Below are 144179 nucleotides of genomic sequence, written 5' to 3'. Positions count from 1 at the left end.
AAGGAAACTTTATTGAGTGTGCCCATCAAGATGGTATGGTTAAAACAGAGTGATAGTAGCAAGAAAGATGGTTTGCTAATTACCATAGATGTTCTCTGGTCAACATGTTTCAGCCTTAAGAGGCTTTCGTCAGGACCTATGAATCACTACTGCAACACTTACTTCATGTATTGTGAAAAAAAGAAATACCAATACTTTCGTGAGCTGAGGCTCAGTGTAAGCCAGAGGTAAGGACGGAGAGTGCGTGGCCTCCTTTAGCCTGAGCTGTCGCCAGGTGAGGTGAGGTTCCTGATCCCACAAAGTTGGGAGGGGATACACCACCCACGAAAGTATTGGTATTTCTTTTTTTCACAATACATGAAGTAAGTGTTGCAGTAGTGATTCATAGGTCCTGACGAAAGCCTCTTAAGGCTGAAACATGTTGACCAGAGAACATCTATGGTAATTAGCAAACCATCTTTCTTGCTACTATCACTCTGTTTTAACCATACCATCTTGATGGGCACACTCAATAAAGTTTCCTTGTTGACGTCAAGATAGGCATTTTTAAATCACTTGGATCATTTTCCTTCTTTTCCACATATTTTTATTTCTTTGAGCACTGCAACTAAGTCCTATCAGCCTCATACGCTATCATTTGTTCTGGTTGAGGGTTCAACCATTGGGTCCAAGGTTAGCCTCAATGTTCACTTGAAGAAGTGCCTGTTGGACACCAGATTTTCAAACTTGAAATCCCAAATGACGAGCTTCCACTATTGAGTGGGCTGATGGGTACTTTCTCCACTTTTTGTATCTCTTTATCTATCCTGTCACTCCAGCTCCTCCTGCGGAATACTTTATAGATTCCTTAGAATGTCTGGATTCTGCTAAAGACCTGTGGCATCTTCCGTGTGTTCAGACTGCATCAACAGTACAAACTTCTCAAACTTAACTTCACCCTCACCATGAGCGGCAAGGTCAAAGCACTATATTTAATAAATGCAAGTTACCCCTAAGGTAGGCCTACTGAGCCCAGGAAGCATGGTGCATTATATTAAAGATGTGAACGTATAGGTGCAAGCTTATATGTCCCTATAGTTCTTCTTTCCATTAAAAACTACTATAAGTGTTGAGGGGGTCTTAGGGTAACATGAGCTGGCACCCGGGCACCCTGAAGTTGCCAGCTCAATTATGATCCCACTGAAGTGTCTTGTCTGGTATTAAAGAACTTGTCTCAATACATGAGACCTTTTCCTGAAGTGAAATGTAATGTGACATGCTCCCAGGTGGATACCTTGTGAGGTTGCCCTAGCCTTTCCTGTGCACTGGCTGGCAGCCTGCAGCTGCTACCACCAGGAATCTGACCTCCTGCCAAGAGGTGTGAACAGTCCCAGTAGTGTCAGAAACAAAGGCTTGCCTGGGAAAGAGGTGACCTCTACCTCCTTACAGAATGGCTAGTGAAGTAGCATATGAAGGCGGTAAGCTTCACTGCCTCTGGTATGCAACCATGCTGCCTTCCAAAGGAGAAACGGCCCTCCCTCAGCCCCCCAGGCACATTTGCACTCAAGCAGGTCAGGAATTGCACACCTCCAAATGGGTAGCTACACTCCTAGGGTGGGCTACCTGGTCTGTACAGCCAAATAAGGGTTCTGACATTTTTTAAAGGGGCACAATGGAGGGTTCTGGGTATAAAAGGTGGCACACACCCCTGGAGGTGGACATCTCAGGGGCAGAATAGCCGCTGAGGCTAATAGACCATTGGCTCCTTGCACCCACAGACCTACCACCATTAAATCTAGGATTTAAGGGTCACCATAACCTCAGCTCTGAAACAACTTGCAACAAAGGACAAAGAGAAGACCACAGTCTGCGACTTCAGGACCTCCACGAAGGAAAGGCACGATACTCTGCAACTGTGGCAACCACCCTGCAACTGCATGACTGTAACTCGTCCGAGACCAGAGACTGGGTCCAAAGTGACAAGGAATTCTGTGAGCTCCAAAAGCAACTCCAGAATTCTCTTAGACTTGAGCTTTGAGGCCCTAGTAGCCTGCAGGTGAAAACTCACTCTCACAACCAAAGAATCACTGGCCATCGGGCCCACTGAGGGACTGCCCAAAAGTAAATGAGCTAGTGCATTGTGAGAAATTAATTACTGACCGCCAGCAAGCTTCAGGTGGCTACCATTTTCCCCCAGACTCCAGGATGTCGAATTAACCCAAGGATGATTGTTGGTGGCAGAGTCGGACTGGCCGTAGCGGGCACCGGGATTTCCCCTGCGGGCCGGAGGCCGGTTTCTGTGACTATAGGGTCTGGTTTTGCAGCAGTGCTGCAATATCGGCCCCCTGCAACAAAAGCGGGAGTGGTGCTCCTCCCCTACCCCCCCCCCCCGTGGTCCCAGTGCCAGTCGAGCAGCAATCTGCCAGGGCTGGTTGCTGTTCCCAGTCTAGCCCTGGTTGGTGATCAGACCAGCTACCTTTGTTTGGCGCTGTGCCTTGAGGAAACGCTGCAAAAGGAACAAATGAGGAACAGAATGCTGAACAATCCAAACATTCAACCCCAGTCACAAGCATCTGGGTTTAATCCATCATTCTTTTTCTCACCATGCCACCCCAGTTTGGATACTGCCATATGCAAATCAGTCTTGACCCGGTCCCAGGACGCTTGTTTCCTGTCTAGGGAAGACATGACTTGGCAGTTTGCACAGGACTGTTCCCATGAGGAACAGAGTCAAGAGTGACTTGCATATGGCTGGGTCTGAACTGGGGTCGTGTGGTGAGCAAACAAACAATAGATTAAACCCAGATCTTTGTGATTGGGGGTGAATGTTTGCATTGTTCATCATTCCTTCCATCATTTGTTCCTTTTGAGGAAACTGCAGCACCTTCACCTGGTCACCTCAGTGTCAAGTTTTTGTATCCGTTTCCTCTCCAGCACGTCTAAGTGGTAAAAACCAGCACCCCACGGCTACCACTTCAGCACCAAGGACAACCAGGATAACTCTGCACACTGGCTCCACCTGCCAGGGAAAATTCATCTGACTGTCGTGGCTTGGTCCTGGGGCCGAGAGAGAGGGAAACAACTAGAGAGTCAGGGTTTCTGGGTCGCTCCTGTACCCCTTAGTCAACTTAACATCGTTTGGTACCCGGGCACCCTGAAGTTTTTTACGTTTGACGCGAGCACGTTGTTTGGCCAAGCCCTCACGTGACCGGAACAAGCTGGGTATTTCTTTGGCTTTACGCCGGCGTCCCAGTTGATTTCGGGCCACGGAAGTGCTGCTAAATAGGTAGCCCACAGGGAGTCGCCGGCTAACAAGTAAGCGCATGTTAAAGCTGTTTTAACCCTTAAATTTTGATATAAGGGCAGAGATAATTACTTCTAAACCGTTCTTCCAATGTATGTATATGGAGCATGGCGTGAAGGTTACCCCTGCCGATTGAGCCCATGTAACGGGAAACCTGTTTATTAACAGTGAGTCCCCTTCCTTTTGAAATCTTTGGCTATGTTTTTCCATTTTTACACAACTTCCCCTCGCTGGTTTGTTAGTTTACTATGAGGGCACACACTGTTAGATAATTTCTATATTTTAAATTTGATTTCAACTGTCTGTGTACCTGCAGTCACAGTAGTATGAGACTAGCGCAGAAACTATAGCATTAGCCGATATGCGCTTTTCCAACACTTGGGAGAGTCACAGGTGTTTGGCACTATAATACCCCAATTAATATGGGATGAGGATGTGCCGTCAGAGATAGATCAGCATGTGCTTTGCTATCTTGTCACACTAGGGTTTTTCTTGGTTAGTTTAAACTGGGTGAATAAAGACACTTGGATATATAAGACTAACGTGCGAATATTCTAGCAAGATAACCGCTGTTATTTCATTTAATTTTGTCCTGTGCATTACCATTTTCCTTCCATTTTACAGATAACAGGCCCTAGAGATGTCTGGGTGAGCCCCCACGGGTAATTCCGTGAGTAATACTGTCTTTTCACATATAATTTCTCACGGTAGGGTGCTCCTTAGTGTGCGCATACCACCGGGGGAATAATTATTGAGGTCCTGATGAATGCTGAGCGATCTAGGCTCCATATAGCAGAAACATGTTGACCATTATAATCACTAATTTGTAGGACACGGGGTTTCAATTTACAAACTCTGAATAGTCCTTTTTACCTGTTTTTAACTGATGCCGGTTGGCCCTCTATTAAAGTGAATGCAGGTTACAACAACCAGGCATTTTTAATTCACGACACTATTATCACTGATTTTCACTTTCACAACGAAAAGAACCAGCTCTGCTGTAAATCAGGCGTTGTAGCACACTGGGAGGTCATTCGGTCTCCCCCGTGGGAACCCAATGATGAAGCATGTCACCAACCAGGTTGGTGAGTGAGAGTTCTTTTAAAGAATTTTTTTTTTCTTCTCTTGTTTTCACCCGTTGTATTTAGCCGTGTGGCACTCTTCCTTCTTTTTAGTGACAATTCTATTAGGGGGAATCACGTATAATTGGTTTCTTTATAGTTTTGCACTTTAAGTCACTCTTTTGTTGTTGTTATTAAGTTGACTAAGGGGTACAGGAGTGACCCAGAAACCCTGACTCTCTAGTTGTTTACCTCTGCATACGGCAGCGCACAGCTACGAGAGTTTACTTATCTTAGTGCTACCCTTCGTAGATCATGGAGAATCTAGGCCTTTCATTTTCTAAAAAGAGGAGGTGGACGTCCTGTTGGGCGATACATCTCTATTTGCAGACACACTATTGGCTCAAACAATCTCTCAAACCAGCGAGTGGGAATAATTGGGAGAACTGAAAAAGAGTCGTATTCGTGCCATATTACATGGCACTATGCTAAAAGAGTATTTGAACAATAACACTGCACCCAAAGGACTTTTAGTAACAAATGCCCCAAGAATCTTTCTTGATGACACAGTGTTCAGGAAAGAATGGGCGCAGATTGCCTGGCACTGCACCCGAGATTAGGGTGTGCTGATTATTAAGACGGCTCTTCGCCTTTCCGAGGCTCTATTAATAGAAATCCAAACAACAGAGAGTCATTTTAAAGCTACACTCACTAGATATAAGAAAAGGCTGGACAAACTTAATAAAGAGCAAAACGAATACAAAGAAAATTTGGCTCAATCGAAAGCTCAAAAATTACAGAAAGACTTAAAGCGTAGGTCCTATTCTAAAACCTATCCTTATGCCAGCCCCGATTTTGTACCACCCAGTCATATTGATTACAACTCAGACACATCTGTGGACTCTAACACAAGTGGGTTGAGTTCAGGAAGTACTGGTAAAAGAAACAGGGGAAGAGGCAGAGGCCAACAAAGTTTTCAGGTTTGGCAACCTTATCATCAGCAACAAGGGAATGGACCATTCCAACATAATCCTTTTCAGCCCCCTTTTCCACCGATGATGGGATGGAATCCAGCTTTTGCCCCATACCCACAATATCAGCATAACATGTACCCACAGCCTTTTTTGGGCAGGGGACGTCGGGGAAGGGGGAAGACAAAAGGGGCCCAACCAAGTCCACTGGGAACAATCAGACACAGTGGGGGACAACACGAGGAGCAAAACAGCGGAACAGAGGGCAGGCCAAAGCAACACGAGACCCTAGTGACCAACTTACCATCACTTACACTCAGTCCAGCAGAAAGCTCCGTCTTGGAAAAAGGCTTGGGTTTTATACCAATTCCCCGTTTTGATCGTTTTAAGTTACACTGTGAACTTAATGAGTTTTTTCGGTAACTCAGGTTAAAGAGCTTCTTTGAACATCATGATTCTGACCTCCCTCAAACCAGTTCGAGTGATACAGGTATCAAACCAAAGTTTAATTTCATTCCTCCACCACATATGGTACCCCTGAAATATTAGCTTTTGAGCAAGCTGTCTTTCACGAAGTGGAAGCTCTAAAAGAACCCACTCCGTACAAAAATATGACAGCAACCGAATTTCAAGCTATCCAATCCCTTCAGAACAATAGCAAAATAGTGATTAAGAGTGCGGACAAAGGTGGTGGGATAGTCATTTTAAATGTGGAGGACTACGACCATGAGGGTAAGCGACTACTGAATAACAACAATATCTACGTGCTATTAAGAGAAGATCCATCTACTGCTCTTCGCAATGATATCTGTGAACTAGTGACCACAGCGGAAAGAGATGGTTTAATTACCAAACGTGAGTCAGATTTCCTGATGTCATCAGAAGGAAAGGTGCTGTATTTTTATACGCTACATAAGACTCACAAGAATGTACTTCCGCCCCCGGGACGACCGATAGTCTCAGGCATAGGTTCATTGCTTGAACCATTGTCAAAATACTGTGATTTCCTCTTAAGACCTATTATACAATCAACCAGTACGTATATCAAAGACACCAAGAGTCTTCTAGCCATGCTCAGGACAATCAAGATGCCAGAGGAACCTTGTTTCTGGTGACGTTAGACATCGAGAGTTTATACACCTGTATCCCGCAGGATGATACTATCAAGGTGTTATCTGAGGCCCTTGAGCAATCCTCTTGGGATTTTTCTACCTCTCACTCTTTTGTGGTTGACTGTGCAACCCTGGCACTTAAACGTAATTTTTTTTAATACGAAGGCAACATCTACCTTCAAGCCACAGGAACATCGATGGGCAGTACTTTTGCCCCTTCGGTGGCGGGGTTGTACGGCTACAATTTTGAATGCAAGTTTATATTGGCTGCTAACAACCCTTTCTCATCCAATATAATACTTTGGCAACGTTACATAGATGACGTTTTAATGATTTGGAAGGGGGAGGAGAACATTTTCTTTTCCTTTTTTGACTGGATTAACAATTTTGATCCCCATTTAAAATTTACTCATGACCATGCCACCAATAGTATCATCTTTTTGGATGTAACTGCCCTATAAGCAGGGTCGGAGAACAGATCCAGACAAAGACGTACTATAAGCAGACTGCAAAAAACAATCTGTTGCATTTTTCTAGTTTTCATCCTAGACCTCTAAGGGAGAACCTGCCCTTTGGGCAATACCTCCGCATTAGGAGAAATTGCAGTGAAATGACTGCTTTCAAGGAACAGGCGGCTGATTTGACGAAGAAATTACAACTCAGAGGCTATCCCAGTAAAATCTTAAACAAGAGTTGCAGGAGAGCGAAAAATCAACATAGAGACGCTCTTCTAGAGACCTATCCCAAAGACAATGCTACAGAGGTTCCCCTAACATGTGTAACTACATATAACCCAGTGAGTCGCTGTATTAACAAACACTGGAACATCTTAACAAGTAACAAACATGATTGGTGTAAACCTGTTTTCCTACAAGCGAGCACGGAGTTTGAAGGATTCCTTGGTACACACTCGTCCGAGGAACCTACAGAAACGGAAGGAGCTATGAGCTATGTTTTCTCTCTCTTTCCCTCCTCCTCTCTGGGTTTGTGAGGGTCTTTCAGCGCCGGGACACTCTTCGGAGTAGCCGTGCGCTATAAAAGTACCCCCCTAACATAACATAACAAGGAAGCTACAGTTCTTAATGGATGGGGGCTCCCAGCAGTGACAGGTCATTTTCCCTGTGGGAATTGTAGTGTTTGCCATTTAACTACCATCACCAAGACCTTGAATATTGAACCTGGTAAACAGTGGGAACAGCGAAATCATACCAACTGCAACTCATGTAACGTTGTATACCTAATAATCTGTCCTTGTGGCCTACAATATGTAGGGATGACGAAAAGACGCATAAAATTGAGGATCTGTGAACATCGCAGTAATATACGCTGCCATAGGAATACGACCAAACTAACGAGCCACTTCTTGGAAAAGAAACACACACCTAATGATATGAGATGGACCGTTATTGAGCAACTGGATGGTGGTACAGATAATAGTTTATTTGAAAAGGAACAAAGGTGGATCTACCGCCTTTCGAGTCACCTTACAGGTCTGAATGATGATATTCCGTTGGGGTCTGTAATGAGACGTTAAGCCACCCGCACTTGAATATCCTAGATTCAATGTATCCACCCGAATGAGTATAATACTTCTTTACTGGTGTCTCTGTACAGTACGGGAGGTTTTACCCTTTAACCCCCCTTTTTGACTATTAGCTTTTTTATAATAATACCTCTTTCTGGCATTAAGATAACATTAGGTACAACTGTATTGATTACACTCTGAATACTTACTTTCTCATCCTAAAGGATAAACAAATCGATATGCCCTAGAAGTAGTTCCCGTAGTTTTGGGCCCATGGTACGAACCACAGATCGGGGTTTATATTGCAAAACCCGGTAGCACCTTGCCCACCGCTCATGACCATGTATAACAAAAAAGTTTTCACAAAAGAAAAAAAAACACTCAGGCCGAGGATTGAGCTCATGAAAAAAGCTCCGTTACAATAAGTAAGAGTGCCTTACACCAAACAATCTGGATTATATGACTAGTCCCCAGATGTTGTAACAAAGCGGTTTGTATAGGCTGCTAATATTAATTTGTCGACTTTTGAAATGACAACGAACACGTCCCCTTTAATTGTTACGTTTGACGCGAGGACGTTGTTTGGCGAAGCCCTCACGTGACCGGAACAAGCTGGGTATTTCTTCGGCTTTGCGCCGGCGTCCCAGTTGATTTCAGGCCACGGAAGTGCTGCTAAATAGGTAGCCCACGGGGAGTCGCCGGCTAACAAGTAAGCGCATGTAAAGCTGTTTTACCCCTTAAATCTTTATATAAGGGCAGAGATAATTACTTCTAAACCGTTCTTCCAATTTATGTAGATGGAGCACGGCGTGAAGGTTACCCCTGCCGGTTGAGCCCATGTAACGAGAAACCTGTTTATTAACAGTGAGTCCCCTTCCTTTTGAAATCTTTGGCTATGTTTTTCTATTTTTAAACAACTTCCCCTCGCTGGTTTGTTAGTTTACTACGAGGGCACGCACTGATAGATAATTTCTGGATTTTAAATTGGATTTCAACTATCTGTGTACCTGGAGTCACAGTAGTATGAGACTAGCGCAGAAACTATAGTATTAGCCGATATGCGCTTTTCCAACACTTGGAGAGTCACAGGTTTTTGGCACTAGAATACCCCAATAAATATGGGATGAGGATGTGCCGTCAGAGATAGATCGGCATGTGCTTTGCTATCTTGTCACACTAGGGTGTTTCTTGGTTGGTTTAAATGGGTGCATAAAGACACTTGGATATATAAGACTAACGTGTGAATATTCTAGCAAGATAACCGCGGTTATTTCATTTCATTTTGTCCTGTGCATTACCATTTTCCTTCCTTTTTACAGATAACGGGCCCTAGAGATGTCTGGCTGAGCCCCCACGGGTAATTCCGTGAGTAATACTGTCTTTTCACATATAATTCCTCACAGTAGGGTGCTCCTTAGCGCGCGCATACCACCGGGGGAATAATTATTGAGGTCAGATGAATGCTGAGCGATCTAGGCTCCATATAGCAGAAACATGTTGACCATTATAATCACTAATTTGTAGGACACGGGGTTTCAATTTACAAACTCTGAATAGTCCTTTTCACCTGTTTTTAACTGATGCTGGAATGCAGGTTACAGCCAGGCATTTTTAATTCACGACACTATTATCACTGATTTTCACTTTCACAACGAAAAGAACCAGCTCCGCTGTAAATCAGGCGTTGTAGCACACTGGAGGGACATTCAGTCTCCCCAGTGGGAACCCAATGATGAAGCATATCACCAACCAGGTTGGTGAGTGAGGGTCCTTTAAAGAAAAAATCTTTTCTTTTCTTGTTTTCACCCGTTGTATTTAGCCGTGTGGCACTCTTCCTTCTTTTTAGTGACAATTCTTTTAGGGGAATCACGTATAATTGGTTTCTTTATAGTTTTGCACTTTAAGTCACCCATTTGGTCCTGGGGCCTGCATCACCTTAACCCCCAATGGTGTCACCTTCACAGTGAAACATGGAGCATCTTTGAAATAGTCGCTCCGTATTTCACTTGAATGTGCTGCCCCCAGTGCAGTACGAGTTCATGACTGCCCTGAGAGAAGCAAATTCAACCTAATAAGGAACACTTTCCATTTGAGCACAGTGCACCTTCTTGAAGGTGCCATGTAGCACAAACAGGGAAAGTGTGCCCTATATGTAATAAAGCCCTAGGTGCGCAATTATGTGGTTGAAGATGACATAGATAAATGGTGTTCTGCTTATGAGCCTGAGGGTGCAAAAGATCCCAGAGGAGCAATGGGGAGACACCTTGTGGAAACATATGCCTCCAGTGGGGAGGAACACACTACTCACACTAGAAGTTGAGGACAAAACCTGGTATGATCCCATGAATGCCAATACTCATTGCTAAATTTGGACTGATCTCTGGGAAATACCGCCAGAGATTCAGAGACAGCTATAAACTCCCAATGCAGTCTTGGGTGGATTTCATGGACTACTCCAGTGAGGCACTGAATGTCTGGGTGAGGGGCGGCAAGGTTAATGATTACAATGGGTTGTACAACCTGATTCTCAGCTAGCACATTCTCAATATTTATCTTACAGAGCTGTGCCAGCACCCGCTGGACAGCAAACTGACTGACCCAGGGAAGCTTGCTGAGGAGGTGGACCACTAGGCCAGCATTTGAGCATCCAAAAAGGAATCTAGGAGGACTCATAAAAGTGTGGTCAGTGGTCCTGCCAGAAGAAAGAGGGAGGAAAAAAACTTAAAAATAAGGAGTTCTCTAAAGGACCCCAAAATAATTCCCAAGGAAACAGCAATAGCCAGTCCCAATCTGAGCCAAAGAAGAAAGGGTTATTTGATAAACAAAGAAGTTTGTCCCTCAGTATACTGAGTGTTACAAGTATAGGCACTTGTTCAGTAGCAGCAATAATAATGGTCACATGAGGGCACAGCTCCCCACCCATGGGCCGGCGCTTGGGTTGGCAAGTGTCGCGCTTGGTGCGAAGGTGGTCACGGATAGCTTTTGGGAACAGACAGAGGTTACCCTAGTGTCCCTGTGGGATAAGGGGATGGTGCAAAAAACCCATATGCCTGCATTGGCATTGGGTCAACAGCTATGGGCAATGGGTGGAGGCTCGGAGGGACACAGGACCCAGCATGACTACTGAGAAATGTCAGCTAGTGTCCTCTGAGCACGTCCTCCAGAACACATTCAACTAAATCTTAGTCAATGATAACTGCTAGTGTCATCTGCCGATGACTCCGATTCCCTTGAGGTACTGGGTTTTTAGGAACCGGTAACGAACCGGTAACCCAGCGGTGCCAGGGGATCAACACACCAAAGACCTCGGGTTCTCCTGAGTCAGACCCACAGAAACTTCAGAGTCTTCTAGGTGAAGTCAAAGATTAGTTTATTGGCTGCAACCAAGGTGACAGGGTCCTAGAAGTACAATGCCAGTATATTCAGGAGACTGCACACTTTCACAAAGTTAGGCTTCTCTTCTTATACATAACATTTGCCCTTTGGCGAAACATTCCTTGGGTGCGCGGTATTTCATTTATGGTTACTGATTACAAAAGGAAAGCAGAGTCATGATGACATGTACATATTTCACGTTGTGATGCCCATAACAAATCATCCGGCAAGGCCCAACATTTCATCAGATATCGCTGGACCCCTAATAAAAATGGTCACCTCCCCACCATAAAATAAGTGAGGCAAAGGAAAGAAGAAAGATGTGAGCGAGATATGGCAGGTGTGCGTGCTGAAATGGCTTTATGGCCGGTTGGGCCTAGATACTATCTTGCTTGGTCACTGGGAGGGAACTGACCTAACGAGCTCGGCCTGGGGCAATGGTTCTAACTTGTACTGGGGTCAGGAAGAAGTCGATTAAGGAGTACGTGTCCTTGTGGAATCAAATTCGACTGGATTAAGGCCTATGAAAAGGGCAACATGCAATGAAGGGTTCAGAAGTTAAATGACGATTTCGAGGTGAAATTGTCACTCGAATATACTGAAAATACATGTGCTTGATGTACTCGTCATTTCCGGTCTTTTGATACCAAATTCGTCCTATTTCGACGAAGTTTTTATTCTCGAGTCCGGTACTGTTACGGATCCATATTTTTCAGAACCACAGACCCTCCTTTTGCCCTTACATAGGCAATTAATCTATCCTTATGTTAATCTGAGTCCAGATCTATATTCCTAAAGTCATTGAGGTGTTGCTGCAACATCATTCTAGTGCTGAGTTCGTGTCTTGACACAGGCTTCCTTACACATGATGTAGCACAGAGGCCACATATTGCAGGAGCACACTGTATGCATAGACAGAACAGGAAAAGGATGGCTAAGACCATCCCAATGACCATCAGAATTTTCCATCCCCAGGCAGATATCAGTCCCCAGAGCCATCCCATTAATGACCAATCTCCGTTATCCACATGAATAGATTCGGAAATCTTATGTAGTTTGGAGATGGCCCCGTACACTGTTGGAGCATTATCTGGAATGAAAATGCAACAACTGGACTGGATCAATTTGCATACTCCACCCCGGTCCGCAAGTATTACGTCTAAAGCGACCCGGTTCTGAAGGGTCATCAGTCGATCCGACTGGAGCTCAGCAGTCAGGTTACTAAGGGCACCGGCAGTCTCGATCACAGTGGATTCAACTACCCTTGTCAATTGCCTTATGTTTCTGCTGTTAACCATGGCTCCCCAGAACGGCAGAATACCCATTGCAAAGTCACCAAATTCTTGACCCGCAGTGTCTTCTTTACTCAAAACACCTCGGACTGTCCTTGTCCAATGGTAATCCGCCGCTGCTGTGTAGGTGGGAGGTAACAGGAATGAAACAAAACATGAGCCCGAGAAGTCAGGGGGCAACCATGTATAGGCTCTATCGTGACAGATGAAATAAGTACCCTTTGCGGCTAAAAAGGCGGGGGAAGTCTGAGATCCAAAAACATACGTTTCTGTGCAGACACTCTTCCCTAGCTGAGCTCTGGGATTCCTACCAATACCTTGCAGACACAGGTGACCTTGATGGGGCACGATCCAGATAGGGGACGATCTCTTAGCTTGCTGTTTCTCACTTAGTGTAGTACCATATCCGGTCACATTCCAACCTACATATGCAAGTATCTCATCGTCGGGGGTATCTTCGTAAGAAGTCACTCCCTTGATCATGTCAACTATACCCTTCACTAGGGCGCTAGTCTTGAGGTTGTCTTTTACAGAACGTAGGGGTTGGATTTCTCGTGCATATATGAACATTGTCCTATATGCCCATACTGACCCATTGTGACTAAATGGCAGGACCAAATAGGGGATACCTCTATCCGTGGTGTGGGGCATGAGACCACACACCCAACAGTTGGTTGTGTTCATTACAAGTTGGTGTTGGTGTAATAGCTGAACGAAGGAGTTATTAATGAACTCTAATCTCCTATTTGATTCGTGGTCAGGCAAAGAGTGGAGAGAATGAGAGGAAACAGTAGGGGGAGGTATGGGTGATGTAGTAGGCGTGAATGTCATATGAGAAGAGAATAAAACATAGCTTATCAAAAACACCATTACGCTAAATATCATAAAAATACACATCATTATAAAAATTTTCTTTCTCATTGTTTTCAAAAGTCTCTGCTTAAAGCTCATTTGTCTGGCAGTTCTCTCCACATCAGGAAACTCCATCCTCTCTAAGGTGCTGCCCGCGGCGGTAGGTTGTTTCTGCTAAGGGATGCTTCCGTCAGTCTAGGGTGGCTCCCTTCGACCAACTGGAACCAGCAACCTATTGTTGTCAGCTGCACCCAAAAGTCTTTAGTCAACCGCGACCCTAGCAGCGGAACCCGGATGGCGGTTCAAAAAAAAACAAAAATAAGCAAGTTACCTAGATGGGAGAATCTGCATTTTCAAAATAGCATTTTGGAAGGAAAAAATTCATTATTTTATTAGTCCACAGGTTTTTCTCTCGGATCAAAAATAAATCACTTTTCCTTTAGTCTGTTTTTCTCGGTCGGAAATTATAGCGTCTTTTCCCGGGTGCTGTCTGGTCCGGAAATAGTAGCTCAGGTTCCACAGAGTTCAATTGTTCTGATGGCGGCGTAGTTTCTTGAAAAATGTTCTTACTGTCACAATCACGTTTAGCTTCTTTTATGCGTTCATCAATTGTGCGCTTTGAGTCAGTGCCTCCTGTCCGGACCCATTGGTCATGTGGCAGAGGGAAAGGTATTTTCTTACAATGGATCCCGTGGACCCAATTGGCCTTCCCCTCCACCTTAACAGTTGTCCTTGTAGACAGGAGGACGAGGTGAGGTCCGGTCCATCTGGGCTGGTCGTTTCTTGTTCTCTGGAAATTCTTGACCAGAACCCAGGTGCCAGGGTCAATGGAGTGACCCGGTGTCTCGGAAACCGGAGGCAAGGTGTTGTGGACCTGTTGATATAAAACACGCAATTTAGCCGTCAATTCATACAAATAGTCAAGCAAAATTGGGTGTTGCAGCTCGCTAAACTTCGTGGGCCTAGGCACTCCCCATATGTTGGCTGGCCGACCAAAGATTATCTCATAGGGGCTGAGTTTCATTCGCGAATGCACAGTCATTCTGGTGGATAGGAGTGCTAAGGGTAGAGCGTCGGGCCATTTAAGACCCGTGCTCGCTTGGATTTTGGCCAATTTAAGTTTAAGTGTGCCATTGTAACATTCCACTAATCCAGCTGATTGGGGGTGATTTGCAGCGTGGAACTTCTGACTAATGCCTAGCCCTTCACACACTCGTTTCATCACACAACCCACAAATTCACTTCCGTTGTCCGACCAGACCATTCTAGGCATTCCGAACCTGGGGAAGAACTCTTTCACAAGGGCTTTCGCTGTGGACAAGGCAGTATTGTCCCTTAGGGGATAGGCTTCTACCCATCTTGAGAAGGCGCAAACAACCACGAGCACATATTTTAAGTTGTTGCACCTCTCCATGTGTATGAAATCTAGCTGCAAAACCTCGAACGGATACGTAGGAGGTGCGAAATGACCAGCTGGAGTTGGGGTTCCCCTACCAGGATTGTGCTTCAGACATACCATGCAATTCTTGACAACATTCTCTGCACACTTGGGAATCCCTGAATTCTTCCACACTGGGGCCAACAACTCGCAAATCCCTTTCGCGCTGATATGGGCCATCCCATGAGCCATTGTAACCACTGCAGGCACATACGCATCGGGTAACAACCATCTTTGTTGCTCTGTCGATTCAATCCAACAACCATTTACATCCATTCTCCCTGTACTTTCTTTCCACATGCTTAACTCTTTCTCCGTGGCCTCAGCTTGGATGGACTTCACACTCTCTATTGTGTCTTCACATATTCCAACATCGCCAGTCCATCTTTCTGGGCTCGCAACATACATTCGGCTCATCACATTCTTTGCCGTTTCTTTAGCAGTTTCATCAGCAAATGCATTTCCACGACCAACATCATCGATCACTTTCTTGTGTGCACTACATTTCACAACTGCTACTTTCAGGGGCAACGTCAGTGATTCAAGAAGCTCATTCACCAACTGACCGTGCTGAATCTTAGCTCCATGCGAAGTCAGGAACCCACGTTCTCTCCACAATCGTCCAAAACTGTGAGCCACTCCAAAAGCATACTGACTGTCGGTATAGACAGTCACTTTCATTCCTTTTGATAACACACATGCTCTCGTAAGTGCCACGAGTTCGGCGGCTTGAGCCGAACCATGTGGTATTCGCGCAGTTTCAACGATTGTGTGCAAAGTTGTGACAGCATACGCTGTAGTCACGTTACCGTTTGGGAGTTTAAAGCATGAACCATCCACCCATAATGTACCATCACATTCGGCGAGAGGAGTGTCGGATAGATCAACTCTCCCTTTGGTCTCCTCCTCCGTCCTGAGGAAACAATCGTGCTTTTCTGAAGCATCCGATTCCTCAGCAATTGGTAACAATGTGGCGATGTTCAGGGTGCTGCATCTTTTGATGTGCACATGGCTTGCTAGTAGCGTCAATTCGTAACTGGACAGTCGAGCACTAGTTAAGTGCTGTGTCTTGGTCCTATTTAACAATGTGTCTACTGCATGCGGGACCATCACGATTAGTGTATTATTCATTACTAGGCCTGCAGACTGTCGAATAGAAACAGCTGCTGCTGCTGTGGCCCTTAGACAACTTGGCAAAGCTCGTGCTACCGGATCCAAAGTTGACGAAAAATAGGCGCATGGCCGTTGTCTATCTCCGTGTAACTGAGTCAGCACAGACAATGCACAGCCCTCCTTCTCGTGGACATATAATGTGAAGGGCTTACTGTAGTTGGGGTTACCTAACACAGGGGCCGAACATAATGCTGTGCGTAATTCGAGAAAACTTTTCTGACACTCGTCGGACCAAGGAATGGGATTGGGTGTATTTGTACACGTTAGTGCCAATAAGGGTTTGGCTAATAACGAAAAATTTGGAATCCACTGTCTACAGTACGATGTAATGCCCAAGAAAGCGCGTACTTCTCTCTGAGTTCTTGGCACATTCAATTTAGCTATTGCCTGAATTCTTTCTGGGGTCAGTTTCCTTCCCTCCTTCGATAAGAGATGACCTAAGTAGGTCACTTCTTGTCGGCAATATTGGAGCTTGGAAAGTGACACCTTGTGATGTAGATCACATAGATGACGCAGTAGTGCCAATGTGGCCAGTTTACATATTTTCTCAGTATCCGCGGCTATGAGCAAATCGTCCACATACTGTACGAGAGTGGAACCTTTGGGCAAAACCATTGCGTCAAGCTGACTTTTCAGAGCTTGACTGTATATTGAGGGGCTCTCACAGTAGCCTTGAGGAGCGCGTTTAAAGCGGAAACTGCGACCACCTAAACTAAAGGAAAAAATATCCCTGCTCTCCTCAGCAATCGGGATACTGAAGAAAGCATTCTTCAGGTCAATCACCGAAAACCATGATGCGGAGGCTGGAATCATAGTCAATAATGTTGTAATGTCGGGGACAACTGGGAATTGTGGCACCACTATCTTATTTACTTCCCTAAGATCAATCACGAATCTATACACAGGTGGCTGAGAAGGGTCAGTTCGTTTTAAAACAGGCAGAACAGGACTATTGCAAACATTGCCTCGTGTTTCTTCAATTACGTCTTTCTCAATCAACTCGTAAACAATCGCTAGCAAAGCTTTTTCGCCCTCATTGGATATTCTGTATTGGGGAATTCGTGGCATTTTGACATTCGACTTCAATGTTACAACGTATGGTGGAATTTCTAAAAGACCCACATCATTCGGACCAGTAGCCCAAAGAATATCTGGAAGAAGTGTCAATTCTGTTGGAAGCGTATTTCTCGACAAATACATGGGAGAAACCACTTTCTTACCTAAAGTCAGTTGTACTCCTGAGGGAGAACAGTACAAAGTCGCATACAATCTTTTTAGCAAATCTAATCCTAGCAAATTTTCACCACAACCTGTTGTCAAAATAAGGGGTGCTTCGAATTCACAAGGACCAACAGAAAGAGATAAAGGGTCAGAAATCGGATTTCTAACCGGGGCGCCAGAAAAACCTACGGAAACGTTCATTTCGCCAGACAAAGGTGCGCCAGGGAGTTTGGAGTGCATAATAGAACTCTTTGTAGCACCAGTATCCAACAGAAAAGGTTCTGACACACCCGATGTAATCACCTCAACGTAAGGTCCACTCTGATCTACTGGAACTGAAACAACTCCCTCTCTTCGTCTAAGGCTGTCCTAGCAATCGTTATTCTCCCACTGCTCATTTTCTGTGTAATACTCATCGACGTAGTATTGAGCTGTCCTGTCAGATACGTTATTTTGCTGGTCAAACCTGTTCATAGAGTTTTGTGGTGGAAGGGGACGTGCGTCCTGAGGGGTGTTTCCACGCCCTCTACCTCTGGGCGCTTGCTGACTACCACGACCTCTTACGCCAGAAAATTCATTTGTACGTTGCGGCAGAGCAGGACAGTCATATTTGTAATGACCCTCTTGTTTGCAGTATAAACACTGGTTGGGACCTACGCGGTTTTCATTGTAATCGAATCTCTGCAAGTTTCTCTGCGGTTGCTGAAAAGTGGTCCGGTAGTGATTCGGACCATTATTATTTTTATTACCACCACCACGTGGAGGATATGCTTGCTGTAGCAAAACCTTCGTTTTGAGTTCTCTAGTTTTCTTCTCTACTTTATCTTTCTCATCCTTGTCTCTATTCTCATAGTATTGTGCGGTAGCTAATATCTGGGCTGAAGATGAGACTGCCCAAGAGCTTTCTGAATCTTTCAATTTTCTACACAAGTCTGGAAGCAGATTGTGCACAAATTTATCGACGAACAATCTCTGACCACCTTCTGTAGTCATATCTTGACCGCTGTGGTCAATGAATGTTTCTTCAAATCTGGTGAAGAAATCTGACACAGTTTCTTCTTTCTTTTGCTTGCATGCAGATAACTTATCCCAATTTACACGTATCGCAGGCATTATTGTCTTCATGTAATCTACTATCCTACCAGGTAATTCCGCTATCAGGGGCTCAGGCTTGGCACCACCAACTTGTCGTGCATCTGCAACAGTAATATTAGCCCACGTGTCACCTAATTCCTGGTCATGATCTTCATGACGAATTTTTCCCCATAAAGGCTGTGGAACGACGTTCCCGAATAACATATCGATATCGGCTAAATTCATAATGCATGATCCAGCAGTTTGCGACAATTCTTTATAGTACCCTGCAGGATTTTTACGCGGATCTGGTAGTGTTTGTTTGAGTGCTAAAACTTCTGCTCGCTTCCATGGAACATGTACCCATACTCGGTGAAAGTGGGGCAGGACAGGTGGGACAGCTGTCGCGTCACCCTCTCTCCATTGTGGGGGTACTTCTCTCATAGGGTATTGTCGTGCCTTTTTCCTACTAGATGCACTAGATTCTGATGGTGACCCAGAACTGCTCCCCTTACTTCGATGTGATAATAGCATTTCAACTGCTTCTTCCACATCGGGACCTACAATCATACCCAGACTAAAATGAAACCTTATACGACACATCTCTTGTGGGAGGCAATCCTGATCATTGTCTTCTAAATCTTCGCAAAGAAAAACACACATCTGTTCGAACACATATCTCTGTGTCGCTGTTTCCCATTGATGGAAAACTTCCATGACAGACTGTAAATCATATTTTGCAGTGTCCATGACCCATTTCCGAGCTAAATTATTCAGGGAATCTCTCTCTTGATAATCGGGCAGTTGACTTCGCAACTGTCTTTTTCCTATGTTAGGGGTCGTAGCAGGCGACCCGAAAAGTGGTAAAAGAAGATTAGTAACAGTACTGGCCATTTTCTGCCGAAAGGAAGGTGAAACGGAAGAACAAACAGATGAAAGAACGGGGTGAGGTAAAGCGGATGCAGAGATGACAGAAGAGGTATGAGGAATAATAGATGTGGTACTAGGCAAAATCATAGAAGGGGCATTTGTAGAAAGTACAGTAGGCAAGATCGTAGAAAACACAGGAGCAACAGAATTGGTCGGTGGGCCTAGAGGAGGCTGCACCGAAGAAGTAGGAGCCAGTTGAAGAACAGCTGGTGGGTGCTGTGGAAAAGCCAGAGGCGCAGCTTGTGCAACTAAAGGTTGCGGGGTGCGGTAGAATTCTGCGCATAGGGCGGTGGCGAGGTTAACAATTGCGACATTAATTGGTCTTTTTCACGCTCTTTTACTGTCCCTTGCTGAAGAGACGGCAAAACTGGATAACATTTATCTATTGCCATTTTACGTTGCCTGTGCAATTGTTCATTTATCTGCTCTTCCTCATTATCTTTAAACTGCACGGCAGCTTGTATTACTGAAAGTCCCTCTTCTCTCTTATATTTCTTAGCTAATTTAATCTCTTTTTGTTTGGCTTCTTTGCGCCATATGCGGAAAGAGTCAAACATCGCCGGCCGGGCTTTCTTTTTGAAGAGTTTAACTTCAAGGTTGTCTAAGATTTCAGAGTCAAAGCTACCATATTGGGGCCATTTTAAAACACCGTCTTTCCTAGTGTATTTAATCCATACCTCGTTGTAAACGATGGGGCCTACCCCATGTTTAACGTACAGCTCGTAAGTCGGAGTTCCAACTGGAGGAACCGGACATGAGTCCTCCAATCGGGAGTCCCTATTATTATTACCAAGACAAAACAAATTCCCGAGTCTAAGACTAGGCATCCTTTCTCTCTAGTCTAGTTCCAAAACTTCAAAGGAGTTATCGATTACGATATTGCTCGTGAAAACACGAATCCTTCGGTTATGGTACTTGCAAGAACCAATAAAAACCTTTATGTATCTCTAAGATATCACAAGGTAAGTCCAACTAAGGACTAGGAGACGCTCCACTTATACTTAACTGAAAATTATCGATGGCTTCACCAGAAGACTCGTCTCAGCGTTTCGCTCTACCGAAAATGTCAAGGGTCCAACATCAGTGCGATAGCCAGGGCAGCAGTCCTTGTAGCCGTCGGGAAGCGGGGAACCTCGCAGTAAAGACCTTCGGACCACGTCGACATGCAGGGGTCGATGAGGTGGTGGGCCCTCCTCCGGAATTTTCACACGAAGCTCCTCACGATCTTCAGGCTGATTGGTACCACTGGAATCGCCCCACGTTGGGCGCCAAATGAGGTACTGGGTTTTTAGGAACCGGTAACGAACCGGTAACCCAGCGGTGCCAGGGGATCAACACACCAAAGACCTCGGGTTCTCCTGAGTCAGACCCACAGAAACTTCAGAGTCTTCTAGGTGAAGTCAAAGATTAGTTTATTGGCTGCAACCAAGGTGACAGGGTCCTAGAAGTACAATGCCAGTATATTCAGGAGACTGCACACTTTCACAAAGTTAGGCTTCTCTTCTTATACATAACATTTGCCCTTTGGCGAAACATTCCTTGGGTGCGCGGTATTTCATTTATGGTTACTGATTACAAAAGGAAAGCAGAGTCATGATGACATGTACATATTTCACGTTGTGATGCCCATAACAAATCATCCGGCAAGGCCCAACATTTCATCAGATATCGCTGGACCCCTAATAAAAATGGTCACCTCCCCACCATAAAATAAGTGAGGCAAAGGAAATAAGAAAGATGTGAGCGAGATATGGCAGGTGTGCGTGCTGAAATGGCTTTATGGCCGGTTGGGCCTAGATACTATCTTGCTTGGTCACTGGGAGGGAACTGACCTAACGAGCTCGGCCTGGGGCAATGGTTCTAACTTGTACTGGGGTCAGGAAGAAGTCGATTAAGGAGTACGTGTCCTTGTGGAATCAAATTCGACTGGATTAAGGCCTATGAAAAGGGCAACATGCAATTAAGGGTTCAGAAGGTAAATGACGATTTCGAGGTGAAATTGTCACTCGAATATACTGAAAATACATGTGCTTGATGTACTCGTCATTTCCGGTCTTTTGATACCAAATTCGTCCTATTTCGACGAAGTTTTTATTCTCGAGTCCGGTACTGTTACGGATCCATATTTTTCAGAACCACACCCTTTGAGTGGGTGGAGAGCGTCAGGTGCTCTAAAGGTAGCTGTGAGCCCTGCCATGCATGTTTATAGTCTGTGGGGCAATGATCTAGAGCACACTATCTGGAGAGAGGTAGAGCTCAGGTCCTACTTGGAGATGTTGGGATTGCCTGAATGGGTCTGTGTGGCCACATTGTCCATGACTACCCAGGAAGGGTATCAAAGAAACCTGGAAAAATGGCCCAGGCAGCTGCCAAGAAAAGTATGGGCCCCGGTTTGAAGATGGCATTAGATGCATTATGTAGGTCTTATACCACCTGCTAGGCCAGTATGAAGTGAGGGAAAAATGTTAAGGCTCCCTTGACCCCATTATCTGTCATTGGCACACCCTTCAAGAAGGTGGACATTGAAATTGTTGTTCCCTTGGACAGCTTTAGGCAAATGATTCATCCTGGTATTGGTGGACCTTGCCATCCTCTGAGGTTGGTGACTGTGACTGAAGTGGCCAGGGCCCTGATGGAGATTTGTACCCGGGTGGGGTTCCCCAAAGAAGTAGTGTCTAACAGAGGCACCAACTTCATGTCAGCATACATGAAGTCCATGTGAAATGAGTGTGGAGTAACTTACAAGTCCTCAATATCCGATCACCCCCAAACCATTAGGCTTATGGATGTCCTCCTACCATACCTTTTGTTTGACTACAAGGAGGTGCCACAGATAGAGCAGGGTTTGATGGTGTATCTGGGCCACATGGTGGGCTGAGGCAATGTGTAACATTGAAGCTAACATCTAAAACACAGACTGAAGTGAGGGCCTTCTGGGGCCCCACAGTATACAATAAGAGCTTTGTTGAGGCATATGGCACAGTGTTTCCCCTTTAAAAGGGCTTATTTCTAAGAAGCAGCCCAGAAAGGTGATATGGACAGAGGACTGCCAGAAAGCCTTTGCCATCATCAAAGAGGCCATGGGTAGAGCACCTGTACTCGAGGCTCCTGAATTCTCTAAGGAGTTTATTGTGGAGACAGATGCTTCAGAGCATGGAATAGGGGCTGTCTTAGCAAAGTTAAATGAGGAAGGCCTAGACCAACCAGTAGCTTTCATGAGCAGGATGTTACGTCCCCAAGAACAGAGGTGGAGTGTGATTGAAAGGGAGGCCATTGCTGGGAAATGAAGAAGCTGTGACAATGCCAGTTTGTAACTCACTTCCAGGTAAAAACCCGTCAGCGACTACTCAGTAGTCCCCAAATATTCACAGGAGCAAAATGAAGCCAAGTCCCAATGCCCCTCCCGGGTATCTGCTCAACCCCCTCAGATTTTTACAGGGGGTAAAGAATTCCCAAGGGGGAAGTTAATAAAATAATAAACAGAAGAGTCTGCCTCGTCCCTCCTCTAGGAAGCTCTACGTTCTTGCAGAAGTATTTTTCTTTCCTTAAGTACGAAAGCATTCTGAAGAAGAGAAGTGAATCATAAACATTGAATCCTTTTTCTAACTGACTAACACTCAATACTCCTTGATATTAACCCAATATACAAACCCTTTGAAAGGACGGGCTTAGCTCCTCTTCTACAGTCTTAAGGCTTTTGAGAATGTACTATCTACTGTAATACCCTGCGGGAGAGATAAATATTAACCTCTGGACTGAACCCAAACAGAGTGCCTATGAGCATACTATACAAGATACAGAATGCTTAATAGCTAGAAATACATACTGACTGTTCAATAAGTAAATAATGAGACATGAAATTATATTTCTAATTCACATTTGTTTTCTTTTTCTCTTTCTTAGGGTTCTTGTGTGACTGCAGACCAAGATGTGGAAACAGAAGCGCTTCTCACAAAAACAGCAGCGCTTCTCTGGATAACAGCAGCGCGTCTCATGAAACAGCAGGTAAGAGATTAAGGAGGAAGGGGAAAGGGGAAAAGAAACCTAACACGCTAATTGAGATTTTACATATTCAGACGGAGGTGACTGAAACAACGGGAAATATCTTGAAAGGGAGACACAGACTTATCCAGAGAGCCCGATGGCCAGAAGCTACTCTAAATCTTACGACGTGCAAGAGCAACAAAAACTTGCCCTAAAATTAAAGAACACTTACTCCATGACGGATTCTTGATGAAGTGCGCAGAATGGCGGTTGCGCTCACGCTTTACACTGAGCTCTGCTCACGAGCGCTACCGCTGAGGACTAGACCGCTAACCTGCATAGTGGTGGCATTTTCAGAGCTCTTCGCCTGACCAGGGACCTCCAGAACGGATGTGTTAGTACAAAACTAATTCTTTGAGGAAGGGTCAATGACCTGTTTTCTACGGATCCTGACAAAACCCCAAACTGTTGAGTTGGCTCATTTCCCTACAGGTAATGGACTTTATGGTGGAACACCGTCCTGAGTCACACCACACCAATACTGAGGGTCTATTCAGGTTCTTCATCCTTAGTGATGAGAACTCCTAACAGGTTGGGCAGTTCTCACCACTTTCAGGTGGAGGGATGCATGTTAGACCTATCAGCCTTAGGGTGGTCTTCCCCAACATTTTGCCTTACTCCTCCATATTTTCTGATATAGTTTTTGTTGGACTTTTTGACTCTTAGGACTCTGTGTACCACTACTAGCCATTGTTAAATTGTGTGTGATCTCACTCCTTAAAATATTGTAAAATTGGCTTGTCCCCAATTAGCATAATGGATTTGCTTAGAAGACCCTAGTAAAGTGGTAGTATATGAATCCAGGGCCTGTAAATTAAGTGCTACAAGTGGCCCACAGCTCTTGTTGCGACACCTACTTAAGTAGCCTTACAAACCGGTCTCAGGCTTGCCATTGCAGCCTGTGTGTGAAATTTTAAACTTCCATTTCAACCTGGCAAAACAAATTTTTCCAGAATGAAACATGCCTTTTTAATACATATGTCAACATATCTTTTTAATACATATGTTACCCCTAGGGTAGGCTGTAAACAGCAGAGAGAGCAGGTTGTATTATATTGAAAGAGTTGGGCATGTATCTAAGTTTTAAATGTACTGGTAGTGAAAAAACTCCCAAATTATTTTTTCTCTACTGCAAGGCCTGTTCCGACCATAGGATAAAATTGAAGTCTTTTTTTTTTTACATTTAATATGCTGTAACTTTTCAAATGAGAACAGGTAACTCATTCATGATGGTCTCTTTGGAATTGTAATGAAATATAGTTACTTATGGTGAAGTCAAATTTTTAATTACATTTGTGATAATGCCACTTTTAGAAAGTTAGCATTTTCCTGCCCTTAGCCTTTTTGTGCCTACAGCCTGTCTTGGGACACATGATAGGCTCTAACGAACAGTAATACTTTGTGAATTACGCCCAGGCAGTAACACAATAGAGGGATTAGGTGTGCCTGAATGGTCCATCTGATGGCAGGACGGGGGAAGAACTGTTAGAGCCCCACTTGCAACAGAATAGGGTGTGCTCTGCCTTTACACAAAGGACCTATCACCTCCACATTGTCACTGCAGCAAGCTTTGAGTCAGGGCAAGGGAAGCAAGAATGTTGGGCACTTCAAAGAACCTTTCTATAAACTTCTCCCACCTTCCAAAGGAAGGGCACCAGGCTATAAAAGAAAATAGGACTTTAGACCCATTCTTCAGTTCATTCCTGGACATGCGGAAGGACCCTAAGAGGACTGCCTACTGTTCCCTCTTTGCAAGACTGTTTTACCGTACCTGAAAGGACTGCTTTGCTGCCTGGAGTCTGCCTTGAAATCTCAGCGGCCAGTCCTTCTGTCAAGCCCTGAATCTTCACCTGAACTCAGAACTGCGAGAGTGACTCCAAGGGATTAGGTTGTTTAGTTATTAAATAATTTATTAAAATGTACTCCATTTTCCTAAATAGATGTGGGATTTTTCTTGTGTTGTGCTTTCACTTTTTTAGTGTTTGTGTGTTGCTTAAATATTTTACTACTTGCCTCTAAATTGAGCCTGATGGCTTTTTGTGCCAAGCTACCCAAGGTTAATCACAGGTTAATTTAGTGTCTTTGTGGATCCCCGTACAAGGGATTGTGGCTGTTGCTTAACTAGGGCTCACACCCCAGCCAACCAACAACCCAGTTTCTCACAGGGTCTTTATCTTAATTCCAATGTCACATAGACATCTTCTTTCTGTAGAATGTATTTCTTTCATAGTTTAAGCCTCTCTACCACAGAAGGGTATGGCAAGGTGTTGTATCTCAAGACTTTGTTGTTCATGATATTCCTTTATCGGGATGTCACACTCAAGGATCGCCTGAATCATAACCTCCCTTTCCCCAGTCCCCACCTACTCCTGAGTAGGGCTAATCTATAGACGTTAACCCTCAGACTGTTTACCAATCAACCTTTTGGCTGGCCTGTGTGAAAGTTGCATCTTGAAGACATGTATAGCATGAATACTGTTTGATATGAATGTTATGTTAAGTCATGTTAGAATCCATTCATAGCGCGCACAGCTACTCGGAAGTGTCCCGGCGCGGATGCCACAAGGTAAAAAGAAGGAGAGCCTGATGAATGATTACTTAAATAGCAGAGTTTTCAGCTGTTTTTTAAACAGCCTAAGGCTCTCGGTGCTCCGAAGTCCAAAAGGCAAGGTATTCCAAGCCATGGCCGCTTTAACCAACAGGGAACTGCCGCCCAATCTAGACAGGCGGTACCTAGGTACAACAGCAAGGCATTGGCCAGTAGATTGCAGCTGTCGAGGCGGTACATAGAATGAAAAACGTCTCCTGAGATAGTGGGGCCCTGTCTTATAGAGGGCGCCAATGTAGACCGCGAAGGCTCTGTCTAGCGCTAGATCAACTAGGCAAACCCAACAACGATCTTGCCGTCACGTTCTGCACAATCTGCAACTTTTTAGCTGGTAAGCCGGGAGACCAATGTACAAGGCATTAGCGTAATCTAGCCTTGACAAAATAAGAGCCAGAGTCACCATCTCCTTGGCCATTTGAGGCAGGAACTTCTTTAAACGTTTCAGAGTGCCAAAGCACACACCTGCCAGCTTATTAATCTGGGGGGGAAATTTCAAATCCTCACCAAACCAGACACCCAGGTTTTTCGCCGGGCACCCAGAGGAGCTGGGCATAGGATAACCCCCAGGCAATATGTCCTCCCTAAAATGCGGGGGGAAGGAGCCATACGCGAGTACCTCCGACTTCTCCTCATTGCATTTCAATTGGGCATTTTCTAGCCACTTAAAAACTTCAGCAAGGCAGTTTTTATCAATTGATGGAGAGGAGTCAGTTTTGTTCCACGTGAAGAGGAGCTGGGTACCATCGGCGTACGCTATGATTTTAGCACCCAGCTCCTCTGCCAGGTAGACTAGTGGGGTCATAAATTTTGAACAAAAGAGGGCTCAAAGTAGAGCCCTTAGAGACTCCTGTTTTTACACTTCTAGGCCTAGAAGAGAAAGGAGGCAGCCATACTTGCTGAGATCTGTTAGCTAAAAAGGATTCAATCCACTTCCATACCTGACCCGAGATGCATATGTGAGATAACCATGCCATAAGTTGTTGATGCGGCACGGTGTCGAACGCGGCAGAGAGATCTAAAAGCACTAAATGCACCATTACTTGTTAACATCTGTCTATTGACAAAATCTAAGAGAAAGATTATAAAAAAAATATATATTCAACATGCATGCATGTAGTTTGCGGAGCCATCTTATTTAGGAATATAATTTCTCTGGGAATCATGCATGCCCCAAATAGGATATCAGTGCCCTTAATTTTGCCAAATACAATTTCTTCATTTATACTTTCTTTCCAATATGCATAAACGCGTTCTGCAAATGAATCAATACGCTACGTGGAATAAATAGACCTGCGATTCATGAGGATCTTTTTCAATTTTTCTGGTTCTTCAGAATGATAACCGGAGATGGGTCAGACCGGTCGTCACTATTCATATCTTCACTGGCAATTCTTAGCACTTTTTATGGGCATGGCAGGATTGTGTACAAGTATATATTTCTGTAGTGCTGTGGATCACTGTATATAATAGGTTTTCTGTGTGTCCAATGAGGCATATGAACTCAAATCATTCATTACTACTTTAACATCAGTTATGTCAAATGGATTTCTAAAAGGACCAGGAATTATCCTGTCATCTAGGGAGATTTTTAAAATGTAGGGCATTTAAACCTTTTCTGTCCGACTCATAATTAGATAAGGAAGTCTTTCCTAAGCAACTCCGTACAGCACAGGATAAGCAGTGATCCTCGCAGCATGATAATCCCTTTTTGCCCTGTGAGAAGACAAATGTGTTGCAATTCCTGAACCACTGGATCCAGCACTATTTTATCAGGAATATAGTTTCCAGGTACCTAGAGCAAGACTATAAATATTATTGTAATCCACAGTACAATGGACAGAACTCCAGTCACAATCCAAATCTATCTCCACAGCACAAAAGTGTATCGGATGCGGAACCAACAATGAGCAAGAAACCATTTGTGCTACCAACTGATGGAGAAAGGGATCTTCTTTCAAAACCTTTGTATAGCAACCGTTCTTGCAGCTGTATCATTTCAATTGATGGGGGTTCTATTGGTGGTTCATAATAACCCACAATTGCAGAGGATGGAATTGTTGATACGGTGACATCAGATTCACTTGCATTGCAACATTATAGTCCTCATTTAAACCTATCCTATTCTAGTGATTGGCGAGACAAAGCAGTCTCATCAATCTCTAGAATAGGATTAAAAATTCCAACCTGGTTGTACTTTTCTTGAGGTAGTTCCACAGAATTGGGAAGGATACATCGATTTATTCCAGAGGCACCTTAGTGTCAATGAAGGTCTGGTGAACAGAATCTGCTACATAATTCTTTATAATTTGGTCTATCAACACTTGTTTTCTTTGCACCAGAAAGTGGCAGCAAGATTACTGTCCGAGTGTCTTCTACCCCAAGAACTGGAACTGGTGGTCTGTATGATGGTCCAAACACTTGCTTGTCACAGATCTTTCCGGAATCAGATCTCCCTCTGAGAAGTCACCTGTCGGCAGCTTTAGCAACTTTCTTTGTTGGGGACAGTCAGAGTACTTCATGTTGGACAATTTAGTTCTAATTTCTTGAACAGTCTGCATCTGAATAAATCATGAAAGAAGGTCAGGTGATTTGATTTTTGACCACCTTTTCAGGGAAATCAGGATGAGGCACATACATTGCTACTCCAAAGAGTAATTAGTATGGGGGTGGCCACTTAATACTTCTCTGCAAATTATTAATTGCTCTCTGAACCTCTTACCGGGTCTGTAGTCATGTCAATCCTGTATCCAATGACCCACCAGTCAATGCATGTTTAAGTATACCATTGCCTTTTTCTACAAAGCTGTTCAACCATTGACGAAATGGGTGCAAATAAAGCAGTTGTGCTCCTAGAGCACATATAGCATCCATAAAGCAGTGAATGCAGGACTAGTGTCTGAATGAAAGGTATGAACGGCTATCATTGCTACTATTCACTGCAAGTCTTATGATGGCACAAGCAATGGCTAGTTTTTGTAACCAACCCCAAAGGAATCTAGAGGAGAAATCAACTCCAATCAATAAGTACATATATTGTTTTACACTCAGTAATGGACCAATATGGTAAAGGAAAACTATCCCAAATGGTTTTTCAGAGACACTAAGGGGATAGGTGCTCATCTTTCAACAGTTGAGTGCTTTATTGGTTGACATATATTGCATTGCTGTACACATCCTTCTAAAAGCACAGCCACCAGTATTGTCACTGTAGCATTGATTCAGTAGTGCTGATGCAAGCAGGAGCAGTAACTATCACTTCATGAGTTGCTTGACTAAATCTAATCTAGCTCGCTAAATGAGAATGTGCCTGTCCTGATTTCCAGGTATTAAAAAAACAGGAACGTTATCCTTAGTAGGAGTGTAAGAAAATAGTTGGAGGGAAAACGTCAATGCAGCTTTTCCTCTTTCAGTGTTGCCTGTATTATCATGAACTGCCCGCATCAACCTTAGTTTGAGATCCAGTTACAGCAATTACCACAAAAGGTTTGCAGCATTGTCATTACAGCCAAGTCTGCTATGCGGATCCGTCTAGAATGAAATCCTTCGCCTTTATGGACTATGGTGTATATGGACGAAAGGAAGCATGGACTGTAGAATAGCTACCTTTCCCCAAAGTGGTTTACCTTTTATTGAATTCTACTTTGAATCAGTTTAAGCACCACCACAGTGGATCTAAATTGTACACAGAATGTAAAACATGAAACAATGAGTGTGGAAAACAATCAATCATCCTTCTGAAGGGCAAGTAGTAAGGCATGTATTTCTGCAAGGTGTCCACTGGAGTCAACTAGAACTTAAGTGCGTGGGCTTGTAGCAACTTGAAGTTGCCATCTTCAAAAACTCCCTGCACTGCACAAGTCAAAGAGTATCTGTGTAGTGCCAACCGTACAGTGTGCAGTGCCGTCCATGTGGAACCACTGATGCCGAAACACACTCCCATAGAAATGGTTTTGTTTAGTCATGACTTTTGCAAACGTTTATTGTTTGGGTATATGCTGGGCTCTCAAAAATCAAAAAAAAAAAAAATTTAAATCATTTGAGACTTCAAAAAAAGATTTTTGGGTCTAACAAAAAAAAAAACACCTACCCAATTCCATAGTACTCCCTGGCACTGAAAGGAACTACTTTGTATGTGGATGTTTTTCTTGTGAAAGGGAGCCATTGCCATAACTTGTTGTGATGTAAGCCAATGGCTTAAGTGGGCTCATATATTGCCTTTTAATGCATCAACATCAGACGAGCCCCCACTCTGCACATCTTCAGGAGGACCCTCAAGACATGGCTCTTCTACTGACCAGACGTGAATGACACCAACCACAGACTGATGGATGAAGTCTGGCTGAAAGCTCCATATGTTATACACATAATTGTTGTAAAATAAAAGGGTCTTGGCTAATACAGACTCCAAATTCTGAGGACAGAAGAGTTGCACTACGGGTTTATGTGATTTACTCAAGATCTTCAAACAATTGGTGAAAGCCTACAAAGCACAGCCAACATCAAGTTATTCGCACTTGTCTTCGCGCAGGGACATATTCCTGGCTGTAATGTTTTACGTATGTAAATCTTAAACTGACAAACTCCCTCGCCAAGGTTATTTTATAATAAGGACCGTAAATCGCTGCACACGTGCCTCAAGAAACACCTAATCCATCTAGTAACAGTTGTAGAGTGTGTCCTGGGCAATAGAACACAAACCAGATACAATCACACAATTATATTTACAAATTCTTCTAAGCAAACACAAAGAGATGATGGATGAAGCGCTGAAGCTTTTCAGCCACTCACCCCCAGTCACAGATCTGGGTTAAATCCATCATCGTTCTTTAGCTCACTTTGCCACCCCAGTTCAACCTCTGCCATATGCAAATCAGTCTTGACCCAGTTCCGTATGGGAACAGTCCAACCCGAACTGCCCAGCCATGTCTTCCCTGGACCGGAAACCAACATCTTGGGTAACACCTCCATCAGCCGGGCTAGTTCCTATTCAGGACCCATCAAATGAGTTTACACTCAAACGTGTCAGGATCTACTCGAAACTGAGAACCTCCCTTCTTATGCATTAAACATTTATCCACAACAGAACCTCTGTGGCCAGAAATACTGGAACGGACCCACACCCTTAGAAAATCTCAATTCATTAAGGTATGTGCTTGTAGTGGCACCCCCGACAGTATAGTTTATGTAACATTGTATAAAGGCAATAAAAGTGCGTGTTCCGTTAAAGAATCAAACAAAACAGTGAACTCCTAATTTCATTTTTTATATACAAGTTAAGCATTTCTAAAGTATGAAAACATTTTATTCCAAAAGATTTTGGAAACATATATAAACAGTTTAGCAACGACCAAGAACACTGTTCTACGATGTAGAAGAAACATTGACAGATTCCAGCTCCTGCTGATGGATGCAAGAAGAAAACCCAGTATTTCAGTAAGGGGCTTCAATTTGCTTGGATACAGCTTTCATTAGAACATCATGGCCTCTAATCCATCCTCCATAAATTTCTTATAAATGGACATAAACTTAGCCACAAAGGCTTCAAGGTGATATATAGCTTTGCTGCCAAGCTGTAAACGGTGTTCATAGAAAGCCGCCATCTGAGCAACCTCTCCTTTCAGCTGCCCATCACAGTTATTCATAAGCTCTGATAACAGGCCCTGGAAAAGAAAAATTTATGTTAACAATTCAGCCAACTGAAATACCCCTTTCACTATTCCAATACAAATGGAGAGTCAAAACTGAACATTTGGAGTACTCATTTTAATGTATGATTTCACAATGCTTGAGGATACAAAAGTCCAAACTATGAACCAAGAGACCTGTTCATTATCAGTCACAGTTGCAGGTTTAATACAAAGGCAAGGGTAAAGCAAGTGACATCATGCACTTTTTGACCCTCAACGACTTCACAGGATTGATTCTTTGTCCCACCTTAGCCTTTCGACAGCCAATTTGCTGCTGAGGGCTAGGGGAAGAGCAAGAGGAGGAAACCACCGAAAGGAATGGTAGAGCCCTTCTTACTAGCTGCTCTGGTTGATGCCTTCATGACATGGGAGACCACAGATTGCGCCAGTCTGAACAGTGGCACATCTTTAACTAGGTGTGGTAGGACCTGCCGCGAGCTGTAGCCGCTCCGGTGTGCTAGGACCTGCCGCCAGCTGTAGCCGCTCAGGGCTCCATCGAGCCGGCCTGAAACTTTGCCTTTGGCCCGCTCTGTCGCGAGCAGGTATCACAACATGGTGCTATAATCTTCTAAGTGCTATATTTTATTAATCTTTGAAAATTCATATCTCCGGATCCCTACATGGGATTTTGGCCGTTCTGGTGTCATTTTAAAGATAAAAATATGTCCTATTTTTATAAATTGGTGTTGAATTTTTATTATGTGTTGTGTCTTAATTATTTACTGAAATTGTGTTTTTTTAAATGCTTAACATACCTGTCTTTGAAGTAAAGACGGTCTGCTCGCAGCCACGTTACCAAGGGTTGAGCATAGGAATAATTTTCTAAGACCTATGCTGAGTCCTATCATGAGTTAGTGGCCTTATTGCCAGTGGAAGACCTACATTTGCCCCTACCAATAACGCACTTTCCAACAATCTTTTTTCTGAAAATAGTTAGTAGTGGAGAGAGACTTGTAGAGTACTCTAGACCAAAGAAGCCAGTACAAAGACAGAGAAGCCAAACAAGAGGAACAAGCATTGACTTAAATGACACACAGTAAAGGTGCTATGTGTGCCAATACATAGACAGTTGGCAATCCCAACGCCTTAAATAAGGTTGAAATGGTGGTGGACAGGTGGTTCGCAGACGCCTGGAAGAGACCGATTGGAGCAGTCAGAAGGTGAAACTAGCAAAAACAGGATATTTGTATCATCTCTGCAGCAGGGCACACGGCCAAAGGAGCTATTCTAGCGCTGGAAAAATGTGCTCATTTGTCATGCTCATTGATTGTCTCATTTTATTGCAAAAAACTTCCCAAACAGCATCTTCAGGCAGTCCCCCCCAATGCCAAAACATGAACCTGTTGCTACGACATGCTTGTAAATACTGAGAACATGGACTGCCTGGTCTGGACGTAAAAACACCTCAAACACTGGAGCTTGCCCGAAAACACGAGTTTCGGCTACAGCGAAAACACCAACCAACATCACAACAGAGCCGAAGAACAAAAAAAAAGTGGTTAATGAACGTTCACTATACTAAAACAACGTCATGATACAACAAGGCAAAGCATGAAACAACATAACACATGACATAGCACAGTACAATAAATAACACCACAAGTGATGTCATAATAGAACATAATCCATGTCATAACATAGCGTACCATGAGAAAACACAATATAAATTGTGACATACCGTAATATGATAACATGAGATGAATACGGCAGGACGTGAATAACATAACACAACACAATCTAGAGTATAAAACAACATGAACATAACGTAACATAACAGGAAATGGCATAATGGAACACAAATCAATTGCATAACCAGGTCTGCCCATAACAAGACTCGATAGAGATTTCAAAATGAGTTTCTCAGTCTGCAGCCTACGTGTGTATGTGCGGGTGGTTGGGACTGTATGTAGATATCTCGCCTGCACGCCCTAGAGGCCGAGCACTTTCGGTCGTGTTGGCAGGAGGTTCAGTGTGCTCCATGACAGTGCCTCACCCCTAATTGGGTTCTTATTTCTTGATTTGCAAGCAATGGAGTCAGTGTCTTCCCTCAAGTGGTGTCTGGGGTCCTTGCACCCAGTCTGCTGCTACACATTGAAGAGGGTGGCTGTGGGAAGCCTATAGCACGCTCAGACTCCAATTAATGGTTGAGTGTGTACTAGCTCCTAAAGTACAAGAAAGTACAACAAAGACAGCCTGGGTCGTGGTCCCAGGGTAGAGACAATGTTAGCAGGCAGGTCTTTAGTAGAATCTGGACATTACAGTCTAGACTATTCCCAGTGGGATGGCGGTAGGGCTAGGGCAGTGTCAGCTTCACATGTGATTGATTCAGCCTGTCAGCAGTCATGAGTGCTTCAAATACACTGTAAACCAACGTAGACACTGAAAGGCTTGTTTGACTGAGAATTTTTTTTAGAAAAAGGTTTTTGCTGTGCATGCTGGCTAGGGTGATGGTGACTGCACTGCTACCGGGGGGCTTCTTTCGACCCTTCCCACTGTAGCCAAGGAAAAAGAAGATGGGGACCGGAACAAATATCTCCAGCTAAAAAAAGTGGTACTGCGGCTCGCCAGTCACTTTTGTGGTATTAAAAGCTGTCCCAGAAAGGCCTACTTCTGCAGCCTTGCGACCTCCAGACTGCCCTCCTCCTACACAAAGCAACATGCCGACCAACAGTACAGGCTTTCGGCTGTGTGGATAAAAGCCAGGCATGCGACTGCCATGCTGTAACATGAAGCACGCCGGGCATGAAGCAGGCACCATGCTGATAAAAGGCACGCTGCCTCCTGATGTGGCTGCGATGGTGACACATGAAAGAGGCCCGTGTGATCTTATGAATTCCTTTTCTACCCAAAAAACACATGCAATATTGGTAACTAGTGGAGTGGTATTGTATTTGGTCCCTGCTCTCGGGGAGGGATAAGCACTGAAAGAGGCACAACAAATGCATGCCAAAAACAAATGAGAATAAAGAATAGGGGAGTGACAGCAATCAGCAAGCCTATGGGCGTGCTATAAGCTCACAGAGTGAATACAGAATGTCTCAAAGAGAAAGTGCATGCACTGCCTAAAAAGAGAACTTAAGGGTCATCAAGAAGGCTTTCCTTTTGCTGTAGAGATCAGGAATAGGGAGGCCTGTCAAAACCAGTTCTAAAGGGGGCAGATACTTAAAGAAAAGGCATGCTATTTTAAAGTGAGTATAGTCAATGACAAACTCCTGTAGGTATTCAGTGCCATAGATCGCTCATAGTAAGTAGTAGTGGTACAACATGTCAAAATCTGCAGAAAGTTTAGAAAGTAGAAATTACCTAGTGCCCTCAGAAGTAACAATCATTTGCAATGTAATCGGTCTCCCCTTTGGGACCTTATATGTATTTATCTATGCAGCACATTAGCCTGGCTGCTGAAACATCCATTGTTCTTTAAGATGGAGGGAAAGTAAGCACCAAACTGCGTGACATGCCAGGTATGAGAACACATGGAGAGAAATATTGATTTCAGTGGGAAATGGTATAGTCCAAAGCTCTCTTAATTATATAGAATCAGGGCCTTCGGTGGTCATATCACTAAAAATACAAGATTTGAAAAAAATATTATTGTCTACGGGTGCTCGTGGAAGACAGAAATGTAGAGAATGCTAAAGTGATTCTGGAATTTTACTGACCTCTGCGGGTCTTTTTCTATCAAGAAAGTTAAATAGAGGCAGTTGCCAGAAAAATAAAAAAAAAGAAAGTTCCTCAGCAGAAAGCAATTCTGGTATTTTACTGACCTCAACTGGTCGTTTTTTTATCAGGACAGTTAAATAGAGGCAGTTGAACAGAAAAAAAAGTCCCTAAGCAGAAGCAGACAAGTCCTAGGGCTGATCTCCAGAGCCCACAAATTACATACACATATAAGTATATACTAAAGTATGTACAAGAGGTCTTGAATGCTCGACCTAAAAATGGAGAATTCGGTTATAAAAGTGCTGCATTCTCTATTTCATAATGAGATGCAAGCCGATTGACTGGCATTCCTAATATTTTGGCCAACACAGAAAGGTCGGTGAGGAGTCGAAGATTGGACATTACGAAGATTGGGAGATTTTCTTCTTTCAAATAGGGGTGCTTTCAAATGGTCTATCCCTGGTGGAAATATTGTCGCAGTGGCTCACAGAAGCGGAGGAGAGAATGGGGTGGTGTTTCAATAGCCGGGTAGGGCCACTGTCTCTCAGTTAATCAGCATATTTAAGGTTAGCTTCAAGTACAGAGGTGTCACCAGTTGTAGTATCCTTAAAGGACCTTGAGGGAAATCATTCCTAGCCGCGGAGTAATTATTCGTGACCATCGGTTAATTGGTTGATGACAACGCTCGGTTGTTTGATTTTATCAGTGATTGGTGCCATTTGTGAATGAATAATGAAGGGATATCACAAAACAAAGACACTCTCAATCTATCAAAAAATGGTCTGAGCAGGTAATGGGAAAGATATTTTAAACTGTTAAAAAAAAAAAAATGCATGGAACGCATTTCCCATAATATGGGTATGTCTTATCTACAAAACCCCATTCTGATCTTTTAATAGGCGGATTCAGAACAGGGCTTCTTACAGCCTGTACGGACACTATTAGCTACTGCCTTTGCTGAACTCATTAAGCAATCACTACTAGATATTACCATTGCTATAATCATTCTCTCTCCTTTTTCTGCAATGCAACATGTCTCCTCTTCCCACGAGTGCCTCCCTCTCTCCTACAGCTTCTCAAAGCTCCCACTCACTACTCACTTTGGGGGGGATGGGAAGTCTAGGTTCACCCACAACCTGCTCGCACCACTAAAAACCTTCCTGCTTGACTTTGTGGACTGTTTTAAAGCTCCCTATCTATCCTGGGACCCTTCTGTACCCTCTTTTCTTCACCTAATCACTGCAGTCCAGTCCAGTTTTGAGAAGGCATATCAAAAGTATCAAACAAAAGACCAGGGCCAATTTGACCAACGAAAGCAAGTATATCTATATGCAGGACGTATCTCCCTGTTTTTTTAGGTTGATTACATTTCAAGACAATAGCTTTGTTTATACTAAATTAACTCCAAGTTATTAATTCAACGGACTTGAGCACTAACTTCTTTCAAATCCATCTTGAATTAAATCACATTTCGGGAAGCTCAAACAAGAAGTATGCTCACCCCTTTTTATATCGATCAAAGATGCATGTCCATGACCTAGACGTACTGAGAGGTAGATGGGCAAAACAGTGAAGCAGTGATCAAGGAACTGGCAATACGTGACAGGAAATAAGGGCAAAAAAACCAAGGAGCAAAACTGTGTTACTAGACAGCAGCACTGTGTGTGTGGGGTGGGGGCATTGGTGGTGGTGGAGAGACACACCGCTGAGTTTTTAGGGCAGAGACAGTGTCCTCAGATAAGATCCAGTAAGGCAACTCAATGGCCAAAAGTAACCACTGCACCATTCCTTGAGCAACGCTAGGGTCATCAGTGCGAACCCCAGCAGGTACACTTAAATCGTTCTTCTTACTACAATTGTGCTTGTTTTATCACTTTTATTGAAACAGTAAAACCGGTCATTTTCAGCACTACAGGGTATTTTTTGGCAGACACACATTGTCCAAGTTATTACAAATGTATATCAGGTACCTCTTGGCTCCACTAACTATCTTAATTGTTAACCAGATTACACAAAAGGTCTCCCCTTTACCTTGTATACAGAGAAATTCTAATACTTTTATAGAACTATTGCAAATTACCTTCATTATAATTTCAGGAGGAATGCAGTGAGTAAGAAGTTCATAAAGCCGTCCACGCACTTCAAGAAGCCTTGGAGGAAGAAAGAAATACACAAAAGACTTTATTAAGATCTATGTATCTGTGAAACCAAAATTTCATGAGTAACTACTTAGAGATCTATCACAGACTTGCAAACCAGCCATCCAAACATTTTACAATCAAAGTTATCTTAATCTTTTAAGTGCGAGCATGGACCTCCAATTGATGCCCACACTCCCTCTTCAGTGAGTCTGTCGGCCTTTGGCCAACTTTGAGGAGGGCTTAAAATGAACCTCTGGTATTCGCACTAAAAGGGTTCTTTTAAAGTTTAAGGTTGGGTTGCTGGGGAAGAGTTTTTTTCTCTTCTGAAATAATGATCCACGTGCATGGTGAGCTAAAATAATTTCACTGAAAATGGGGAGAGCGGGGTCAGGCTCATAATTACCTCCAACCACATCCCCACAAGACTGTCTTTCTACTCCCCCTGTGTACTAATGCATCACCATCTGTATGGCAAGAGAGGAAATTGATTATTTTGGGAATTGTTGAACAAGTTACTTACCTTAGTTAGGTATAGATGCCTTACCTTAGAATTACCCCCAGGCGTCTCAGCAGCTGCCGCGACGCCATTCCACCGACATGACACCAACAATGGACGCAGAGCCGATCGCGCCACCTTCCGACGTGCAGAGGTACTGCTGATGAAAAAAACTTTCCGGATCCAGTCTGACGCCTGGGGGTAATTCTAAGGTAAGGAATCTATAACTAACGGGTTTATTTCAGATTTGACATATGGGCCAGCGGAGAGTGACTACATTCCAATATTATATCACTTTCCATGCTGAAAGGCTACACTTTTCAGGTTTGAGTCAGCTGCCATTCAGGGATACCAACCAAACCAATACACTTCTGACAATTAGACACTCTGGGAAGTCCAGGGTGGTGTGCTTAAGGGGAATCCATTATGTGTCCATTATGTTTTATTTTCCAGCATGCCCTGCAAACCTCTAACTGTGCCTTACATTGTACATTTTATTTACATTTCTGTGGCATAAGCTTCCAAATTGGCAGGTAACCATAACATTTCCACCAATCAGCATTCCATCCCACTTGTACTGATAAACACTACCCCACTTGTGTTGTTGAGCCTAGTGGCTTCAACAGGAACAGATAAAACCATGGTCAATAGGAGTTTCCTCGCAAGGAACGTTGAGTGGTAGGAATTTTGTGGATTCCTGCCAATTCTTTAGGTTTTACATCAAAGAAATGCAAGAAAAATGCACAGTTTTAGGCAAAGTTAAAGGTTTGCAGGGCATTGTGGGTAGGAAAACGTTAGTGGGATCCACACACAGCACACCACCCTGGACTCCCCCAGGTGTCAAGTTTTCAGAAATGTCTGGGTTTGGTAGGTTTCTCTGGGGGCCGCCAAGCCTAGCCCAAATATCACAGTTACCCCTACTGGTAAAACAGGAAATCTTTTTTGGTCAGGAAATGTTAATGTCTGCACATTGTGTTTTGGGCCCTTTCCAGTGACAGGAACTAGACCACTCAACACAAGTGAGGTATTGCTTGTATCCGGAGACATTGGGGGTGGAGGGGTAGGGGGACGCACTGGGTAGTAGGAAATATGTTTCTCATGTCAGGTTCCAGGACTTTCCCACACAGTGAGGAAAGCATGTGTTTTTAGCCAATGTTTGAGGTTGCAAGGGCTAATGGGTAAGAAACAGTCATGGAATCCACATGTAGCATATCACCCAGGACTCCCTTTAATGTCTAGTTTTCAGAAATGCCTGGGTCAGCTAGATATTTACCCTGGGTGGGCGTTGAGCCTGGGCCCAGTTACTGCAGTTAACCCAATTACTAAATCAGGTCGTTTTTAGATAGGAAATGTTGATGTTTCAGTGTTGTGTTAGGACCCCTTTTCCTGTTGTGGACACTAGACCCAGCCACAAAAGCAAGGCACCATTTTTATTGGGAGACTTGAGGGAATGCTGGGTGGTAGGAAAAATTGTTTCTCCTTGCAGAATCCAGAATTTTCCATCAACCAAAATATTAGGAAATGTGCGTTTTTAGACAATGATTAGGATTTCAAAGAGCTTTTGGATAAAAATGAAAGGAAAAAAAAAACCACATGGTGAGAGCCACCCTGGACTCCCTTGTGAGATAGTTTTTAGAAATGTGCACGTTTGGTAGATTTTTCTTGGTGCTTGCTGAGGGAAGCCAAAATACCGCAGCCACCAACATTGCAGAAAAGGTTTGGTTTCTGGCTCAATAAATGTTATCTGCCAATGTAGCATTTTGGATTGTAACCGGTCTCTGGCACTACACCCACCCATACAAGAGAGGCGCCACTTTTATTCACAGACTTAGGGGAACCACTGGGTGTTAGGAAATCTAAGGCACCTCACAGATTCCAGAACTTGCAATCACAGAAATGTGAGAAAAATGTGTGCTTTAGGCACAGTTTGCAAGGGTTTCTGAATTTATTTATGTTTAAAATACAAATGGTAGAACTTTTATTATGAATTGGATTTCTCTGTATTTGTGCCTTGAAAATGCCAGTCAATGTGCAAGAAAAAGATATTAGCAGCATAGTGTGGAAAAGTAAATTTTGCCATGTTCTGTGTCCCTACGTGTCCCCCATCTTATGTTATATGTGCATGATTAATATGCATATGTATTCCCCATGTTTGATTAAAGACGCAATTACAGTTGTGTCCATCTCTAGTATGCCAGTTTCCAGTTCTCGTGAAAGCTACGAGTATTAGGCCTATGTAAAGTTACGTTGCCACGTTTCCCAGTGTGCACGTTATTTCATTGTAAAGTCCCCGTTCCTAGGCCTCAAAAGGGCCTGGACATCAGATTCAGCTCCTGTCTCCTGAGCCTCGCTGAGGAGCGATACAGCCCCCACCTGTATTCCTGACCCTTCACTTACTTCCTGCCTCACAGTGCCCGGCTCGGCCTGGCTCTGCCTCTGAGTCTGCCAAGAGTATGTTATGATTCTAGTTATCAGTCCAGCCCTCCTTCTCTGCATTCCTAAGCTACTGAATCGCATCAATAGTTTCCGTCATCGTCTAGCCTTTACGTCTCCATGTAAGAGAAATACTGTATTTATGGTCATTTAATATTCTTTAACACGCACTACATGTAGAATAATGCATGCACCAGTCTTAGAGTCTGTTAGCCTTTACCCCGATAACTTTTGGATTCTATCAACATGTTCTCTAAACATCAGATACTAGATAGTGTTTAGGTACATGTCACCCTGACTCTCCAGACTTCAGTCTCTGCTCCTAGCGCAGAAGTCATAGCCCCCAGCTTCTCCTAGTAACACGTCATTGTCAGTTTGCGCGCACCACTAGGTTAGAGGTCCCGGCTCCTTAGGTAGCCCCCCTCCATGTTTCCGCCCCATTTATGACATATTCTGTTACGTTTACATCACATGTCTATGTACCCGCCTCTTGTTACACCCACTCTCACCCTTATCTTTCGCGACTGCTATTGACCACACCCACTGCTCCGCCTACTGTATTCACTGTAATGCAACTGTTTTAGTATATATGCTTGTGTACTGTTATTAAATGTTAGCGCGCTCATCCCATATCCAGCCCCGGCAGCTGCCGGGCCCTGCCATCCTATTCCCGTGCAGGTTGTCCTGTTCCTGTCCTTTATGCTGTATTAAACCTGCAAACTCCTACTACCTCGAATCTTGACTCTTATTTATTGAGCTATCTGTTATTGCTATGTCCAGTCAAACCTAGATCCGGTATTATTTATTTATATACCACATAATGGCGCCCGAACAGGGACTTGCCCTTTCCCCACGCGCCGGTGAAGCCACGCAAGCCCCCTGACCCTCTGCAGCCGTGACGGAACCATACCGTGCACGTGCAGATATTTCTGCTTCAAGTATCCCTCAGGCCCACGGAGGAGACGGAGGTTGCGGTCCAGCGTCCATACGAGGCGGTGGAGGAACGCGGCGAGTCCCGACCAGAGCCCAAGCCGAGAGTCCAAGGTCCGAGGTATCCGGAGGCCCACCCGTAACAGAAGTCCGAAGTTCGTCCGTCCGGCGTCGAAGCAGTCCCGTCCAGTCCGAGGCCTTTCGTTCTTGCTGCCCGGTGAGTACCGTTGCTGGGGAGTATCTAGACAGGGTCAATCTAATTGTCTCTGGTCCGTGGGGTTTGGTGGTACACAGATCCCAAAACGAAGTGTCCACTCCGGTGGATGCGGGTCCTGACGTGTCTCTTTATGAGACCGGTAAGTTTCGTACTGTTTCAGCAGTGCATCTAGTTTCTGTTCTAGTCAGTTCTGTTCTCGAGAAATTCATGTATTCTGTTCTCCGTATTCCAGGTAGTATTCTGTTCGAACTGTTATTTTAAATGTTCTTCATGTATTTTAATGTCGTGGTATGAGAGCGGTGTAATTATCGTGTTCATTGTGTATTGTATTGTGTCTAGATTACAGTTCAGTCATGCCGTTATTTTCTAGACTACGTCAGTTAAGAACTAGAAAAGGTCTGTTAGAAGAAGCAGTTCCTGTCCCGCCTAGGGACAGTCCAGGTCATTTTATGTATCAGAAGCATGGCATAAGTGCCATATTGTATCTAGATTTATGGGTAGAGTATACCAAACAGTTGGAAGAAAAGTATAGATGGCCCGTATCAGGTACGTGGGATGCCGAGTGCATCATGCGAGTAGAAGAAGCATTATGGAAAAAGAAAGCCAGACAGTCACAGAAAGACGCCATCGAGTTATGGCGCAAAGAATCTCATAAAAGAACCGAAAAAGAAATCAGAAAGTCAGAATTAAGTAGAGAATCCTTAGAACGAGCCCAAGAAAGGGAACTAATCGAGATAGGTGAACGAGTTAAAACCGAACAGTCAGACAGACAGAGGCATGCCCTTATTAAGGGTATGTATCCTCTTCTTGCCGAGGGCTTGCCAAAAGCGACCCCGGAGGCATCCAGTAATTTTCCGCCACCATTAGTTCCGACCAAGCTACGTCACAAACCGACCGCAGCTGATATTTTCATCTCGTCCTACTTGGACGACACAGTCCCAGAATATGCAAATCCTGTTCCGCCAGTCCCTGTAAATCAAGCAATTCCTGTTCCTCCAGACACCGGAGTACCTGCTACGGTACCCCCGGTCCAGCCTGCATTTCAATTTCCCACTCTGCCAGCACGAAGAGTATCAGTCGACGATTCCAGTTTAGGGGCCGCAGGAGGAGGTCCTCCTGGTACCCCGCCACCACACCAACGTAGAACGTTGGCCGAGTTACATGAATGTGCGTTACAGCGTACGCCCAAATATAAGTCCGTTGCAGATATCCGACGAGCTCTTACTGAATGCCGCTATGATCCAGTCGCAGGTGATGATAGTACAGTTATATATTCCATCCGTGTAAGACGGGTGACCGGGTATTTGGACACCCTACCAGATATGAAAGAAGATCTAGACAGAATATATCGTTTCATCCGTACAGGGAATGATCCAGAAAGCATTAGCGAAGCCATGTCTCAAAGGAAAGCTGAAATCCAGCTTATGATATTGAAGTTTCTGATTAATTGTTTAATAAGGGAACAAGATTATCCGACCAAGGATCCGGCCGAAATGAGAATCCTGACAAGGTGGAGTGATAATATAGCCGAGGGTAAGCACAGAACTATCGGTAGTATAGAGAGTATGTACAAGAAAATTCGTAAGGAAATAATAAGGTTACACGACCAACGTAAGGCAGCACAAGTAAGCGAGAAAGAGAATGACTCTTCTACTGAAGAGGTAGACGACGAGAATCCCGCCAGAATAGCGTATGTAGGAAAATCTAGAATTCCAGACCGCCATTTACGCCTAGAACACAAGTCAGTTTTTCATCATCCAGCACCAGAACAAGGTTCTCTGGAACAAGTATTTCAAGCTACCGATCACATTCTGAAATCACGGATCGGTTATAGTGAGTTAAGTACTATGCATGAACAAGAACTAGTCCGATCAGCAGTCCGATGGATTACTGATTCTACCACTTTTCCAGACGAAATAGTGGCACAAATGTTTCTGAAATTGCCCCCAGCCGAGCAACGACTGGTGGGTATGTATATGATTCAGCACCTCATCACATTGTATGAGGGTCAACATTCTGATCCAGGTCCGTTACATGATGTCCTGAACGAGTTACTCCAGTATAGATGGAAAGGTTTAGGTACCGATTTAGTTAGTGTCATTTTAGAACAGCGCCACAAATATAGTATGTTTTTGAACCCGCATTTTGTTCATGTCTCACCTCCAGAAAGTAAACCGTTTTACATAGATAGACAGAATCCGTTACGAGAAGTACACCCAGTTAGGACAACAGATGGTGAAATGCAAAGAGTATTTGTTTACACCCCGATTACAAAGATGGAACTCTTAGAAATGAAGAAATTAATTCCCTGTCATGACAAAGATCCAGCAGGGTTCCACCGAGAATTAAAGGACATGCTCCGTATGGGAGAATACACGTATCCAGATATTATTAAAATGTTAAAGGTCCTGTTGCCCGCAGGGGTATACGAGAAACTCAAGGAAAAAGATTGGGAGGTGGGTGAGAAAAAGATCGATTGGGCAGTTCTAGAAGCTGAAGATAAGATACGAGTACCAGGTACCGGTCTTGGAGAGAAATGTAAAGAATTACCAGAATTGTTAATACAAGTTTTGCCCAGATTATTAGCCACTAAAAAGGAAGACTGGGATGCAATCTCAGCCTGTAAACAGAAACAAGACGAAGACACTAGTGATTTTTATTCTAGATTTGAGAAATGTTTTATTATAAACAGTGGCCTCAAGACGAGTAGCGAGTCATACCCTCATCTTTTTGTTACTAAATTAGTCGAGAATTCTAGTCCACAAGTGAAGAATCGAGTTTTGAAAGTCGAAAGTACATGGCAAGCTGGTACTCCGTCCCAGATGTTACAGATGCTCCAGTACCACCAGAATAGAATCAGAGAAGAGAAAGAACACGAGAGAAAACGTATGAAAGACACGAAAATGAAAGTACTAGTTGCACAATCCGTTCCTCAAGACAGTCAGAAGAGGGGTCCGATTCAAGCGAGTAATCCTGCAGCTCCCGTTAAAGGGACATGTAATTATTGTAAACAGCCAGGTCATTTTATAAACGAGTGTGCAGTTCTGAAACATAATATAGCTACCGGTAAGACTAAAGAAAGACCACGTCCGCCTAGACAAGAACAAGTTTCACAGACTTCTCAGCCACAGAATGCACAACAGACAGTTACAGCACCGCAGCCTATTGCTGCAACACAGCATGTTACACAGCAGATGTACCAGTATGCACAGACAGAGTATCCAGAGTATCAGCCATATTCATGAAACAGCCTAGAGAGGGAGGTAGGCTTGCCTCTCATCGAGATACCTGTAGATCAAGAGGGTCCCTATGTTCATAGTCAAGTACTAGGGAAAGACAGAAAGTTTCTGATTGATACAGGGGCAAGTAGGACGACCATCAGTCATGCCGAAGTTCCAGGGGCTCCGCTCTCAGGCTCTAGAAATGTTTCCCTTGGATTTTCAGGAAAGCCTATTGTAAACGAGATATCTAAGCCAGTTACTCTAGAAGTAGGTCCATTGTCCCGCACTACTGATCTGTTACTTACAAAGTCATGTCCAGAAAATTTGTTAGGTATTAAGACACTGAAAGAATTAGGTGCAGTTATTTGCTGCTCCCCAGAGGGAATACGATTGTTCGTACGTGACTTCAAGGGTCACTATGTATTACGAGATTTTGATCCAAGATTGTCAAATGTCCCGCCGCATCTATGGGCGCAAGGTCCAACTGATGTAGGCTTTATGCAAATCACACCCCATCGTGTGACTCTCAAACCAGGTGTAGTGTTACCACGAATCAGACAGTACAGATTACCACCTGAGGCTGTAGCAGCCTTATCCAAAATTATTGACGAGCTCATGGCTCAAGGAGTAGTTGTAGAAACTGACTCCAATGTATGTAATTCTCCGATCATTCCAGTCATGAAACGTACTGATCCAAATGCACCTCCAGTATATCGATTAGTGATTGACCTACGAGAACTCAATAAATGTATTATTCCCCAGTACCCAGTTGTTCCAGATATTTCTTCCCTATTGACAGCCATTGATTCTGAGGCAATATTTTTCACGGTCATAGACCTCAAGAACGCGTTTTTCAGTGTCCCCATTCATCCAGACAGCCAGTTTCTTTTCGGATTTTGTTTAAATGGAAGGAGCTATATGTTCACACGAGCTCCTCAAGGTTTCACAGAAAGTCCTAGCATTTACAGTCAAGCACTTAAGAGACAACTAGACAATATTCACATGCCAACTGACACTGCCCTGCTCCAGTATGTCGATGATCTACTGATCACAGCCCGTTCTGAACGTGCTTGCGAGCGAGCATCACTTACAGTCTTGTATTTCCTTGCCGAGATGGGGCACAAGGTGTCCCCTTCGAAGCTCCAATTCTGTGTCCAGCAAGTGATCTACCTAGGCCACTTGCTGTCCAAGTGGGGTAGGCAGTTGACACCAGACCGTATCCAGTTAATAGCGAGTCTTCCTCAGCCCAAGACACAGAAGGAGGTACGTGCTTTTATCGGCCTTACTTCTTATTGCAGACAATGGATCCCTCAGTATGCATTTCTAGCTAAACCACTGATACAGTTAACGACACAGGAGGCAGCCGTATCGACTGTCCTCCCTTGGACATCTGAACATACACTTAGTTTCAATGAGTTAAAGAAAGCTTTATGCCAAGCTCCAGTTCTAGCTACACCGAACTACAGTAAGCCTTTTACACTTTTCGTCACAGAACGTGATGGTACAGCATTATCTGTTCTCACACAAGATCAAGCAGGACAATACAAGCCTTGTGCTTATTTTTCGAGCACACTAGATCCTGTAGCCCAGGCTCTGCCTGCGTGCCTCAAGTCAGTTGCAGCCACAGCACTAGCTATCAGACAAAGTGATTCCATAGTATTAGGACACTCCCTGACAGTACAAGTTCCACACTCCGTGGAAGTTCTTTTAAACCGAACACAGACTCAGCACTTGACAATTGCACGTTTAACAGGTTATGAACTGACACTGTTCCAGCCACACATAGAAATTAGACGCTGCAACGTTCTAAATCCTGCTACACTGTTATCGTTAGTTAATTCAAATCCTGCCACACACGACTGTGTGGAAGTAGTCAACATTATGACTAAGCCAAGACAAGATCTGACAGATATTCCACTACCAGATCCCGACCTGACACTTTATGTGGATGGTTCATGTACGAGAACAAGTACAGGAGAACTAGTAGCCGCGTATGCAGTGACTACTGACACTGAAGTTATTGAGACCCACCGTATTGACACCCTGTCTGCTCAAGCAGCAGAGCTAGTTGCTCTGACACAAGCCTGCATACACGCTAAGAACCTGAAAGTTAATGTTTACACAGATTCACGCTACGCATTTGGAGTTGTACACGACTTCGGAGTGCTCTGGCAGGAGAGAGGTTTCATGACTTCTCATGGAACCAAGATTCAGCATGGTCTCCTTATTCAAGCTCTGTTAGATGCCATACATTTACCGACATCTATTGCTATCATGAAGTGCAAAGCACATACGAAAGTTACTGACATTATTTCCCAAGGTAATGATCTAGCAGATCGCACAGCCAAGCTTACAGCACAGACTCTAGACACTCCAGTTAATCCGACACAGACACGTATTCCAGATCCGACTACATGTATGACAGTTAAGGACCCTACTCAAGATGTCACAGATATCCAGTTACATGCTACTCCCGATGAAATTAAGAAATGGTCCGAACAAGGAGGGGTCCAGACAGATCAGGGATGGGTAACGAAGGGTAGAGCCACATGGTTTCTCCCCGACTCTATGGTTCAAGTCATTATCAATACCGCACATAGTCCAGCACATTTAGGAGAAAAAGCTATGTTAGGCAGTATCCAGAACATTTGGTTCAACAAGCATTTACGAGCTGCAGCCAAGCAGAAAGTCCGTACCTGTATGATATGTTGCCAGTTCAATCCAGGTAAAAGTGTCCCGGTGGAACAAGGTGGATTCCAGCCCCCTGACCACCCTTTTGAAGTCCTCCAAATGGATTATATTCAGATGGAGCGATGTCGAGGTTTCAAGTATGTCCTTGTAGTAGTATGCGCTTTGTCCAGGTGGACAGAGGCATATCCAGTCCCAGATTACACAGCCGCGACCACTGCCAAGCAGTTGGTTCGTGAGTTCTTCCCCCGTTATGGACTCCCTAGAGTCGTATATTCTGATAACGGCCAGCCATTCTCATCTGAGTTGATGAAACACGTTTCCCTGTTGTTAGGGTACCAGTGGAAGTTCCATTGTGTACGCCATCCAGAAGCAGCAGGTCTCGTAGAGAGACATAACCAGACTCTGAAAATCCGCATTGCCAAAGTATGTAAAGAGAAAGGTGTAGACTGGCTAGTAGCTCTGCCAGTCGCTTTATTTTATATGCGCATGGTCGCACATTCCAGATCAGGTCTGTCCCCGTACGAGGTCGTATTCGGCCGCCCCCCTAATATGTGGGGTACACCTAGACCCCGAAGTATTACCGATGTTTCAAGTAATATGCTGACAGATTACCTAGCTTCCTTGATGTCTGCCCTACACTCTTGTCGTTCACAGGTTGCCGCCGCATTTCCAGACAATACCGAGGTGGTACCGCATGAAATCGTTCCCGGAAGTTTGGTTCTTGTGAGGAACTTTGATCGTTCAAGTCCGCTGGAGCCTCGCTGGAAGGAGCCAAAACAGGTCCTCCTGGCCACCCGTACTGCCGTCAAGCTGGAAGGCAGGAAGGGCTGGGTCCATTTGTCTCATGTGAAGAAGTTTTACGGACTAAAGCCTGTTTCTAAGAACATTTCCGAGGATTCAAAAGACTGCCAAAGTACTATTCTTAAGGACTGTCCCGCAAAAGACAATGATACAGATCCCTCCCTGTTAGAGAAAACTCCGCAACAGGAGTATAAGCTAAAATTAAGGTCTAGTAAAATAAGTCAGCCAGTTTGATTGTCTAAGTCCTCCCCTAGGTGAAACGGTTAGACCGGTTTCTGACATGTATAAAATAGACCCCCATAGTGAGAGAGTTAGTCAAAACTCAATCCGATGTATCGTTTTTCTAAGTTTCATATTGTTTTTCAGCCTTATGACTACCTGCACAGGTTATGCATTTTATTTGTGTTTTCCAGTTTCTCATGTAAATAAGTCTTCTATTGTTACAGTAGAGCACACGTTTAGTGATCTGCCTCCTCATGAACTATCTTATCGTCTTGCTATGCGTAATAATTCATTTATCCGCATGTTACATTATTCACACCAGACCAGCAATGCTACTAATTGTTGGGTGTGTGGTCGACTCCCCCCTTTCCAGACACCGAAGGGAGTTCTGCCACTCTTTCCTTATCCATTTTCACATAATGGTTCGTGTGGAGCATGGTCCACGTTAACGTCATCCTCAACAGATATGTCTTTTCTTAACAATACATGTTTTCCAGACAAGCAAGGTCTTCCCCACAGAACAGGGTTAGATCTAGAAAATGAAGTTTATAATTTGGGTAATTATTCTTCGAATTTCATGGTCCTGAATGTTCAGTCTGATACTACTCCAGATTTACCTGCTATGTCAGTACTACCAGTTAAAGGCGAATTATGTATCCGAAAGAATGGTTCCGTACATGTAGGCCATAGTGATTGTACTACTATTGTCAAGTATAGTGACAGTAGGAAGTCTATTTTCAAAGCTTCACGTCATTCTTATTTTGTTTGTGGTCAGACCGCATATGTTCGTCTGCCCCTCGATTGGGAGGGAACCTGTTACATTGCCTTCCTACTGCCACCAGTTTTTCTAGCCCCACCTGACTACCATAGGAATTCCCACCTAGTACATACCAGACACAAGAGAAATCTCCCGATTGTCGATTATACTGAAACTGCTCTAGAACAATACATAGATATCAATAAAGGTGTCTTCCCTTATTTAGGTACTGTTGTGAATAGTAAACTGATACGTAGATTAACTAGAACCCTTGAAGCAGTAGTGATTGAGACTACCTCTGCTCTAAGTAACTTAACCGAAGAGCAATCCTTTATGAGAATTGTCGTGCTCCAGAATCGTCTCGTCCTTGACGTCATACTGGCCGATAGGGGCGGGGCATGTAGAGTCATCGGATCTAGTTGCTGCATTTTCATTCCAAATAACGCGCCGTCTGTTTATTCAGCTATAACCAGACTCCATAAAATTGCCCATATGTTACACCAAGATCCAGGCACCTGGACATGGTCCGGTTGGTTCTGGAATATAATTTCCGCCTGGGGATGGAAAGTCTTGTCTTTTCTAGGTATTGCAGTAGCGATCATATTCAGTTGCTGCCTCTGTATACAATGTGGCCCTGCGATTTGTGGCATTTGTGCTACCTCTTGTATTCCTAGTCCCAAGTCCCGTTCTAAATCCCGTTCCAAGAAAATTCGAGACGAGCAAATGATACTGTATGAAATGATAGATGGTATCATGAATATTGATGTTTCCTGATGGAAACGTAGTGACAAGGAGGGAATGTGGAAAAGTAAATTTTGCCATGTTCTGTGTCCCTACGTGTCCCCCATCTTATGTTATATGTGCATGATTAATATGCATATGTATTCCCTATGTTTGATTAAAGACGCAATTACAGTTGTGTCCATCTCTAGTATGCCAGTTTCCAGTTCTCGTGAAAGCTACGAGTATTAGGCCTATGTAAAGTTACGTTGCCACGTTTCCCAGTGTGCACGTTATTTCATTGTAAAGTCCCCGTTCCTAGGCCTCAAAAGGGCCTGGACACCAGATTCAGCTCCTGTCTCCTGAGCCTCGCTGAGGAGCGATACAGCCCCCACCTGTATTCCTGACCCTTCACTTACTTCCTGCCTCACAGTGCCCGGCTCGGCCTGGCTCTGCCTCTGAGTCTGCCAAGAGTATGTTATGATTCTAGTTATCAGTCCAGCCCTCCTTCTCTGCATTCCTAAGCTACTGAATCGCATCAATAGTTTCCGTCATCGTCTAGCCTTTACGTCTCCATGTAAGAGAAATACTGTATTTATGGTCATTTAATATTCTTTAACACGCACTACATGTAGAATAATGCATGCACCAGTCTTAGAGTCTGTTAGCCTTTACCCCGATAACTTTTGGATTCTATCAACATGTTCTCTAAACATCAGATACTAGATAATGTTTAGGTACATGTCGCCCTGACTCTCCAGACTTCAGTCTCTGCTCCTAGCGCAGAAGTCATAGCCCCCAGCTTCTCCTAGTAACACGTCATTGTCAGTTTGCGCGCACCACTAGGTTAGAGGTCCCGGCTCCTTAGGTAGCCCCCTCCATGTTTCCGCCCCATTTATGACATATTCTGTTACGTTTACATCACATGTCTATGTACCCGCCTCTTGTTACACCCACTCTCACCCTTATCTTTCGCGACTGCTATTGACCACACCCACTGCTCCGCCTACTGTATTCACTGTAATGCAACTGTTTTAGTATATATGCTTGTGTACTGTTATTAAATGTTAGCTCGCTCATCCCATATCCAGCCCCGGCAGCTGCCGGGCCCTGCCATCCTATTCCCGTGCAGGTTGTCCTGTTCCTGTCCTTTATGCTGTATTAAACCTGCAAACTCCTACTACCTCGAATCTTGACTCTTATTTATTGAGCTATCTGTTATTGCTATGTCCAGTCAAACCTAGATCCGGTATTATTTATTTATATACCACAATAGTCTCTGAACCACATACTACCAGGGGTTACCCATAACTAATTCAGATTTACAAAAATAAAAACACTGCTCCTAACCTCAGTATCTGGTGGAAATTTCAGAACTACATAGGTTTCCTTCATAACTATTTTTTACTCTTTATATTTTACCACATGTACTGCTCTATACTCGGTACACAATGAAAAACCACTGTAAGGTGAATGTGCAGCTCAGTTGGTGCCTCTGGTTACCTCAGATTTTTGGCTATAAACCCTATATACCCCAGGGACCAGAAGGATCTAGCAGATGCAATAGTATATTGCTTTTGTAAATCATCCATAGAAACAATAAGTTAGAGATAAAAGGCTGTCACAAAAGGCCGTTTTTTTGCTCTACTTATTTTCAATATTGTTTTTATTTCAACAGTTATTTTCTTTGATAAAGCAATGAGGTATCGACAGAAATTACCTCTTCATAAAACAGAATGTTGTCAATTTTTCAGAAATGTATAGCTTTCCACAATCGCCTATGGACTTCACAAACTAGAAGTATGTTGAAAGCACAGAAGTTAGGAAAAATGGGCTACCTCTTAGAAAAATGCTGAAATTGTAGTAAAAAAATGTTTTTAAAATTCAGCTCCGCTTGTTCCTGAAAGCTGGGAAGATAGTGATTTTAGCACAGCAAACCCTAAGTTGAAACCATTTTTGAGATAAAAATCCACTTTCTTGTGTAACACTTTTTTCACAATAGCCCCATCAGAACATCAAAATGAATATCAACTATCTAGCAGTAGACTTGTCTGCAGTCATTTGCACCCCTTATGTATGTGAAGTTCTTTGGTAAACTGCACCTACCAAACACTTTCTAAAACCTAGAAGCAGCTTGAAGAGAATGGAAAAATATATATCTTATTTTGAAGGCTGACTAAGACCTGCTCGACAGAGTCAGAAACTGCCCAACATTTACAGTTTCGAAAGGTGGATTTAACAGACAAAAAGCAATATGTCTTATAGCAGAGTAGGTTACAGTCACTGGTTACTATTTATTATAATTATTTGTGCTATCATGTTCATGTGCAAATTCCTTCACAGGGTCAAACATATGCACACTGCCTATTGCTTAATCTGCTGCATTTATAGATCAGTAATAATTACACTAACGCTTAGGGATGCAAGACCCTCCAACCTACAAGTTATATGTAGGTGTATGTAAGTATGTTTTCTAAACTAAGAAAAACAAGCAGTTTTTGTAACTGTACACATGTACACCTTCTCAATTACCAGGAGAATAACCTTAATAAAAGGGACAAAGCAGATCAATTCTGCAAAAATGTGATCTTAGTGTAGACTGGAACTTAGCGTCAATTAAGGCACAGCTGACTGAAGATCTTGTTGGAAGAGGATCTGCTCCTCCCACGGACCAGTGGATTGAAGTAGGATTCAGATCTGTGTCTTGGTCATTCAGAGCAAGTAACAGAGTTCAACATGATCTACTTGCTGAAACAACAAAACAAGAATAGGATACCTAAATACGAATGAGGTAAAGTTGACCTGATGACTAAACTTTACTCAGTGGTGTGACAGAAAAATCATTAGCAAGTTGGAACCTGAACTACCTTTGAACAAGAAAACTGAGGTTTGAAAATAGTATCCATCACTAACTGTAGACTCAAGGAGCTTGAAAAAGAGTGGGGCCTGAAGGAATTTAGTCAAAGAGTTGAGGATAAATGAAGCCCTGATTGTGTAACTGTTGCCAGTGTAGATAGAAATTGTTTTATAGAGCATAAAACTTCCATTGGTAATGACATTCATCCAAATATCAACTTTCATATCCCTATTCAGGAAAAATTGAAGCAAGCATCCACAAGTTCACCAGGCAGAACCAATCCCTTCTTTCATCCACCACTACCACTTGATATGTGATGACATTTACTCAGGTGGTAAAAGAAAATCTACTCCAGTTTTAAGTTGCTAGTTTGTACTAATGCTGGTGTGTCCTCTTTCGAGTAAAAGGTGTTTGGCTGTCAGTTTTTCTAGCTCATCCAAGAAGAATTCAGAGGGCATGTGATACCAGGGCTTTGGGAATAGCTGTAGGTAAGAACAGTTGTATGATGCCTGGAACACAGAAGTCCTGAACTATTGGGTGCAGTGATGGTACAATATGGATACTCTCCGAAACTGTAGCTTATCAACTGTAGACACAATGTACATGATATGCTGTCCATTTTGCAGGTACGCAGACTTCCAGGCTGGAGGTAAGTGCCAATTTGTTTTTAAATGTAGATTTTGTCTAAAATGGAGCCGTTGACCAATCTGCCTATTTTGTCATCGCAGACTTGAATATTTAAGGAAAATGACAGTCAAAAGGCACAAACCAGGAATATAAAAAATATATATTTTAGTTTACTTTAAACCACACAACTCATTCCCATAATTACAATACCTAAAGTGTTACTGAACCCCGTGACCGTAATCATCAAGAAAGTTAAAGTACAACTATATCATAACTCAAATCAAAGGTAATAAACAATACAATTCGGTAACAATTTGACATAACATGTTTTTTTGTTTGTTTTTTAAACTCTTTATTGTTGACCATATCGAAGCATAATGATATATCAGGGCAATTACACATCAGTCAATTTTTCTTTTGTTGAGCATTAATAAGCCACAGTTTACAACTCAAAGTAAATAATTATCGTCTCATCCGGACTACAAACAAGAAGGCAATGAGGTGTATGAAGTGCTACCCTCTGTCATCGCCAGTTTGTTCCACTGACGATATGTTATACATACAGCGCCTCATGTCTGCCCAACATTATTCCTCTAAACAATAAACTCCCCTTCATAACAAACCCTCCTTCCAGCTAACCCACCCACTCACTCCTGGTCGCTGCAGATTCCGCTAGTTGATCTACTGAAGTGACAAGATAATAGACATCAAGCCGTGAATCTAGTATACTGCGTACAGGTACATCACTGTGCAGAGAGGGGGGGGTGGGGGGGAAGCAGCCACCCAGTCTTCTGTTTTCCTTCTGATCCAGCTCCTACGTTCCAGGTGTCCGATGGCCACTATCTACCATTCCCTATAGATCTACCACCATTGCGTCCCATTCCAGCGCTAAAGGATGTTTCCTATGACCCCTCTCTTCCTCTCTCCTCAAAGCTGCCCCCTCTGTCCTGTTCCATTGTATCAGATCCGATTGCCACATAGCTGGAGAAGGGGGCCTCTGGGATTTCCACCTCCCAGTAATAAATCGAATCGCCAGGATCATGGCCAGGTCCAAGAATTTTAATTTCACTTTCAGCACCCTAGACCTCCTCCGCATCCCCACCAAACAATATAAGATTTCCATCGGGACAGGTACTTGAGTAATAGTATGTAGTGTCTGACAGAGGTCAGCCCAATAACTCTGTAATCGCGGGCAGGACCACAGCATATGTACAAAGTCAGCATCTTCTCCCTGGCAGCGAGGGCAACAATGTGAGGCATCGGGGAACATACGGTGGAGCCTCCTGGGCATTAGGTAGGCTCTATGGAGCACCATTGTCTGAATATACCGGAACTTAGCATTACATGACACCCTTTTCGGGTGTTCCAATATATGCTGCCAATTTTTATCTGTGCGTTCTAACCCGGCATCCTGGGCCCACATCTCTTTAAGTGCAATAATCAGGATTGCGGCGTGGGTTCTGAGTCCCGTGTATAGCCAGTGCACAAGGTGTCCACCCTCCCCCATGTAGTACATTAGATAAACCAGTTTGTGTTGCGTAGGTTTTACCCTCAGAGGCGCCCATGCGTTTTTAATATAGTACGTGACCGAGGCATGTAATCGGTACAATCTTGGGGGTGTTCCCGTGATCTGTATGAAGGAGTCGTGGTCTAACAACGCCTCATCTCCAAAAAAGGTGCCAACCTCTTCTACCCCGTGGTCCTTCCAAGCCTGTAACACGGTCCTGGTAAGAGTACCCTGCGGTGTGGGGATACCTAACAGTGGGATGTTGTTCGCATAAGGTGGTATCGTGGATGTGTAGGACAACGCTTTCTTCCAGCACGTTAACGCTGTGTGTAAGAGAGGAGAGCAGTCCGGAGGGATCTGAGCCTTCGGCAATAACAGGGAGTGGAGCACCCCACGATCCAGTTGTTCTTTCGTGAGAGCAATCTCTTGCAGGTTTTTCCCCACAAGCCAATATGACAACCACTGTAATTGGCTGGCATAATAATACCCTCTGAATTCTGGTACTCCAAGTCCTCCTGATCTGATACCCAACTGAAGTTTACGCAAACTAATTCGCCTTCGCCCAGTGCCCCATATAAGGGAAATCAATAACGTATTAAGAGCGGCAAAAATGTGTTGAGGAAGAGTAACTGGCATATTCACGAAAAAATATAACATGCGGGGAGCATCACCATTTTAGAAATGGCCACCCTACCCATGACTGACAGTGGCAATGAGTTCCAAAAACTTACACTGCCCCGAAGTAGAGTAATGGCACGTTTAATGTTCCCATCAATTTGATCAGCAGGTTTCCTGTAAATTTGTATACCTAAATATTTAAAGGACACAGGGGCCACCGGGATCCGATATGTCCCAAAAGGAATATGGGGGGTGATACATCATCCCTGAAGACTAACCCAACTGATTTCAGTGGGTTGATTGCTAGGCCCGACACTGTTTTGAATTGCTGAAAGAGACCGTGAATCGCCGAGTGATCTGCCTCTAGGTCTCGGAGGTACAGAATGATATCATCTGCGTAGATGGATATCAGATGCTGCGTCCCATCTACCGGTATACCCATCTGACCAAATGCGCCACGTAGCGCCAGAGCTAGAGGTTCTAGCGCGAGTACAAATAGAAGCGGGGACAAGGGGCAACCCTGTCTGGTGCCCCTGTGGACAGTATATCCTCCGGACACATACCTGCCCTAGCTGTGGGGTTAGTGTACAATAAGCATATCCAACGGATACGTTTATCCGGAAATCCGAATCGGTTCAGAGCCTCAAACATAAAAACCATGATAGGGAGTCAAACGCTTGATTCAAGTCCAGCGCTATACAGCCCGCTCTCGGCATGTCCAGAACCGGGGCCGACATCAGGGCATGCAGTTTGCGAATGTTCAAGAAGGTACTGCGGCCTGGGAGAAATCCACATTGGTCTGGGTGTATGAGTGTAGGGAGATATGATTGTATCCGTAGGGCCAGTACTTTACTAAGGATCTTGTATTCCGTCGATAATAGAGACAGAGGTCTATAATTACTCAGATCTAGAGTTTCCTTATCGGGCTTGGGGATGGAAACAACCAGGGCCTGCATGGTAGACTGCGGTAGGCGACCTTCTTTGAGCGCCTCCTTGAATATTGATTAGATTACTGGGACAAGAATATCCGAGTAAGTAGCGTAAAATTCTACCGGCAACCAGTCCATGCCGGGGGCCTTATTACGATTAAGGCACTTGAGCGCGGCACGTATCTCGTGCTGTGTAACAGGACCCTCTAACGACTTTTGTATGTCCTCCGATAGTACCGGGAAGGGAAGATCCCGCAGGAAGTCTGCACTTTGCATTGAGTCCTCCAATCCTGTGTGCGAATAGAGGCCGCTCAGATGAGCGTAAAAGGCGCTATTTATCTCCGCCTGGGTAGACACCAAGGTACCCGACGGGTCACGCATTTGCATTATAGTCGGCAGATCTAGCCTGTCTCGGACCAACCTGGCCAAGAGTGTGCCAGACTTATCAGCTTCCGTATGTTGTCTACGTAAGTATGCCTTATAATCAATCGTCCTTAAGGTTTCTAAAAGCTCCGCCTGGTCAATGTACCCCACCTGCAGGTCACCTCTCTTATCCGGGTCATTACTAGCCTCCTGCTCCAAGGTCTTCAACCTATCCTCCACCTCAGAGTTTTTTTATAAACTTCTTGCCTTGCCCCAACTAATCGCCCTATAGCCGCCCCCCTAATCACGACCTTCATGGCATCCCAGACCACCAGGTTCGAGGAGGTGGAATCCCAATTAAGTCTAAAATAGTCAGTGAGAGCATCAGACAAGGATGCCCGAAAGGGAGGGTACTCTAATAAAGAAGGGTTAAGTTTCCAGGTGGGAACTGGCGTCGGTACCCTGTCCCAAAGGAGTAAAACAGTTAAAGGTCTGTGGTCAGAGAACGTTTTTGCTAAATATTCAGATTTCTCCATGTTAGGGATTATCGACCTGGAGCATAGGAATCGGTCAATTCTAGTGTGTAAGTTATGAAGATGGGAGTAGAACAAATATTCCCTGTGGGTGGGATAGAACTCTCGCCATGCGTCCATTAATCCCCATCCCGCAGCCCAGGTATTAAAAATATGGGCTAATTTGGCAACTCCAGCGGCCTGTAGAGGAGGATGAGATCTGTCCAAATCCACATTTAAGACTGCATTCCAGTCACCGCCCAGCACCCAGGGTATTTCCGCCCAGTCTGATAGTGCCAAACCCAATTTAGTTAAAAACTGATCCTGGTCATAGTTTGGTGCGTATATACTTCCCAGGACTATCTGTCTCCCGTCCAATGTGCCTTTGACTAAGATATACCTGCCCTGGTCATCTACCTTTCTCTCCACCTCTTCAAAAGGTACCCCGTGACGTACCCATATAGTAGCTCCCCTGGAGAAGGCAGAATATGACGTAGAATAGACCATGCCTCTCCATTTCTTTCTCAGTTTCTGCGACTCATTGACAGTCAGATGGGATTCCTGTAGGAATGCAATCTGTATGCGGTGTCGGAGGAGGAACAAATGTAGTCTGACACTTTTGGATTGCCCCCAAACCTCGCACGTTCAAAGTGAGAAATTGATATGTCCCTGTAGCCATGTGCGTCTCTTATCTCTAGTAAAGTGAGCAATAGGCCAGATGTCGTATCCACTGCATGTAGCGTCCAGGAGTCCCTATACCCAAATACCATAAAAAGTTTAAAAAAAACAACCAAACTCGGCACAGCATCGAAACACTGCTGGGCCCAACAAGAAGTGAACAAACAAAACAGTCCAGATCATGCTGCCTATGCCAATGGGGGGGTGGCCGACCTTCAACACCATCGTGTCATTGTTCATGGCTAGCTCAGATTGCTCAACGGCAGGTCATCCCGGGGTACCAGGATGTATGACAGCCCGCAACATGTGGGAGGGGACGAGGGGAGGGAATAGGGGGGGGAAGCAAGAAGGGGGAAGAAAGTGGGGGGAATACAGGATATGTAAGCAGCTATATTGGGTGTGGGCCTCCCCTTGCATCAACCTCCCCCCACGTCCCAGAGGAGGCAGGCTCCGAGTGCACCGGACCCCCAACACCACAATACGAACACATCCAAAATAACTGAGCAATATATCTAGGGAAGCACCGGAAGGGGGCAAATTATGGCGGCCAGTACCAATTACAAAGAAAAAAAGGATACCACTTGAATCATCTGCATGAGTCCGTGTCCCACTGGTCCAACAGTGTTCTCAGTTGTCTAGAAGATCAGCTATTCTGGGTGTAATCGTGGTGAAAAGGACAGCACTGTGATCAGAATCAGAATGAAGCGTACTGTCCTCCGAGTCCGTCTCAGTCTTGTCTGCCGCCTCCCGAAAGGTCCCAGCTGTCGTCAGTGCTCCCAGTTGGTCCTTTTTCTGCTGCCTCCGCGATGGACCCGAGCGGCCACTTCTCCCACCAGGTTCAAGGGACCTCTCCAGATCTTGATCCGGTTCAACCACCACGGACGGTCCCGACCGTTCCTGCGTTGATTTCAGGCCATCCGCTATGTCCATTACTTCCAACCATTCTTCTGCGTCCGAGGGGCTTTCAAAGAAGTGCGTCTTCTGATCGTGAATAACCTTCAGCCTGGCCGGGAAGGGGAGGGCATACCGCAGCCCGGCCTTCTGTAGTCTTCTCTTCACCTGCTGGCACGACGAGCGCTGCTTCTGAACCATATTGGCTGGCACGACGAGCGCTGCTTCTGAACCATGTTGGTGTAATCGGGGTAGAGGGAGATTCTGTGGTTTTCAAACTGTATGAGCGACTTCTCCCGAGCCTTCTGTAACAAGACATCACGGTCCCTGTAGTTGAGGACCTTCACAATCAGAGGCCGGGGAGGTCGGCCCGTCGGGATCCGATGCGCCCGCTCAACACAAATGTACGGAGAGAGGCCCTCTTGATGTCACGTGGTCACGGAACCATTGCTCCATATAGTCTGCCGCTCGAGTCCCTTCACATTGTTCCGGTAGGCCAATCACGCGTATGTTGTTGCGTCGGTTTCTTCCTTCTGCATCTTCCACACGATCGATCAATGAGGTGACCTGCTGTTGGAGATGTTGTATGGAGGAAGAGTGGTCCGCCACCGTCAGTGCGAGGTCTGCAAGAACCAGGCTCTGGTCTTTAACCTTGTCCGCTAATTTGCCATGGTCTGCTTTCAAGAGGGACAAGTTAGTAGTCAGGGTCCCCAGCTGTTGCTCCATCGCCGCTCTAGAGTCACGTATTTCTTTCAAAATTAGGTCCAATTTGTCTGGAGGAGTGCTCCCATCACCCCCAGGTCCCGCAGCTCCAGGCATGGGCCGCTCTCTTCAACCCCGGAACCATCACGCGTCAACTCAGGGTCTCCTGTGCCCCCCAGCCCCTTAGGTCCCTTCCGGACCATAACGCCAACAGTAGAGGCAGAACGCCCTCTATATAGGTAATCCCCTGGATAGTGTCCACCAGGGTCCGACGTATCCAACCAGCTCCCCGAGGCCGTAGGGGTCAGCAGTAGTGCAATAGTGGGTTATGCAGGTCAGGGGGAGCTGAACAACAGCAATGGAAGCAAGTTTCAGGGTCACAGCTCCCAAGGTCATCTGCAGGCGAAAGGAGTGTCGCCACTAGCGGAGTGCCCTCGCAATCAACCGCCGCACTGTCCTCAAGGGGCCTCCATTAGTCCGGTGCTGAGAAGAAGGCCTTTCAAGAGTCAGCCAACCGGACCGCAAGACTCCTAGCAGACTCACAGTATCCAGGGTGGGGGGGTCCACCAACCCCAAGTACATGCCTTCAAGACCACAGCCGCAGGGTATATGCGCTCTTCCCATCATGGCACCATCGGCGTCTCATAGCAGGGCAACCTCCGGGTCAATCCGTCATCTCCAGCCCCCGCCAGCCAGCGGTCAGCCCCGGGCTCCAACCGATGTCCCAGGGGCCAGGAACTATGTCCGCGGGTCACAGTCCGTCTCAATCTGCTCTCATGTGGGGCGAGAGCAACCTCTATGGCCTTCGCTGCAGCCAGTACCCGGGGGGGCGCGTGTGTTGCACGCCGAAGGCCAAACTAGTTCACCCCTACCTCCACCACCTCGAGCCCTCGCTTTCCAGGTAGCACGACAGTCGTGGGGGACAGCCGTCTTGTTCAGCAACGCGGCGATGGAATCAGGGCAGCCACGGGATCCATCCCGGCCGGACCGCAGATCAAACCGGTACCCTCTCCGCACCTTCTCGGGTCCCGTATCAGCAGTAGTACCAGGGCGCTGCAGGAGGTCTGAAGCACCGGGCGGCCTCTCCAGCCGTTCAGCCCGGCTAGGTCGTCTTTTCCGGGCACTTCTGCCCGGGCGGGCAGTCGCTGCCCGCACTTCCGCCTGCACGCGAACTCCTGGCTCGCACTCTCAGGAGGCCCTGGCAGGTCCGGCCACAAGAGGAGCCTAGTACAGGGTGCCGCCGCCCAGGGCAGACCGTCGGGTCGTCACCCAGGCCTCCGTGTCCTCTCACCCACTCGCAGGCACGTCCAGGCTCCCACAGAAGCCCCATGTCAGGATTAAAGCCCCGGGTGCCGCCGGAGCACTATCGGCAGCCGACTGCCTTCATGGCCGGCTAGCCACGCCCCCCGACATAACATGTTAATGCTGACAATTTTTCTACATGTACTTGAAATCACAGCTTAATGTATCTGTCATACATCTTGTAGCATAGGGCTTTTAATCACAGAGCCATTTTAAGAATCCAAATAAGGTACTTTCAACTCAAAGTATAGGTGAGTAGCTCTCATACAAAATAAATATTCCCACCCAACGATGTCACCAGCAACAATTCATGGTTTTTCATTCAAGTCACCAACTTGTCATGCAGGAAATATCAATAAAGAAAAACCAAGAGAGTGAAACATATATTACTAACTGCACCTACCTTTGTGGAGACTGTTGGCTTACTATAGCATTAGCAGTTTCTCTCAGATATACTTCCCAGTCTGTTTCTGGGATGTCTTGATCAGATGAAAATGGATACCTACGTAGGATGAGATGTATATTAAAATACAAGCAGGCCACAGTCAACACTATCAGAACTTGGGATGTAGATTAAAATACAAGCAGGCCACAGTCAACTATCAGAACTGCCTTATTTCTGCACTTACTGTTGCACTCTGCAGGCTTCACACATCAGTAATGCTTTTCGAAGGTTTCTGCCAGATTTTTCAGCAAGGCGACGAGCAAGATCTTGAGGCAGAACCAGACCCTCTTTTTTACATACACTGGACAAAACCTGGCATATCTGTAAGAAAAGGGCCAATACAAACCTCAAATATATATAGCCCGAAATCTATCACACATGAACACTTAAATATAGACAGTCATGGAAGTCTTAGCTTTTCAACATAGGAAATGCAGACACTTTACTTACTTCCATGTGTTAATACATAGAACGGAACTATGGAATGCAGCGTTTTGGCCGAGAAGAACAAGTTACTTACCTTCGGTAACGATATATCTGTAAGAAACAGTAGTTAGTATTAGATTCCTTACCTTAGAATATCCCCAGGCGTCAGTCTGGATCCGGAAACTTTTGCGTAGCAGTACCCCTGCGCGTCGGTAGGCGTCGTCTGCAGGCGTCCCCTGCGGCTCCGCGTCGTCGGCGTCGTGCGCCGTGATGACGTCGCTGGAGTATATAGACGCCGCCTCCGCGCGCTGACGTCAGTTCTTTGCACACAGCTTTTCCGCGCCAGAACACGCAGAGCCATGTGAGAACCAACACTGGTGCCATTTGAAACTAGGGCCCTGAAAGGGATGTCCCTAACCCTAGGTATCAGTTCGCAGAACGGGGAGGATGGGCGGGGCGGTAAGGAATCTAATACTAACTACTGTTTCTTACAGATATATCGTTACCGAAGGTAAGTAACTTGTTCATCTGAAAGAAACAGGTTAGTATTAGATTCCTTACCTTAGAATAGATACCCCAGCAATACCAACCCCGGTGGTGGGTCTGCGAACCAATACAACCTACACCAGAAAGTCCTGGAGGACCGAACGGCCAAAGAAGCCATCCCTCCGGACTTGACTGTCCAGGCAGTAGTGCCTCGCAAAGGTGTGCAGCGAGGCCCACGTGGCCGCCTGGCAAATGTCCTGCAAAGGGACTCCCCGGCCCAGGGCAGTAGTAGCCGCCGTGGCCCGAGTGGAATGGGCCCTCAGCCCAACAGGAGGCTCCTTCCGAGCCAAAGAGTAGCATGCTTTGATGCACAGGACGACCCACCGAGAGATGGTCCGTTTCTGTACCGCCCTTCCCTTCTTCTCACCCACGTAGCCAACAAACAGTTGGTCATCCACCCGGAACTGGCGTGTGCGATCCATATAGAATGAAAGCGCACGTTTTGGGTCCAGACGATGGAGCCGCTCTTCATCCTTTGAAGGATGCGGAGGCGGGAAGAAGGAGGGCAAGGTGATGGACTGCCCAATGTGAAAAGCAGAGACTACCTTGGGCAGGAAAGAAGGTCTGGTCCGAAGAACCACCTTATCAGGATGAACAGACAAGAAAGGAGGTTGAACAGAAAGAGCCTGGAGCTCACTCACTCTCCTGGCAGAGGTGATGGCTACCAGGAAGGCCGTCTTTAAGGTGAGAAGACGGAGAGGACAGGAATGAAGGGGCTCAAAGGGAGCGCACATCAGGAAAGTCAAAACCAGGTTCAAGTCCCACTGAGGCATCACGAACGGAGCTGGAGGATACATGTGCGTGATGCCCTTTAAGAATCTTAACACAATAGGGGACTTGAACAAAGATGGCTGATCAGGTAGCCTCAAGAAGGCGGAAAGGGCAGAAAGATAGCCCTTGATAGTGCCCAGAGCAGAGCCCTGCTGGGCAAGGGAAAGGAGGAAGAGGAGAACCTCAGATAGAGGGGCAGAAAGGGGATCCACAGCCTTTGCTGTGCACCATGCCACAAATCTGTTCCACCGGCAGGCGTATACCGACTTTGTGGAGGGACGCCTGGCTGCCAGAATGACATCACAGACTTCAGGAGGCAAGTCAAATGGCCTCAACTGTCGCCGCTCAATCTCCACGCATGGAGGTGGAGACTGGACAGGTTCGGGTGGAGGACCGTCCCCTGCTGCTGCGACAGAAGGTCCTCCTGAAGGGGCAGGCGGATCGAGGGACCGACTGTCATGCTGAGTAGCTCGGGATACCAGTACCTTCGAGCCCAGTCCGGAGCCACAAGGATAACATGGGCCCGGTCGCGCCTGATCTTCTTCAGCACTCTGGGCAGAAGTGGTATAGGCGGAAAGGCGTACAACAGACCGCAACTCCACTCGCGCCGAAAGGCGTCGCCGAGCGAGTGCCGTCTTGGAAACTCCAACGCGCAGAACTGATGACATTGCGCGTTCTCTTCTGTGGCGAATAGATCTAACCAAGGCTCTCCCCATTGCTGAAAGAGGCCTCTCGCCACATCCGAGTTCAGACGCCATTCGTGATCCACCGAGCACCGACGGCTGAGTTCGTCCGCCCTGGCGTTCAGAGAACCTGCCAGGTGTTGAACCGTCAGAGTCACGCCCTGACGTTCCAGCCATTGCCAGAGGCGCAGAGCCTCTTGGCAAAGGGTCCACGACCCCACACCGCCCTGTTTGTTGCAGTACCACATGGCGGTGGTGTTGTCCGTGAACACCTGCACTACACTCCCGTTGACAAAGGGGAGGAATGCCTTCAGTGCCAGGCGAATCGCCCGCAGCTCCAACATGTTGATATGGAGCCGGGACTCCGCCGGAGACCAGAGGCCTCTGATCTCCGCCTCTCCCAAGTGGCCACCCCAGCCTTGGAGGGACGCGTCCGTCACAACCACGTGCTCCGGCTGGGGAAGGGAGAGGGATCTGCCCCTGACCCAATCGCGGTCTGTAAGCCACCACTGCAACTGTCTCGCAGTGCCCTCCGAGATCAGGACATGGTCGGATAGGTTGCCCTGATGCTGGGCCCACTGAAACTTCAGGTCCCACTGCAGAGCCCGCATCCGCCATCTGGCGTGATGCACCAGAAGGATGCAGGAGGCCATCAGCCCCAGAAGCCGCAGCGTCAACCTGACCGAAACCCGGGATAACGGCTGAAAGATGGGAATCAGAGCCTGAATATCCCGGACCCGCCGTTCCGGGGGATAAACCCGAAACTGCGCCGAGTCGAGAACCGCTCCGATGAAAAGGAGCTTTTGAGAGGGACACAGGTGTGATTTCGGCACATTGATGGAAAACCCCAACTCGTGCAGGAGGTCTGCCGTCATCTGAAGGTGGTGGACGACTGTCTGGGGCGAGCCCGCCTTCAACAGCCAGTCGTCGAGGTAGGGGAAGACTGAAACCCCTAACCGGCGCAGATGAGCTGCGACCACCGCCATCACTTTCGTGAACACCCGTGGGGCGCTGGTAAGGCCGAATGGGAGCACGATAAACTGAAAATGCTCGTGGCCTACCGTGAACCGCAGGTAACGCCGGTGGGCCGGCAGGACGGGGATGTGAAAGTACGCATCCTGCAAGTCCAACGCTACCATCCAGTCTTGTGGGTCTAGAGCAGCCAAGACCTGAGCCAAAGTCAACATCTTGAACTTCTCCTTCCGGAGGAAGCCGTTGACGTTCCGTAGATCCAAGATAGGACGCAGGCCTCCCTTGTCCTTCTTGGGTACCAGAAAGTAGTGGGAGTAGCAACCACACCCTACTTCTGGCCCAGGAACGCGCTCGATGGCCCCCTTGGCCAAGAGGGCCGTAACTTCCTCCTGCAGAAGAGTCAAGTGGTCCCCCGACACACGGTGGTTCTGCGGTGGCATGGCTGGAGGAGTGGACTCGAAGGGGAGGGCATAGCCCCTTCGGACAAGCTGCAGCACCCACCTGTCCGATGTTATCGCGCGCCAGCGGGAGTGGTGATGGCGAACCCCGCCACCCACTGGCGTCACGTGAGCCCGAAAGCTCGGACTAGGAAGGCTTGGATGCCGCAGCGGAGGGAGGCGTGGACTGACCACGACGCTGGCCTCTACCGCCACCACGGCGGAAACCACGGGCGCCACCGCGCTGGGGAGCGCTCTGCGCCGCGTGGCTGGCAGCACGTGTGGGACCTCCTCTCCCTTGGCCACGAAAGGGCCGAAACGAACCCGTCTGCTGGCGCTGGGTCTGGGTCGAGAGACCCAAGGACTTGGCCGTGACCCTGGAGTCCTTGAAGCGCTCCAGCGCGTGGTCCGCTTTGTCACCAAATAGGCGACTGCCATCAAATGGCATGTCCATAAGCGTATTTTGGACGTCTGGTGAGAAGTTGGCAGATCTCAGCCAGGCATGGCGACGAATCGCCACCGTAGTGGACATGGCCCGTCCCAGTGAGTCCGTGGTGTCCAGACCACAACGGATCGAGTACCGCGCCGCATCCCGGCCTTCAACAAAGGCCCGGGTGAGCTTGTCCCGCACTTCCTGGGGGCATTGCGGCAAACACTCCTCGACCGTATCCCACAGGGAGTGGGTGTAGCGGCCCAAGAGGCACGCGGTGTTACAAGACCGCAGCCCAGCACTCAAAGAGGAAAACACTTTCTTTCCGAATTGGTCGTACCTCTTTGATTCCCGGTCGGGCGGAGCCGACGGAAATGCGGACTGCGAAGTGGAGGCCTGGATCACCAGACTCTCCGGGGAGGGATGGGTGGACAGGAAGGCAGGGTCGTCCGCGCAGGGACGGTGACGCCTGGCAACGTTCCGGTCAACCGGCGCACCAGAGGCGGGCCTGGACCAGGTGCCCAGAAGGACATCCGTCAGGGCCTCATTAAACGGCAGCAGAGGCTCCTGGGGGCATGACTGCGGTTTAAAAACTTCCGTCAGGATATTCGGTTTGACCTTCGCAACGGGGAGCTCAAGGTGTAAGGCCTTGGCAGCCCTCATCAGGACCACCGAATAGGCAGCACCCGCCTCGGACGCCACAGGGGACGGAGAGACAAACCCAGGGTTGGGCGACTCGTCCAGGCCACTGGCATCACCCAGATCACCTACCCAGTCCACATCGTACTGGCAGGCACGGGATAGAGGGTCCTCAGACCCCTCCCAACCCTCTCCATACTCCTCCTCGTCATACCCATATTCTGGGTCGACGATATAGACATCGGGGTCAACAGGCCCCATCGGCGTCGGGTCCGGCGTCGGCCGACGCCGGTCCGGCTCCGAGTCCGGAGTCGGGGAGGAAAGGGGGGTGGCGCCGCGCGGCGTCGGTGCCGGGGACCCGACGCCGGCCGGAGCCGACGGCGGAGTCGCTGCACCACGCGGGGGCGGTACCATGGGCTGGCCCACAGGAACCGACGCCGGAGAGGCCGGGAGACCAGCCGGCGACGAACCAGAGGGAACCAGCGGCGCCGGGGCCGGAGCCACCGGCGGCGCCGGGGCAGGAGCACCCGAACCGCTCGGGCCCCCAGACGGGACCGACGGGCCCGCAGGCGCCGAAGGCCCCGCCGGAGAAGACCTCGCCCTCATAGCAATGAGGAAGGCCTCGATCTCCTCACGCGACGCGCCTTCCCCAGGGACCGACAGGTGTGGGGCAGACGGCGTCGGCGACCCATGCGGGACCGCGGGGGTGGGGTCACCCGAGCCCCCGGCCGCAGCACGCGGGCGTCGGGGGGAGTCGGGGGTGCGATGGCGACGCCCCGACTTCTTGTGCTTACCTGACGAGCCGGAGGAATGGTGGCGACTCCCGGAGCGCCCATGGCGGCTCCGCGACCGCTCCCTCGACCGCTCCCTCGACCTCCGACCGGACCGGGACCGCTCTCGACGCGGGGCCGACAACCGGAGTTCGAGAAGCTTGCGGGACCGCTCCCGCCTAGCTTTTCCAGTCAAGGCCCGACAGTCGACGCAGGACTCCACGTCGTGGTCCGCGCCCAGACACCGGAGGCAGAGTCGATGGTGGTCGGTGACCGACATCATGCGGTCGCACTCGTCACAACTCTTGAAACCGGGCATCCTACCGGCACCGTAAGGATCAATCAGTTAACAAAAAACTTGGTCAAAAGACCGGAGTACTGCTCTTCGGATCTGCGCTAACTGGCGCGGAAAAAAGAAGAACTGACGTCAGCGCGCGGAGGCGGCGTCTATATACTCCAGCGACGTCATCACGGCGCACGACGCCGACGACGCGGAGCCGCAGGGGACGCCTGCAGACGACGCCTACCGACGCGCAGGGGTACTGCTACGCAAAAGTTTCCGGATCCAGACTGACGCCTGGGGATATTCTAAGGTAAGGAATCTAATACTAACCTGTTTCTTTCAGATGTATCGTACATGGATCTAAGCTGTATCATTACATACTCTGTGCCATCTTTCGTCCATTCCTGTCCTTTATTCTGCTCAACTCAGTTATTGATTGCTATATCCACCGCCTCTTTGAAAATACATTTTATAAATTGGGTTCATGAGCGTGGCTTCACCGGAGACCGAAATGGCCGCTCGGCAGTAGCGCTCTCCCAGCTGATGTGGCATAGCGGCCTTTCCCCATGTCTCCTGGCAGCCTGAAATACATGCACAGGCTGGAATCATGCAGCCGAACGACCTGGGCGGCGGTTGTGGCGGTCTAGTGCCCCATAGGCTGCATAGAGGGCGGAATCGGCAACTTCATCTGCCGAAGGACCGAGGCGCAAGATTGCGGCGAGGGGACGGCCGTAGAACCAGCGTCTGCGGTGATGTGTGTAAGGGGCGCGGAGGACTGATCTCGGCGGTGTGGTAAGTCGTGGGCCGCCCCATGTTAGATACGGAGCTCCGCTGGGTTTGGTGTGCCCCCCGTTGTGCGGGGGGTCCGTTTGGCTTCCAGCGGGGCGGGTGTGGGACGCACACAAAACCATGCTGATCTGCACGTGTAGGGAAAGGGCCTGCTTGCGCTCCCTGATGTGGGCCTCTGTCAAATGCGTTGCCCCCTCGCTGTAGGGGACGCATCCTGCACTTTGGGCTGGTTCCAGGGTGGCCCTCGCTGCCCGTCTCCTCCCCTGCTCTACTGGCTGGATGCACACTACTACTGCCCCTCCCCGTCTGAGTTCTTCTGGGGGAGGGCGAATACATATGTCCTAAGTGGTCTTCGCTCCCGCTGTTGAATCGTGGCCGCTCCAGCTGCACCCTCATGCGAATGGGCCTCTGCATCTGACCGCCAGCACAACACTAACCGCAGGCGGCCTGGACGGGTCACACAGTTGAGCATCCCCGCAGTTTCAGGCAGGCCTCCCTGGCCGCAACCAGTTTCGTTGACACCCGGCTTCTGTGGATACCACGGCCTCAGGCGTAGTGCCGGAAAGTCCACTCCCTCCACGTGCTTTCCAGCGCTGTTGCGGCATGGGCCGCAAGAACCCCAAACAGCGTCTACTTCCATGGAAATACACTGAGTCAAGGCGACACTCAGGAACATGGGCCTGAAGTATGGCATGCTCTGCCCAGCAAAATTACGAGTGGAGGTCAACGGCCGTGCCCGTGGTTTTGAAAATCCTACAGCAGTAAAATAATTCTGCCACACTTATAAAGTTAACTCCAAGCACTCCTCGGACAAGGACAAGCTTTCACCCCCGCACAGCGGTTCGGACACCAGTATGAAACTATTTTCAGGTTCTGGACATGGTTGATGGCCCGGATCTGTTTTACTTCATGGAAAGGCTGTACATATAAGATTCTGCCGTTAACATTGTGAAATGGTTCACATACTTCTTTATATTACTTGCGTCACTTAACCATGGGAGAGTAATCGCCCCCTGTTTGGTCTTCACCCACTGATATTTGTTGCGGGGGCAAAATGTACCCAAGATGCCTGTTTTTCATTATGCGGATGTTATTATTGGTACTAGGTGGTAGTTTATTACACTTGGAATTGCCTCTCCGGATGGGCGGGAAGGCTGGGTGAGGGGTGGTGGGAGGGCTTTGGTTCTTGTTGCTTTGCATTGTAACAAAAGTTGACATGTACATAGATATATTTAGCAGATATGCACGATTCCTGTTCACTGACTCGAGCCACCTGACAGTTACATGGCACAGATAGGTTTTAATTCCGGCCCTTCGAGCGTCACCTTTGCCACGTGGAAAGTGCGGGGCTTGAATAACACGAGTAAGCGGAGGTAGGTAGTTCATTATTTGCTCAGACACGGGGTTGATATAGCTTTCTTACAGGAGACTCATCTTCTCACCAGCGATCCTTCCCGTTTGGCCGCGACTTGGGGCACGAATAGGTACTTTGCGAATTACAGCAATTATGCCAGAGGCGCGGCCATCCTAGTACACAAGCGCATCCCCTTTAAATGCCACTCTGTAACATACGATGAAGGGGACAGGTTTGTGATTCTCGTGGGTATACTTATGGGTCACAGGGTAGCACTGATATGTATTTATGGCCCAAATGCAGACTCTCCTTTTATTATTCATTACACTCTAAACTAATGCATTTGGGCCCCATGCCACTGGTACTAGGGGGAAGACTTCAACATTACCCTCAACCGGACAGCACCTCGACCACCGAGACCCCAAGCCTCGAGCACGTAGAGCCTTATAGGCCTTGTGCGAACAGTTTTCACTGCTAGACCTGGGCCGCTCACGGGATCCTGGTAACACCACCTACAAGCATTACGCCAGCCCACACAACACATGGACAAGGATTGATTACTGGCTCACGACCCTGGAGATATCCCATTGGTTCCAAGGAATTTGTACTCTCCCCTGGACCTACTCTGATCACTCCCCAGTTGTATTATCATTGAGGGTCCCCCGCCCCAGGGGTTTTGAGAGACAATGGCGTTTTCCCAATCGCGCATTAGAGGACGAGCGGTTTAGATATGAAATCCAGGAGGCAATTGAGGAAGATTTAATTTTAAACACAGGGTCAGTGGATTCTGACGCAGTGCTTTGGGAGGGCTTTAAGGCGTACATGAGAGGTGTGTGCATTTCCAAGAGCGCGGGAGTGCTGCGGGATTTGCGTGGAACCCTTGCCCGCTTGGAAGCAGAACTTGGCACGCTGAACGCCGGGCAGGTGCAGTCATTGGTACCAGACGCTGACAGCAAGCGTGCAGCTTTACTCAGAGTACAGCGACACAGCTGAGAGGGAAATCCTCTTCATGGGGAAATACCATAATGCTAAGGTATACGGGGAAGGAGACCGCCCTGGGAGGGTGTTAGCCCAGATGATCAGGCCCCCTACACAAAAACGTATGTCACAGAGCTCCAAACAGCGACGGGGCAGCAACTCACTGATCCTCTTGACATCCAGGGTGAATTCTGGTCTTATTTTAAAACTTTATATACCACGAGACTAGGTCATGACCGGACAGCCCAGGAGTCGTATTTATCGGAAATTGCGCTGGTATATTTAGAGCGCTTTATGCAGGACTTTTTGGCGATCCCAATATCTGAAGACAGTATAGATGAAGCCATCACTGCTCTCAACTCTTCCACAGCCCCTGGCCTAGACGGATTCACGGGCGAATTCTACAAGGCCTACAAAGACCTTCTGATCCCCCGGTTGCTAGGGGTATATGACGAAGCACTGGAAAGACCGGTTTTGCCTCCCACTCTCCGTGAAGCAGTTATTATTTTGCTTCCCATGCCCGGAAAAGACCCCCGATCGTGCTGCTCCTACAGACCTTTGTCCCTTTTAAACCTCGACTATAACATACTTGCTAAGGCTCTCACTTGTCGTCTCTCCTTACTGATGGAATCTATAATCTCCCCAGCGCAGACCGGTTTTGTGCCGCATCGCTCCACGGCCCTCAATCTTCATACGTTGTTTAACACCCTGCCCAGGATAGACCCGGAAATCCCAGCCGCAACGATATTACTGGAAAGCCTTTGACTCGTTAGAGTGGCCCTTTTTCCTGTCCATAATGCAATGTATGGAGATGCCTGCAGGTTTCATTGCCACGACGGCCCTACTGTTTACCCAACCAACTGCCAGGTTACACGGCACGCTGTCAGCCCCTTTTGCCTTATCACGCGGCATGAGGCAGGGCTGTCCCTTGTCCCCCTTGCTCTTTATTTCGGAAATGGACTCCTTGGTTGGGCATTTTCAGGAGAAGCATCTGCATAGAGGATTACAATTTTCCACTGGGCCACTGTTAGTTTCACTATATGCAGATGATGCAATATTATATGTTCGAGAACCCGACTAAATCTGGATCCCCTATTTGTGAAATACTCCGATTCGGTACTTTTTCCGGACTGGGTATAAACTGGCATAAGGTCGGTGATTTTCCCCCTCACAGCTAGCACCTCGAAATGGGACAAGGAATTTCCATTGGAGAGGGGGTCAGACTCAGTGCGTTAAAAAATAAATAAATAAAAAAATTAATTGGGTCCATGAACAGCCACTACTAAACTCAAAATGTGAAATGTACCCCAAGATGAAGTTTTTCACAGAGAAATGCTGAGGAAGGTTTAGATGCCTATTTTGTCTAATCTCAAGTGTTATGCTGCCAAATTCAAAGAGGTCAGTTTCGGGTGGAATAGTTGGCCCCGACTCCTAGTCAACAGGTTCAGTTTACATGGCAAACTCTTGTGCTGTCTGACAGACATCTGTAAAAGTTATGGATACAACCACCATCTTGGTCTGTTCAGAGCAATGAGAATCACAGATGGTCGACAATTCTCAAACTTCAGGAGGACTGAAGGAAGCAGCGGAATCTGTGGAAAGATGTAAAGGAATGTCTTGATTACTGCATCATAAAGGGCATTGGTGAATGAGCCTGGTCATCTGGATGAAAAGGCTTGGCATTTTTTGCTTTGCGATACTGCAAAGAAGGAAGGCTAGCAACCTCACTCTAGCAAGATTTATTAAAGAACCTCTATGTTTAGTACTTTGAGATTTCTTTCATAGAATCAGCTTAGGAAATCTGCTTCTTCTTCCATGCTTCCTTGCACATGTACTGCTTGTATTAATAGATATCTGGCTAGGACCCACGCCTCGATCTCATGCCCTCTTTATTTGTTCGGGTAGTGCATGTTTGTTGTCCTTTTGAATGAGAACATTCACTTTCAGAGACGACAGGAAGACCTTGAGAGTTAGATAGACGGCTTTTAGCTCTAGGAAAATGTTGTAAACACTCCCTCTGACTGAGAAGCCTCTGTCACAACCATTTGAGTAGATGGATCCTATTGGGATGGGATCTTGTGAATCAGATTTGATCACTTGCACCACCATGAGAAGGGATTATCTTGCTGAAATCGAGATTTGGAGTTTGTTCTCCTGGAAGAGGTGATTTTATAGGCACTGCTGGAGAGGTCTCATTTGCATTCTTACATTCCAAACAATGGAAATGCAGGAAGCGGTTGATTCCAGTAGGGGGGAGTCGACGTGCTGTTGGACTGTCAGTCTTTAAAAAGAGATGGATATTGTTTGTGTGCTAATTGCTGCTCAAGATAGGACAGACAGAACTTGATGACAGGGCTATCTAAGGCCCTTCTGCTGATGGGGCAAGCTGCGGGTTTGAAGGCTCTTATGACAATAGCAACAGTCCCTATGTTTATACTGGGACTTTTCTTTCTTCACGGTCAACCACTTTGTCCATTTATGCTTTGTCATCATTCTATCGCTTCTTCGATGGCGAATGTACAGAAAGGATCGATGGTGATGTGGTTGCTTTAACATTGAGAGATGCTGTTGGATGCTTTGGAGTTGAAGACTTAGTAAAATGCTGACAGTGGTGGTCTTGTTGTAGAGGTTAATCCCTTAGATGGTGAACATGTTGGGGGCAATGAGCGCTATGGCAACACAATGGTCTTCGACAGCAATTGGATCCGTTGACAATGAGAATGACTGGGAAAAAAGTGTGAAAAGTCACGGTCACAATCTTCTCCTGTAGATCTGTCTATGTGATAGTCCTTTGGAGATTCTTTCACCTTTCCAATGGTTCCCTGCAGAGCTTCTCAGGTTTCCCAGCTTGCCTCAAAGCCTAATTTGTTCTCTGTCCTTCAAGGTAATTTTAGACATTTTTACAAAATTCACCCTCTTTCACTGAATAAAAAAAAGTGCAGACGCAAACTTGGTGTGGGCCAGAGGCAGCTTTTTGCCTCCCACATGAGGGGCATTTAAAGAGGGATGACATTCTAAAATGTACACACTGCAGAAACAAAATACATTTTTTTTAGATTTTAGCTAGATGCACACAATTTTTTTAAAAGTTGAATAAAAGCATAAAATGCTGGTTTCTTATAGTAAATTTTCAAAGAAATAGGACTTAAAACACCCAGTGTGTTTTAAGGATCCCGGTCGCAGGAGCCAGAATAAAAGTATCATATCTATGAGGCAACTGCCAGTACAAGGCCTCATGGACAGTGGTGGAAGTTTGTGGACTTTTAGAGGTAAAGGGGGCCTTTATAATGGAAGCATATCATTCTGCGCTTTTCCTTATTACAAAGAAATTGTAGCAGCAAGCTGTAACATAGGTGCTACAATGTAGTTTTGAGAAAGGATTTTTTAGTATTAAAAAAAGTTAATAATTCAGAAACTGTTCTATGAAAAGCATTTAGAGGGTGTTGGTCATGTTAGACTATTCAATCTTTCTACTGATAAATATATATTTTCTTGGGTCTCCACAGGCAGCGGGAAATTATTCTAACACATGACGATCAATGAAGATCCTATGATGCAGAACTCATATCACTGCTGTGTTTGGACCCTTTAAAAATCATTAACCTTACATTGTATTGCTCCTGGGAATTTTGGTGCACGATTTTATGGTAGACTGCATTGAAGCCAAGTTTGGGAACACCCAGGCTACTTCCATAGATCAGAATTCAACTTTTTAATCAATCAGCAAAGTAACATCCAGACATATATTTTGAAAATCTGCTAACTTGCATCTCTTTCCAGCAAAGTCTTTCGAAATTTCACTTAAAAAACAAGGACTAGTATAAAACCAGGAAGACAGGTATGGCACACATAACTCAATAATATTATAACTTTAGAAGGACGTTCACTCACCAGAACTCTCCGTAATCACCGAGTTAGTTTTCACACTAGTTTATGAAAATGGTTTGCAGACTTTACAGTCTTTTATATTTCTGCATTGGGTAGCACAGGGGCGTATCCTTTGTACATTTACATCTTGGTCCCCTTCCCAGGCATGCATGTGTTGAAAGAATCTGTTGCTTTGGAGTCCGAATTGAATGACCTATCTTATCTGCGCAAGAAACCATCCATCAGTTCCTCAGTTTCTACACTGGGCCAGGACACTGTTTTTCATTATTTATCACAGCTACCAGACCCAGGTTTGCGAAAAGAAATATTAAGGGTCAGGGTGGGTTGCAATCCAATTTATGCATCCCACCTATAAGGGACCAGAGTCCAGGATAATAGTGGTCTCTGCCCCTACCCCATGAAAGTTAAATGTTCCCTACTGCATATATTAATGGACTGTGTCTTATCTTGTAAATCAAATTACGTTTTTAAGACCTGTCTTTTAAATATGATGTTGTCCATAGGAGGAAAGCTGTGAAGCTGTTGACATAAATGCGTTACTTAGATGTGGCTGATGAAATTGCTCAGTTTTTACGGTCTGTTAAACAGAGTTTTAATGATGAACTCTAGTGAGTTGGGCGTTTTTAACGATTTTGTCATTTGTGTTTTGGAATGTTGTATAGATAATTGTCTGAATAAAACTTGCTTTGATTCCTAACTTCCTAGGATTCCTTCCTTTGTACATTTATGAACTTTGTGAACTGTGCATCGCTTTCCGGCGACACAGGATAAATAAATAGCAACTATGTTTTTAAATAATAAATAAGATACGTCGAACCAGATGTGTCACTCGAGTGAAAGGAACAATCTTTTAAGGGTGTATGAACAATGTTCACTGTCTTTATGCAGTCACTTAGAGTACTCCATCCATGCTGTACTCTGTGGTGGGTAGAAGCAACATGTTAATGACGACTCAAAAAAGCAAAAGCCCACTTGCCAAAAGTCTATGTATGTAGATTTTGTATGATTTTGTATGATAGTTGTGGAAAAACTAGTCTAACAAGAAAGCTAAAGTCATCTGAAAGGCCAGACCTAAATGTCCACAAACACAAACGGATTCACATGTAGATGGTAAAATCGGATTTGTGTGCATTCAATAGCAGATTGGCAAATGCCCTACATCATATAGCTGCAAACTAAGTTTCCTAAACCTCTACTGCAGTACCATTGCTATTTAGGCTTCATAACAAATAAAGAGACGCTAGATGCCACCCCTTTTAACTGCATCATTATTAAGAGTTAGACTGCTTACACAAGAGAAAGCACAGGAACAGAGGCACAATTAACCTATAAACTGTTAAGAGCTTAAAGTGCTAGATGCTAATAACAACAACAGCACATGCATGAACAGAACAATATCAGGTGCACATAAAGGATTCAAAACGAACAGAGAAGCTCAGTTTGAGACTGAAAATGCGTGCATCTGAACTAGAGAGCAGATGTGCCAGAAATTCAGATGCACAAGTTTGTACATTGGTTTAACTTGGAAAAAAGAAAACGTTATGCAGAAGCACCCAATATAATCCACTGTATATAATGAGATAACCCTTGTTCATCTGAATATTATCAAACCTACATCTTCTATGCTGGGAGCAGGTACTCGCACGGCTAAACATCTGCTTCGGATAGGTGGAATGACCTTGGAAGTGGAATTGCAGCATAGGATCAATCTACAAGTGGACATGTACTTCTCCATAGTTCTTCTTAACGCATGCTGAGCATCCTTGGAAAGTTTGTCAACTTCTGTTAACAGCACCACTGAAACAGAAAAGTCAATGAAACAGCAAATATGAGGAATGATATACAAGAGATACAGAGTTAAGCTAAGGAGGGCCCCAATAGACGATTATACCCAACCTTTGAAATCTCTTTGTGTGCTTGTCTCAAGTTGCTGTGATTGTGCGACTGTCTTCAGCAGCTCCTGAATTACAACACGATCACTGTTTCCGGCATCACTGGACAAAATCAAAAACAATTTTTTTTTTAAAGATGAGCATAAAAAGTAACTCCTTTGCCATCCTTTGAACAAGTGTACTCTACTGTACGACTAAACAAATGCAATGTTTCTTGCACCCCACAACAAACAAGCACAAGGTTTTAGGCCACGCCCTCTCGGAGTGCAATGCAGGTGCTGCACTGTGAGCTGGGCTAGACTGAAATTGCACAGTTTATTTCAAGCATCCCAGATATCACTTTTTTTTCTTCTCACCAGCTTTCTAAGGTAAGGACAAAGGTAAGGTCACTCAAACAAAGCACTTCCCTGCATGCAATTTCCAGCCACTTTTCACTCTGGCGAATGTGTTTTGGGAGCTTCGAGTCTGGTTTGGTAGTCTATTTCTAGTCCAGTTTGGGACTGCTCCCACCCGCCTGATCAGACTGTACCTAGGAGCACTGGCTAATCAGGTACAGTGAGCCATCAGCCTCCCATTGTACACGTTGATAGTTCATGGTCTGCAAAATAGGTGGGCTTAGCTCACTTAATTCTCTGCCACAACCTGTGCCTTCTGTCAGAAGTAGCACAAATCTGCTATTAAGCTACTTTTCTAATTACTTTTTTTGGGCAAGAAAACGGTCCACCACAACATATGCATTGTTATATAGCAGTAATCCTGCTATGATCACAGCAATATGAGCAGGGAGAAAAAAGGAATTGTAAACGATCCCACAACGTTCATTTACTAGGCCGAGCAAAACTTAGTTTTGACAAGACTGTATGGTAATACCCATCAGTATCAATTACCTACGTGGATATCTTACACTAACATTCTCTTATATAAGGGTACTCTGCAAACAAACGCAAAATATAATCTGAGTAGTTAAAAAGTCTAGACAGTGTGATGGTGACCAGGAACTCTATTTTTGCAACTTTTCCTTGTCACAATGTTCAAATAAAATTTTATATTTAAGTGCTGGAGCTTACGTTTGCTTAAAGAAGAGCTGCATGCATTAGAATTAGAGATTATTGTACATTTAGAAACTGTATGATAAGTCTCTGTTTTGCAGCCCGCTGAATGAGAACATTTAGTATCCAGTACTCTCATTCACATTTGAACTGAAAACGGAGTCTAAATGCTGTAGTTAAGAAAATACTGGCAAAATGAAGGGAATTAACAGTTGTTCATGTTTATATTTTCAATGGTCTTATAAACATTAGTCCAGCAATGATAAAAACACTAATTAGAAATAGCTCATCCTCACCAAACACACAATCGCACGTGCGCTCTGCCCCTTTTTACTTTCCTACAGGACATGAAATTGAGTGGATGAAAAACAAAGCTAAATAAACAGCAGTAAAATCCATCTTAAAATCGGCACATTTTCAATAAACACTGGTCATTTAAAAAAAGATTTTAATAAAGTTTTTTCAGGGATGCAGCATCATTCAGCTCATGTAAGTTTGCCATATCCTTACCAATATTGCCTCATGCATACTTTGTGGGATGCCTATATTTCAAACTGTACACAGGTTCTCCAGATATTATTGTGTTAATTCTAAAAGTGGTATTTTCAAACACAGAATGTAAAAAATCACCCTCACTAAAAGATGCTGTTTAACATTCTGAGTTCAGGCATACTAAACTTTGTTTTTCTACCTTGTTCCCAGGGCCAGTTATGTTTATAAGATGTTATAAACAAACTCCCCATTCTGTCCTATGGGAACAGGTAGCCTTACAAAAGTGAAAAAACGAAATTGGCAGAATTTCACTATCAAGACATGCCACACACATCAGGGCAAGTCCTACCTTTCACATACAATGCACCCTGCCCACAGGGGTACCCTGTGCCTACCTTAGGGGTGACTAATATGTAGAAAAGGGAAGGTTTAGGGACTGGCAAGTGTGTGCACTTGCCAAGTCGACATGGCAGTCCCAGACTGCACACAGGCTCTGCAATGGCAGGCCAGAGTTACATTTTACAGTCTGCCTCTGTCTGCGGCACAATCAGTGCTGCAGTCCACTAGCAGCATCCGATTTAAAGGCTCTAGGCACACACAGTGCACTATACTAGGGTCTGACAATTAAATCAAATATGCCAATCATGGAATCACTAATCCATAACAACAATTTACAAAGGAAGCACTTGCACTTTGGCACTGAACAGCAGTGACAAAGTGCCCAAAGCATCTAGACCAGCAAAATGAAGTGCATAACATCAAAAACACAGGAGGCAAAGGCAAACAATGCATGGGAGACCACGACAATGGTGCTAGGTCTAACAAGTGTCCCCTCCAGCTGAAATGTGGGAAGAACTACCCACCCTCTTGGGAGTTCTCTTCACTAAGGCAGAAAAATCTGGACAGACCATCAGCATTGGCGTGTTCTGTACCAGGGCGGTGTTCTACCATAAAGTCCATCCCCTGTGGGGAAATGGCCACCTCAACAGCTCTGGATTCTCACCACTCATTTGCATCAACCATCTGAGGAGCCTGTGGTCTGTCTGCACCTGGAAGTGAGTCCCAAACAAGTATGGCCTCAGCTTATTCAACGCCCAGACAACATCAAATGCCTCACGCTCAATCACACTCCACCTCTGTTCCAGTGGAAGTAACCTCCTACTAATGAAGGCTACAGGTTGGTCTAGGCCCTCTTTAGTCAGCTGTGTAATGTAATGTAAGCGGATTTGTAGAGCGCGTGGTTACCCGGAGGCGTCCCAGCGCTGAAAGAGCCAAGGTTTCTGAAGGGAAAATACTAAGTTAAGGGCCCTGAGGGAAGAGGAAGGTTTTGAAAAGCTTCTGGAACCGCAAATGACACGCTTCCGCTCGCAGCTTCAGCGGGAGCGAGTTACACAGACTCGCTGCATTAACGGAGAATCGACGACCTCCTGTTCGTACCCTCTTCACTCTCGGAATTCTGGCCAGACATTCATGATCAGAGCGAATGGACCTGTTGGCCTTATAAGGCGAGACTAAACTCTTCAAAATAGAAGGTCCCTTGGCTTGTAGAGATTTGTGAGCAATGCACAAGGATTTAAACTTTATCCTCTCACGGATAGGCAGCCAATGAAGCAATCTAAGGGCCGGTTTCGCGGAGGACCTTGCCGAAGTACCTGTAAGCAGCCTAGCTGCGGAGTTTTGAATCTGTTGTAATTTATTGATTGTAGCTTCTGGGGCGCCTAAATAAAGGGCATTGCTGTAGTCCAGCCTTGACAGGATCAACCCTTGAATTAGCAGCTTCCTTGAGACAGGAGGGAGAAGGGGGAGAACCTTTCGAGCTGAACGAAGTAAGCCAAAACAGATGCCGGCCGTTTTTTTGGCTTGAGTTTTAAAAGAAAGATCCTGTTCAAGCCATATCCCTAAGCTTTTGATTTCATTTTTTGGGAGGGGGAAGAGCTCCCATTTAGGTAGGCCAGATGGCATGGGGTAGCGATGTCAACTTATGCCCCAGCAGCATGAGCTCGGTTTTGGAGCCATTTAATTTAAGTGAGGACTCGCTCATCCAGGCATGTATTTTTGACAGACAGGAGTAAAGGTTTTCAGAACACTGGTCCAATTGGGTGAGCGATACGACAAGTTGAGTGTTGTCCGCGTAGCTAACAGTTTTAATCCCAAATGGGGCAACCACATCCTCCAGAGGGGACATGTACACATTGAACAACGTAGGGCTCAATGAGGAGCCCTGCGGTACGCCACACTGGAGAGGGATTAAATTGGACCGTGCATTGCCTTCGCAAACTTGGAAAGTCCGATTGTTTAGGAAGGACGTTAGCCAGGCCAGGCAGTGCCTGAGACTCCCATGTTAGATAAGCGCTGAATTAGGACACAGTGATTAACCGTATCAAAGGCTGCACTTAGATCCAGGAGGATCACCACCACTGATCCTCCCGAATCCAAGATGCACCTCGCCTCTTCGATGACTGATATAAGGGCAGTGTCTGTTCCCTGGCCCGGGCGGAAGCCTGTTTGAGAGCTACGTAGTAGCTCATTGGATTCCAGAAACAGGGACAGTTGTTGATTGACCATTTTTTCTGCAATCTTGCTGATACCCGGTAACAATGAGATAGGCCTAAAATTGGCCAACTCCAAGGGGTCCAGCTGTGGCTTTCTCAATAGGGCTTTAACAATGGCCCCCTTCCAACTTGGAGGAACAATGCCTTGACAGAGAGAAGCATTAATTAAGTCGGTAGCAAGGGGGGAAATGGTGGGAGCAATGCGTTTGAGGATATACATAGGTGCAGAGTCACTGGGAGAGCCACTTTTCATGGCTGCCAGGACCTTTTGAAATTCTTCCACCGAGACTGGGTCGAAGGAATCTAGCTGAGGGCCAAGCGCAGGACGCCTGCTGCATAGATCTAATGTGCAGTCAGGCTGTGGCAGGGATTTTAGAATATTTTGAATTTTAGAGTCAAAATAGTACGCACGCTCATTACATTTGGCCCCTGAAGTGTCTGGGGCTAAGGGAGAGTCAGGAACCTTCAGTAGTTTTTTTACAATCTGAAATGTTTCTCTAGAGGAGTTGGAAGAGATTCTAATTCTTTCTTCAAAGAATGCAGCCATGGCTTTCTTGAGAGAGACTTTATAGTCCCTAATCGCTGCGCGATAGGCTTCTTTATTATGATTGGCCCAGTCTTTCCTCCAGGCACGCTCGAGTTTCTTGCATCCTTTCCTTAGAACTCTAAGTTCAGGGGTGTACCAAGGAGATTTGCAGGCTCTGCCCTTTTTTTCCAATTCTTTTTTTCGGCAGAACTAGGTCTAGTGACCGGTCAAGCCAGTTCTTAAAATTTTTGTCGGCTACCACGGGGTCAGGGTTGTGTAAAGGAATAGATTGTTCAAGTTTATGGGTCCAGTTTTCAAGAGGGAGCTTAAACCAAGCCCTTTCCAGCGTGCGCGGGACAGGGGTTCAAGGCATGTCCGTCCCAACTTGCCAGGAGAAAGGGACCAAGAAATGGTCGGACCAGGGAAGGGGTAGTGGGGAGCTAGACTTAAGTGACAGAATGTTGGAGAAGATGGGGTCCAAGAGATGTCCTTTATTATGGGTGGCATCTGTATTAATGTGTCCCAGGTCGTATAATTTAAGATCGAGCTGGAGATCAGCTGCTGCTTTGTCATGGAGGTCGTTAAGATGTAAGTTTAGGTCTCCTAATACGATAAAGTTGGACGCAGTGGAGGCAAAGACAGTCACTGTTTCCATCAATGAGCTTACAAAGTGCCCAGGGCAACCTGGGGACGATACACCAGCAAGCCTGATATGGAAGTGGTGGGGGAAATTTGTACGGCAAAGTGGGAGCTCTCACAGTTAGTGATGCCACTATCCACCATCCTGCAGGTGAGATGGTCTCTGTACAGTATGGCTAACCCATCCCCTCTACCAATGGGCCTGTTCCGAGATTGGATAAGGAACCCGGGGGGGGGAGCGCACTTACAATGTCTGCTTCCGAATTCAGGGATAACCAAGTTTCCGTCAGGAACAAAATATCAAGTTTATGGTCCTGGATCATAAGGTTAATCTCCAAGCAATGTTTAGGCAAAGACCTACAATTCAGTAGGGCCATGCGCAAGTAGGTCGTGATTGGTAGATCATGTTTCTTTCCCTGTCGACCCAGGCTACAAGAACTACAGTGAGTGTATGTATCATCTGGCCTATGCAGGTAATGACATTTAGGGTTTTTTGTTGATCTAAGTTGAAGAAGAACCTTACGCGAGTAGGTGATAAGGTGGTTAGATGACACGGGCAGGGATTCTGGCCCTGGGCCCGGTAGGGCGCGGACGGGTGCAGACGGGCTTGCCTCTGGCGCGCCTCCGGCGCGCCCGCTGCTCGGACGGGAGGAGTTGGTCATTAAGTAGTGCTGGGTAAGTTACGCCCGAAGCACTAGCCCGCCAACCTGAGCCTCCTCCCAAGATGGCGCCCGTCCAAACTGCGCCGGTGGATCAAATTCCGCAACCAGTACGAGCCCCAAATCGGCCCCTGGAAGAAGGGTGAACTCCTGAATAAGTCAAAAAGGGTAAGTAGGGAGTGAGTAGGAATATTAAAATGAACAAAAAGATTGCCCAGAATGGAGCGTGCAATTAAAACACAAAGCGTAACACAGTATTACAATAGTAAAAATGTATATCAAGGTGTCCTAGCTCCCGGCTTTTCGCCTCAGGAGCCTCTAGCTCAGAGCTCTAGCTGTGAGAGCACAGCCCCCACACCATGCTCTGAAGCATCTGTCTAAACAATGAATTCCCTTGAGAAGTTGGGCGCCGTGCCCATGACGGATTTCAGGGCATCAAAAGCTTTCTGGCAGGTGTCAGTCCAGTTCACTTTCTTGGGCTGCTTCCTGGAAGTCAGTTCTGTCAAGGGGGCAACAATGGTACCATAGCCCTTAACAAATCTCCTGTAATACCCTGCGAGTCCAAAAAAGGCTCTTACCGCTGTCTGGGTCTTGGGGGGGTCCTCAGCCAGAGTGGTATAAATCTTGGGTTGGAGGGGTGCCACCTGGTCGCTCCCTACCTGTTGTCCCAAGTACACCACAGAACCCTGCCCGATCTGGCACTTACTCGCCTTGATCGTGAGGCCTGCCCTCTGCAGAGCCTTCAATACTTCCCAGAGGTGTTGCAGATGTTCCTCCCAAGTGACACTGAACACTGCGATGTCACCCTGGTAGGCGGCACTGAAATCTTCCAGTCCAGCCAACACCTGGTTGACCGACCTCTGAAAGGTGGCAGGGGCATTCTTCCACCCAAAGGGCATCACCCAGAATTGGTAGTGCCCCTCTGGCATCAAGATTGCGGACCTCTCCTTTGCCCCATCAGTTAAGGCAATCTGCCAGTACCCAGACATTCAGTCAAACGTGATGAGGTACTGGCCAGCTCCCAACCGATCGATGAGCTCATCAGCTCTGGGGTTGGGCTGCACATCAGTCCTGGTTACCGAATTGAACCCTCGGTAGTCCACACAGAACCGGAGTTCTGGTGTGGCACCGGGTGCGGCAGCCTTTGGGACCAACACCACTGGGCTCCACCACCTCAAATGGCCCGGTCCACATATCCTGGAGCGCACAAGGCTCCACTGGGGCCATGACTCATACTTTTTATCCAGGCTGAAACTATCAGAGTGGCATTCTGATCATACCACCATTTCATCTCCTCCTGGCTGGCTTCCAGATTCGCCTGAGTGAGTTCTATGAAGCGCTTAGTCTGGTTTTTGAAGGCCAGCATGTAGCTATATGCATCTTGGGGAGGTTTACTGGGAGCTTTCTACCAGTCTTCTTTCACCAGACTCAGAGGTCCTCTTACAGGATGGCCGTACAGAAGCTCAAAGGGACTGAACCCTAAGGACTTCTGGGGCACCACTCTGTAAGCGAACAAAAGGCATGGTAAGAGGACGTCCCACTTACGCCTCATGGGTTTACCAAGACGCATAATCATGCCCTTCAGGGTCCAGTTGAACCTCTCAACCAGCCCATTACCTTGGGGGTGGAAAGGAGTGGTGAACTTGCATGTAACACAGCACTCCTGGCACAGGTACTTCATACACTTTGATATGAAGTTGGTACAAAGATCGGACACCACCTCCCCATCAACGCACGACCCACCACGGGGGCCGTCACAGTCCGGAGAGGAATGGCTACAGGGTGGCATGGTCCGCCAAGACCAGGATGAACCTGTTGCCCATGGCGGTCTTGGGCTCCAGATGCCCCAAAATGTCAATGCCCACCCTCTGAAAGGGGGTGCTGACCACAGGGAAAGGTTGTAGAGGAGCCTTACACTTCCTCCTACTCTTACCACTTGCCTGGCAAGACCTATATCGAGTGTCAGAACTCTTACGCATTTGAGGCCAGTAAAAGTGAGTCACAAGCCTTTCAAAGGTCTTGTCTTGCTCCAAATGGCCTGCCAAAAGGTACATCATGAGCCAGACACAGTAGGAAGGCTCTGAAGCGCTGGAGTACCACCAGCACACGGGCTGACTCAGGCTCAGAAGCCTTAGGCTCGCTATACAGGAAACCATTCTCCCACTATATTCAATGTGATCCAGACTGATCACCTGCTGCCTGGTTTGCAGCCTGTTGCCGCAAACCAACAAGAGAAGGGCACTTCTGCTGCACCTGAAAGAATCCCTCCCTGGTGGGGCCTTCTTCCTGCTGCCAATGGGTCAGCTGAGGCAGGTCCTCCAGTTCAGCCACTTGTTCCCCTGTAGGCTCCAGGGAATCCCCCTCAAGGTTTGCCACCTCCTGGACCGTGGGAACTTCGGAGGCCAGTTTCCTGTGCCCCCTGCCTCTTCTCTTCTCTTTCTGGCAGGCACTTGGGCCTATCTTTCAGGCTCCAGGTCCTCTTCAATGCCCATACCGGCGGCCATTGACCGAGTGGTCACACGCCCACTCCGGCAGACTCAACATCTCTAAATGAGACCTCTGCTCCACTTACGCCCAAGGGGAGCTCTCCAAATCATTGCCTAGCAGACAGTCAACCCGAGACCCCTCCCCCCCCACTCAAAGGTAACCTGTGCCACTTTGCAGAGGCACTCCTAATTGTCCGTGGCAACTACTGGGTAGAATGCTTTGGGAGCCACCTGCTCTTCAGACACCAGCCGACAACTGACAGCTGTCACACTGGCTCCGGTGTCTCTCAGAGAATCCACACTATGGCCATTGATGGTCACCTGCTGCCTGTACTTTTTAATGTTATCAGGTAGATGAGCTCTTGTGACCAGCTCACTATCTCCTAAAGAGACCCGGGATGTTTCTGCAGGACCCCTTGGTAGCTTGGCACGAGCATACAAGCTTATCTCAGAGGCAGTGTGTAAAGCATTTATGGACACATACAGTAATACAGTGAAAACACTACAAATGGCAACCACACCATTTTAGAAAAATTCGGCCCATCTACTGCCTAGTGAACACTTAACATCTTTTGCCAGATAGGTTTCTTGTAGCATCGCAATTGCGATCTGATGCCTGTCTAGATATGCAAATATTTGTCTTATCTTCCAAGGGTTGTTCAGCCCCCGAATATTCCATGTTAATATGCGCAGTAGTGACTGGTCTATTTTATCTACCATTTTGGGGCATGTATCGGACTAAAATTGTGTTTTTCATGTACTCAGCATTACCTATATCCTGTGATGTGTGCTGTAGCCTGGAAGTATAGTACGTGGTGCATCTGGCATTTACATTAGAAATTCTACATTGTGTGTCTGTAACTGGGAAAACAAACAAAATCCTTCTCCCCCCCACCCACTTTAGCATCCCATTTATGCCAAAGACATATCCCTGTAAACAGAAAAAGAAACATTGCAACTTTGTCGGGGAACACCCACTGGGCGGCCGATAAGCACACGCATGAACATCCGCATAGCGGATACGGCCAGAACATGTTAGGATAGTCGGCTACCTTATTAAAGGTAACAGTAATTCAAATGCTAAGCCATCCGGCTCGTCATGTCATATGTACTTTAGACATCTGATAAGTAACATAAACATGTATAGGCATTTTATATGCTTACACGTTGCAACTTGTATGACCTTGAATATACATATCCCCAGCCGGTCTCACTTCTTTGGCAATTTTCTACCATACGCTTTGCCACTTTTCTCTATAGAAATAACCAGTTTGCAACTCTTTACTTAGTCTGTACTTGTAGGCTCAAATAGCGTCCCAGTGTTGTACACAGGGTTATTTGTACAGTACACAGTGCTATGATCATCTAAAAGCCTTGCCTGCCACAGGCTCTCATTAGAGTACAATAGGGCGCCATCTAAGCCATCTTGTGTTTACTCGGTTAGATTGCTATTGGGCATTTTGTCCATATCCGGGAGCGTAGGTAGGCTGCCATTTGAGGTCAGGCACTTTGCCGTACTTATCTTCCAGCCGGATACATTCTATACCGAACAGTACATGATTTACATCAACTTTTTGTCCAAGTTATCACAGTCTTACCGTACAATATATGTCTTATACCCAGCTAGCCACTGCCTCCATCATCCTGCGAAGAAAAAGACGCTGGTTTCTAAGTTTTACGTTTGGTGGAGGTATGTTTTAGGAAGTCTTGGACAGCTTTTGGCGAAGGCAATATTGTTGTCCGTCCTTCCTTCCTTCATGTGTGAAGCGTAGTCTTGCGGGGTAGAGCATGGCATATGGGATTCCCAAGCTTTTTTAAAAAAAATGTTTTTAACAGCTGCAAACTCCCTACGTGCTGTTTGCACTGACTGTGTAAAGTCTGGGTAGAAGGAAACATCTGAGTTTTGATACATGACCTGTTTTTCGCACGCAAGGTGCAAGTACGGTGTCGCTGTCTCTATAATTCAGGACACGAGCTATAATAGGTCTTTGTGGGGTTCAAGGAAAAGGTGTGCGCGCTCAAGAATTAGTACTGAGGAGAAATTCTCCGCTCCAAAGCAGTCTTTCAGCATGGTCTCTATATACGTTTCCAATCTCCCAGTATTGGCACTTTCTGGTATACCCATTACGCGTATATTATTTTGGCGTGATCTCACCTCAAAGTCTTAATTTTTATTTTTAATGACCTCCAGCAATTTCTCCATTGTGGCATATTGTGTGGCTGTGTTTCTGGACTCATCTTCAACTGCTGAAATTCTCAATTCCGCTGCATCAAGGAGCTCGCCTTGTTTGTCCAATTTCGCTGCCATATGGTCCACTCGCAGCGTGAGGGAATTAAGTTTCCCGTTGATTGCTTGCAATCTTTGTTGGATTGCGTTTAGAGTAGCTTCCATGTTGGATTCCCTGGCGCACTAGGAATCTATCTCGGTATCAGAATGTGCTTGTAATTACATCACCTTGCGTTATGTGATCCAGTTGATCCGCCGCAGTATGTCGAGTGTGCGCTGCTATGCCATGGTGTGGCACAGGTTCATGTGAAGTATGGCATTTATATGTCGCAGATGGCTTCAATCAATGGTCCATGTGCTCTGGGGCCCGGATGGGACGGAGAACGCAGCTACGTGTTGTCCCTTTGAGTTACTTGTTATATGTCGCAGCGCCGCATCGTTGATCTCCGATCGATCGCTTGGTGCGTGTTCCATAGGTATGCGGGACACGTGCATGGGCCATATCTGTGTGACAGGAGGATACCCAGCGCTGTAGGGTTTCGCGGCGTCTCAAAGTTTTGACTGCACTAAGCCGCCATTTTGCTTTGCTGAAGCAGGTGGCGTTTTGTAAGCCGCTAGTTTTTAAGTGCTCCAGATGCGCATACACTGAAAACTGTGGGCAGCGATTGGCGCTGCGTCACGCTATATTGCTTGTGTGCGCTCACCCTCCAGTCCGAAGCGGGTCAGCGAAATGAACAGATTTGGACGTTATCGTTACTCATCTTATCTAGAGATTCATATACACTACTCCCCCTTGGGTGTTTACAGTTGTGATTGGGGAGGCTGGAGTAGTGGTTGTGCTATGCCTCTCCCCCCTTCTTTTGTATGAGAAAGTGTGTGAACGTGCCAAGTCAACATGGCAGTCCCAGACTGCACACAGGCTCTGCAATGGCAGACCAGAGTTACATTTTACAGGCTGCATCTGTGGGCGGCACAATCAGTGCTGCAGCCCACTAGCAGCATTTGATTTACAGGCCCTGGGCACACACAGTGCACTATACTAGGGTCTGACAAGTAAATCAGATATGCCAATCATGGAATCACTAATCCATAACAACAATTTACAAAGGAAGCACTTGCACTTTGGCACTGAACAGCAGAGGCAAAGCATCCAGACCAGCAAAACAGAGTCGAACACAAAGCAAAAACACAGGTGGCAAAGATCGATTTTTTTCCCCCTTTTTAAATTCTTGGTGACATAGATTAGAGAATGGGTGGCACACAAATGTCACATTAAACCTTGGCTTGTTATCGGTTCGAGGGTCCAAGAGGACCTTGTGTAGATTCAGAGCAGGCATGTGGCTCGAGCTTTCAGCAAAGTATACAAAAAGAGAAGGATGAGATACTTGAATTAATCTCAGCCAGTGCCAATTAATGGAGCCTCCCTCCAATCCATTATTATTTTGCACATCCCGACACCTCAGTTTAAATGCAAATCCCCTCTACCTGCTAGGACATTTTAACCTTGTTTAAAGCAAACATCCTCTATAAATGATTAGCCTCAACGCATACATTAGGGACCAAAATTGTTCTGAATCGTTTCTCAATTAAGGTTGCTTACCTTGGGTTGGGGGCGCACACGCGGAATGGCTGCCTAGAAGTGTGGCTCCCGTTCCCTGGGACATTAATCCTACAGTTATCCTGTGCCACTGAAGAGAAATGACTCACTGACCCTGCCCATTCGATGCAGGAGGAACCCTTCCACAATCAATCCGAGCCTTAGACCCCTGGCGGCTCCGGTTCCAGAGATATCAACCTCGTTGCACTGACCGGCGGAGCCCTCGGAGCTCTCGAGGTGCGGAGATCGGCCGCGGACCGGCACTCGAGGCCGGTGCTAGCCACGAGGCGGTGGGCCCCTCCTCCTCATCTGATTGCGGCGCATGACCCACTTAACCGCTGGCCCGGCATTGTGCTGCACTACGCATCTGTCCCCTGTGCCTGGGTTTCCACTACGGCCGTTCGCCTGATTCAGCCTGCCTGCTTTGATGAGGTGAGCGCGGCTGCAAGCTCTGCGACCCGACACTGCTGCCGTTGTGGGACGGCGGGCGCCTGCCCGAGATATCGGCATTCTCTCAGCGGTCGGCTGAGGAGTGTCGGCACCTACGGCCGCTACCTACCGGAAACTGCTGCCCTGCCAGGGGACGGGTGGGACTGCTTATGCTGCATTCGCCGCCCTGATGCCTACCGCGCCTCTTTAGGGGTGCACATATCCTGCCTACGCGCCTGGCGTCTCCATTGGCATTGGTGTCTTTTGGCGGGCGAGGAGACAGTGGAGACGGCGCTAGGCGCAGTTCTTGACCAGGCGTGACGCTGCGGACCTGATGCCAGGATCTATTGCCTCATGGTCCACATCCTTGCATTGTAGAGGGGACGGAGCCCTCCACGGACTATTTTGCATTGTTGCCACCGGTATCCACAGCCGTGTATCGCCTGGTGGGAAGGATAACCTGGGCATGCATCCATTTATTGCGCACTGACTAGGTGGAATAAGTGCCGGATTCCGAGGGGTACTGACCGCTGCTGGTGGTGGTACCTTGTGAATAGCCCTGCTCACTGTGTTGACCACTGGCTGACAGATTGGACTTCTAGCAGTGGTTCTCTGCCCTAACTTGCGATCTGCCCACCGATAGGAGACACTGGGAGCGGTGTAGGCGAGGTGAACGCGGCGTTGCGCCTTGCTCGGAGGCGCATACCCTAACCTCGGCGAGCCTGGCGACAGAGAGGCAGGGGAAGCGAGGGCAGAATGGTGCGCCCGAGAATCCCCAGACGAAGATCAACTTCGACAGCGCAAAAAGAGGGACGAGGACGAGCCCTGCCGAGCCGGGGCCCAGTGTCGTGGCGCCAACCTCTACTGCATCTCCTTCTAAGGACCTAGACTTTCATCATTTGTTTCAGGAAATGAGGCAGGGATTTGCCACGGTAGTGGAGAAGGTGGACAGGGTGACCTCCAGGATGGACGCCCTGGTACATAAGGTAGATCAGCATGAGGAGCGGATCACGACAACGGATTTCCGATAACGACGACACCACCGCATCCCATACTTCACAGCTTGCCCGCATGGATAATCTTTTGCGAATCATAGCAGCCAAGAACGAGGACTTGGAAGCCCGTAGTCGACGCAATAACATACGCGTCACGGGAATTCCGGAGTCCACAGACACTGGCAGGATGGAATTATACGTGGAGAAGCTCCTCAAGGGATCGATGGGAGAAGACGCATTCTCACCCCAATTTATCGTCCAGAGGGCGCATAGATCACTTGCCCCTGTCCCCAAACCCGGCATGCCGCCTAGGCCGATTATCGCTCGCTTACTGAACTATCGTGACCGCGACGTGGCATTGAGAGCGGCACGGACTCAGCAAAACCTACATTACAATGGAGTTGCATTTTCCGTCTACCCTGACTTCACTCCTATGGTACAGGAGGAGAGGCGCAAATTCGTCGCGGTCAAAAAGAAATTGCGGGAAGCCCAACTGGAATACGCCTTGCTCTACCCTGCAAGGCTACGGGTGACACACCAGGGAAAACATCGTTTTTTTACGAATCCACAAAAGGCAGAAGACTACTTGAAATCGCTCCGCAAGACACAGAGAACTGGCCGGGAGGCCGAAGCCGACCCTGAGGATGACCCGCCCTCAGCTGATGACGGACATTGACCGGCTACAGCCCATATGATCGGACCTGCTGTAATATTGCATTAAAGGGCTCTGTCCTTGGTGCGCGATCCCGGACTGCTCGGACACTATACTACAGGATGTGACGTCCTTTCCTCTTCAGTGGTAACGTATTCCAGGGACCACGATCCCTGCCCTGGCCTCCACCGAGGGTGGTATAGTTCTGGAGGCTGACGGAGGGAGAAGTGGCTGTGCGCCCTTGATGTTGTTTCCCTCACGGGTATACCCCATTCTTGAAATTGAGTTGTTGAAGTTGTGGGGGGAGGGGTAGAAGGGGGATGCGCGGCTGCTGGCATGATTGGGATGCAGTAGTGGGTGGGGGGCTCAGTTCTTTTGGGGAGGGAAGTTTACTACGTGGGATGAACAGTAGAGAGTCAGTAAGTCATGATAATACGTATCACTTGAACAGGGAATGTATTACTGCGTTCGTAGGGGTGAGTTTCACAAATGTGCTGTGTCGTAACCTATGGCTGATATAGGAACTGATACGCAATTAAACTGTATGTCGTGGAATATTAGGGGGCTTAATAATGCTAAAAAATTTCGAAATGTAATTGCCTATCTAGATCGCCACCATGTTCACATTGCTATGTTACAGGAAACCCACTTATCTCCGCATACACGAGTTATCTTTGCTGGTAAATGGGCTAGTACCAGAGTTTTTTCATCTTACTCTACATATGCAAGAGGTGTTGCTATCCTCATTAGACGTTCTGTACCATTCCATATGGGCGGCGAATTAATGGATAAGGAGGGACGCTTCGCCCTGTTGTGGGGGTGATTGGGTTGTGACACGGTCACCTTGGTTAATTGCTATGCACCTAATATTGACATGCCCTCTTTTTTCAGTACGCTCTGGGGTAAAATTGTGGACGTAGGGTCCCGACACATTATTTGGGGAGGGGACTTTAACTTGGCTCTGCAGCCGTACCTTGATAGAGCAGATGGGGCAGCGCATTACAAGCCCAGATCCAGGGAAACGCTTGGGGATGTGATCCTAGAGGGCGGTTTGGTGGACGTATGGAGATGTTTAAACTCCTCCCGTAGGGAGGGAACGCACTTCACCTCACAGACAGGCACATGGGCACGGCTGGACTACTTCTTTATGACCAGGGAGACATCAACAGGGGTGGAGAGGGTGCAGCACTTGCCAAGGACATATTCCGACCACAGCCCTGTCCTTCTACATATGCGCATCCCGGGCTGGGACACCCCCAGGCCACGAAGGAGGTTGCAGCCCACAGCCCTACTAGACACCCTTTTCTGTACTGAACTTGGAGAGGAAATTGCTGCTTTCTTCCCTAGAAACAAGGGGACTGTTGATTCGGTTGAATACATCTGGGAGGCATTCAAAGTAACAATCAGGGGATACTGCATTTCCAATAGTTTTGAAGTCCTGCGCGACATTCAACGCACTAGTCACACACTTAAAGGTGAGCTGAGGGCCTTGGAAGCCCGCATGGTGGTGGAGGGTAGTGCTACCATCCACGCGGAGTTTAGGGATAAGCTGACAAAGTACGACGAGGAAGCCAACAGGGAAGCAAAATTTAGGGGGAAACACTGGCATGCTAGGAGGTACTGTGAAGGGGGTAGACCTGGTAGGGCACTAGCGGCGATGACGCGCACCCCGCATGACCACAACACGATTTTAGAACTCACGGGTGACCAGGGACACACGGTCAGAAACTCAGACGAGCTACTCACTGCCTTTGTTTCTCATTATCATACGCTTTATACCGCCGCTACGACCACTGACGTGCCATATGGTGATTTTTTAAACGACGTGGCTCTCTGCTGGCTCAGTGACGGCGAAAGAGCCTTCCTGGCTGCCCCTTTTGAAATAGACGAAATCCGTGACGCCATCATGTCTCTCAGTCACAGGAAGGCACCCGGGCTGGATGGGATTCCGGCCGAATTTTATAAAACATACATCGACATCATGGCCCCTGTTCTTCGTGAGGTATTCGAGGAATCACTCGCTGACGGTGTCCTCCCCTGCTCCATGCGTGAGGTCGTTATCACCTCACTTCTGAAACCTGGTAAAAATCCTTGCTCCTGCGATTCCTATCGCCCACTTTCCCTTCTGAATTGCGATGTTAAAATACTTGCGAAGGTGTTGGCAACTAGATTATCCCTCTTAATGACCAGAATTGTTTTACCTGACCAGTCTGGTTTCGTTTCGGGTCGTTCCACCTCTCATAATTTGCGCACTCTTTTCTCCCTACTACGCACAGTGCACCCTGATCTTCCCGTAGCTTCGGTTTTCCTCGATGCCACCAAGGCATTTGACTCGGTCGAATGGCCGTACCGGTTTACTGTCCTGGCACGCATGGGATTTCCCAAGCTGTTCATTGCCTGGGTCCAACTGCTCTATACCCATCCGACAGCAAGGGTCCTCATCAACAGCCGCCGCTCACACTCCATTGCCATCACCAGAAGTACCCGTCAGGGGTGCCCATTGTCCCCACTTTTATTCGCGATTGCGGTCGAGCCACTTGCCTGTAGACTCCGGCAGCTACATCGTAAAGGGGCGATACGCTGCTTTCAGCGCCAGATTGATGTGTCCCTCTATGCTGATGACATGACACTTTTTGTTAAACACCCGGCCTTGCACCTCAATCCCTTACTAAGAGAATTTGTTTTATTTGGCAGGATGTCTGGTGTGCACATAAATTGGGCCAAGTCGCAGTTCTATCCACTTACGGATGCTGTTGTCGACTTCCCCCTCGATTACCCTCTTGAGTGGTGTAGATCGGACCTACGTTACCTCGGGATACAGGTTTCGCGCGACAAAGATGAAACACTGCGCTCCAACTATGGCGTGGCGATCACGAAACTCACCGCATCGGTTGACCGCTGGATCGCCCTGCCGCTCTCCATGGCGGGTAGAGCGTCCCTTATCAAAATTGTAGTCCTACCACGGTTTCTTTACCTCTTCCTTAACGTCCCATACTATCCAGGTGCCTACTTCTTCAAAACGTTAAAATCGGAGCTGTGTCGACTGTTCTGGGGGGGTAAGAGCCCGAGGCTGAAATGGTCCACATTGCTACAGCCATATGACAGGGGAGGTTTCGATGTCCCCGACTTCGAGGCTTATTACCTATGCGCGCAGGGGCATTATGCTTATCACTGGATGGTTCCTACTCCCTTCATGCCACAATTGGCAGTTGAGGACTGGATTGTTCATCCCCTCCCACTTAATGGGCTCCTCCACTGTCCGGAAACGTCAATCACGACTCCACTTACCTCCGTATCATGCACATTAGACGCCTGGCGCCGTATTGCTAGGAGACTATCTTGTCGGCTGCTTTACTCTTCTCGGTTACCATGGTCCAATCACCCTAACCTTGCGCTTCTGCAGGAACGTGGCTTCCAGTTGCTCTGCGTGCGCGTCACCTGTTGGGGGAACCTGTTTACGGGTGGACAGTTCAAAACCGCAGATTTGTTCTTCGCCTCCCATGCCCGTACTCCACTAGATGTATTTTACTATCTGCGCCTACGCCAGGGAATGAAAGAAATCCTGCCTGATTTCCCCAGTGAACCGGAAAACACATGCCCTCTACATTTCATGTTATGCTCCCAGGATGGCTCACACCTGGTGTCTGGCCTATATCCTCATCTTCGGACGGCTGGTCCAGCGCCCGAAGCTGGGGCTCGCCTGCACTGGGACACTGACCTTGCGATCGTGCTCAGCGACGAGCAGTGGCGGTACTGCTGCACCCTCACAGCCCACATATCGGGCAGCAGTAGACTTAAGATAATACACTACAAGTTCCTACAACGATTGTACTACACCCCGGTTAAGAAGCTCAGGTTCCGACTGACTGATGATGATGACAGATGTGAGCGCTGTCGCGCGGACATGCGGGGTTTCTACATCTTGCTTGGGAGTGTCCCCCTGTTCACCTTTACTGGCAACAAGTGCGCGACGCCCTTGTGTCTATGACAGGTGAGACCATACTCCTCGATCCGTTACTTATGCTCCTTGGGCACACACCGCACATCCCTAAAACCTGCAGGAAATTCTTGGATATTGCACTGCTCCTGACAAAGCGGCGAGTAGCGTGTCGCTGGGGCAGGGGCAGAGCCCCTAAATTCAAGGAATGGTTAGCAGACATGACTTATAGCCAAGAGCAGCACATGACCTTCACTGAGCTACTGCCTATCAAGAGTCAGCCTAAAGACATTTGGGGACCTTTGGTCAGCTACCTGCTAGCACAGACAGATGAGGAAGGTAACCCGGAGGGGGGCGATGCAAGGGCTCCCACTGGCATCTAAGGGGCTGCGCGACCTCGCCCCGCCACCGCACGCACCACTTACACCATTCTTACCAGGCTTATCAGCTCCATGCCCTAATCAATGTCCCACCGGATAGCATAGTCCGCCGGTGCCCTCTGCCAGACTACGTTATACTCAGAGGTACTCCTGTTGTGTCCTCCCATCATATAGGTCCCTGGAGATTACTCCATGATGAACATGTTTTTCCCTTTGACACTGTTCCCTATCACGGTACACTGTGCTCACCCTAACCACAGAAAGTTTCTATTAATTTTGATAGAGAATTGCAGTATACTGTCACTGTCATTATTTGCCTGTGTGACTTTAATGCCTCAATGATCCACTCCCATGTATGTTTGTTTCTCCATGTTTACTGTGTTGAAAAGCCAATAAACAGATTTACAAAAAAATAAAAAATAAAAAAAAGAAGGTTGCTTACCTTGGGTTAACTTCTAAATGATAATTGCTTGCAATGGTGCTAATTTCAATTTTCTTTTTGGAGGGGGTCTGTTAATGTGAAAAAAGAACGGTTAAAACGTGTGATTATTATAAAGTTGTATTTTTTTGTTTGTTCATTTGTTTGGTCTACTGCTCTTGGCCAACTAGTAGTTTCTTTGTAATACTTTAACAGAAAGAAAAAAATCTGAACGTAAAAAACACACACACACACACCTAGGATTACAAAGCATCGGCAACAGTAAAAACTAATATTAAGAAATGTGTAAAAAAACACTGTGCAAACAAAACGCACATGCACATGAAAGGTAGACATGGGTAATGCAAAAGTAATACAACGCATTCAGGGCCGTAACAGCCCCCCCCCCACAGACCCCGTGGTGGTGTGAAGTGTCCCACACCATTCACCTCAAAGGGGGCACCCTTGGGCTGGTCTGCTGCAAACAGAAAACTCAAAAGCAGCATGGTAAATAGGGATTGGGTAATGGGGCCTATTCACTATACCTTGTAGGGGGAGGGGGGGCTGAGGTTTTGTTACGCAACTGAACACATTGTTAAAACTTTAATTGTGCTAATGAATAGTGTGAACCTAAGCGGTAAAAGTATTACTAAAACTATCGAATTGAACAGCTACCATTGTAAACTCCTAAAACAACAGCATTAGAGTAACGTGATTAACATTAACTAGACTGATACTGATTAAAAACCTTAGCTCATGACGGGAGACCACGGGTGTGGAATTACTATCGGCCACGCTCTGGACAGATTGATTTTTTTATCAGACAACACGTTTTAAACTCTATTTTGTCTGATCGACGAGCAGAGATTCTATCAACCTTCCTGTTCAGGACTATTAATTATTTTAACTTCAAGGCTAAAATCCATGTAATAATTGTTTTCATCTGTAATTAAAATAATCTTAGTAAACAGCACTGTGGTGACTGTGCTCACAGCCAATGAGAAACGTGGTAGTATCCGTCACTTCAATCGTGGGTTTGGTTGTGAAATATCAGTATCGCTATTTTTTTTGCCAAGCAGTCTGCCATATTTTGTTTTAAAACGTTGCTTCTCATTAGTACAAAATGCCTTGGGATCGGTTCGGGTAGCTGGTTGGCAATGTAGGGTGAGTGCACAACCCATTTGATCTTTTTTCCCCAGGAAGACTGATCACCCGGGGCACACAACAGCATTGAAAAGGTGCCTGGCCAAGTCGCAGAGTGACCATAGAGTGGACAGCCTCTTCAATTTTTCCATCAGCCGGTGAAAGCAAAGTATGTCTTCTGTGGCCACCACGGAGAAATCGCAGCCGGTGTGAAACTGCTGCCCCTAGGATGGGTGTGCAAGTCTGGATATCTCCATGAGATTTGGGATGAGGCTATTTAAGAGGACTCAAAGCTGCTGCTTACCACTTTTCCTCCCGCCTGGCTGCAGTGAAAACCACCCACCTGCCCAGCTCTGGGAGCACAAAGTTAATTGCATACTGTTTCTGCTTTTCAGTGTCAAAAGCGGAGTTACATCGTGATACTAACGCATGAAGTATAATACGCCCCAAAATACATAGAGATTGTAGAGAGCCATCCGGGCTCTCTAATACTTTGTTGCTAAACAGCATGCATCCCTACACCTCTCGGGCGGGCTCGTCTCGAAGGTATAAATAAAGGGCCGGCGACCGCTCGGGGTCTTCCGGCCACGAGAGCTAACTGAACGTCTTGTGTGTAATTTATTGTGCAGCTGCGACCTAGAGTGCCTACGTCCGCCGCGCTACATTGGCGACAAGGCCGGTCACATCCCACGTGTGCCCGCCTACCTGCTGCTCTTAAGCTGGGAGCGCGCAGTGCCCACCCGCGTCTGTCCTGCACCTCAGCTATCGCGTGGAGTCTGCATAGCCCACCTGCATCGCCCCTGGAGGACAGACATCTGCTGCCTGGAGCCCGCGGTGCCCCGCGACCTCTGCCACCGCCGCGACAGCCTGCGGTGAGTCTGTCCCGGCCTGCGCCCGCCCTCGCGTCTCCCTGCCCAAAGGGAGCGCGTTCAGCTGGCGGCGCTTGAGTCGACTTACAGCGGCTTGGGTGAGTGTTGCTGCGCGAGTGCTCTGCTGGCCTCGCTGTGGTCGTGGCGCGCTGCCTGCCCCCGCGAAGAGCTGCCTGGGAGTGAGCCCGCCCGCACCTTCCCCCATTGAGCACCTGCAGCAGAGTAAGCCTCCGGGTGGCCCCTGCCTGCCTGCCCGCCCGCCTCATCTCATCTCATCAGGGCCCTGGCCTGGGCTGCCCCTTCTGCTGCCTGCCTCCCATGCCCCAGCCCCTCGACCTGTATGTGAAGCCTGGGTGAGGAGCGCCACAGGGTGGAAAAAAAAGCGGTGAAGGAGGGAGACAAACAAGCATTGGCAGGGAGACAAACAAGCATTGGCAGCTGCAAGCAAGACAAGAGGGACAGAGTGTGCAGTTTTCTCCACTGCCCTGGGACAGCAACCTGAATCCGCAGGGTCACGCCACTGGGACTCATTCTGTGGGGGTGAAGAAACGTACCACCGGGCATCTGAGCCAGGGCAGCTCACTTCCAGCATGCTTACGCTCATCAGACCACATGGAGCTACATCAAGAGCTACAGCGCCCCCACCTGCATGCGCACAGAGTCACTGCACAGCCGGCAACGCGCATGCACGTGCTGAAGCGCATACCCCAGGGCCGCACGTCAGCACGCAAGCCACGCCCTCGTGCACCACCATCACCCGGCGGCAATGAGCAATACTTCGGCAACAGGTGCTGCTGCCCAGGAAGATGGAGGGCACAATCCCGTTGTTGGTGCCAGTCCACCACCACCGGTGCATATCCACACTGCAGTTGCACCGCTACCCCCCTTCAGTGAAGCCTCGGACCCCGCAACGGCTGCGCCAAGATGGAAGGCCTGGGTCGGACAGCTCAACCACTACTTCAAATGGACCCGCTAAACCGATGAGACTGTTAAACGGTCACTCCTCATCTACTATGGGGGTGCGGAGATCTATGACCTGTACGAGACGCTCCCAAACACAGGAAATGAAGAGGACTACGAGGCGGCGGTCGCCGCGCTCAACAGACAGTTTGACCCACAGCTCAACCACGATTTTGAAAAGTTCAAGTTCAAAAGGGCGTGGCAGACCGATGCCGAATGAGTCAGCATGTTCTACGCCGGCTTGCTGGCTGGCACGTGCCCCTTTACAGATCAGTGGAATTAAATCCGGGATCAGATCATCCTAGGCTGCCGCTCCAAGCTCCTGCGGAAGCCGACCCTCCGGCAACCTGGAATCTCGCTGGACGAGATCCTGGTTCTGGCCCGCTCCCACGAACTGTCAGACGCCAGGGCTGAAGAAATGGAAGCCACCCTACATACACCGGTCGTCGCCTCACATGCGCCCAAAGACCCGCCAATCAAGGAGGAAAAGGTGGATGCAATCGGGAGATGCCCCACGATGTCTCACCAGACACCAAGATCGCCACCAGGTGTATCATGTGGATACTGTGGCGAGGATCACTCCGCGACAGTCGTCTGCGGGGCAAAATGAAAAACGTGCTCTCGCTGCGGAAGGCAAACCACTGTGCCAGAGTGTGCCGCAATGGGCGGTTACGACCGACAGCGTCAAGGCCCAGAAGCATGGCCCAGCGTGTTCGCCAGGTCTCCCTTGAAGTCCCACCGATCGTGCCGAATGACCAACCGCAAGAACTACACCTTATGTATGAGGACGAGGCGACGAAGAAGTGTTTGTGGTGTCATACGTCAGCCAGACGGGGACTCGTCGAGGGCCACCTCCCATGTGCTCCATGTCCATCGAGGGCACTGACGTGCAGGCCCTCATCGACACTGGGGCATCTGTCAATGTGATGGACTCCGACCATTATGACCGCCTATCACCGCGACCTCCTCACACCGTCCACCGCCCAGATCTATACCTATGGGGGGACGGACCCGTTTCCTCTCCGTGGCATCATCCAGACCACCGACGCAAGCGGAAGCTACTCCACTGAGGTGAGGTTCCACATCACAGAGGGTAAAAAGGGAACTTTACTCAGCTGCCACACAGCCGAAGACCTGGGCCTTGTCTTTATCGCCAACCAGGTCCACGAATCCCATGCGGAAGCGATGCTGAAAGGAGTTTCCGGCTCTCTTCAAAGGACTGGGGAAGCTAAAAGGCAAAAGGTTCAAGCTTCACATTGACCCTTCCATACGGCCTGTGGCCCTCAGGCACCTTTGAGTGCCCTTCAACTTACGTCCGCAAGTGGAGGAGGAGCTTAGAAAGCTTGAAGAACTAGGGGTAATCAAGAAGGTCTCTGGTCCTACCCCGTGGGTGTCCCCGCTGGTAGTGGCACCCAAACCCAAGCATCGGGGAGCAATTTGACTGTGTCGACATGAGACTGCCAAATACCGCCCTAAAGAGAGAACGACACATCACCCCCACAATGGATGATATTGTGACGGACCTAAACGGAGCAAAGTAGTTTTCCAAACTAGACCTAAACGCCTGATACCACCAGTTGGAAATGGAGCCCGAGAGCCGGTATATTACCACCTTCTTGACGCATGTTGGCTTACGCAGATACAAGAGGCTCAGCTTTGGAGTATCGTCAGCAGCCAAGGTCTTCCAAAATGCCATCTGGGAAGCACTGTCGGGGCTGCAAAGCGTGATCAACCTCAGCGATGATATCCTTGTATATTCCAACACGCTCGAGGACCTCCGAGCCACTCGGAGAAGGTTGGTGGACTGTGGGCTAACTCTGCACAAAGCCAAATGCTCGTTCTATCAAGAGAGCGTCTACTTCTTCGGATACACGTTCCCCCGGGAAGGACTCCTGGTGGATCCGAAGAAGGCCGTAGCTATCCGGATGGCCAGCACGCCTAGAAACCCCACTGAGGTGAGGAGCTTCCTCGGCATGGCCACATAACTGTGGACGCTTCATCCCCAATCTCGCATCCATGTCTGAGCAACTGCGCGTCCTTACGAGTCACGACCACAAATGGGAGTGGACGCTGGCGGCCAACAAAGTGTTCCAGGACATCAAAGCGGGCCTGCTGGACAAGACCGGAATGGCCTACTTCCACCCAAGATGCAGAACGGAACTGGTCGTTGATGCCAGCTCTGTGGGCCTAGGGGCAGTCCTTCAGGAACATGGCCCGGAAGTATGGAAGTCAGTTGCCTACGCCAGCAAAGCCCTCATCGACACGGAGACCAGATACGCCCAAATCGAGAGCGAGGCATTGGCTATCAAATGGGCATGCCAGCACTTCCACCTTTATCTGTGCAGCCAAGAATTCAGCGTGGTGACCGACCACAAGCCGCTACTCCCGCTGTTTGCTGGCTCATCCCTGCTAGCGCCCCCGAGGATCGAACGATGGGTGGTGCAGGTGCAAGGCTACAACTTCAAGGTGGTTTTCCGCCCAGGGGCGCGTAACCCTGCCGACTATCTGTCTCACCACCCGGAATCCCTGACGACATCCAAGCCTTTGGCAGATGCCTGCAGCACGGAGGCGTTTGCCCACATGGTGTCGCAAGGGGCGTGTCGCAAGGCCATGACACTTGAGGAAATCGGCCGAGCCACTCAAGAAGACCCCACTTTCTCCAGAGTTCGAGGAGCATTGGAGAACAACGGTTGGGCCCACTTCAAGGACGGTGCTCGCGTCCTCCGGCTGGAGGTCAGTCACGCCCGCCAACAACTGTGGCAAGGTCAGAGCGAACTCCGTGTGGGGAGAAGAAGGAGTTGTCCTGAGGGGATACCTGATAGGGGTCCCGGAAAGTCTTCAGAAGAGCATCCTCGCGTTGGCCCACATTGGTCACCAAGGAATGGCAAAGACCAAAGCCAGGTTGCGGGACAAGGTCTGGTTCCCGGCAATGGACTCAATGGTAGGGGAGATGGTATGGCAGTGCCATGCCCATCACCGGAAGGGACCCAGCACCGGCGATCACGGAATAACCGAGCAAGGCTCCCTGGACACATCTCAGCGTGGACTTTGGGAGCTTCCAGATGGACATCACATGTTGGTCATGGTTGACTCATTGCCGAAGTTTCCCATTGTTGAAATGGTGGCATCAACAGCTTTCCCACACGTGAAGAGTCTTGGACCGAGCCTTTGCAATTATGGGACTGCCAGAAGAGATCAAGTGCGACAATGGACCCCCCTTCCAGGGGTGGGAGTTCCAGGAGTATCTTGAAAGTCTAGCGGTGCGACACAGGAAGAGCACCCCGCTATGGCCACAATCGAACAGGGCAGTAGAAAGACTGATGGGGACAATCAACCGCGCATTGAAGTGGATAATGGGGAAGATCCAGAATCAGCCCTCGACCAATTCCTCGGTGCGCACCGTCAGACTCTTTATAGCACCACCAATTGTGCTCAGGCTCATCTCCTGTTCAAGCGAGCCCCATGTGACAGTATCCCGTCAGTACCCGACGTGGGTGCCGTGGTGCGAGATGATGCGGCCGCCCAGACGAGGAGGGAAACAGCGAATAGGAAGGCCAGTGAGGCCCAAAGAGCCCAAGAACCTCAGCTCAGAGTGGGAGACAAGGTGGTGATCAAAGACCGGGTGGAAGTTCCAGACACCCTACGAGCCAGAAGAATGGGTCGTTGTAAGTGTCCAAGGGACCATGGTCACTGCTCAAAAAGGGACAACAGTCCATTATAAGGAATGTGTCCAGCTTCAAGAAGACAACTGGAGCTGAGGTGGACCCCAAGGCGTCTGGCTACCAGGACTCATTTCTGTATGTTCTCTCCCCCTGCCTCGCCTAGCATGAGGAACACCCCGTCTGAGACACCCCGGCAAGTCAGCCATGGCTGTGTTGATAATATCCGTCTGACGGGCCAGGATAATGCCTCCGGGTCTGCCAGGGGTGTCCCGCAAAGTGCATCGGATGAGAAGTATCGGTGCCGAGTCAGCGACTCAGGGACTGTGTATACATCCCCATTAACTGGGAGAACTTCATGGTCCTGAGCTAAAAGAAAGGAGGGATGTAGAGAGCCATTCGGGCGGCTCTCTAATACTTTGTTGCCAAACAGCATGCATCCCTACACCGCTCGAGGCGGGCCCGTCCCGAGAGTATAATTAAAGGGCCAGCGACCGCTCAGTGTCTTCCGGCCACGAGAGCTAACTGAACGTCTTGTGTGTAATTTATTGCGCAGCTGCGACCTGGAGTGCCTAGGCCCCGCCACCCTACCGAGATGAGGCCATAATCTTTATGCCCTGAGAAGAAAGAGACAGTGAACCCTTTATCCGTTAATGACAGTTGGTATCCTGAAAACAGGGGGCTTGCTTTTAATCACTGTATGTCTCATGGGTACAGCAACTCCAGATTTACTAAGGCGCCACAGCCCCACTTGAGAACAGTAAACATTGAATGTCAAAGTATAGATTGTATTCCTGGTAGCTCTAGCTTGGCATTAAGGATGGTGTGTCAACGATTAGATTTTACCAGTGCTGAACACGATGTTTGCTCGTAAAATAACACTATCTGTGCCATTAACGTTAATAAACTTGCAACAGTTTCTCCCAACTATACACTGTGTGGTCTACTTTTGGGCTGCATGAAGAATCATCAATGACTGGGTTGCAATAATGGATGATGCTTGTGTGGAAACGCTGAATACAAGGACATTATGCAGCACAGTCAAGCCTTCTCACAGTCAGAGAAACAAACACATTGGTTATTTGAATATTCCCTCTGCGCCAGCACCAGGCAGTTCTTTACAGCAAACTGTTGGAGTTTGCAGGGCTTCTGAAAGGCATGACGCGCTTTGGGAAAGGCGCAAGACAGGATTTATTTGAAGGAAAAAAAAAGGAATCACTTCAAGACAATAACGAAAGTAGCTGAGGCTGTACAAAAAAATTAGTTCATGTAATGCAGAATACATTTCTGACTGTTCTCAGGAGGAAAAGAATTAACAGTGTCCTACCTCAAATTGCTATTAGCTAGCCAAGTCTGCCAATGAAACCTCAGATGTCTGCCTTGCGATTCCTTTTAGCGTGCAGTGCGGGATTGCACTACAGCCCCTCCAAACCACTTGTCTTGCTGTTTACTGTAAAGACGCCCCCTCCCTCCCCCTCTGTCTCCCTCCTCCCTCTGTCTATCTCGCTCCCTCCCTCTATGCAAGAAGGAATGACTAACAAAAGGGTACCTGACATGCAACTGTACATGCGAGGTCACTTCCAGATCGGCATGTGGAGTCACAACTACAAGTGAAGTGCATCTCTTACAGTTCCATTTAAAGGACTGTGCCAATTCATGTTGCATCTAAGTGGGCGCAAACAAAAACTTGTTCATGGTTTCCAACTGCTAATTGGGCACAGCATATAACTCTCCATTAATACATCGTCTTTGATGGTGAGTATTGTGTAAATGGTATGACCACAACATCTGTATGCCCTTCCCATTTAATCAGGATAACAATTTATTTACAAATCCTGCACCTAGATCTTCATCCAACTTTTCAGCAACTTCCTTGGGCCACTTTTCACAAAACCATGTTATTCTTGGAAAACAAAGTGAAGTACAGTACTAGGTTTTGTTGATCAAGTCGTAGACCAAAGCACAATACCTTTTGTTCCCTCTCAGTGTAGTGCCAACAACAGAGCAGCTGTTATTTTTTGTGCATTAACATGTTGGCCAATACCACCTCTGTTACAACCGGGGGTCTCTAGTTGGCAGAGGTAAGTACCTTAGGCCAAGTAGGGACCCTGGCTTCTAGTCAGGGTGAAGGAATAACCCTCTGAGATAACCCCTGCTCACCCTCTAGGTAGCATGGCGCGAGCAGTCTAGGCTAAACAGAGGCAATGTGGATAACATTTGCACTTAACACAAAAACAATCCCCAATCCACCACAAACAGACCACACAGGTAAGTATTTTTATAAAAATATATAACTTTATCTAGTTTCAGCAGGTAAATAAAGCAGTTGCACTATAATCGCTTTTTCACTAATAGGTTGCACTTAATCTTAATGTTGGTACTTGTGAATAGGAAGTTCTTAAAAACAACCAGTCTCAAGTCTCTTGTGAATCAGTACTGAAAATGAGTAATATTGACTGTTCTTACAAATGTACTCTTAATCTTAATGGTTTGCGCTGAATTTGTTAGGAAGTTCTTATGAAAAAAAAAAAAGGCAGTCTCAAGTCTCTAGAACCTGTTGGTACGGGTAGTTGCCGTCAAAATGACTCTGGTCGCTTTGGCGCTAATGCCTTTCACTGCTCCTTTCCGGCTGCCTTACCCGCTCTGATCAGCGAGTTTCCGGTCTCCCCCGCGCTTCTTGCCACCTTCCCCGTGCTTCCCACTAGGCCCTCACAACAGTCGGGGCTCCCCGGTGAAGAACTCACCACACGCGGGGCAGGCGGCAGACACACGAGGTCCCGGGGGCTGGCAGGGAGACTTCCTCGGCAGCGGCGTCGCTTCTCGATGGGCCCAGGCGCTGGACCAATCTGTGCGCGGCCCTCGGGACGAGCCTCCTGAGTGACGTAGACCTCCTCGCAGGGGTGGCCACTCACAGCGCGGCTCCACCGGCGAGCCCCCCTAGGATGACGCGACTCCATCCTCTTCTCCTCCAATGTTAGCGCGAGCCTGATGATGACGCTGCCGCTGGGGAGCCAATCCCAGCGCGGCGTTCGGTGAGGGGGCTCGACACTCAGGAGCCAATCAGGGCTCTGCTCCTTCGGTTCTCGCCTTCGGCGGCCCCGGCCAGGCGCTGAGGTTATCGGGGATAAGTCCGGCCACGGGCATAGGCGATACACAGGCGGCAAGCAGACTTCACGCGGTCAGGAGCGGGCAGAGTGTTTGTGACGCCCCCCACTCTTACTGGGCGGGGGATAGCTCACGGAGGGGGGCACAACCAACCTCCGATCCTCTGCCGCAACGTGCCGATGAGCACGCCGACCTCCCTCCTTGGCCACAGTTACAAGTCACGCCTTCAGCAGAGTTACAGCACGGTCTTCTCCTCGCCCCCTGAATCTGTGCCGATGAGCAGGGCGATCGCTCCACACAGCTGCCAATTAGGACACACGTGTTGGGGCCGATCACCACCCGATCTTGCCGCAGTTTTTGGCAAAGCTTCAGGAACCTTTAGCCCTGGGTTCCTAGCAGGAGACCAGCTCTTCTCAGGCCCTTGGAGATTCTAGTGCAGACACAGCACACAGCAAAGTCTTGGCAGTTTCAAGCAGGTAGGGCCACAGCACACAGCAAAGTCCCTTTCTCCTCCTCAGTTTTCAGTTGCACAGCAGAACAGGTCAGCCCTTAGAGCACACAGCAAGGCAATCTTCCTTTAGTTCTCCAGCCGTCCTTCCCAGCAGAGGTTCCTTCTTGCTTGTAGGATCTTAGAATCTACTCTTCTGTAGTCAGGGGTCCTTTCCTTCTACCCCTCAATGGCTTTGAAGTCCTTTGAAGTCTTTGTGCAAGGAGGCCCTGGGTCCAGTCTAAACCAGTTCTGGGGGTTGCGGAGCACTGAGGTGTCTCTGGTTTTCTTCTTCCTGTCAGCTTCAGGGTCAGAGGTGTCAGTTGACCGGCAGGAGGGAGCTAGCATGGGGGAGGCAGGCCGGCACAGCCCAGCACTTATCAGGCGTTTCTTCCTCCCACCTCCCAGGCAGGCAGATGTGCCCTTTCATCCCCGGGCTGGCTCCGACCCTCTCCTCTGGGGGCTCTGCAACCCCCCTGTCACATCCAGACCAGGCAGGCATTCCACAAACCTAGGCACACAGAAAGGTTTAGACAAGAGAACAGCCACTTTCTAAAAGTGCTATTCTCCAACACAGGATTTAAAAACACCCTTCACTAAAAGATGTGTCATTAAATTCTGAGTTCATGGATATCTTTCACTTATGTCCCATCTTGTTCCTATGGGAAGATAGGCTGGTATCACATGGGCCCAGCCTCCTCCATGTTACTCTATGGAGCAAGATAGCCTTACAGCAGTGAGCACATAAAATGGCTGCAGCCCACTACCAGAGCATGTGACCTGCACTAGTACATGCTCTACCTTATCCATACACTGCACCCTGCCCAGGGGGGTACCTTGAGCCTTCCATAGGGGTGGCTGATGTGCACAGACAGGGAAGGGTTAGGCCCAGCCAGTGGAGACACTGGCCAGGGGGACAGGGTAGTCCACTGACTGCGCACAGGCCCTGCGCTGGCAGGCCTGAGTCACCTTTTTAGGGCTACTCATGTGGGTGGCGCAATCTGGGCTGCAGGCCCACTGGTAGCATCTGTCATCACCAGCCCTGGCACACACAGTGCACTTTACTAGGGACTTCGTGGTGATACAAATGTGCCAATCAGGTATATTCAATTAAGAAGGCAATTTACAGAGGGAGCACTTACACTCTGACACTGATCAGCAGTGGCAGAGTGTCCAAAGCATCTAAATCAGCAAAAACGAAATCCAGCACAGCATCAAAACACATGAGTCAGAGGCAAAAAGATGGGGGAAGAACCACGCCAAAGGTGTCAGGTCTAACACGTGTCCCCTCCAGCTGAAAGTGGGGAGAACTACCCAACCTCTTGGGAGTCCTCATCACTAAGGCGGAAGAATCTGGACAGACCGTCAGCATTGGCGTGTTCTGTACCAGGGCGGTGCTCCACCGTATAATCCATCCCCTGTAGGGAAATGGACCACCTCAACAATTTCGGATTCTCACCCCTCATCTGCATTAACCATCTGAGGGGCCTTTGGTCGGTCTGAACACGGAAGTGAGTCCCAAACAGGTAGCGTCTCAGCTTCTTCAGAGCCCAGACCACAGCGAAAGCTTCTCTTTCAATGGCACTCCATTTCTGTTCCCTGGGGATTAGCCTCCGGCTAATGAAAGCCACTGGTTGATCTCCTCCCTCCTCATTGATCTGGGAGAGTACTGCTCCCACGCCTTGCTCTGAAGCGTCAGTTTGCACAATGAACTCACTGGAAAAGTCAGGTGCCTTAAGCACCGGTGCTGTGCACATGGCAGCTTTGAGGGTGTCAAAAGCAGTTTGACAGGCCGCAGTCCAATTCACTTTCCTGGGCTGATTTCTAGATGTCAGCTCTGTCAAAGGGGCCACAATGGTGCCATAACCTTTGACAAACCGTTTGTAATACCCGGTGAGACCTAGAAAGGCTCTCACCTCAGTCTGAGTCTTGGGAGGCTCCCAAGCCAGAATGGTATCAATCTTTGCCTGTAGGGGCGCCACCTGGCCGCTCCCCACCTGGTGTCCCAAGTACACCACAGATCCCTGCCCTATCTGGCATTTACTGGCCTTGATAGTGAGGCCTGCCTTCTGCAGAGCCTTCAACACTTCAGTGAGGTGTTGCAGGTGTTCCTCCCAAGTGGAGCTGAACACAGCAATGTCATCCAGGTAGGCTGCGCTGAATTGCTCCAGCCCCGCCAGTACCTGGTTGACCAATCTCTGAAATGTGGCGGGGGCATTTTTCAACCCGAAGGGCATGACACGGAACTGGAAGTGCCCCTCTGGTGTTGAAAATGCTGACCTCTCCTTTGCCCCGTCAGTTAGGGCAATCTGACAGTACCCTGAAGTCAAATCAAAAGTACTCAGGTACTGGGCAGCTCCCAACCGATCCACCAGCTCATCAGCTCGGGGGATGGGGTGCGCGTCAGTCTTGGTGACCGCATTGAGCCCACGGTAGTCCACGCAGAACCGAAGTTCTGGGGTGCCACCGGGGGTAGCAGCTTTCTTAGGCACTAAGACCACTGGGCTAGCCCAGGGGCTGCTGGAGGGCTCAATAACCCCTAGCGTCAGCATCCTGGAAACTTCTTCCTTGATGCTGGCTCTGACCTTGTCAGTCACCCTGTAAAACTTCTGTTTCACAGGCAGACTGTCTCCAGTGCCCACATCGTGGACGCACCACTTGGTGACACCTGGGGTCAGGGAGAACAGGGGGGCGAACTGACCCAAGACTTGGCGACAGTCCTCCTGCTGTTCTGGAGTCAGGGTGGGGGAGAGGACCACACCATCCACTGACCCATCTTGCTCCTGGACTGCCAGGAGGTCAGGGAGAGGATCACTATCCTCCTCCCCTCCAGCATCTGTAGCCATAAGCATAGTCACTTCAGTCCTCTCAAAGTGGGGTTTGAGGCGGTTCACATGTAGCACTCTCAGGGGCTGCCTGGGAGTCTTCAGGTTAACCAAATAGGTAACCTCGCTCTTGCGCTCCACCACCTCATATGGCCCAGACCACTTATCACGGAGCACACAAGGCTCCACTGGCGCCATCACCCACACTTTCTGACCAGGGTGGAACTCAACCAGAGAAGTGTTCTGGTCATACCATCTCTTCATTTCCTCCTGGCTAGCCTCCAGGTTCTCTTGAGCGAGCTTCCTGAAGCGCTTGGTCTGGTTGCGAATGGCCAGCACATAGCTGAACACATCCTGAGGGGTTTTCCCACGGGATTTCTCCCACCCCTCCTTCACCAGAGTAAGAGGCCCTCTGACAGGGTGGCCATACAGCAACTCAAAGGGACTGAACCCTAAGGATTTCTGAGGCACCTCCCTGTAGGCAAACAATAGGCATGGTAACAAGACGTCCCATTTCCGCCTCATGGGCTCTTCCAGGCCCATAATCATGCCCTTCAATGTGCGGTTGAATCTCTCAACCAGCCCGTTTCCTTGAGGGTGGTAAGAAGTGGTGAATTTGTATGTCACCCCACACTCACTCCACAGGGACTTCATATACCTAGAAATGAAGTTTGTCCCTCTGTCTGAGACGACCTCCCGGGGAAATCCCACACGGGAAAAGATCCCCATCAGGGCACGGCCCACCACTGGGGCGGTGACTGTCCGGAGCGGGATGGCTTCCGGGTACCGAGTGGCATGGTCCACCAAGACCAGGATAAACCTGTTGCCTAGGGCTGTCTTGGGATCCAGGGGCCCCACGATGTCAATGCCCACCCGCTCAAAAGGGGTGCTCACCACGGGAAAGGGTTGGAGGGGGGCCACACGCTTCCCTCCGCTCTTGCCACTGGCCTGACAAGTCTGGCAAGATTTACAAAAGGCAGAGACGTGCGTCTTCATCTGGGGCCAGTAGAAATGGGTGACAAGCCTGTGATAGGTCTTGTCTTGCCCCAGATGTCCTGCGAGAGGCACGTCATGAGCCAGACCCAGTAGGAAGTTCCTGAAGCGCTCCGGTACTACCAGCACATGGGCTGCACCGGGCTCAGCGAACTTAGGCTCACTATAAAGTAAGTCATCCTCCCAGTAGATCAAATGCTCCTTGGACCCCAGGCCTGCGGCCTGGTCTGCAGCCTGCTGCCGCACACCAATGAGAGAAGGGCACTCCTTCTGAGCCTGGCAGAATTCCTCCCTGGAGGGACCACCCTCTTGCTGCCACTGGGACAGCTCAGGCAATTCCCCTAGTTCGGCCACCTGCTCCCCTGTAGGTTCCAGGGCATCCCCTTCCGGGTCTGCTTCCTCCTGGACCGTGGGAACAGTGGGGGCCGGTTCCCCGCGCCCTCTACCCCGTCTTCTCTTGGCAGGTGCCTGGGCCATTGTTCCAGGCTCCAGTTCTGCTAGACCGCCCTTTCTGGCTGTCATTGCCCGGGTGGACACACAGATCCACGCAGGCAAACCCAACATCACCAAGTGAGTCCGGTGCTCCACCTCTTTCCATGGGGAGCTCTCCAGGTCATTACCTAATAGACAATCTACAGGCAAGGCATCACTTACAACAATTTCCAAAATACCGGAGACTCCTCCCCATTCAAATGGAACCTTTGCCAACTTGCAGTAGCGCACTGAACTGTCAGATGACACCACAGGCCGGAGTACCTTGGGAACAATTTGCTCTTCAGTCACCCACCGACACCTGACAGATGTCACGCTGGCCCCTGTGTCTCTCAGAGCCTCCACCTCCTGTCCATTGATGGTCACCTTCTGCCCGTATTTCTTAGTGTTTTGGGGCAGCAAGGTTTCCTGGGCCATCTCTTGGTCTCCTAGAGAGACAAGGGTCATCAATGCTAACCCCTTCTCCCCACTAGAAATCAAATCCCCTCCCAAAGCTACACTGGCCAACGCCGGAGCTGGAGCACCAGTGGGTGCTGATTTCTTCTTTGGACATTTGGGGGCAATGTGCCCCACCTCCCTACATGAATAGCAAGTAAGTGGGGCCCTTCTGTCCTGCGTGCCCTTAGGGGGCCAGGACTTCGTAGGCTGGGGGGGTTGAGACACCTTCTCCTGGGAACCATTTTGGGGCCCTTTAGAAGACTCCTTGTGATTACCCATGTCCCCCCCACTCTTCTGCTGGGGACCCTGTCCACCTTTGGCTGGGGTACTTACCACCCCCTTGTGGACCCTGGTGCTAGTCCAGCGGTCCGCCTCTTTAGCAAGCTCACTGGGATCAGTTAACTTGCTATCCAAAAGATGCTGGCGCAGCTCTGGGACACATAAACTACTTAAGTGCTCCCTACTAATCAAGTGACACAACCCTACATAATCAGTAACTTTGCTGCCCTTCATCCAACCTTCCAGTGCACGCGTGTACATACTCACACACTCCACCCAAGTACTTGAATCAAGCTTCTTGAAGTTCCTAAACTTCTGGCGGTACTGTTCAGCAGTGAGCCCATACCTGAGGCACAAAGCCTCCTTCATGGCGGAGTAGGATAAAGCCTCCTCTGCTTCTAAGGGTGCCAAAACATCCCTCCCAGAGGCCTCAAAATGCTTCCACAATCCTGCCCCCCAATTCTTCTCAGGCACTTCATTCATCTTTAAGGCAAGTTCATACGCTCTGAACCACGCATAAATATCCTCACCCTCTGATAATTCTGTACCAGATCCTTTGGTATGTATACCTTACCCGCCTGTACTGGTTGTGCGCTGCCACCATTAGAACTGGACACCCTCTCTTTAAATTTGATGTCCAACTCCTTCATGCTCCTCTCATGAGCCAATTGGAGTTTCCTCTCCTCCAAAGCGAGAGCGGTTCTTCTCTCATCCGCCTCTGCTTGCGCTTTGAGCTTAAAAAGCTCAATCTCATGGGCCCTAGCTCTCTGATTCTCCTCTATTTCCTCTGGAGAAATAACCCTACCGGAGTGGTTGCTGCCGGGCCCAGACGCTGGCTTCGCCACTGGCAATTCACTGGACAAAAAAAAACATTCTCCTGTGTGCCTCCCTCTCCAGTAGTAACTTCTGGAACACCATGTTTGGCCTCCCACCAGGCCCTCAGAGCTGTCCGTAGCTCTTCCTTGTTTGCGCCGCCCCTTACTGGGCATTCAAGCTGTTTGCAGACTTTTCTCAGTTGCTCCTTGCTATAGGTTAACAACTCCTGGATTTCAAATTCCACTTCCACTTCTCCATTCACGCTTGGCGCTTTCCGAGACATGCTTCCTAACCTTTTCACCTAAAAAGGTTCCACCAAAAAAGAAAAAATCTTGCACAACCTGTTCTGCTAAACTAGACTAGTGATGTACAAGAAATCACTGCAGGTCAAGTGCAATTATTAGTTCAAAATCCGCACCGCTGTCCAACAATGTTAGAACCGGGGGTCTCTAGTTGGCAGAGGTAAGTACCTTAGGCCAAGTAGGGACCCTTGCTTCTAGTCAGGGTGAAGGAATAACCCTCTGAGATTACCCCTGCTCACCCTCTAGGTAGCATGGCGCGAGCAGTCTAGGCTAAACAGAGGCAATGTGGATAACATTTGCACTTAACACAACAACAATCCCCAATCCACCACAAACTGAGACCACACAGGTAAGTATTTTTATAAAAATATATAACTTTATCTAGTTTCAGCAGGTAAATAAAGCAGTTGCACTATAATCGATTTTTCACTAATAGGTTGCACTTAATCTTAATGTTGGTACTTGTGAATAGGAAGTTCTTAAAAACAACCAGTCTCAAGTCTCTTGTGAATCAGTACTGAAAATGAGTAATACGGACTGTTCTTACAAATGTGCTCTTAATCTTAATGGTTTGCGCTGAATTTGTTAGGAAGTTCTTATGAAAAAAAAGGCACTCAAGTCTCTAGAACCCGTTGGTACGGGTAGTTGCCGTCAAAATGACTCTCTGGTCGCTTTGGCGCTAATGCCTTTCACTGCTCCTTTCCGGCTGCCTTACCCGCTCTGATCAGCGAGTTTCCGGTCTCCCCCGCGCTCTCCGCGCTTCTTGCCACCTTCCTCGTGCTTCCCACTAGGCCCTCACAACAGTCGGGGCTCCCCGGTGAAGAACTCACCACACGCGGGGCAGGCGGCAGACACACGAGGTCCCGGGGGCTGGCAGGGAGACTTCCTCGGCAGCTGCGCCGCTTCTCGATGGGCCCAGGCGCTGGACCAATCTGTGCGCGGCCCTCGGGACGAGCCTCCTGAGTGACGTAGACCTCCTCGCAGGGGTGGCCACTCACAGCGCGGCTCCACCGGCGAGCCCCCCTAGGATGACGCGACTCCGTCCTCTTCTCCTCCAATGTTAGCGCGAGCCTGATGACACTGCCGCTGGGGAGCCAATCCCAGCGCGGCGTTCGGTGAGGGGGCTCGACACTCAGGAGACAATCAGGGCTCTGCTCCGTCGGTTCTCGCCTTCGGCGGCCCCGGCCAGGCGCTGAGGTTATCGGGGATAAGTCCGGCCACGGGCATAGGCAATACACAGGCGGCAAGCAGACTTCACGCGGTCAGGAGCGGGCAGAGTGTTTGTGACGCCCCCCACTCTTACTGGGCGGGGGGATAGCTCACGGCGGGGGGCACAACCAACCTCCGATCCTCTGCCGCAACGTGCCGATGAGCACGCCGACCTCCCTCCTTGGCCACAGTTACAAGTCACGCCTTCAGCAGAGTTACAGCACGGTCTTCTCCTCGCCCCCTGAATCTGTGCCGATGAGCACAGCGATCGCTCCACACAGCTGGCAATTAGGACACACGTGTTGGGGCCGATCACCACCCGATCTTGCCGCAGTTTTTGGCAAAGCTTCAGGAACCTTTAGCCCTGGGTTCCTAGCAGGAGGCCAGCTCTTCTCAGGCCTTTGGAGATTCTAGTGCAGACACAGCACACAGCAAAGTCTTGGCAGTTTCAAGCAGGTAGGGCCACAGCACACAGCAAAGTCCCTTTCTCCTCCTCAGCTTTCAGTTGCACAGCAGAACAGGTTAGCCCCTAGAGCACACAGCAAAGCAATCTTCCTTTAGTTCTCCAGCCGTCCTTCCCAGCAGAGGTTCCTTCTTGCTTGTAGGATCTTAGAATCTACTCTTCTGTAGTCAGGGGTCCTTTCCTTATACCCCTCAATGTCTTTGAAGTCCTTTGAAGTCTTTGTGCAAGGAGGCCCTGGGTCCAGTCTAAACCAGTTCTGGGGGTTGCGGAGCACTGAGGTGTCTCTGGTTTTCTTCTTCCTGTCAGCTTCAGGGTCAGAGGTGTCAGTTGACCGGCAGGAGGAAGCTAGCATGGGGGAGGCAGGCCGGCACAGCCCAGCACTTATCAGGCGTTTCTTCCTCCCACCTCCCAGGCAGGTAGATGTGCCCTTTCATCCCCGGGCTGGCTCCGACCCTCTCCTCTGGGGGCTCTGCAACCCCCCTGTCACATCCAGACCAGGCAGGCATTCCACAAACCCAGGCACACAGAAAGGTTTAGACAAGAGAACAGCCACTTTCTAAAAGTGCTATTCTCCAACACAGGATTTAAAAACACCCTTCACTAAAAGATGTGTCATTAAATTCTGAGTTCAGGGATATCTTTCATTTATGTCCCATCTTGTTCCTATGGGAAGATAGGCTGGTATCACATGGGCCCAGCCTCCTCCATGTTACTCTATGGAGCAAGATAGCCTTACAGCAGTGAGCACATAAAATGGCTGCAGCCCACTACCAGAGCATGTGACCTGCACTAGTACATGCTCTACCTTATCCATACACTGCACCCTGCCCAGGGGGGTACCTTGAGCCTTCCATAGGGGTGGCTGATGTGCACAGACAGGGAAGGGTTAGGCCCAGCCAGTGGAGACACTGGCCAGGGGGACAGGGCAGTCCACTGACTGCGCACAGGCCCTGCGCTGGCAGGCCTGAGTCACCTTTTTAGGGCTACTCATGTGGGTGGCGCAATCTGCGCTGCAGGCCCACTGGTAGCATCTGTCATCACCAGCCCTGGCACACACAGTGCACTTTACTAGGGACTTCGTGGTGATACAAATGTGCCAATCAGGTATATTCAATTAAGATGGCAATTTACAGAGGGAGCACTTACACTCTGACACTGATCAGCAGTGGCAGAGTGTCCAAAGCATCTAAATCAGCAAAAACGAAATCCAGCACAGCATCAAAACACATGAGTCAGAGGCAAAAAGATGGGGGAAGAACCACGCCAAAGGTGTCAGGTCTAACAACCTCATACAACAGTTAGAAAAATACGTTTTAGGGAATGGTCTTTCCAGGGCATTAGTCGGTGGCTGGGTTGCAAGTGTTTCTCTCTCAGGCTACATAGTCACTTCGCGAGATACTTGCACCGCTGACAAGTGCAGCACAACTTACAATGTGCAAATAGTGTAGCAAGCAGCCTATGGAGAATGAGCAGATGGCAAAGGGGTAGAACAGTTGCCATGAAAATAAAAGGTAGTAACGAGCCAGCGTGCTGGCGAGTAAATGGAAATGGATCTCTGGTGGGGTGTAGAAGTCAAATGGAGGCTATGGTGACAGGGAGGAGGTGAAGTGGAATGGAGCCTGTGTAAAGAGAGTAGAGGAAAAAGGATCATCCCATCCTTAGAGTGATGCATCCATCACCAAATTCTGTTCAGGGAAGGAAGAGGGGCCTGCTGCTGACCAAATTGCGGGCAGTTAACCACAACTGCAGATCTTTTGCAGATCCCTCCCAGATTTGCATGTCAGCAAGATTCCCATGATGCTGCTCCCACTGAACTTCCATGTCCCACTGCAGAGCCTGAATATGCTAAAGGGCATGTGTCAGTAGCAGGATGCAAGAGGCCATGAGACCCAGCAGCCGTAGAGTCAGCCTCACCGAAATTCAGGATAGAGCTGAACCATCTGTGACATAGCCTCAACATCCTGGACTTGCGTTTGGGGAGGAGAAGCTCGAAACTGCAGTGTCCAAAACAGTGCAGATGAAAGGGAGCGCGCGCAAGCCAGTCGCGGGTGACTTCAGCTCATTGATAGTGAACCCTAGCGAATGCACAAGGTCTGCAGTAGTCTGGAGGTGGGTCCCAACCACCTTGGACGAGCCTGCCGTCAACAGCCAGTCATCGAGACAGGGGAAGCCTGGCACCCCTGATCTTCGCAAATGAGCTGCAACCACCATCATCACCTTGGTTAACACCGGAGGGTGCGCTGGCAAGGCCAAAAGGGAGCACGGCGAACTGCAGGCAACGTCTGTGGGCAGGCAGGAAGGAAATGTGGAAATATGCATCCAGCAAGTCCAATGCCACCATTCAGTCTCCTGGGTCCAGGCCAGACAGGACTTGAAACAAGCGTGTGCATTTTAAACTTCTTGAGTAAGAAATTGAGAGGGTGCCGGTCGAGGATAGATCAAAAGTCTCCGTCCTTCTTGGGCACCAGAAAGTAGCAGAAATAGCAACTACTACCTACTTGTGGCACCTACACCCTCTCAATGGTTCCCTTGGCCAGAGCTCTGGCTGCCCAACCCACTGGGTCTGGGGGTACAGTGCCCACGCAGATGCTTTGAAGCGTGTGCACCGCAGTGGCTGGGAGTGTATAGAATGCAGCTGGAAGCCATAGTCCTGCTGTTCTTAAAGAACTCGAGAACTGAAATAGTCTGGTCTCCAAAGGGACAGGAGCCATCAACGGGAATGTCCATAAGCGATGCTTGGACATCCCCTGAAAAGCCAGTCGTTCTCAGCCGGACGGTATCTAGTCCACATCGGATTGTGAACTTAGCTCCTTCTCCCCAGTCAGCAACAGCCTGGGACAGTATGGCCTGGGCCCCCTCCGGGACAATGGAAAGCACATGCGCAACCGAATCCCATAGATCATGGGTGTAACAACCCAAAAGGTATGTGGTGTCGACGGACCGCAATGCCAGGCTGGTGGAAGAAAACTTCTTCCCCAAGGTATCTAGCCTCTTCGATTCCCTATCCGGTGGGGTAGTTGGGAATGTATAATAATTTACATGGAAGTTAGAGGATTGGACCATCAAACACTCCGGGGTAAGGTGTTGTACGAAGAAATTGGGGTCCTCTGGGGCAGGGCAGAAGCTAGGGATGACATACCGTACACGGGACATGCTGGGATTCTTGATATATCAGCAGCACTCTGCTTGGCGTTTGAAGAATAAGGAATCAATTGGAGGATACTTCGATTGAAATTTCGAAGGATTTCGCAAAACTAGCAACCACAACATTTATCAGAACCCCTGTGTGGGTCAGAAGCATCACCGCACTTACAGAACTACTTTCAGGATTTCACGGCCTTGAGAAAGTAGCGGGATCACACCCTGTTACGACGAAACGCGTTGGCTGTTGCTGGCTGTTGCTGAAAAAGATCTGAATAAAACGTGAAAAAAGAAAATCTATAAGGAATATTGTTTATTGTATCAATCTACTTGGATATACGTGTATTACTAGCAGGGAAACCTTGTTGTACTGAAAAAATTTGTTCTTAGGAGCATAAATTGAAGCTATGGGCAATAGTCCTGTTCACAGGAGCACCTGTGCAGGGCTTGGACCAGGTCCCAAGCAGGACGTCTGTAAGGACTTCATTAAATGGGGGCAACAATTATGAGGGGGTGGGGTGGGACACTCACCGCTGAAGCACCTCTGTCAAGACGCTAGTCTTGTCTGCCATAGAAGGTAGGCCAAGGTCCAGGACCTCAGCAGCCCATCTCACCACCACTGTAAAGGACGCTCTCTTCTCCATAGCCATGGAAGAGGGAGAAAGCCTGCCAATTTCTGAAGAAGTGTCCCGTCCCCTGGCTTCTGCCCAAGTCCTCAACCCTGTCCATGTTTGGGTCGACAAGCTGGTATTCTTTAGGATCCATCCACCTCTCCCAACCCTCTAGGAGTTCCAGCCTATAGTAATAAGATTCAGGGTCTGGCATGGAAGGCATGGCTCCAATCGGTGCTGGCGTTGGATAACGCCCTTCTGGCTCCATGCCGGAGTCAAGGATCAGAATGGGGAAGGCACAGTTGGAGGGGCCGGAAGCATCGGGACCAGTGCCAGGGAAGGTCGAGGTGGTACGACCCGCGCTGGTCTTTATGTATCCCTGGATTTTAAAAGGGCTCAACTGGCACAAGGGGGTGGAACTGTCAGCATGCGATGCCGGAAAGCGTGCTGGCGGTAAAAGGCCGCTCAAATTTGAGTCACATGGCCTCATAAAACTCATGAATTTTAGTGGAGGTCGCTCGGTCTCCTGAAAACTAGGGGAGGGCCAAAACCAGCCCAGGCGCTGGCTCATCCACAGAGACAGGCCTCGAATGTTAATAGGATATGAGATGAAGTCAAAGACTTCTTCTACCTCTTACTCTTCTTGATGTGGAAATTACCCTAGTGACCAAACGAATGAGTAAGATGAAAATCTTGGGTTCTGTGACCAATCGTGGGACCTTCCTCTTGACCGGGATTACGACAGTCACAGAGCCACACGTCAAGCTGCCAGGTGCTCGAGGTACTGCTCTCAAGGACTTTGAATTCATAGCGCACCAGTCACCACAGGTCTTCATGTATTGGTCATGCCCTTGTCCTCCTAAAACACGAGGTACCAATGTCAAAAAAGGTGCAGGTTTAATGCTGATCAGTGACCGGCGCCACAGGGCTTGAAGCCGGCCTTCCGAGAGGACATCCTTGCCAAATCAGAAGATACTCTCACAAGAGTTAGACTAAAGTAAAAAAAATAAAAATAAAAAAAAAGGCTAGTCAAAAACTGACTAGGGGGTAGCTATATCAAGATCTGTGCTGACTGGCTCAAAAAGAAGAGAACTAAGGTCAGCGGGCTGGCCTAGCACCTATATAGGCACTGCGCACGTCACTCCCACACAGAGCCAATTGACATCACCTACCTGTGTGCAGGAGGTACTGCGCACAAAAAAATGCCCTGATCCAGTCTGACGCCTGGGGAAAATATTAAGGTAAGGAATCTGTGGCTAGAAGTCTCCATCAGATGTATGTATTTCACTTAATTTTATACTTACCTGCATGGTTAAGGCATGCGTGATAAAAGCATGTGTTGTAATATCATATAGCCGTTCTTGAGGAAGTTGCAGTATCTAAGTGGCAAAGTAAAACGTTTCAGACTGAATGGCGCCTTGTAACAGAAGGAAGAAACATCACATCAAGCAACACTTAACAACACCTTGTAGGATTGCTGGACATCATGGCTGTAGAATGAATTGGTAAAAGTCTAGAAAGACCTGCAGTTAGTGTACCGTATCAACTGTTCATAGTCATTAAAAAGGAGCAATGTGGGTAGAACATAATGAAAATACTGAAGGTGGGGTAGGAAAATGTGAATGACAATTTAACAGACCAGCGGATGAAGAGCGGATGAAGCCATTTGACCAAAGTCGCTCTAAGTACGTAGCTTATGAATGTAAAGCAAAACTGCAATAAATAGCTGAAGTAGTCAATAAGGCCAGACCAAAAATTCTACTTGTTCATTTGACGAGATACTACAGACATCGACTTGCTCTATAAAACAGTCTACTGGTCCAACTTGGAGTCATGCATTTATGTAAGATATTACGATAATGTTCTAAATGAAAATATTTAGGATTTCTGATAACGGGCTCAGGTTATGCCGGGCTTGTAGTATGTAGCAAGATTCAGAGTAGGCCATGGAGATCTGTCTTGCCGTTATTTTATGAGGAAGGGTCTTGAAAATTCCTCTGGCTGATGCAACACATTTACTCGGAGTCAGTCAGTTGATGATTTTTGTACAAGTATATTGTAAATAAACTAGACTAAATGTGTAATCAAGGACAGTAGTCCCAGTCATAGCTTTTTTTTTCCTCTGGACTACATTTTGTAATCTTGAACAACCCCCTTTATCTCACAGTGCACAGGTTCACTGGTCATAACTGTGAGAATTTACTAAGCATTACTTCAATAAATGAACAGTTAACTTTTACAAAAAGTCAAATTCTGCCAAGTTATGAATCGTTCAAATACGGACACGTAGGAAATTAGATTATTTGGGGTGTGGAACTACCCGCATCAAGGAATAATCATGACTCCTGTTTGGGTGAACCCTTAAAGTCACTAAATGAACACAGGCTCAACCCCTGGTAGTTTTGGTGCAGAGTAGACCTGGTTAACTTAGGTTAATGTGTAAAGTATTTATGCAGTACCTAAATAGTAATAAAGTTGAAACAAAGTAAAAATCCATAACAATTACTGGAGTAAACGTTAACAAAATAACACCAAAATGACAAAAATCCAAAAAAGGGGAATTGCAGATATGAATTAAAAAAGTTTTAAGTAGGAATAGGGCCAAGAAGCACAAAGTGCCAATGATAGTTAATTGCCAAGCTAGACCAGGACCGGGGCACAACTGAAGGTTGACTGATGGAGCATGGGTCGGATACACCAACCAGGTTTGTCCCGGTACAAGATTTTACCTTTAAGTCCTAATCCACCACAGGAATACACCACTAAAATATTCCAGGACCTATGGGTTGGTACTTATAATCTCACAGGGTGTCCTGCAAAGGCCAACTGCATGGTCCAGTAACCACTGGTCAGTTAGGCAGTCGCAGGAAAGTCCTCCTTTAGCTTGCTGTATCCCTGTAGCTTGAACAGGACATCAGTCCTATGAACTTTTGAGTCCATCTCTTTGTCCGGAGTACATGAGGGAGCACACCCAGTCCTTCAGGGCTCTTCTCAGGTCACAGACTGTGTATCCAGTGCTCTTCTGTTCTTCCTCAGGTCTAGGAGTTTTCTGAAGTGGGTGCCTGGAGATGCCACATTTATGCCAGGCATGAGCTACTGAGTGTAAATGACTCCCAATCAGTGGGGTTAAAGTTCCCATTGCCAACCCTACCAACTTTGGGCATTTTAAACATGTTGAAAATTCTTTTCCACACTAAAGCGCGGCTCCAGGATGCAATGGTGCTTCATTCCAGAGCCAGGTTTTGATTCCCTGTAAGAACTTGGCAAGCAAAGGTGTCTGTCGGAGAGGGAGGGTATTCCATGCCTTGGCAGCGAGGAAGGAGAAGGAGCGTCCTCCTGTTCTGGTCTTCTTGGTGTGGGGTTCTGTTGCAAGAGAGAGCTGGGCTGAGCGGAGGGATCTTTGGGGTGATTGGAATGAGGCGGTAGTTCATGTAGGCTGGTCCGGTGTTGGTGGGCGTGAGAGAGGAGCTTGAAGGCGATTCTCTTCTCAACGGGGAGCCAGTGTAGTGCCTGTAGGTGTTGGCTGATGCGACAGTGGCGCGGTAGGTCGAAGACTAGTCTGGCGGCGGCGTTCTGGAGTGTGCAGGTGATGTTCTTGTTGATCCCGGCATAAAGTGTGTTGCCGTCGTCCATTCTGCTGCTGATGAGGGAGTGGGTGACTGTTTTCCTCTTTTTTAAGGGGAATCCATTTGAAGGTCTTTCGGAGGAGGTGGAGGGAGTGGTAGCAAGAAGAAGTTCCAGTGTTGATATGGCGGTGCATTTTGAGTTCGGAGTCCCTGATAATTCTGAGGTTGCGCGGATGGTACTTGGGGAAAGGTGGGTTCCAGAGGGCAGGGTGCCACCAGGAATCGGGGTGTGGGCCCATGAGCATTATTAGGCCAGCTATTAAAATTGCTCTAAAGATAATATGCAACAGGTGCCAGTGTTGGACCTCACAGTCACAGGTTCGAAATGGGTTATCTGTGCATTTCATACTTCAGCGGTCAATAAAATGAGTATCCGTAGTTGTACAATAAGCATCTGTTAACCAGCACCAAGATGTCTTGAGTGTTGAAGGAGTACAAATAGGTGTTACGTTAAAATCATCTTTACAAAAACAATGCCTCATTCCCACAGATATTCTAAACATAAAAAAGACTGACAAATATAAAAGGTGTGCTCACAGCAGATGCAGGAATATTGCACTGTTGAATTGATAATTATGGCACAGACACCGGGAACAAATATGCACTGATAAAGGCACAGAATGAGGAAAAACCATGCAGAAATTAGTCAGTAAACACTAATACCTGAAGTTATTTCCCATTGTTCAAGGGCAAACTTGTAATGGTGCAGTAAACTGCGGCGTAAAAAATATGGGACGCTGCAGTACTGGAAATCCATGTGTTAAATCACCAAATGTAGAGTTCAGCGAAACTCAGAGTTTTGTTCACACAACATAAATAATTTACATTATAAAAAGGGAGTTCATTATATTCTGTGTTCACCTAAATTCGTAAACAAGTCATGACGAAATAAACCAAACTGTACATTCAAATATACTATGCAGCAGGGGGTTAAGTTAAATACATTTTAACTGTTAACACTATGTTTTATCGCACACTAATGCACACAGAAAAAGGCAGTATAAGCAGCGTATTTTTAACTATAGACCTCCAGAAGTGAATGCTGTTCCCTATAATGCTTAAGGATGGCAGGGAGCTTAAATGTATTCAAAATAAACGACTAAATTACAGATAAATACATAAACAGGAAAAGGTGTGTAACTTTAGGCAATCAACTATTTCCTTGGCCGCTGAATTCCTTCTTTCAAACGAATGCTTTTTGTTAAAACAATATGACTGATGTAAATTGACAGGTCCAATTCAAAAATAAGGGCAATCATGATCAGTTTATTTTTTTCCAAAGGTTACATCTAAGCAGAGAAAATATAACAAGTGCATATGATTTAAAGAAATTAAAGCCAGATTCATGAAGCAAAAATCGGCTCGCAAAGGGCCAGAATCGCAGAATCTGGCCCTTTGCAAGCGCTTTTTTTGCATTTGGGATTCCTGAAAACTATACAGCATACAAACAAATTGTGGGAATTGGGTTTCAGCAACTATTTATCATTTGCACATCACCAGGTAAAGTATTCTCATTTGTTTTGATACTATTAAAAACTTTGATTCCATCTCACTTCAGGATTACATAAAGTGTTTTCCTAACTACTGAAATATATTTTTAAATATTTTACAGTTCTTTTGCAAGCTGTTTAAATATTGTGTGCCCAGTACAATTTTCAGACAGTTCCCCTTGCAAAATCCTCTAACTTTGCAGTCACAGAAAGAAAAGTAAACACCAGTCTCCAGCATAAAATAAGCAGCAATGTGTTAAAAGACATAAGCTGACATTTGACTGTTGTCTTTAAACGCAGAGCAAATGTGACAAGAAAAAAAACAATAATTACAGGCATCATTATTTATTGCTCATCACTTTCTAAAAGAACAGAACACATGTTTTTGTCAGCTGGAGCTTTCTCGCAGGGCCGGCAGGCCCTTAAAATAGCATGCCCTGAAACAATCTGACTCGCTATAGCGAGTAGGTTTCTCGAGGCCTGAACAGTATTCCCAAATCCATTACCTTCGGCACATTTAACAAATGCATAGGTTTCCTTCAGACGCATTTGTTTCATTAGATTTTACCATATGAGTTGATACACGGTTGGTACACAATGAAAAACTATTATAAGCAGTAATTCAGTTGATGGCTCTAGGAACTGACTATTTTTCTACAACCAACAAACACGATGTATCCCTGCAATCAGAAGAGTCTTTTGGACGTAAGGGTATATTACTCTGCAGATCGGCGCTCTGGCAATAAAAAAAAAAATACAAATGAAAATATTGCCACATATCAATTGTTTCCTACTTATTTTTATTAGTTTTTTCCCCCAACAATTAGAATCTTTAAGAAAATCATGAGCACAGAAATGACCCACAACTGAATCCAGAATTTGGTCTCCTTTTCTGATGTGCATAGCTTTCCAAGTTCACTCATGGGTTTCACAACCGTTTTCATCATAAACTCCAAGATTTAAGAAGCCTCAGCACTTAAGGGGTTAATGATAGAACCGGCCAGGGGACTATAATAAAACATTATGGGACCTCAGTCTCAAGCTTTAACTATTTAAAGAGACTATACTCAGGGCACTTCTTTAATGCTGATTTTTTTTTTTTAACTGTATATCACAATCTTTTGAAGGCATTTTATTTTTTGAGATACATTTATTTATATTGTAATAAGAAGGGAAATAAAAAGAGAAGAGAATACCAGACGTGCCGAAGTCTTGAACATGTATAGAGCTGGTAGATTCTTAAGTAAAGAAGAATGTCGTGCTGCATGAAGGCGCATGAAGACTCACAAAATACTGATTAGCTATTTACTTTGTGTCTACATAAGCAAATAAATAACCAATGTGGTACTAAAGTGTTTCAAATGATGGTTATGCAATAATACTCTGGTTAAAAAGGTGAAGGCGAACCAGGTTCTTATTAGCAGTCTCTAAGCCGGACCAAATCATCATTTTTACAACCGACTGAAATAGAATTGCTTATTATCAACACAAGTTGGACTGTGAACCATGGGCGTAGGAAGTGTGGGGGACGTGGGGGATATATCATCCCCAGATTTTGGAGTGGGGGGGGGACAAGACTGGGGGGACAAGGGGACAAAAGAATTTCCCCTCTCCCTTCTGTTATGAGCAGGGCCATTAGCGAGCAAAAGCGCTACCTAATGGCCCTGCACTTGACCTGCCTGGAGTCAAAGAGGCCGCCCGCCCTCTGCCCTTTGTTATGCTGCAGGAAGGCTCTGCATTCTGGGAAGGGAAGAGACGGAAAAAAACTCGGTCTCTTTTCCTTCATGCCCAGAGAAGGCAAGGACAGTGTCCACTTCTAGTGATCTGCCTCTGGCAGCTGCCCTCCTCCCCTCTCTCTCCCTCGCTTTATTCCTCAATCATTCATTTCAATCTTTATTTCGATCGATTAAGATCATAAAAGAAATACAAACAGATTTTCAATGACAGTGCAGATGAAATACAATAAACATCATTAAAAAGCATTCCAAAAGCAGATTTTAAAATCATTTACCATATGTTACAATTTAAAATCATCAGTGCAATTCTTTTATCCCGCATCTACCTCATCTTTAAAAGGCGGGAGCGGATGTGCCACATCGCAGTTAAAAATTTTGCTACAGAAAAGACAGTCATAGGTGAAAGATCCGTCTTTAAAATTCTATATGCAGGAAGGTATCGGGTGAAGCCTAGATTTTTAAGAAGGGGGAGAAGCCAGTATTTCCTCGATCTTTGGTAAGCCTCACAAAAAATATAATATGCAATTCATCTTCCAAATTATGTGAGCATGACGGGCACTGTTCGCCAAAAGGAGACTGGGCCCAGTGGTTTGTGAATGCCCTAATAGGAAGTGTACCATAACGCCATTGCAGAAATAATTTTCTAGAGAGGACGGGAGCAATGCTATCTAGCACACATTCAAGTTGGTATAAGTCTTTGGATTTGATAAACAAATCTGTCAAAGACCCCTCCCGTATGTTCCCCTTTGTAACTGATAGCTTCAGTTCGAAAAAATCCCTCGTAAGGTGTTTGCGTGGGATCCTACTACATGCATTACCTGGATCTAGCCAGAATTCAGGTCTGCCCAATGTCTCACATGTTTGTTTAATGAACCTGAGCCATGGGATTGGTCTTGATTTAGATAGACCAAGAATCTCCTGAAGCTCGTTCCTATAGTTCATAAGTTCCGGTGTGCACCAGATGATTATTGGTCTTAATCCCAGCTCCTCCGAGATGGGTCCAAGACCCAAATCAAGTCTCAGCGGAAGAAGCGGGGTGCTTACAGGTAATGCAGCCAACTGTCTAATGAATTTATTTTCAGTGGTTTGGAGATTTTGGACGGTAGTATGACCCCACAATTCCCCTCTGTATAGCACTGTCCCTCTGGTCTGCATTTTATAAATTTCGAGGGCGGCACCAAGTGGTTTATAGGTCGACCCGCTTGCCATCCTACAGATGCCACCCGTTAGCTGGGCCAATTTCATGTTAGCCTTGTTCCGATGCACATCCCACGTCAAGTCCTGATTAATGGTTACACCCAGATATTCGAAGGTGAATACCCGCTCTAATCTTATTCCTCAATCTCTTTCTGTCTCTGTCTCGCTCCTCCTTAAGGGCTGATTTCAAGAGACAGCTCTTGTACTCTCTCTTGCCTCTCCTTTTCTTTATTTGTTCCCCTGTGAAATGGATCCAAAAAAGGTGGAACACTTTGGCTGGAAAGGTTCTCATTTTCTGACCGTTTTCTATTCAAAATAAAAACCTCAGGACGTAGAGAAATATAATTAAATACCTAAATAAAGCAATACAGAGTGGTCAGCAGACCGGCCAGATTGTTATTTACACCCACACACATTAGCACCACTTTAAAGAGTTTGCCAATGAAAGCGCTACTTTATTTGAACAACATTGCCTTCCCAGGGTGGGGAAGTGCACCTTTCCTAAAGGGACTGCAATACCTGGTTGATGGGTGGAGTGGAAACGTTCAAAATGATTGTTTTCAACTGTTAATTATTTTAGCTTGTAAAATGCGGATGTGTTAGGGGATGTGGTCTTTATTAAACAAAACTGCTTAGATTTTGAAACGATATTAGCAATGGACATTGAAACGGGTCCCTTCCTGGTCCTGTAGCCATGTCCTGAACTTTTCAGGCAAAATTTTACTGATTTCTGAATAATAAGTTTAAAACCGTTAAGGTAACCATGGTGTTACTGATTACAGTTTACATGCTTTGCTTATTCTTGCATTCCCTATGAGTGTTTGCTTTTTCCAGGGTGTTATTTTATTTCAGGTAGCATTTTACTGTTGTCTAGTGCATAATTTGAATTTAGTCACAGGACAATTTAGTTGTAGCTGAAGGCAGTGCAAGTTTCTCTCAGGGGGGCATTATGGTGTTCAGTGTGGGAGAGAATGTGGCACTCTGGCTAGAGCTGCTGAATCTGGAACTGGGGAACCTGGTTCAACCTATGACCAGTCCACCAGACCACACTCCTGACACAGCTCAATCCAAAGCTACACCTTAGAAGGCCTGATAGACCTGAGAAGCCCTGGTGTCTTAGCACCCGCAGGTGGACCCTAACGGTGGCAAATGTGAGTTAACCTTGAAGGCCTGTCCACCACAATCCATACTGAGGTTCAACTAAAGTCTTGTGAGCAGGCATACGAAGAAGCACACCCTAGAGCGACAGTGACTGTCACTGAGGTCACAAGACCCTTGAGGCCAGTCCACCTCACCCATTGGTACCTCCATTGGCCTTTTCCAGCAGTAGTTGTACAACTTAACCGGGGTTGAGAATGTAGGATTTGCATGCACACCAAACTTAAGGGGTGATTATAATGGTGGTGAGGCTGCCACGTCGGTGGCGGTCCCACCGCCATCGGTGACTGCATCACCGCCCACCATATTCCCTGGTGGTCAGAAAGACCAACCGCCACACACCCGACGGGCTCCTTCAGCCCGCCAGTGCAGCAGAGGGGCTCGTGGTTCCTACAATGCTGGTGGTGCCTACCAGGCACTGCATTAGGGATTACGCTGTCTCTTACCTGCCAGCCTATCCATGGTGGTTCACCCGCCATGGAAAAGCTGTTGGAAAGGGACATTGGGGACCCGTAGCAGGCCCCTTTCCCCCCAGACATAGGACATGGGGGGCATTTGTGATGCCCCCCTACATATCACTGCACCATGTGGCAGGCACCACTTTGTGCCTGCCACGTAGTGCAGTGATATATGTAACATGTCCCTCTTTTACATTGTGGCAGATGATGCAGCCAGCAGCATCTGCTGCAATGTAAAAGATAGGCACTGCAAACGCCGTAGTGGCAGTCGCACTGTAATGTCTATCGTGGGGCCGCCACCTTGAAGGCCAGCGGTTCCATTCCCCATTTCGATGGCGGAAAGACTGAAGTCCGTCTGCCATCGTAATCAGCCCCTAAGTTTGCAAACTTCTTGGTCTCTGCTTCATGCACAAACACTTAACATGTGCAGCCGGCTTTCGGGCCACTGGAGTTATGCAGCAATGGAGGCCAAAATTATGTCGCAGTGTTGACTAAATTATGCAACAATAAAAAGGCTGCAGCGTAATGTGGTACATTTTAATGATACTTAACTATTTTGACATATTTATACATACTAACAGCCTCTGCAAAGTGTTTGCCTCATTAGTACCTGTGTAACATACAAATGCAGCAGTGGGAAAGGTGACCAGTCAACCTTTGCAAAGGGCCATACACTTCATAGCAACATAGGTCACATTTCTTTTTAGTAATTTTTGATCCGTTTGAGCTACAAAATTGTTTTGGGTGAAATCGTTAGATTATGCAGCAGATGATGTATTATGTGGCAAATATGATACAGCCATAGTTAGGTGGAAAACATTTTTCCACTTAACTTAATTTTGCCCCAACATTGTAGTTGATTAATTTTTAAGTTCCCCAGCAGTCCTGCAACACAGGGCTGATTTTAAACTGACCTCAGGCTTCAGCAGTGCACACATGTAAGCGCAGAAAGGGCTGCTTGCCTCGAAACTGCCATGCTTAAAGGTAGTTCTAATCCCCCTGCCCTATTATGTACGAGGGCCTTATAGGAGAGATCATGCCAATCATAGGGGTACCCTAACACATAGTGCACCCTAGTGTATGTAGGTGTTCTCACTGTATTTCTAAGTGTCTCTTTCAGAATAGCACTGGCCCTGGGCCTGTTTAGGCAGAGGCCAGGGTCAGTCAGAGTCGGGTACCACCAGTGCCAGTCAGCAAAAGGTTGGGGAGTGCAGAGAGAAAAACATCTCTGCTCATGCACTGTATAGGTTCCGAAGGGCAAGAAGTGTTCGAACATCTTCCAGATTTAACTGATAGTGAGGCAGCTTCGCTTAATGAGTATGAGAGATGTATAAAAAAGCTTGATCTACATTTTCTTCCAAAGTTAAGTACTGTTCTTGAACGATACCACTCCGGGAGGAGAATGCAGAGAGAAGATGAGTCCATCCAATAATACATAGCTAGGCTACGAAAATTAGCATCAACTTGCAACTTTGGTGCCAGCTTGGAAGAACGTTTGAGGGATCAGTTCATGTTGGGCTGTGCACAGGACAAAACCAGAGATGCTCTATGGCAAAAAGACAATCCTACTCTACCAGAAGTTATAACAATAGCAAAGAGCCATGAGCACTCGAAAGCTTGTGTTGATGTTATAAAAAAAAAAAAAAAACCTTTCTCAGTTGACACGAAAGAAGCTTCTGAGGTAAAGGTGGTCGTGGATAGTCAGAAGACAAAACTGTTAAACTAAAACTCAAAAGTAGCTTTTCGCAGAAAACTATATCTCAAAAAGGTTTTCAGGGAAAGTGTTTTATGTGTGGAGATTCTGGCCATTTAACCAATTTCAAAGACTGCCCTGGATGGAAAACTATTTGTAAAAAAAAAAAAAAAAAAAAAAAAAAAAAAAAAAAAAAAAGGGGTCATGCGTCGAAATACTGTAAATCAGGGAAAGGTCAAAAGAAAGTTAGTGAAGTAGATTTCTTGATAGAAGATGATGATCAAGAAGAGATTGTGGTTTCACAAATTTTAGGAGGGTCTTCAGATGGTCCTTATGAAGTTGTACTAGTCAATGCTTTTTGATTCTGGAGCAAAAATAACTAATACCGAAAACTTTTTATGACAAAAGTCTATTGGGAAAAGTGTCTCTTGTGAAACCTGATTTTAGACCCAAATGGCATGGTGGTGTTGCAATAGATTTACTAGGTTATTTTTGGGGAACCATTGATTTCAAAGGAAGAATCATTCCTGGGAAAATGTATGTTTCCATGAAGGGTGATTCACTGATTAGTTGGTTTCACCAGAGAGACCTTCATATCTATCTTGATCTGAATGTAAAACCATCTGTTTGTCTGAAAGAATTACCTCCTGTGAGTGTAGTTGATGTTTCCAGTCAATATTGGATCAAATCCTTTCCCACTGTTTTTAGAAGTGAGTTACCCTGTCTAAACAAATATGTACATCGTATTTTAATGAAGAAAGGTGTTCAACCGAAAGTTGAAAAAAGTACGAAAGGAGCCTCTTCTAGTGAAGGACAGTATGAAATGTGAGTTGGACAAACTTTTAGAGCAGGGTATAATTCAAGAAGTTGAAGCAACAGAGTGGGTTTCTCCTGTGGTGATGGCTCGAAAGGCCAATGGAGAGGCTCTGCTATGTGTTGACTTGAAGGAACTCAATAGGGCAGTGATTGTAGATCACTATCCTTTGCCAAATATTGCTGAAATGTTGTGCTCTCTCGTAGGAGCAAAATACTTTTTTTCGTTAGACCTAACCTCGGCTTTTCACCAGGTTAAACTTAACTCTTCTTCACAAGATCTGACTACCTTTGTAACTCCCTTTGGGACTTTCAAATACTTAAGAATGCCTTTCTGACTAGTCTCCACAGCCTCTGTCTTTCAGAGAGTCATGGAGGGCATATTGGGAGGTCTCGAAGGAGCTAAGGTGTATCAGGATGACGTACTTGTTGGGGCAGATCAGAGTCAACATGATATGAGGTTGAGGTCTGTGCTAAGTTTACTACAAGAAGCTGGTTTAACTATTCATGCTGAAAAATGTAAACTTAATGTTCCGGAAATAGAATACCTTGGTCACATTGTCTCAGCGGAAAGCATAAGACCAAAATCTGCCTTAACTGACTCCATTCTTAATTTGCGTTCACCATCAACTAAAGAGGAGTTATTGAAATTTTTAGGGATGGCTGAATTTTACCACAAATTTATTCAGAATTTTGCTGGAAAAACTGAATCCTTGAGGTGTCTTTTGAAGAAAGGTTGTGAATTTGTCTGGTCACAGAGCTGTGAGGAAGAATTTGTTGGCATATAAAGGGATCCTAGTAATGCCCCGTCTCTTAGTAGTTTTGATCCCACAAAAACTTCGTACCTCATGACTGATGCAAGTTCAACTGGTCTAGGAGCTGTCTAGTTGCAAAAAGTTGATGGGGAAGAAAGAACAGTTTTGTTTATCTTGAGCCCTTTAAGGGGTGCTGAATGTCATTATTCCGTTATTGAGAAAGAGGCTCTTGGTGCGTTTTGGGCCATTCATAAGTTGAGAAAAATCTTGTGGGGCAAGGGATTTAAAGTTTTGTCTGATTATAAACCTCTGAAAGAAGTTTTTACTAAGAAAGGCATTGACTTTGTCTCTCATCGGATTCGCAAGTGGGTAGTAGCACTTCAGGAATTTATGTTGGACGTGTCCTACTTACCTGGTGCAAACAATGTAATCGCGGATTGTCTTTCAAGACTTGGTTCTGCTAACAGGGATGATGATGATGATGTAGAATGGTTTGGTGGTGAGTGTTTTGAAGAAGAAGTTAATGTAGGTTTGATTACTGAAGGAATAGTATCTGAGAGTGAGTGGAAGCAATGTATTCTGGATGATGACGTTTTACGGAAGGTTATCACCATGGTGAAAAATGGTTGGTGTGAAAAGAAAGATTGATGTGAAGACTTAAAACGTTTTTGGAATGTGAAAGAAGAATTGTCTTTGGTGGATGATCATCTTTTACGAGGGAGCAAGCTTGTTCCTCCTACTTTACTGAAATATAAGCTTGTCAGTAATGCTCATGCTTCTCATATGGGCATTGCCAAAACAAAAGAAATAATTAGAGAAGCATATCGGTGGCCAGCCATGGATGTTTTTGTTGAAAGGATTGTTTGGAATGTATGAATTGTGACACAAATGCAGAACTCAACCCATGGTTGTTAGGGACCAAGCGGTCAGTCCTTGGTCAGACATCTCAATCGATATCTTGGGACCGGTGAAGTTTAGTTCTCAGGATAAATATGTAATTGTCTGCATGGATCTTTTTTATCGCTGGCCAACGATAAAAGTGGTGAACTCGGCTGAGGCAAATGTTGTAATTGAATTTTTAGACGAGATTTTTGAGAGTGAGGGTTTTCCACGAACGCTTTTGTCAGATAAGGGAGTACAATTTACTTCAAAAAAGATGCAAGAATTTTCATCTTTGAGAGGAATTAAACGCAAAAAAGTCCTCTTTATACCACCCACAATGCAATGGAATTGTAGAAAGGTTTATTAAGGTTCTAAAAGAGTCCATACACTAAGCAAGATCTTGTGGTGAAGATGGGGAGGTGGCAATAAAAAAAAAGTCATGGAATATAGGTTCACTCATTCATCCACAGGTGTAGCTCCTTTCCGCTTATTTAAAGGAAGGATTGCTAATACTGAAGCTGTCCCGTTATGGGTGTGTGACAAGAGATCTTTGGTCTGTGATAATGTGGGAAGTACGGATGGTTGGAGAGAAAAGGAAAAAAAATAATGGATAAACGCAAAGTTCGGTATGATGAGAGGAAAGCTGTGAAGAGTACGATTGTTAGTCTTGCAGATTGGGTCAAAATCAAGTCTCCTAGGAAAACTGGTGGTGTCTCCAAGTTTAGTAAACCTTTTCAAGTGATCAAATTATTTAAAAATGCTATAAAAACAAGTGATCACAAGATTTGGAACCTAAGCAGGGTCGCGAAGTTACATCCTGCCACATCTTTCAATAGAACTGTGGTACCTCCTACAAATGATGTTAACCCAGAGTCTGATACAAATGAAAGAAGATCCAGACCTCTTCGTCTGAAGCGTGTTCCTCTGAGGTTACAAGATTGTCTCACTTGATTGCCTTTTATCATCATCTATTGTTTTCCTTTAATTAACATATATTTTTGTTTATAGGTTTTTGTTTAATAAAAGGGGGGAGGTGATGTGGTGTTCCTGTCCTCTCTGCTCCTATGTGCAGCAGCATGTTACTCGGCAGCAAGTTCTGGAATGTAAGGCGTCATCAAAGGATGTTGCCTAGCTATGGTTTGAATGTCGACAGCTGCCCTGTGAACGCTGCTGGATGGGGTCTCAACTAATGTCCTTGCTTGAATAATCCATTACTGAACATTTCCTCGTGTCAACAACGCTTTATTGGAGAGCACATACCTCTACAGGATGCAATACCGACTTCCATAAAAATAATTATGCCTCTTACTGTGATTGACTGATGCTCTATCCTCAGCTTTTCCACTCCGGCTCCATAGAGTTCACGTAATAAACACATTATTCTGGTTTTCTTTCCAGCACCAGACGGTCCATACACCAGAAGATGGGGGAAGTCTCCACATTGCACCTGCAAAGAGAACAATATTCATAAGAAAAACTATCCTCACAAAAGTAGCCTTTTATTTCTACTGTTCATGCAAAACCCGTTCCTGAACGTAAAGAACCGGTAAGGGTAACAAGTTGCAAATTAATAAATACTGAGCAAGATAGCAAAAGGGTTAAATCATAAGGTATATCCTCACTATTAAAGACTATTACTTTCTTGGGAGAATCAGACTAATTCCCTGCTCACCAGGGTGGCTAGTTTCACAAAGAACTGTAAACGTGTTTTAGCGGTTAGCACATACTGGTATTCCGGACAATGTATCAAAGGATGAGTGCTGTATCATCCAGTTAAAAGTCTCTCAAACTCAGCACAATACATGCAATAAGAATAACCAATATGTTTATATTAATACGCTACGTTCATAGCAGTATATCTACTGTCAACAGAGCCAGGCACATGAAACAGTTTAAAATTATTACATTTTTGAATGTTGTAGAAATATACGTCCTAAGTGGATTTTATAGGACAGCAAAGACAGGAAAATGGCTCGATAGTTAATATAATACTTAATTCTTTTAGACACGACTCTGTGCATCTCATACCCTGACCACCCCCCTAACTTTTGCATGCAGGATGTTACTATACAGAAGCACGTAAAAGAACCGGAGATATATTACAGCCCATCCCCATGCAGCACTTTCCATCTGGCCACAGAAAAACTCTAGCCCGTCAGTAGCAGAACACCAGCAGCACCAACACCAAACAATGCTGCACATCTCTTTCACTTTAGGGAGTTTCTTTGCATTTCTGGTACTTGTAGCCTGATTTCCTAAGGGGCTAAGCAGGACTATAATAAGCATAACAATGCAAAGAAAAAAATCTAACCAACATCTCACTCATGCTGGCACATTTGAGAGGTTTGCAAAGTGCCCCAAGTGCCGCGTAAGCGTAACTCCCTTCTTCTCACCAGGCTCTTGAGCTGCGCTGCTTGTTCCTTGTGATAGTGAAGCTTCGCCAAAGAACTTGGTCGATATTTATCCACCCAGAGGCTCATTTCGGCGATAACAGTCAGTAATTTAAGATGTTTAAAGGAGCGTGCGCGGGAAACGAAAGCTTTTCCGCTGTCACTGGTGTATAGTCACGTGATGAAAAGCGACTTCGCGGCAACCCAGTTCAAGCTGTACGGATGCTGTTGTAGGACAAAACATATGCTTGATTCACGCGAATTTACAGAACCCGCTTGCTAGCTTTGATTCTGCGACCGGATCCGGATGTGTACGTGCCACTGGCCTGTGACGCCACGCGTAGTTCTCGCTTCCGCCTGTCGGTCGTACAGGCATGCCTGGCTTACTTGTTTGTCCCTAATCACTCTCTACCTAAAACGGTGAGAAATAACTCCAACAAAGAAAACAGAGCCGGTTGTTCATCCTTTTTAGGTGTTGTGTAATATTTAGACCCCGGTCCCGAATCAGTGTACACCCTCTGCGCTTCGCCAGTTTTTGGAAAATAAACTCCACCCTGGTAGGAATAGAAACGAGTTGCAGAACTCTTCTTTAGTTTGCATTATTGGATGCACCATTCTACGGGACACTTAGCTCAACTCTGTCTATACATATTTGACACTTTTCTATAAGGCAGTTTGAGACGATAAAATCCGAGGGTTGGGGTGACACGGAGAGCCTTCGGGGCAGCCGAGCACGAGGTCTGGGGTAAAATATAATAAAGACTTCAAAATGAAAAACGAAAATTATATTCGTAATTTCTCATTGTCACAAGTTATACATACGTGTATATCACTGAATTGACAGACCATTTTTAGGTCTCGGCAACGAGAACTATTGTCGCCTAGTAAGCTAGCAAGGGACTACAGAGAGGTGGACGAGCCGACCAGGGTCTGTGGACGCGCACACACAAAGGCAGTCAGGCAGGCAGGCACACACCAGACACAGACAGACACACGCACGCACACACACACACACACACACGCACACACACACCCTCCCTCTCTGCCCACTCCCTCTCTGCCGCCCCCCTCTACCCCCACTCACCGGGCTCTTTCCCTCCGCAGCGGGTCAGTCAGGGCAGCAGGCAGACTCGGAATCTTCTCCGGCGATCTTCAGCTGATGTGCACGCTCACGCTGCGTCTCCTGCGCGCCCACCACGCTGTTTCGCGCCCGTTGATGCTCAGCTTGTGATTACTACTCCTTCTAACCCGGATTCCAAATTACTATTTCTTGGTTCTCTAACTCCACTCTGTTGATTCATAACAAACTGATATTCAGCACATTTCACAGTCTCGCTTTTGCTTCTCATAAATACAAGAAGATTATTTTAAGCAATGTCTACCCTTCTTTTGGTTCTGTGCCTATTATGCTTCGGACTATAGAGTTTTAGAAAGTGTGGTGGAAGAGTCCATGATATCAGTGGTGTGCAGAGTGAGTGTGCAGAGTAGTGAGTGTGCAGAGTAGTGAGTGTGCAGAGTAGTGAGTGTGCAGAGTAGTGAGTGTGCAGAGTAGTGAGTGTGCAGAGTAGTGAGTGCAGAGTAGTGAGTGCGCAGAGTAGTGAGTGCGCAGAGTAGTGAGTGCGCAGAGTAGTGAGTGCGCAGAGTAGTGAGTGCGCAGAGTAGTGAGTGCGCAGAGTAGTGAGTGCAGAGTAGTGAGTGCAGAGTAGTGAGTGCAGAGTAGTGAGTGCAGAGTAGTGAGTAGTGAGTGCAGATTAGTGAGTAGTGAGTGCAGATTAGTGAGTAGTGAGTGCAGATTAGTGAGTAGTGAGTAGTGAGTGCAGATTAGTGAGTAGTGAGTGCAGAGTAGTGAGTAGTGAGTGCAGAGTAGTGAGTAGTGAGTGCAGATTAGTGAGTAGTGAGTAGTGAGTGCAGATTAGTGAGTAGTGAGTGCAGAGTAGTGAGTAGTGAGTGCAGAGTAGTGAGTAGTGAGTGCAGAGTAGTGAGTGCAGAGTAGTGAGTAGTGAGTGCAGAGTAGTGAGTGCAGAGTAGTGAGTAGTGAGTGCAGAGTAGTGAGTGCAGAGTAGTGAGTGCAGAGTAGTGAGTGCAGAGTAGTGAGTGCAGAGTAGTGAATGCAGAGTAGTGAATGCAGAGTAGTGAGTGCAGAGTAGTGAGTAGTGAGTGCAGAGTAGTGAGTAGTGAGTGCAGAGTAGTGAGTGCAGAGTAGTGAGTGCAGAGTAGTGAGTGCAGAGTAGTGAGTGCAGAGTAGTGAATGCAGAGTAGTGAATGCAGAGTAGTGAGTGCAGAGTAGTGAGTAGTGAGTGCAGAGTAGTGAGTGCAGAGTAGTGAGTAGTGAGTGCAGAGTAGTGAGTGCAGAGTAGTGAGTGCAGAGTAGTGAGTGCAGAGTAGTGAGTGCAGAGTAGTGAGTGCAGAGTAGTGAGTGCAGAGTAGTGAGTGCAGGTGAGTGCAGTGCAGGTGAGTGCAGTGCAGTGCAGTGCAGGTGAGTGCAGTGCAGGTGAGTGCAGTGCAGGTGAGTGCAGTGCAGGTGAGTGCAGTGCAGTGCAGTGCAGGTGAGTGCAGTGCAGTGCAGTGCAGGTGAGTGCAGTGCAGGTGAGTGCAGTGCAGGTGAGTGCAGTGCAGGTGAGTGCAGTGCAGTGCAGTGCAGGTGAGTGCAGTGCAGTGCAGGTGAGTGCAGTGCAGTGCAGGTGAGTGCAGTGCAGTGCAGGTGAGTGCAGTGCAGTGCAGGTGAGTGCAGTGCAGTGCAGGTGAGTGCAGTGCAGGTGAGTGCAGTGCAGGTGAGTGCAGTGCAGTGCAGGTGAGTGCAGTGCAGTGCAGGTGAGTGCAGTGCAGTGCAGGTGAGTGCAGTGCAGTGCAGGTCAGAGCAGTGCAGGTGAGTGCAGTGAAGTGCAGGTGAGTGCAGTGCAGTGCAGGTGAGTGCAGTGCAGGTGAGTGCAGTGCAGGTGAGTGCAGGTGAGTGCAGTGCAGGTGTGTGCAGTGCAGGTGAGTGCAGTGCAGGTGAGTGCAGTGCAGTGCAGGTGAGTGTAGTGCAGGTGAGTGCAGTGCAGTGCAGGTGAGTGCAGTGCAGTGCAGGTGAGTGCAGTGCAGGTGAGTGCAGTGCAGGTGAGTGCAGTGCAGGTGAGTGCAGTGCAGGTGTGTGCAGTGCAATGCAGGTGAGTGCAGTGCAGGTGAGTGCAGTGCAGTGCAGGTGAGTGTAGTGCAGGTGAGTGCAGTGCAGGTGAGTGCAGTGCAGGTGAGTGCAGTGCAGGTGAGTGCAGTGCAGTGCAGGTGAGTGCAGTGCAGTGCAGGTGAGTGCAGTGCAGGTGAGTGCAGTGCAGGTGAGTGCAGTGCAGTGCAGGTGAGTGCAGTGCAGGTGAGTGCAGTGCAGGTGAGTGCAGTGCAGGTGAGTGCAGTGCAGGTGAGTGCAGTGCAGGTGAGTGCAGTGCAGTGCAGGTGAGTGCAGTGCAGGTGAGTGCAGTGCAGTGCAGGTGAGTGCAGTGCAGGTGAGTGCAGTGCAGGTGAGTGCAGTGCAGGTGAGAGCAGTGCAGTGCAGGTGAGTGCATTGCAGGTGAGTGCAGTGCAGTGCAGGTGAGTGCAGTGCAGGCGAGTGCAGTGCAGTGCAGGTGAGTGCAGTGCAGGCGAGTGCAGTGCGTGCAGTGCAGGTGAGTGCAGTGCAGGCGAGTGCAGGTGAGTGCAGTGCAGGTGAGTGCAGTGCAGGTGAGTGCAGTGCAGGTGAGTGCAGTGCAGGTGAGTGCAGTACAGTGCAGGTGAGTGCAGTACAGTGCAGGTGAGTGCAGTGCAGGTGAGTGCAGTGCAGGTGAGTGCAGTGCAGGTGAGTGCAGTGCAGGTGAGTGCAGGTGAGTGCAGTGCAGGTGGGTGCAGTGCAGTGCAGGTGCAGTGCAGTGCAGTGCAGGTGAGTGCAGTGCAGGGGAGTGCAGTGCAGGTGAGTGCAGTGCAGGTGAGTGCAGTGCAGGTGAGTGCAGTGCAGGTGAGTGCAGTGCAGGTGAGTGCAGTGCAGGTGAGTGCAGGTGAGTGCAGTTGAGTGCAGTGCAGTGCTGGTGAGTGCAGTGCAGTGCTGGTGAGTGCAGTTGAGTGCAGTGCAGGTGAGTGCAGTTGAGTGCAGAGTGGTGTGTATTGACAATGTAAATGACAATGCCATTTATTTATGATTTAAAGAAAAAAAATTGTCATGAGCAATGCCAATAGCTCTACCTTTAATGATGCCGAGACCATTGCATTGTAAATGCTTGTTTTGTGTTGAGATTAGTTATTAGCATTTCATACAATACAGTACAATACATCATTTTCTAAAACAATCGCAGTAGCTAAACATTAGTAAATGCACAATTGAATATTTAAACTAATTAATTGATTCATAACATATCTGAAAAAATATTTTAAGCGAAAACGAACAAATTCATTTTACTGTAGATTCAGGGATAAAATAATAGAGAATATGTGCGAAATACATAAAGCGAATTGTGATAAATAGCACAGGATATTTATAATAGATCAATCAATCAATCAATCAATCAATGGCATTTATAGAGCGCACTACATACCCGTAGGGTCTCAAGGCGCTGGGGGAGGAGGGGTGCCGCTACTGCTCGAACAGCCAGGTCTTCAGCTTCTTCCTGAAGGAGAGGTGGTCTTGGGTCAGGCGCAGGTCGGTCGGGAAGGAGTTCCAGGTTTTGGCGGCCAGGTAGGAGAAGGACCTTCCTCCTGTAGTCGCTCTTCGGATGCGGGGGACGGCGGCGAGGGCGTGGTTGGCTGATCGGAGGTGGCGTTTGGGAGCGTAGAAGTTGATTCGGCTGTTGAGGTAGCTCGGGCCTTGGTCGTGTAGGGCTTTGTGTGCGTGGGTGAGGAGGCGGAAGGTGATTCTTTTGTTGACGGGGAGCCAGTGAAGGTCTCTCAGGTGTCCGGAGATGTGGCTGGTTCGTGGGATGTCGAGGATGAGTCTGGCAGAGGCGTTCTGGATCCGCTGGAGTCTCTTCTGGAGCTTGGCGGTGGTACCGGCGTAGAGGGCGTTGCCGTAGTCCAGTCGGCTAGTGACGAGGGCCTGGGTGACGGTCTTCCTGGTCTCGGTGGGGATCCACCAGAAGATCTTCCGTAGCATGCGTAGGATGTTGAAGCACGCCGAGGAGACGTTGTTGACTTGCCTGGTCATGGAGAGGGAGGAGTCCAGGATGAAGCCCAGGTTGCGTGCATGGTCTGTTGGTTTGGGTGCGGTGCCCAGGGCGGGAGGCCACCAGGAGTTGTCCCAGGCGGAGGGTGAAGAGCCCAGGATGAGGACCTCCGTCTTGTCGGAGTTCAGTTTCAGGCGGCTGGTCGTCATCCACTCGGCTACCTCTTTCATCCCTTCATGCAGGTCGGCTCTGGCGGCGGCTGGGTCGTTGGTCAGGGAGAGGATCAGCTGGGTGTCGTCGGCGTAGGAGATTATGCTGAGGTTGTGTTGGCGTGCGATGGCCGCGAGGGGGCTCATGTAGACGTTGAAGAGGGTGGGGCTCAGAGAGGATCCTTGAGGGACGCCGCAGATGACTTCGGATGCCTCTGACTTGTACGGTGGGAGGCGGACTCTCTGTGTTCTTCCGTCGAGGAAGGAGATGATCCATTCCAGCGCCTTGTCCTGGATTCCGACGTTGCTGAGGCGCTGTACTAGGGTGCGGTGGCAGACAGTGTTGAATGCCGCGGAGAGGTCTAGGAGGATGAGGGCCGCTGTTTCTCCGTTGTCCATCAGGGCTCGGATGTCATCGGTGGCGGCGATGAGGGCGGTCTCGGTGCTGTGATTGGCTCGGAAGCCGGACTGTGAGGGGTCGAGGGATCCATTTGTCTCGAGGAAGGCGGCCATCTGCTTGTTGACGGTCTTCTCGATGACTTTGGCTGGAAACGGGAGGAGCGAGATGGGGCGGTAATTCTTGAGTTCGGTGGGGTCCGCTGTGGGTTTCTTGAGTAGAGCGCTGAGTTCGGCGTGCTTCCAGCTCTCAGGGAAGGTGGCGGTGTCGAAGGATGTGTTGATGATGTCTCGCAGGTGGGGTGCGATGACAGCGTCGGCCTTGTTGAAGACGTAGTGAGGGCAGGGGTCGGTCGGTGATCCGGAGTGGATGGAGTTCATCGTTTGGATGGTGTCTTCGGTGTTGATCGGGGTCCAGGCGTGGAGGGTGGCGGTGGGGGGTGGTTGTTCGGTCCTGGTGTGCGTTGGTTGGTTGCTGAAGCTGTTGTGTATGTCCGCGATCTTGTTGTGGAAGTATGAAGCGAGGGAGTTGCAGAGGTCTTGCGATGGGGTGATGTCGTTGTTTCCTGCGCTGGGGTTGGATAGCTCTTTCACGATGTTGAAGAGTTCCTTGCAGTTGTGTGCGTTGTTGTCCAGTCGGTCCTTGAATGCAGTTTTCTTGGCGGCGCGGATCAGCTGGTGGTGCTTACGGGTGGCCAGCTTGAAGGTGGTCCTGTTGTCCGGTGTAGGTTCCCTTCTCCAGACTTTCTCGAGGGCTCGGCAGTTCTTCTTGGAGCTCTTGAGTTCGTCGGTGAACCACGGGGCTTTCTTGCTGCCGGGTCTGCTGGGCGGGGTCCTTAGCGGGGCGAGCTCGTCCGCGCAGATGCTGATCCACTTCGTGAGGTTGTCGGCAGCCTGGCTGGGGTTCGCTGAGCTGGCAGGAGGGTGCTGGCTCAGGGAGGTGGCGAGCTGGTCTGCTGTGATCTTGTTCCAGCTTCTGCGGGCGGTCTGTTGCTGGTGGTGGTGGGTCGTCGTTCTCTTGAAGGTGAAGTGGACGCAGCTGTGGTCCGTCCATTGAAGCTCTGTGGCGTGGCTGAAGTCGATGTCTGGGCTGGAGGAGAAGACTGCGTCGAGTGTGTGTCCGGCGAGGTGGGTGGGGGTGGACACCAGCTGCTTGAGTCCAAGATTGGCGAGGTTGTCGAGCAGGGAGCTGGTGTTGCGGTCGTTGTTGTTCTCCAGGTGGAAGTTGAGGTCCCCCAGGAGGATGTATAAGAATCAAAAAGGGCCTTGACTCCTTACTCAGAAAGGCTGAGTCCAACCAGACTAGATAGACAACAACAAAGCCAAATTCTGGAACAAATTTTTCAATTTTTACAAAAAGCGCTGCTTTGATTGAAGCAAAAACAACCTGTTTGTCATTAACACCATAAAGGTTTATTCATAATTGTGACATGATTATTTTTCATATTCGCACATTATTTATCGTGCTTGGAAAATACAACATACAAAATGCACTACTGTTTTTATATACAATATATACAAGAATATACAATTTCAAACATACTTAGCCATTCATTCATGCACACTCATTACACAACAGTGAAAACAATAAAGTGAAATAAGGAATACAAAAAACAATGCGTCCCAACATCGGTTAGTAAATCTGTCCTAAATATTTCTTTTCATATTTTGACAATTTGTTGCAGTTTGTAATAGTCACAAACACTCTCGTGAAACCAAATCTATACAAAACAAGATTAGGGGTAACCAGATGTTGGACTGAAAGGTGGTCGACGCGTTTCAAACCCCTATCATTAGGGTGGGGTTCTCCTCAGGACCGAATGGTTCTGAAACAATAAAGATTGCTGGGTTTAGCGCATGTGTCTAGAACATAGACAGCTAACTACAACAAGGGATCAACTCCCTGTGCTCCAATGGTGTCTCCTACCTTAATCCAATAGTCACAGCGTAATAGATAAGAGGCAGTGAAGTGTCCCAAAAGTATGGTATGGTATTTCCCACAAACGTGATTACAGCAGCTGGGCAGAAAAAAACGCGACAACAATTACAAGTGTGTCACATTTTCCCATCCATTCATTCTGTATTTTCATTCTGTACACATGCGGGTCATGCGGGGGGCACTGGTACTTACCGGCTATGGTACAGCTCGTTGCTCGCAAAAGATATAATGCGTCTGCTCCTTTCCTAAAAAAATGGAGCGAGAGGCGCGTTAGATGTCTGGCGCGCTGAACGCCACTGTTGTGATCAAAACGCAATGCGGAGTCACGTACCAATGTAAGCAAGAAGTCTTGACTCCTTCTCCTAGGGCGGCTTGCCAGATTGAGACCGCTGTAGTCCTCGAGTCCTCGAGTGGAAGTGTCTCTACTTCCTGGTTGTTAACAGGTCCCAGGGGTTTCTGGGATATGTAGTTCCAAGGGAAGTATCCCAGAACTGTGAAGCAAAACCAGGCCTGGAATGGATGTCATGATTGTGATTGTCGCCCTAGACTGTGGGCTTATAGATTTCCGAAATTTCGTTTAACCCCCGCGTGGCGGTGTTGAACCTCATTATAAGCATTGCCTCTCGTTGAGACAGTTGGGCATCCAAATCGCCGCCCCTAGGATTTTTTTCAATTTTGGACAGAACGGTCCAGCGGAGATCAGTATTTACATGATTACACTTCGCCCAATGATTGACCAAAGGGGCATTCTCCACTCCCCTGCGGATACGCGATTTATGTTGCGTGATCCTACTCCTGATTTCTTGCGTTGTTTTTCCAATGTAAACTAGAGGGCATGGGCACACTATGGCGTATACAACGTTCTTGGACTTGCAATTAGTAAAGATGTCATGTTTCCAATGAACATCATCGAACGTAAAAACTGAGTCCTCAATAGTCTCTGCACAGCAGGTGCATGTACCGCACTTATGGTGTCCTTTGGCTGGAGGTAATCCGAACAAACTTTGTAGTGTCGGTGCCTTAATAGTTGGTAGTGCCGCCCTGACAACGTAATTGGCCACACTTTTGTCCTTTTTATACGCGAAAAGTGGTGGCGCTGAGAAATCTTCGTGCAAGTTCCAGGAGGATGTAGTCGGCGGAGGGGAGGGCGTGCGGGCTGACGAAGTCGGCGATGTCCTCGCTGAATTGTGTGCGTGGTCCCGGGGGTCGGTAGATCAGGGTGCCTCTGAGGGTGGTGTTCGGGTCGTTGTGGATCTGGAAATGCAGGTGTTCGGCGGTGGTCAGGGTGTTGTCGGTGCTGGTCGTGAGCCGGATGGTGTTCCTGTGGATGATGGCGATGCCTCCTCCCATCTGGTTGGCGTTGCGGTCCCTCCGGACGATCTTGTAGCCTTCTGGGATAGCGATGGCGATGTCGGGCGCTGAGGAGGCGTTCATCCAGGTCTCCGTGAGGAAGGCGACGTCAGGGGCAGTGGTGTCGAGGAGGTTCCAGAGTTCGATGGCGTGTCTGTGGACGGAGCGGGTGTTGAGCAGGATGCACTTGAGGTGGGTGCTGCTGGTGTTCGACTTGGCGGGTGCAGGTGTGCGGCAGGTCCGGGTGCAGGAGAATTTGCAGGCGTGGCAGCTGAAAGGTCCGTGGGTGCGTCGTGGTGAGGCTTGGTGGCAATCTGGGAGTCGGCCGGTGTTGAGTGCGATGAGGGTGGCGGCGGTGTACGTCAGGCGGGTCGGTCGAGGTCGGGGTCCTCGTGGGCGCGGACGGGCGCAGACGGGCTTACCTTTGGCGCGCCTTCGGCGCACAATCGGCGCGCCCGCTGCGCGTCAACGCTGCGCGTTCGCACGGTCGCCATATAAGGCGAAGTGCGCGGGTGGGCGGAGCAGCTGGGAGGCGGGAGCGGGGAGGGAACAGAAGGAAAAAAGGGGCGGGGTCGGCGGTGGTGGCGGGAAGCGGGGGGCGGCGAGGAAGGCGGGAAACAGGAAGGAGAACGGGCAGAAACTACGAAGAAACAAGCACAAATGATAATCAAAAAACGCTTAACACGGGCAGAAACTACGAAAAAACAAGCACAAATGATGATCAAAAACGCTTAACACGGGCAAAAACTACGAAAAAACAAGCACAAATGGAGAACAAAACAGAACAAAACAAACGACAGCAGGGTCAGCCGGCAGCGAGGCAGGCAGCGAGGCAGAGGGCACAGCAAAGGGGCACACGCAGCAGCTGGTGGCCGTGCGGCGCGGGGGTGTCCCACAAGTGGGTCACACTCACCTGTGTCGCACGGTCGCCATATAAGGCCAAGTGCGCGGGTGGGCGGAGCAGCTGGGAGGCGGGAGCGGGGAGGGAACAGAAGGAAAAAAGGGGCGGGGTCAGCGGTGGTGGCAGGAAGCGGGGGGCGGCGAGGAAGGCGGGAAACAGGAAGGAGAACGGGCAGAAACTACGAAGAAACAAGCACAAATGATAATCAAAAAACGCTTAACACGGGCAGAAACTACGAAAAAACAAGCACAAATGATGATCAAAAAACGCTTAACACGGGCAAAAACTACGAAAAAACAAGCACAAATGGAGAACAAAACAGAACAAAACAGAACAAAACAAACGACAGCAGGGTCAGCCGGCAGCGAGGCAGAGGGCACAGCAAAGGGGCACACGCAGCAGCTGGTGGCCGTGCGGCGCGGGGGTGTCCCACAAGTGGGTCACACTCACCTGTGTCGCACGGTCGCCATATAAGGCCAAGTGCGCGGGTGGGCGGAGCAGCTGGGAGGCGGGAGCGGGGAGGGAACAGAAGGAAAAAAGGGGCGGGGTCGGCGGTGGTGGCGGGAAGCGGGGGGCGGCGAGGAAGGCGGGAAACAGGAAGGAGAACGGGCAGAAACTACGAAGAAACAAGCACAAATGATAATCAAAAAACGCTTAACACGGGCAGAAACTACGAAAAAACAAGCACAAATGATGATCAAAAAACGCTTAACACGGGCAAAAACTACGAAAAAACAAGCACAAATGGAGAACAAAACAGAACAAAACAAACGACAGCAGGGTCAGCCGGCAGCGAGGCAGGCAGCGAGGCAGAGGGCACAGCAAAGGGGCACACGCAGCAGCTGGTGGCCGTGCGGCGCGGGGGTGTCCCACAAGTGGGTCACACTCACCTGTGTCGCACGGTCGCCATATAAGGCCAAGTGCGCGGGTGGGCGGAGCAGCTGGGAGGTGGGAGCGGGGAGGGAACAGAAGGAAAAAAGGGGCGGGGTCGGCGGTGGTGGCGGGAAGCGGGGGGCGGCGAGGAAGGCGGGAA

At 47.5% G+C, this 144179-nt stretch overlaps 1 protein-coding gene across 1 annotated transcript; it reads right to left on the bottom strand.

The window, feature by feature from the left end:
* Positions 1–31206: 31206 nt before the first annotated feature.
* On the bottom strand, positions 31207–133557 carry RFC3 (replication factor C subunit 3). The gene is made up of 9 exons (XM_078657169.1): positions 133256–133557; positions 132172–132309; positions 95287–95354; positions 76229–76326; positions 75948–76129; positions 61551–61687; positions 61325–61423; positions 37387–37456; positions 31207–31619 (listed from the first exon to the last, which is right to left on the bottom strand). Exons 1-9 carry the CDS (start codon positions 133340–133342, stop codon positions 31428–31430), a joined length of 1071 nt encoding a protein of 356 aa, XP_078513295.1. The 5' UTR covers positions 133343–133557; the 3' UTR covers positions 31207–31427.
* Between the last annotated feature and the right edge of the window lie 10622 nt (positions 133558–144179).

Source organism: Lissotriton helveticus, chromosome 8, assembly GCF_964261635.1.
Source record: "Lissotriton helveticus chromosome 8, aLisHel1.1, whole genome shotgun sequence".
Lineage (NCBI taxonomy): Eukaryota > Metazoa > Chordata > Amphibia > Caudata > Salamandridae > Lissotriton > Lissotriton helveticus.
This window is presented reverse-complemented; position numbering and strand designations above follow the sequence as displayed.

Excerpts from the sequence above, each read along its gene's own strand:
- RFC3 (XM_078657169.1), bottom strand. The coding sequence starts at position 133,342 with ATGAGCCTCTGGGTGGATAAATATCGACCAAGTTCTTTGGCGAAGCTT. Across the intron at positions 76,327-95,286 it reads CATTTAGAAGTTAACCCAAG|TGATGCCGGAAACAGTGATC; the intron begins GTAAGCAACCTT and ends GATTTTGTCCAG. Across the intron at positions 61,688-75,947 it reads CTGCTCCCAGCATAGAAGAT|ATATGCCAGGTTTTGTCCAG; the intron begins GTAGGTTTGATA and ends CTTTTCTTACAG.